This window comes from Megascapheus bottae, chromosome 28, assembly GCF_031878675.1.
Source record: "Megascapheus bottae isolate mThoBot1 chromosome 28, mThoBot2.hap1, whole genome shotgun sequence".
Classification (NCBI taxonomy): Eukaryota; Metazoa; Chordata; class Mammalia; order Rodentia; family Geomyidae; genus Megascapheus; species Megascapheus bottae.
In genome coordinates, this window is record NC_143536.1 from 708505 (window position 1) to 850101 (window position 141597).

The 141597-nt window shown below is 57.6% G+C and overlaps 1 protein-coding gene across 2 annotated transcripts; it reads right to left on the reverse strand.

Annotated features, from left to right (window-relative positions):
- Positions 1 to 39586: 39586 nt before the first annotated feature.
- On the reverse strand, positions 39587 to 119918 carry Adgrd1 (adhesion G protein-coupled receptor D1). 2 transcript variants are annotated; one of them, XM_090320668.1, is made up of 26 exons: positions 119685 to 119918; positions 119565 to 119601; positions 112055 to 112138; positions 110431 to 110526; positions 108711 to 108833; positions 100950 to 101129; positions 95438 to 95692; positions 92206 to 92267; positions 91163 to 91318; positions 90617 to 90676; positions 88238 to 88355; positions 87362 to 87472; positions 85927 to 86002; positions 84282 to 84423; positions 63794 to 63867; positions 60544 to 60667; positions 56588 to 56691; positions 55710 to 55821; positions 55227 to 55380; positions 48991 to 49057; positions 47705 to 47771; positions 44203 to 44294; positions 41320 to 41446; positions 40577 to 40618; positions 40285 to 40377; positions 39587 to 39735 (listed from the first exon to the last, which is right to left on the reverse strand). In XM_090320668.1, exons 1-26 carry the CDS (start codon positions 119745 to 119747, stop codon positions 39634 to 39636), a joined length of 2721 nt encoding a protein of 906 aa, XP_090176794.1. In that variant the 5' UTR covers positions 119748 to 119918; the 3' UTR covers positions 39587 to 39633. The 2 variants fall into 2 exon arrangements, with proteins under 2 accessions (XP_090176794.1, XP_090176793.1); XM_090320667.1 differs by lacking the exon at positions 110431 to 110526.
- Between the last annotated feature and the right edge of the window lie 21679 nt (positions 119919 to 141597).

A 141597-nucleotide genomic window follows, 5' to 3' on the forward strand; every position in this document is an offset into this window, starting at 1 on the left:
TCACCATCATCATCATCATCATCATCATCACCATCATCATCATCATCATCATCATCACCATCATCATCATCATCATCATCATCATCACCATCACCATCATCATCATCATCATCACCATCATCATCATCACCATCACCATCATCATCATCATCATCATCATCATCATCATCACCATCATCATCATCACCATCACCATCATCATCATCATCATCATCATCATCATCATCATCACCATCACCATCATCATCATCATCATCATCATCATCATCACCATCATCATCATCATCATCATCATCATCACCATCATCATCACCATCATCATCATCATCATCATCATCATCATCATCACCATCATCATCATCATCATCATCATCATCATCACCATCCCCACCCTCCCCCGCCCCCCATCCCATGACGAGACCACAGGTGAACACAGCGCTGAGCTCCCCACACCCTGCCGGCCCCCCCCCTCCGTGTCGGGCACGCAGCTCACAGGTCAGTGCTGGGGACGCAGGTGGAGTCACTTGAACGAGCAGGGGGGATTCGGCCCCGCCTGCCAACACAGCTCACCCCGCAGCCCTGATAGAGCTGGACCAGAATAAACACCACCCCCTGGCCCTCTGGACGCTCTTCCAGCCTGGCCTCCTCCTCCTCCTCCTCCCCCTCCTCCTCCTCCTCCTCTTCCTCCTCTTCCTCCTCCTCCTCGCGCCCCCTCCCAGCCTCCAGGGGCTTCGTGAGGCTCCATTGATTAAATGCCCGGGTCCATTATGCGATGGACTGAGTGTCAGAGCAGCTGCCTGGGCGCAGGCCCGGGCACAGGAGCTCTCTAAATACAGACATCTAATGGCGATTGTGTGACCCTGTGAAGGGAGGCAGGAGAGGGAGCTTCTGCTTCATTAGCCAGGGCCAGAGAGCCGAGCAGGAGGGAGCTGAGGCTGGGGCCTGAGCTGGCTCTGGACGGACAGGCCGGCTGGAGGCCCCCGTGCTGGCCGCAGGCCGGGATGGCTGCCCGGCGAGGAGTCCTGAGACACATGCGCTCAAAGACGGAGAGCCGCTCCGTTCCTGACTCCTGGTGCTGCTCTCTCAGAGGTGGCCGGCCCTGCCCGCTCACCGGCTTCTGGAGCAGGCATCTCCACAGAACCACTGCCCTGCTGGCCTGCGTGTTGCCCTTCGCTGACCCTCAGGCCGGAAGGGGCCGTCCTGTTCTGGGAGTCCCTGGGCCCCGAAGTTCTGGCATGAAGCCTCTTTTTACCGGCACCTCGGAGAAAAGTTTGCCTTCCAATCAGATCTGTGGAGCTTCTGAGGCGGGTGGGGCTTCCTGAAGCCCTGGGCCAGGCCCTGGAGGACGCTGGAGCCCAGGAGCGTCTCTGTGCCTCGGGAAGGGGCCAGGCCCTGGAGGACGCTGGAGCCCAGGAGCGTCTCTGTGCCTCGGGAAGGGGACAGGGCTGAGTCCTCTGGCTTTCTCCCACCCCTGGATGAAGACAGGGCCAAGCCCACGGCAAGCTGCATAGTGGGGACTGGGTGGGAATCCCCTGAGTGTCCCCCACCCCGAGGCCTGGTCCTGCTCCGTGACTCGGGCCTGCTCCGTGACCCTGGGTCCGAGATGCCCACGGTCCACGTGGAACCCAGCTCAGCGTTCGTGGGGGAGCACTACAGCTGCCCTGTGGAGTCTGCACTTGAACCTGCAGACAGGAGCCCCCCCAATTCTTCCCACCATGAGTCCGGTTGGTACTGCAGGGAATCTCCAAGCCCGGGGGCCAAATGTCCTGTCAGGGACGATGCACATCAGAGCTTTCCAAGCCGGTAAAACCTGTCTAAAATGTACCTGATTCATTCTCCTGAATTTTCAGAAGGATATTAACCATATGTGTTTTACACCGAAATTTTAAATTAATAAGAAGGTGAATCCTAGAACCGTTACCACAAAGCTATTTCCTAACCAGTGAGGTTAATTTCAGTACTGCAAGAGGAAGCATGGTATCTGTGCCTCAGGATGATGCTCAAGACTTCGGGGTTATTTATTCCTTTAATTCCCCCGAAATGCGGCCATAAATCCTTATTATGTGATTTTAATGAATATTCAGTTCTGCCATGAAATATGCATTGTTCTCTTTTTTTCTAATGCAAAGTGGAGGGGGAAGGGCCTGGTGGAGTGGTGGGGTGAGGTGGGGTGGGGGGAGAAAGTGAAGGGAGGCTCGCAGGCAGGCGCTGCACACTCCTGGGCCCTGGGCTGGAGCCCCGACTTTGTAGACATCTCAGGGCCCAGAGAGTCCCTGGGAAATCCCCTGGGCCCCACACACCTGTGGTTTGTAAGCCCAACCTCAGCGGAGGTAAAATACCCATGCCCCCCTGAAATGGTGGGAGACGCCTGCCCTTTCAGAGGAGAGCACAGGAGGGGCTCGGGCCCGTTGGTGTGGGAGCACTGAGTGGTGAGCTGTTCCCTAGCTCTGGTCCAAGCAAAAAGTGAGTCATGTAAGGGAAGTATGGAAGGAAAGTTCTGGCGGAGGCGCCGGGCGGGCACGCCTGTGATGCTGACCCACCGGGGGCCTTGCGGTGGAGTGGGGCAGCTGAGCGTCTCATCCCAGCTGGGCTGAGGGTCACCAGCATGGAGAGGGAGCTGTGGGACTGCCCTGTCTTGGCCGAGCTGGACCACGACGGCCTCTGGGCCGGTCAATCACAACCCCAGGGCCTGACCCAGCTTCCATATGCCCTTGGGTTGTTTTTGATGCTGACTTTGTCAAGTCTGCTTTGTGATTCCTCTGCTTTGTTCATAAGCAACCAGTCCACCGGAAAAACCAATTAAAACAGGAGGGATGAGGGTTGCTAGTGAACATTTAACCAGCACTGGGAATAAACAGCTTAGAACCTACTCACATCAAAATTAGGCAAATATTTCACATTTAGCATGCACTCCCCTCTCAGACTGTGTGTCGTTTCTATGGAGACACTCAGCCCTTGTGCTAACCACATGCAGCCCCTCTGTGGGCCACGACCCCTATGCCCTGTGTCCTGAGACCCAGGCTGGTGTGGCTTCGTATCCTGGCAGGGAGTGGGAGCTGTCCGCTGTCGTGGCCGGCTGCTGCTGGCCCCAGGGCTGTGTCCCCGTTCTCTCTCCACTGGGACAAATGCTGGAGGCCCCAGGACAGTGGGCAGGAGCTCACATTGTTTGGGATCAGGGACTGGAAGGAAAACGCCAAGTCAGAGCTGTCTCTGAGCAGAGCCAGCATGCCTCATTCATTCCCTGGAAATACGAGTTGTGCAGCAAGGAGCTGGAGTTGGGATGGGGCAGCCAGGGCACAGGAGAAGGAACTGAGCTCCCTGGCTGCCGTGGCTGGGGCCAGAGGGCTCCCCAGAAGCTCACGCCTTAAAGGCAGGACCCCCAACTGGCAGACCCCATCGCCTGTCAGCGATGAATCATGAGGGCTCTGCCCTAATAGATGGATTGATCCACTCCCATGGTCCATAAATCCTCTGACGTGGGTTTCACACAGTAAAGTGAGGATTCATACAGATTCGTAGGTGGAGAAGGGGTGGAGAGGTTTAAATTCGCAGTAATGCCAGTGAACTAATGGCCTGTTTGGATTATGGCTTAACAGAGAGAGAGTGTGTGTGTGTGTATGTGTGTGTGTAAGAGAGAGAGAGAGAGAGAGAGAGAGAGGGAGAGTTGTGTCGGTATTCGTGTTTGCACCCAGGGTCTCATGCGTTAGCATGGCGTTCTCGTTCAAGGCTGGGCTCTACCACTTGAGCCATACTGCCACTTCCCGGTTTTTGCTGGTTAACTGCAGGCACCATTTCCTGCCTGGGCTGGCTTTGAGTCTTGATCCTCAGTTGTCAGCCTCCCGAGTGGCCAGGACATAGGGTGAGCTGGCTAGGAATGCGAGCTGGGCCTCTCCAAAGGGTGGAACAGATGCCGCAGGGCGCTCACTGGACTCTGCTGAAAAGAACGACACAACGTATGCGTGGGGATGGAAGAAGAAAGCTGGGAGCGAGCGAGGGAGGGTGACCCAGTCCAGAAGGAAGCGCACTCATTACTTGACTTAGGTGACTATCAACCCTCCCTACACCATCCTTCTAATATCAGTGTGAAAAAAGAACCATGCCTCGTGGCACTTACTAGAAGACAGCTGAAAGTATTAAGGAGCCTCTCACTGAACGAGCACTTTGCACCAGCCAGGCGCTGCTCTAAAATGCTTGACATGCATTAATTAGTCTTCATAAAACTGGATTGAAGCAAGCCTTCCATTTCTCTCAGCGTTCTTCCATCTTCCACAACTTCCTCCTCTGAGAGGAGGAAAAACACAGAAAGACTAGAGAAAACCACCTCGGTGCCCCTGTCTGGGGTTCGCCGGCGTGCCAAAGACTCAGCCCAGCGGAGTCCAGGCTGGGTGGTGTGAAAGGTCCGGCCGTGGCTCCCGCCAGCCGCCTGCGCTCCCCAGGGCCGCAGGACACAGAACGCCGGTGCCCTGCCCCGTGGGGCCACCCCAGGGAAATGGCTGGCGTCTGGCTGTCTGCCTGCGGGACCAGGAGCCTGAGTTGGGCAGGCTCTGTGGCACAAGCTCTGGCGGGAGCCCAGGGGTCAGCCGCATGATGCCGGTGTGGGACGGGACTGCAGGAGGAGCCTCGGTCTGAGCCGGTCACCACAGAGGACGGGCCCTGCACCTGGCACCCGGACCAGGTCCTTCCCCTCGCCGTGCAGAGCAGTGTGGCCGGGCCGTGAATGCTCCTCTAGAGAAGAGGCCTCAAGGGTCAGGCTGGCAACTTCAAGTTGCATCTTTGATGTACTTTACTTCCTACCTGACACAAAGACTCACGTCTGGAGACTCTCTGTATATTTAGAGACACACGGTCCACAAGGGTAAAGTGTGTGCCATCTGCAGCAGAGGGGTGGGCGTGAGCACGCGGGGAGCTCTGTGGGAGTTAAGCCGACGTAAATCCAAATTAGAGTGTAATAACGTTAGGACACTAAATGTAATCCCCAGGGTAACCACGAAGAAGAGAGCAATCGAATGCACACAAAAGGAAATGAGATAGGAATTTAAACACTTCGCTACAAAACAAAATCAACTAAACACAAAGGAAGACAATAGTGCAGAAAATGAGACTGGAAAGCTCGAAGGCATAGGAAATAAACACCAAAATGATGGAAGTTAATCTCTTCTTACCACTGGGCCTCACAAAGGAAGGAAGTTCAGACGGGAGCCGTGCGTGGGTGGACCACACGTGGACACGGAGAGGTCTGTGGGCAGATGGTGGACGCTTCACAACTTCAACGCAGTGAGAATGTGGGCAGTTCGCCAAGCTGTAGATAGAAAAGCGACCAGCTCTCCTCCGGGGTGTTGGGCTCAGAGCCGCAGCCCGTTAAGGCAGTCGGCACAGCGGGCGCCTTGTCATGCTTTTTGTCCACATACACTGAGATGTTGGGGCGAGGGGACGTGACTCCCTGACGTGGGGGCGAGGGGACGTGACTGCCAACGCTTCCTGCTCCCAGCTGGCCGCCGCACTGCATCGGGCTTCTCTGGAGTTCTAGCTCCTGCGCCCTCTCCCCAGGCCAGCAGAGTGCCGGCTCCCTGGGCCTCACGCTGGGCCCCTGGACCTTCTGCCCGTGTCTCTGCGTTAACTTTGTCTGCGTGGTGGCGTCGAGGAGCCAGCGCTCTCTTTGAAGCAGGCCTGGGCTGGAGAGGCCTTTGTCCTCTTCACCAGGGAGTTTCTCATGGTTGCGCGTCATAGGGGCCGACACAGCGGAGGCCGAGTCTGGCTCCCCATGGGGTGCCCCTGGCCACACAAACATTTCTCACCCTTCACCAGCCCATGGCCTCCAACCACAGTGGCCTGGTCGCTGCCAGGGTTCTGCAGCCTGGAGGAGGCGGCCGTGGTCACAGAATCAGAGCCATTGCCGGCCACTGTGATGGCTCTGTCTGGAGAGCCCGGCTTCCCTCCTCCCTCACACGGCACCCGAGAACTCCAGCCCGTGCCCATCTTAGAGGACGGAGCGCCTCCCGGGTGCTCTGTGGAGCTCGGCGGGTGGGTGCTGTCCACCGAGACGCCGCTGTCCAGGCACTGGTCTGTGCTGTCCCAGGCAAGGCCAGGGTGGCACGGCCTGGCAGCCACGGCTGAGCCTGTGTGCGGGCTCCAGAGTTCTCCTCCAAAGAGGCGGCGCTGCAGCTGGCGGCCTTCAGAACAAGACAGCAAGCCTTCCGAGGAGCCCCTGCTCCGTGGCCGCTCTGCGCCGGCTCTGCCCTGGCTGCAGCCTCTGGGCAAGCTACCAGGAAAGCAGGAGAGCTTCCTGGCAGAAACCCTACGAGGAGGCTTGAGTCAGCTCTATGCTCAAAGGCTGAGAAGGAGCCAGAGCATCTGATGCAGAGCCCATCCGTCTGCCACTTAGTAAAGCCGTGACAAGGCTGATGGAGGAGACAGCCCCTCGCCACGCCGGCCAGCGTGGTGCAGGCTGTGGACCCAGCGTGGACACAAGAGCTCGAGGTTGTTAATTGTCCTGAGACAGCAGTTTAACCTCTGATTGCCTGCCACGCACCTTGGCCTCCAGGCCTCCAGGCCTCCCCAACAGCCTGAGTCCAGACAGCAGCTTGAAGAGCACGGCGGCCTCTCCCGAGAGCAGTGGCTGCCGTGTTTGGGACACAAGGGTTTTGGACTGAAGGTTCATTGGACAATGATTAGGTTCCAGCTCAGGGGCTTTGACTCCCGAGCTCTTCCTCCCCAGACTCCAGAAGCCACAGCAATGTGCGTGGGCTGTGCCAGGGTCCCCTCGGCTGTCTCTCTGTCCCTCTGCCTGGCCCCTCCACCTCCCCAGCCCTGTCCCTGGCAGGCTGGCCTTGCCCCAGGAAGCGCACCAGACCTGAGCCTTGAGATCTTCTGAAATTAAATTCCTGTGCCAGAGGCCCCCACTCAGACAGCAGTCTCTCATAACTGCTCACTTTGGGATCTGATCAGGTACTGACAAGAGCCTGTGGATATAATGTTAATGGAAAAAATTATATTTGGCATTTCTGTTCTCTTTGTGCCAAAGGCCGCAGGCCCAGCTTCTTATTAGATTTCTGCTGGCAGATTTATTTTTTGCATTTCCTCTTTATTACTGGGCCTAATGAGGCCAGCGCTGTCTCAGGGGAGAGGCTGGATCTCCACCTGCTGTGTGGCTCACGGCCAGGAGGGGCAGAGGGGAGAGAGGGCAGATGGCAGGCTGGTAGGGAGGCACGTGCCGCCATCACGGGGCCCCTGCCCTGTGGTCTTCTTCCTCCTGTGGCCTGGTTGGTTGAGAGCAAGTGGATACCGCAGAGCAGTGAGTAGCTGGTGGCAGGGGCTCTGGGCTGGGCCTGGGAGCACAGCCTCCCTCGCCCCGGGCTTCCTGCAGAGACGAGGTTCTCATGGCTGAGAACAGGGCGCGTCGGACGTGCTGTCTCTAGGGCATGGTGGCGGGGGGCTGCTTTCCAGACCAATGGTCATGTGCATCCTCGTCACTGGAGAAGCCCCCAGAAAGCCCCCTGGTGGCCAGGGAGTGGTGGGTGGCCCCCCTCCCCCTCCTGGACTCAGACGTGGACACCCGCGAGGCAGGGCAGGACGAAGGACTGCGCATTCGATGAGAATGAACACACAGGAGGCCCCACAGGACGGGGTCAGGGCTGGCAGGCCCCGGGACCCCTGCCCCCTCCCTCTGCCTGCGGGAGGCAGGCTCCAGGGTCAGCACACAGGAAGGCCCACCGCTGGGCTGCCCTGGGCAGTGTGAAAGGCCCTCAGAGAGCCACACAAGGCGGCCTTGTTGGGGGACAGCCTGCACAAGCTTGGGGCTCCCTCCCGCGGAGCAGGACCCAGGGTCAGGCCCGGTCCAGGCGTGGTGGCGGTGGAGTCACAGTCTATTTCTAGACTGGGCGTTGAAGAATGCCCCTCTTTCAGCAGGAGGCCCTGCAGCTGGGACCACCAGGGCCTAGGTCACGGTTCTCAGGGCGGGGTGGGGCCAGCTGGGACGGGGCAGAGCTGAGACTTCATCGCTGGCCGAGAGGCGCTCTGAGGCTCCGGGGTGCGCATCCAAGACCCCGTGTCTGCAGCCTGGCCTGAGCTCCCAAGCTCCTCGCTCAGCCTCCCCAGAGCTGGGGTTGCAGCTGGGAGCCAGCAGGCCCCACTAACTCGTGTCTCTCTCAGGTGAAAGGTCCGGGGGAAACCTTGGTCGGTTGCGCGTTTGCTGAGTTCGGAGGTGGTTGCACGGGCTGGCTGCGCTTCACCGTCGCGTGCGTGGACTGCGGGGCAGCCAGCCGTGGCTGGTCGTAGCTTTCTCTTCCTCGTGTCCTCTGCAGAGTGGACTCTTTTCACGTGGATGAAATGAGTCCTGGCTTCTCTGTGGACTGTGTTCTCCCCAGTGCTACGCACACCAAGGTCACAGCTCTCCCGCTCCTCATTGCTCCAGAAGTAATTTGCATCCTCCGTTGAGGCCATGTTTACCTAGGTCTGAGGTGTGAGCTGAGGTGGTTGCTGGGTAGAAGGGGGGTGAACTGTGCCAGGCTGTTTGCTGAAAAGATGTCTTTTCTCCCTTCAGTCACCTTGGCAGGCAAACGCATCTCAACGTGTACTCGGTGGTACAGAAACGCTCCGGAGCGGGTGATGGCAGGGGCGGGGGCCTGCGCCAGCCCTCCTGCGCCAGGCGTTTGTGCCAGGCCCTTGGATGCAGTGACTGGGAGGTGACAATATGGAAGCTTCTGAGAAGCTGCCGTGAGGGTGTCGCTGAGCTGCTTTGGGGAAGTGGGGTGGAGGATGCTGGAGGAATGTTGCAGGCAGGGAGGGATGGATGCTGCTGCCCCGGCTCCTGGGGGCTCTAGGCTTCTGATATGGAGGGGCCCCCTTGTGCCGGAAGAAGCTCGATGGTGGACGGGGGGCTCGATGGGGCTCCGGGGCCCCTGGGTCGGCAGGGGAGGGTCCTTTGCCTGGGGAGAGGGGTGGACAGCAGGGCTGGTGGGGCACAGTGAGGAAGTTTCTGGAACATAGTCCCTGGGGCACAGCCTTCGGGGAGCCTTTGGTCATCCGATGCCCACGGGTGCCTGCGGTGGAGTCCGGGCTCCGGGAGTCCCTGGTGCCCAGGATTAATGAGCATTGCCCCTCGGGAACGGTGACGGGTTCGGCTCAGGCCCCGGGGGCCTCAGGCCTTGAGGCGGCACAGCCGGGGCTGCACCAGCTCTCTTCTGCTCCAGTGCCAGAGCTCCCCCTGCCCCTGCCCCAGCCTGGGGTTTGAGTCACCCACAGGCTTCTTGGCAAGGAATGGATCCAAATGGCATTTCAGACTTCAGTGACCTTTGTGTTTCTGCAGAGCTGCGGCGTGCTTCAGATGCAAATGGAAGTGAATAGAAAGCAGCTTGAGTGTGTGCGATTCGTAATCAGCACAGAGCAGATCTGTGTGAGGAAGCTCAGCGGGTCCCCCAGGCAGAGGCCGTGGCCTGTGGGCTGGTGGTGCAGGTTTGGGGACAGCTCAGTGAGCAAGGGCTTCCTGGGGCCACAGCCCATGAGAGTTCCCGGGGACACTGGGGACCGTTAGGTGCCCTGGGGGTTCTGTCCCCTGGGCAGCTGTGTCTCTTCCCAGGCTCCTGGTGGCTGCCTATTTCCTGCCTCTTTTGGCCCAGGTTGGTGTGTGGTCACCAGTTGTCCACCCAGCTGGGCAGGCCTGGCTGGCCGCGTGGTGGTGATGTATATCTCCCCCACCCCCAGCTGTCTGGATGGATTCCCGTGTGGTGAGACTCAGTGTGGGCGTCTGGGAAGCGGGGATGAGAACTAAACGAGAATTAAGAAGTCATTCAAGGTCAAGTTAAACATCAATTCTTGCAGTTATCTCCTACGCACGCCACCATAGGACAGCGGGTCTGGGATGGAGCCCTGAGCCTCCAGATCCACACAACCCCCTGTCAGGGCGGTCGGCAGGGCACCACACATTGCCTGGCCTGGCAGACTGTCCTCTGAAACCACAGTGGAAGGCTCCAAGATGCCCCCGTGCTTGCAGTCTGCACAGCCAGTCTGCTCTGCCACCAGGCCTGTCATCAGCTCCATGGCACCGTGGCTGTGGTGGCTCGGAGAGCCGGGCCTGAGCCCAGCCCTCTGGCTCTCCTTAGGAGGCCCTGACCGTGCCGCGGTGTCACGGAGCTCTCTTCTCCCTGTGCGCTGCAGCGGGGTGGCTGGCGGGGTGGCCGGCTGGCGAGAGGCCCCCGCCATTTCCCACGGGGCCCAGCTGCACTTACCGGCTTTGTGCACATGGTGCCTCTCCTCAGGAATTTGGCTTCCCTTCCCTTTGTCTGACCAAAGAGTGAGTTCGTCAAGTCTTTCTGTGCTTGATTCTCCGGACACTCCTGTCCTGGCCTACAGCTGCCATCAATCACCCTGTGGCAGCCTGCATGCGACACTGTCACGAAATCTCCGCTGCCACATTAATTAGCTCATCCCTTGAACGCTCAGCCTCCGGAGTCTCAGGACACGGACAAAACGCAGACAAGGTCTTTGCCAGAATGTAACACATCTTGCCTCCAGCCCAGTTCCCAATCCCTGCCCAGAGGATCGCTCCAGAAGCAGCCCAGCATGCCCCGCTGCATGGTCTGGCTCTGCTCCTGGTGAGCCCCAGGCCCGCGGCAGGGCCCCTTTGCTTGTAGCCTGACACGTGACACTGGCAGCTCCCTGGAGGGCTCACAGAGGTCCCATTTCCCGAACAGCTGCTCGGTTTCTTCAGTGATATAATCCATCACCTATTAGGCATTTTAGTGGCTTCTAGATGTGGAAAACACAAACCATGCTTAAAATAGGATTTCATCCTGCGAGGCAGATGAGCTCTGGAGCTCTGCTTACGATACAGCTGGCAGGGTACGTGGCGCAGTGGACATTTGTGAGAGGCATGTTCTGTGAGCACCTACAGATCTACACAGACGTCAAAATGCATTCAGCATACCAAAGTAGAGCCGTGACATGCGGTGCAATGATTAGCCCCAGTGCAGCTGAGTCCAAAGAATTAACACAGTAAAGAGAAAGAAGCGCTCAGTGTGAGACCGTGTAGGAAAAATCACATCAAATAAATGAGTGATGCCAGAGATGAGGAAGGTGAAGAAAGGTGACAGAAATGTGACACTGTTTGCACATCCCATTGGCAGAAATCAGATATCAGATCAGGAATCGTGCATTCCTAGTAGAAGTTGTGCTACAGAAATACTGAAGGCATGGAGGTGAATGCTGCCCGAGATGTGTGGAAGGAGAGTCAGAAAGACGGAAGGGTGGATGGGAGTCCTGGGCTGTGCTGGGTCTGTCTTGTCTGTCTGTCTGTCTGAGCCAGAGCCTAGGGGCCTCGGCAGTGCCCAGGCGTCAAGGCCAACCTCTGTCTTCTGCTGATTCAGGGTGGAGTCCAGGGCTAGCTGAGTCTTACAGACACTGATGATTTACACATGTCCCCGGGACCTGACAGTGCACTTGGGGTGAATTAATTTTTAATAGTGAGATGACACTTATTGTAAAAGATGATGCCTCTCCCTGGCCCTCAAAGGCCTCATCCTTCAGACTGAGAGGGGACATGGCTTTAATTGCACCGACGTGTGTCTCCTGGAGACGTCACGGCTCTGCGGTTCCGTTTATCATCTGGGGACACGTTCACAGCACTGTGTGCTGCTCCCTGGATGTGCGTGGCTGCGTGTCGGGCCTTCAGGCTCTGGGAAGAAAGCGGCTTCCACGGGAGCAGCCTCCATACCCAGGCACCGCTGAGGCTGGCCTGTAGCTCAGGACCTGAGGTGCATGAAGGACAGTCCAGCCAGTGGTCAGGGCCTGGCCTGACACCAGGACCTGCATCCTGGTGCTGCTTCCAAGAGCTGGGTGGCCCTGGAGGTCACCCACTGTGGGTCAGAGGTGACCCGGGCCACGCCTACTGTCAGATGGAGGGGACCCTGACCACGCCCACTGTGGGGTCAGAGGTGACCCAGGCCACTCCCATTGTCAAGTGGAGGGGACCCAGGCCACGCCCACTGCGGGGTCAGAGGGGACCCAGGCCACGCCCACTGAAGGGCAGAGGGGACTCAGGCCACGCCCACTGCGGGGTCAGAGGTGACCCAGGCCACGCCCATTATCAGGTGGAGGTGACCCAGGCCACGCCCACTGTCAGATGGAGGGGACCCTGACCACGCCCACTGTGGGGTCAGAGGTGACCCAGGCCACGCCCATTGTCAAGTGGAGGGGACCCAGGCCACGCCCACTGCGGGGTCAGAGGGGACCCAGGCCACGCCCACTGAAGGGCAGAGGGGACTCAGGCCATGCCCACTGCGGGGTCAGAGGTGACCCAGGCCACGCCCATTATCAGGTGGAGGGGACCCAGGCCACGCCCACTGTCAGGTGGAGGGGACCCAGGACATGCCCACTGTGGGGTCAGAGGTGACCCAGGCCAAGCCCACTGTCAGGTGGAGGTGACCCAGGCCACGCCCACTGTCAGGTGGAGGGGACCCAGGACATACCCACTGTGGGGTCAGAGGTGACCCAGGCCAAGCCCACTGTCAGGTGGAGGTGACCCAGGCCACGCCCACTGTCAGGTGGAGGGCACCCAGGCCACGCCCACTGCAGGGCAGAGGTGACCCAGGCCACGCCCACTGCAGGGCAGAGGTGACCCGGGCCACGCCCACTGCAGGGCAGAGGTGACCCAGGCGACGCCCACTGCAGGGCAGAGGGACTCAGGCCACGCCCACTGCAGGGCAGAGGTGACCCGGGCCACGCCCACTGCAGGGCAGAGGTGACCCGGGCCACGCCCACTGCAGGGCAGAGGTGACCCGGGCCACGCCCACTGCAGGGCAGAGGTGACCCGGGCCACGCCCACTGCAGGGCAGAGGTGACCCGGGCCACGCCCACTGCAGGGCAGAGGTGACCCGGGCCACGCCCACTGCAGGGCAGAGGTGACCCGGGCCACGCCCACTGCAGGGCAGAGGTGACCCGCTGCACAGCTGGAGAAGTGGCCCTGTGTCTGGACCCCACTCAGCAGCCTCCTCCCAGGCCTCTGGTAGCCCCTGAGGTCAACCCTGAGCCCTGAGCCCTTCAGGACAGTCACGTGGCCAGGTCATCGCCGGCCACACCTGCTCTCAGGACAGTCACACCTGCCCCCAGGCTCAGGCAGGGGTGGGGTCGCAGCAGGCCAATCAGAGGCACCAGGGTGGGATTCCAGCTGGCACTGGCCGAGTGGTCAGAGGGATGGATGAACACAAACTCCTCACAGACGACTTCTGCACCCTCTCACCTCCCCTGCCAGGCGCCTGCCAGTGTCTGCCTACTGCGTGTGCCCCAAGGCAGCTGAGGAGCTGAGCCCTGGAAGGCACCCTGCAGAGAACGGTGGGGGGACTGGGAGAGGGTACAGCCTGAGGAGCAGGGGTGGAGGCTGGGCCTCACAGCCCAGCTCTGCTGGTCCTGGCACAGAGCTGGCAACTAAAGCTGCATTGTCCCAGAAACTGCGAGTGAGTGATGGAAATTAGTGCAGGTTCACTGCCCACCGGGAACGAGGCCAGAGACCAACACCAGCCAGACCCAACCCGTGCTTCATTTGCATATGATTTGCATGGCCTTCTCCCTGCTCCTTTGTCCCCTCAGCTCCCCCACCTTCTCTGGGGCTCAGGACACAGGGCACTGGTCCTCCCTCCCCAGAAGCAGAGGAAGACACAGGGGTCAGCGCCACACAATGGGTCCCCAAGGATAGGGCCACCCTCCTGGGCTGCCCACTGCCTGGGAGATGCCCCCTGCCGGGTGGAGGGGCTCCTGGGTGGCCCACCAGCAAGGCTGGCACCCGCCTGGCCCTGCCTGGGCCCTGGGCTCTGCCGGCTGGGTTTATGGCTGTCATGGTCCCTGCTCTGCACGGGTGCATCCATTGGCTTGCTCTGGGTGAGCTGAGAGGGGGCATGCAGCAGAAATCACCCAGCAGGCCCACCAGAGCCCCCAGAGATGCCCCACGACCGTCCCAGAGCCCAGGCTGTCCCCGGATGGAGTCCATGGATCTTGGAGGCTGCACCCAGGCTCCTGAGCTCAGTGTCCCCGGGTGTGGCTGAGCCAGGGGCTCTGTGCTCAGACGCTCTGCTCAGAGCCCGGCCGCCTCAAGGGGGCTTGTTGGGAGCAGGGCCTCACCCTGAGCCTGCATGTCAGCAGGATCTGAGGGACCCCAGGGCCTGTGCAGGAGGCGGGCCCCGGAGGAGGGGCATAGTCCTGAAGGATTCCCAGGCTGGCTGGGGGCACGGCGAGGCCGAGGACCTCAGACTGGGCCTCTAGAACTTTCTGGAAGGCAGCGTGGAGGGCTAGGTCGGGCTCAATTCACTCCTTGGGTTTCCGTAGGTGGATGTTAGGTCAGTTGGGTGGCTGCGGGAGCCCGGGTTAGGGAACAGGAGCAGACCCGTGTCTGTGGGGTGAGCTGGGAAGGGTGGGCCCATGTCCGCAGTGGACAGGGGACTCAGGCGATCCCTCCCGGAGGGGAATGGCAGGAGAAGCGCTGACCTGGGGACGGGCTGTGGTGAGATACTTTCCGCTCTCCTTCTCTGTGAACTGCCTGCTGCGCTTGCACTTTCTCCCTGGCCACTTCCCCCTGTGACCGGGGGACCTCCTCACACGCTGCCCCCTACCCTGAATGCAGAGTCCCCAGCGAGACGCAGCAATGGGCGCCAGCGTCAGTGAGCTGACAGCGCTGGGATCCTGAAATCCCTCGGACTGGAACAGTTCAACTCCTTCGCTTTCTGCAGGGCCAGCTCTGAGCTGCTCTTCTTGAGACACAGACAGCTGTCGCAAACCACCCCGTCCCCTGTCTGTTCTCCCTCCTCAGGACTCAGGGTAAATCCTAGCTTCCCCACCACAAACCTGTGTGCCTAGGCTGGAGCCCTGGGTGGGGGGAAGCCCCTGCTCCCCAGACTGCACCCTGATGCCCTGGCCCCCTCTGCGGGGTGGAGGTGATAAGTTTGACGACAGTGAGGGAATCTCTGCCCTTGCCTTCCCTGCCAATCACAGGCGTGCCGAAATGAATTCCTGAATTAAAAACATTTTGACAAGCCGAAGACCGATGCACAGGATACCCGATAAATTAAAAAAGAGACCTGAAAAATTTACACCTTATTTCACCCAGGCAGAAAACGAACATGTCTCTCAGGCTCATAAATTTTTACAAAGGAATTTGTGCTAAATAAAGGTTGCATGTTCCAGAAGCATTTTCCCTTCCTACAGCTTGGAAACACGAAAGTTGCCAGCTGTTTCCTGGTACCTCGGCCCAGCAGGTGCCTTTGCACAGGGACTGAGCAGGGCTCCCAGGCTCTGCCCAGCTCCGCTGGCCCTGGTGTTTCTGGGGCTTCACCCCAGACAGGCTAACTCAGCGGTGCCTACCTACGGGGTGGGCACAGCCACATGCAGCCCACCAGCCCAGGAGCAGGGCTGGGACCCTGGGGCCTCTGCCAGGCACACAGGAGGAGACTGTCTGCAAGGGGCAGCAAGGAGTGACCCACGGGGACTGGAGCTGGTGTGCAGCTGGCGAGCCCTGTGTCTCCACTGCAGGAGACAGGGGACATGGGCACACAAGTGCCTGGGGTCCCAGCAGTACCTCTGGCCATCAAGGCAAGCTTCATACATTGTACGACCTGCCCATGCCTCAGGGTCCTCAGCTGTAAACAGTTGTGCACAGAGGGTACACCGGGCGACATGGCTCCATTTCGCCTCGCCTTCTTCCCCAAGGCCTGCTCCCCACCAAGCCCTGCTGGGTTGGCCCCTCCCTGCCCTCACCCGCTCACTGGTGACCCCCCTCTTCCCCGATGCAGCCCCAAGGGGCAGGACTGAGTTCTGGGTGCCCAGCACAGGGAGGAGGCGGCACCTCCATGTCCAGAGGACATGTCCAGAGGCTCCAGTAGGAGCCTCTCAGCCTCCGAGCAACCCGCTACCTGCAGGGAGGGATGCAGTGCTGTGCAGGGCACACAGGCGGGACCTCCTCTAGCAGCTGGTAGCTCCAGGTGGAGGTAGGACAAACCCTCGAGGACCAGCAGAGAGCTGGGCCCGGTGGAGCTGAGGACCTGCAGCCGGGTTGGGGGGCTGCTGACTGAGCCCCAGGACAAATCACCATGGCCCCAGGGACACAGCCTTCTCAGGTGGCGGAAGCACAGAATGAAGACCAAGGTTCAGGAACAAAGCTAGAGGAGGGATGCCCCCCACCTGCAGCCAGCCTGGTGCCTGCCGAGTTCTACCCAGTGCCAGGCCACAGGCTGGGCAGTGCAGGGCGCTCTCACACCGACCTTCTGCGCCCACTGGCAAACACAGTTTGTGGGGATGGATGACTGCTCAGCTCCATTCCCTGCTCTGCCTCAAGGTAAATCAGCTGGACACACTTTGAAATTAATCTCCCTGCTCTATTTGCGCTGTGAAATCCATTGACTCGTCTTCTTGGATGCACCATGCAAATGGATGGCCGAGCCTGGGCCTGCTCGTCCTGGTTCCCAGCCAGCATTGTCCCCACACGACGCCCGCCCGTCCTCCGTAGGCCTCCACGGCCATGGGCTTCTACTGGCACCTGGGAACCAACTGCTCAACTCTCAGGAACTTTCTCTTCTGGTTATTAAATGCAAATGTTATTATCAATTAAATCACGCAAACTTACAATTAAATACATTATATTAAAGCCAAAGGCAGTCAAGACAGGATGCTTCCTGCATCCCACAGAGCCCGGGCATGCTCACATGCGGGCGCCTGAGCCGGCCTGCGCGGTGGTGGGAGCTGTAGCCTTGAACACCAGCAAACAGCACACACAAGAACTAGGTTCACCTCAGAGAGAGCCAAGAAGGACGACGCCACCCACACAGACCTGGACGAGACGTGCTCGTGTGTGAGCACACACGAGGGAGCGGCGGCAAGCCGTGCCACGAGCTCGTGGTTGTGCAGACACTGTTGCATCTGCCGGAGCTCACGCACTGGACAATCGGTGTCTCTAGCTGGTTCCATCCTCTGCGTTTTCTGTGCCAAATGAGTCCTTGACTGGCAGCCACAGAGCGTCATCCAGACGCCCTCAGGAGGGAGAAGCCCCACGCGGCTTCCACCGGGAACCTATTTCCAGGTTTGCCAATTATCAGAGGATGCGAGTAATGAGAGGCCAGCTACTAAAAAGACTTTGCAGAAGGATGGAAAGGCTGCTGGCTGGCCGGGCCTGGGGAGGCCGCCTTGCTGCCGGCCCCTGCTCCCAGGCCGCACTCCTCACAGGAAAAACCATGCAGAGCCAGCTCCTTTCCCCAGAGCAGATGATGCAGAACCAACTTGCAACCCAGAGGCAATAAATTGATAACCGGCACAGATTGATTACAGATATGGTAGTTCAGCAAAAATCAATGCAAGCGTTCTCAGGGTGGCTGGCCATATTTCTTCACTGTAAAATTGAGCATCACAGAGCTTTTACATCAGTACAGTAACGAATTTTGTGCACGTACCAGGCTTCCAGAGGGGCAGCTCCTTCAGAAATGCTCTGGCAAGGACTCCCAGCCTGGACAGAGGAATGGGGCACTACAGATAAACACTCTCTGGCCTCCTGTAGCTCACCTGGTAGACCCGGCCTGTGTGGGTCTACAACTTCAGGTGTGCTGGGTGGAGCCCCGCCCTCCGCCTCTGAACCTGGCTTGTCTTCATCTTTGAATCTTGGTCTTTCTCTCCTCTGGCTGTAGGGAGGCCTAGGAAAAGACGACGCCTGGCAGCTCCCTCTCAGTCACCACGGGAGATGGAATCTTTTCTGTCCAAGCGGCTGTGTGACGTAAGCACTTGCATGTTAGGCATAGCCACCATCTGACAGGGAGCTAGTTTACTTCAAGTCACACGAGCTCATAGGACCGTTTCTCTGAAACAGGGCTGAAAGTGTGGATTAGGTGGAAGAGCGCCATCTGGGAAAAAGTGTTTTCTGACAAGCTCCCACTTTGGCTGATTGCCCGGATAAACTTTAAACCCCTTTCAAAGTAGCCGATGGTGCAAGATTGTGAACCAAGTTCTGAGTCCAGTGGGAATGAAGGCAGGTAATGCCTTAGGGACAAAACCCGGTGGACTGGTCCACTGTGCGCCGCACACCTGGCTCCTGGCTCCTGGCACGTCCTCCTGCACAAGTAGACCGTGTCTTGCTGATTTCCTCTTGCTTTGGTCCTTATTGCAACATGACAGCCTAATACATTTCCAGCACACCCCCTGTTGCCCTGAGGAGAAGGTGACAGCACAGGGTGCCTGCAACTGGCTTGCACTTGCTTGAGAACTGAGCAGGGGACTGGAACGTCCCTGAAGGAGCTCGGCCTTTGTATCCTGTCTCCACAGGCAGGGGCAGTGCCCATGTGCACAGCTTTCCTGGGTTCCAGACAGGTCAAGATGGCAGAGAACCTGGCCTCCCCATCTCCTCCTGGGGTCCTGGCACTCCGAGAAGGGAAGGCTGCAAGTGCCACCAGCACGTGTAGCAGCTGTGTGCCACATCGTCAGACTCATCTCCTGTGTGCAGTCATGGTGGTCCTGCAGAGACCCTGGTCCAGGGAACCCCAGGGCACCACCCTCTGCTGGCATCACGGAATCGTGATGTCATCAGGAAGAGGGGGTGGGGCCTGCCTGGTGATGTCATCAGGTAGAGGGGGTGGGCCTGCCTGGTGATGTCATCAAGAAGGGGTGGGGCCTGCCTGGTGACGTCATCAAGAAGAGGGGGTGGGCCTGCCTGGTGACATCATCAGGAAGAGGGGGTGGGGCCTGCCTGGTGATGTCATCAGGTAGAGGGGGTGGGCCTGCCTGGTGACGTCATCAGGAAGAGGGGGTGGGGCCTCCCTGGTGATGTCATCAGGTAGAGTGGGGTGGGACCTCTCTGGTGATGTCATCAGGAAGAGGGGGCGGGGCCTGTCTGGTGACCTCATCAGGAAGAGGGCCCAGCTCCGCCCCAATCTCTGCATCTCTGCTTCAGAATCCAGGCCTTCCACCCGCACACAGAAAAATCAATGCAATGTCATTGGGCGTGTTGAAGAGGAAGCCATTTGGTGTCAAAAAGCATTAAGCCTTTCTCCAAATGGAGCTGAAACAGGGTGGATGGTGCTAGGCCTGAGCGGTGCCCTCAGCTGGCAGGCCTCACACGGAGCCACGTTCCAGGTCTCTGAGTCGCAGGACTGATAGACGCTTCCCGGCACGGGCAGACCCCGCGTGGCAGTGAGCACGGAGGCCTGACACCCACACCTTCTCTGGAGCCCCTGGAGACGCCCACAGGCCCCGCCTTCTGCCCAGTGCCCCGAGGAGTCAGGGCTTGAGGCAGCTCTGAGCCTCGGCCCCAACTCCCTCTGCCTTAGATTAGAAAATCCAGAACAATGCATAGTTCATTTTGGAAATGAATATTCATTAAAGTCATATAATACAGATTTATAGTTGCATTTCAGAGGCAAATTAAAGAAATAAATAACCCATAAGTCTTTGAAGGAGCTTTCTTTAAACAGAAACATCTCCAGGATTTTGTTTTGTTTTTCCTATGGACACCTACTCAATTATTTAAATTAAACGCAGATGTTAGGAAATAGTCAAAATGGCTCCAGTTCCAACATCCTTGTTTTTTTTTAAGACCAAATGTTTATGCAAAGCACCTGGAGTTGTGGCTCTGCTGAGAGTTTAGTGAACTGTACAACAATCGACATTTTAAAGGTAATTTCAGAGAGATTCAGCAAATTCAAAAATCTCCAGGACTCCTGGACAGGTAGCCAGCCTTTTTCCTACATAGAGTCACATGGGGTTGTGTTCAGGCGCAGGCCCAGCACTGGAAACACTTGGTAGGGGTCCCTGCTGAATCAGGGCCCTTGAGAGCTAAGTCACAGACCTTCTAGTGGGGTCCCAGCCAACCGCAGGGCTCCTGTCTGCAGGGTCAAACTGCAGGGCCTCTCCCGGTGGAAGCTCCCGGGACGGCACATGGTGACAGGGAGGAGGGAAGCCACCTGGGAGTCCCAAGCTGGGTGCCAGGTCACAGAGAGCCCCGGGGGCTCTGGAACAGGGGTGCTCTGGTTCCAACAGCCAACGCTCCACACACACACACACCCCTTTCTGGCTGCATCTGGGGATAGAGCAAGCCCCCCAGGCCCTGCAGCTGGGCCAGAGCCACCCTGACAGCCCATGGGCACAGGGGAGCTGGAAGGAGGCTCTGGCCCACCGGCTCTGCCTGCTGCACGCTCTCCCATGCTAACTGTCCAGTCAGCACTGATCATCAGAAAAGGGCCATGTCCTCCCCACAGGTGGAGCCCGAGCCTGAGGCGCGGCCTAGGGGCCGTAACCGAGGCCCGGTGCAGGCGTTGTATTCTGCAAACCTCGGAGCCTCTCTACAAGGAGCCAATTACTGGGTCCTGGTGTTCAAACGCCCCCTGCCTCTGCCGCACAAACCTGCAATTAGAGGCTCAGAGCAGGGAGATGCTGTCTGCCCTTAGGCTGAGCTGGAGGTGACCCCTTCTCTGGGGCTGAAGAGCCAAAGCTCAGGCCCACTGTGAGGCCGACCCCCGCCTCGGTGCCTGGCCTCAGGTGGAGGCCTCTTCACGGAGGCTGCAGAGGCAGCTGTGTCCCTGGCCTGCCGGCTCCATCTCGCTGGCCCCGGAGAAGAGACAGACAAAGCCTGAGCTTGTCCGAGGGAGTAGCACAGCACAGCCGCTTCTGCGCTGGGCCAGGCCATGTTCAGGACCCTGGACAGGCCCCGCGCTGGCCTGTCAGCCCCTGTGTCTCCTGCTGCTCCCTGCAGCACCGGCTCCACACCCAGAGCAGGCCAGCAGGTCCAGGACCAACTGGACAGATCCAGGGGTCTGTTGTGTGGAACCAGAGTGTGCAAATGAACGCCTAGAAAACGCCCCAAGCAGCGCTGGCAAGGAGCGGGTTTTCTTCATCAACCTGGGAGAGCCACAGTGTCAGCTAAGTAGCTAGCACCGGCTGTGCCTCAGTTGGCCCAACTGTCCCCTGTTCTCACACTGTGCCGTGCCTTCTGCACAGATGCTCCAGCCCTTTCTTCTATGGAGACTCCAGGTAGACGGGAGGAAGGTCAGGAACGGAGCCGTCTTTGAGCGCATGTGTCTCAGGACTCCTCGCCGGGCAGCCATCCCGGCCTGCGGCCAGCACGGGGGCCTCCAGCCGGCCTGTCCGTCCAGAGCCAGCTCAGGCCCCAGCCTCAGCTCCCTCCTGCTCGGCTCTCTGGCCCTGGCTAATGAAGCAGAAGCTCCCTCTCCTGCCTCCCTTCACAGGGTCACACACCCGCCATTAGATGTCTGTATTTAGAGAGCTCCTGTGCCCGGGCCTGCGCCCAGGCAGCTGCTCCGACACTCAGTCCATCGCATAATGGACCCGGGCATTTAATCAATGGAGCCTCACGAAGCCCCTGGAGGCTGGGAGGGGGCGCGAGGAGGAGGAGGAAGAGGAGGAAGAGGAGGAGGAGGAGGAGGGGGAGGAGGAGGAGGAGGAGGCCGGGCTGGAAGAGCGTCCAGAGGGCCAGGGGGTGGTGTTTATTCTGGTCCAGCTCTATCAGGGCTGCGGGGTGAGCTGTGTTGGCAGGCGGGGCCGAATCCCCCCTGCTCGTTCAAGTGACTCCACCTGCGTCCCCAGCACTGACCTGTGAGCTGCGTGCCAGACACGGAGGGGGGGGGCCGGCAGGGTGTGGGGAGCTCAGCACTGTGTTCACCTGTGGTCTCGTCATGGGATGGGGGGCGGGGGAGGGTGGGGATGATGATGATGATGATGATGATGGTGATGATGATGATGATGATGATGATGGTGATGATGATGATGATGGTGATGATGGTGATGATGGTGATGATGGTGATGGTGATGATGATGATGATGATGATGGTGATGGTGATGGTGATGATGATGATGATGATGATGATGATGGTGATGATGATGATGATGATGGTGATGATGATGATGGTGGTGATGATGATGATGATGATGATGATGATGGTGATGATGGTGATGATGATGATGATGGTGATGATGATGATGATGATGATGATGATGATGATGATGATGATGGTGATGATGGTGATGATGATGATGATGATGATGATGATGATGATGATGATGATGATGATGATGATGATGATGATGGTGGTGGTGATGATGATGATGATGATGATGATGATGATGGTGATGATGATGATGATGGTGATGATGGTGATGATGGTGATGATGGTGATGATGATGATGATGATGGTGATGATGATGATGATGATGATGATGGTGATGATGATGATGATGATGATGATGATGATGATGGTGATGATGATGATGATGATGTGATGATGGTGATGATGATGATGATGATGATGATGGTGATGATGATGATGATGATGATGATGATGATGATGTGATGATGATGATGATGATGATGTGATGATGATGATGATGATGATGATGGTGATGATGATGCTGCTGCTGCTGATGGTGGAGATGTGGTGATGATGCTGGGACTGCTGTGTTGAAGATGGTCTTGGCAATGACCATGAAGACACAAAGCTGAGGCAGTGGGAAGGATGGGGGTCTTGGTGGCAATCGAGGCGGCAGGGGATGTGGTACTCACTGAGTAACCGGTATACAGCATGAATTAAACTATTCACAGTTGTCAGGGCACTTGACTCACTGCGTAGTCACTTCAGGTAGGCAGGCATTGCCTCCACTGGCTAAGTAGAAAACCCAGACCCAGAGAAGCCACCTCATGTTCCCAAAGTCGCCCAGGAAGTGGTGTTGCTGGGGTTCGGAGCAGCCACCTCCTCCCAGAGTCAGGTGACTGGGAAAGCAAGGCAGCCCTGGGACATGACCTCAGGCCGCCCCACGCCCGGGGCCCCTGAAATGCATCCTGGATCTCTTGGACTCTGACCTCTGCAAGCTTTGTGGAGACACGTAAAATCATGTCGGTCCTCACGCTTGCACCTCTAGTTCTGGGTCAGCTCTGAGACCCAGATGGCCCTCCAGTGTCACTAACTGGGGCCAGCCACCCATCTACCTCTCCTGCCCCCTGCAGTGGAGTCTTGGACTCTGTGGCACAACCTGCAGGGAGGCTCGTGGCTGGGGGCTGGTGTCCCTGTCAAGCCCGGCCTCTGAGTCTCACGAGATGGCGTGGGCAGGCGGGCTGTGCCTGCGCCATGTCCCATGGTCGGGAACCTCACGTGGCCCAGGAGCTGTCAGTCTTTCTCCATGTGCTCCTATGGCCTCTGAAGTCCTCCCTCGTGCTCCGTGGACACACAGGCTGCTCAGAGACCCAGCATGATGGCGGTCCTTCTCATGCACCCATGTGGTTCAGTCGGCTCCACGCCTCGCCCAGGACCTTCCTGCGAAGGGAGAGCCACACAGGAGAGCATCTAGGAGAGAGCTAGGAAGCCGGAGCTAACAAGACTTGCCAACTGCCAGGCTGGAGCACTTGACCCAGGGCTTCCTGCACGGGAAGATGTCAGGGCCACCCAAGGCCAGGGGCCCGCAGAGGAGGCCTCCGTGCTGGAGACACAGAGCATTGCTTGCTGGATCTTGGAGACAATTCTGCCTGAGGCTGACACTGGGTATGGGGATAATAGTTTCTAGAAGAGAAAGGCCAGTTAGCAGCCATTGTGCAAAACTATCTCTCATTAGAGAGAGGGAGGGGGAAGCAGGGAGAGATGGGCTCTCCACAGCTGTGGGACAGGGAGTGCACATTGTTAATGATGCCTCAGAACAGGAGGCAGCTGCCCTCCCCTCCCTCCTGCTGAGGTGGAGATTTTCCTGCATGGTGGAGGGCCTGGCGTGTGCTTTGAGAAGAGCCTGCTAACCGGCTCCTTGCATGGATGGATAGATGGATGGATGGATGGATGGATGGATGGACAGACAGAGCATCTGCCACCCCCAGCCACCTGAGCCTGCTAACCAGCTCCGGGCATGGATGGACAGATGGATGGAGCACTTATCTTCTCCTCTGAGGCCAGGCAGGGAAAGGCCTTGGGGAGCCCTGGTTTGCATTTACACTGCAAAGGGAAAACCGCTGAACCAGGCCCCACAGCACGACACAGCAAAAGTAGAGCCTGTCCAAGGGCCCGCAGCAGAAGCTCCATGTAAACCTGCCTGCAGGCAGTGCCGCCTCTGCTGTGCCCGAAATGCTTCACGGCTTCCACCTCCCTCCGCAGAGAACCCACTGTCGTCTGCTTCCTCCCCTTCCCCTCCGGGACAGCCGATGGCTTGTAGGAAAACAAGTCTGGTGAATGCCCAGCTGCGGCTGGTTTGAACTCGATGGTCTGCCAGGCTGTCGGTGACCACCTGTGCCTAGCAGCCGCCCCTCTCTCGAGTTCTCCTCTCCCTGAGGATTGTTTTCAGCTGTGAGCAGAGCGCCCTCGGCACAGGCAGACGCTGGCCTGGGCCTGTCCACGGAGCACGGCCGTCTGCCCTCAGTGTCCACACGCCCTGTACCCACAGGGCCTCCTGGACTTGGCTGCATGCCCGCTCGGCTGGAACTCAGACCCAGTCCTGAGCTCCCTCTCGCAGCAAGGCAGGGTGACACGACCACATTCTGGCTGTGGGTTGGAGTGGAGGGCAGGGAGCTCTAGAGGAAGGAGCAGCCACAGCTGCCTCGCTGTCAGAGCAAGGCAAACCCTGAGGGACTGAAGACCTAATTTGCACATGAGAGGGTTTCTCCCGAACCTGTCTCCTTCCTCAGGCAAAAATTATGCTGTTCATCTGATTTTTTAAAAATCTATTTCAGATATCTTTTTACAAGGTATTTTTAAATAGTCCCCACTGAGAACTTTCCATCAGCGGAGGTTAAACAAGACAGGAGGAGCCTCTCCACGGCCACCCGCATGGGCACTGAAACTGTGTGACTGCAAGTGCACAACCAGCCTCAGCAGAGCTGACCACACATGAACAACCAGCCGTGGTCAGTGGTGAAATGTGGAGGCAGTCTCAGAAACATGAGCTCGGGGACACGGGGCTGGGAGGCAAGCCCAGCCGGGCGGTGTGTGGCCCTCGTGTGACTCGCTGCCCTCTTCAGGACTCTCTGGTCGTGACTTCAAAGATGTCCCTCAGGGCTCTGGCCTGACTGGATGGACAGCCTGATCCTCAGAGCCGATGGGTAGAAGACAGAATCCTGCCTGCCACAGGAATGTGACCAAGGCCTCTCAGAGGGCGCACAGCCAGGCTTCCCTGCGCCCTGAGCGTCTCCTGCTACCTGCTAGAGCTCAAGTCCTGGCTTTATGTTCTCAAACACTGCAGCAAAGTTGGACGTCCTTGGCCCAAAGCTGCTAACATGTGTGTCTTTGACCTTCAAAACCCGGACAGGTCATGACTGCGGAAACGTCGGAGTTTGTGTTCACCTGATCAGGTACTTTTCCTAACAGATCTGAGAGCTGGGGGTGGTTAATTACGGCAATCAACCAACTAAATCATCATAGGTCCCAGGAAAATAAATGTTTATGGAGGCTGTACAAATAAATCCGGTTTAGAACTCCCAGCGGGAACAAATGAGCGGCCGCTGATGCTCGTGGGCTAAACTGTGGGCAGTGTCAGCTCTGCTCCAGTCCCAGAAAGCACCTCAGGTCTGCAGGACTGAGGGACCCCAGCCAGTGAAGCCGGGGTCTGGGGTGTTTCTCCGGCAGCTCTGGCAGGCGTGGGCCTCGTGCGTGGGGATCCGGAGGGGAGTGAGCAGGAGGGCACAGCGCGGGGGTTTCTAGGGGTGGCCTCTGCCTCTGCCCTGGACACTGCTGGTGCAGACAGGAGCGTGGGAGGTGCTGGCCCGGGTTTGTCCCCACGCCGGTGACTTCCAGTGGTGTGGCCGGCCACCCTGCCCTGCCTGACACCTCGGGCCCACCCAGGCCCCGCCTGCGGGAGGGGCTCAGAGACCTCCACCAGCAGGGGCTGGGGAGCCCTTCTTGGGCTGAGAGGAGGCGGCTGGGCCAGCCTCGCGCCCCTCCTGCAAGGCCCAGCGTGGGGACTTGGTGTGAAGACGTCCTGCGCTCCCTCCTGTGGCAGAATTACTTTTTAATGTTGTGCTTTGAAGCATGGCCTCTGCTTGAAATATCAGTCTAATTAGTTGGCCACAGTAACGTTATTCCGAAGCATAATCGGGAGGCAGCGTTCCGAGTCTCTCTCCTGTGCTCGTGTGAATGAGCCCACGTCCGTCGTGCCTCAGCAGGGAGCTGTTTGGGGCAGGCAGGGGGGCGAGGGGCCAGCGGCCAGGGCTGCCCAGCCTGAGTGGGGCTCCGGGGGCTCTGGGAGGAGAGGGGCACAGGAGAGCGGCCTTCGGGGAGCCTTTGCTGGCGGTGGGGGAGGGAGGGAGCAGCTCAGTCAGGCTGCTGCCTGGCCAGGCTGAGGGCCAGGAGAGGGTCAGGGTGGACACGGGGCAGGGAAGGGAAGGGTGGAAATGGTGGTGGGGCGGTGGTGGGGCTCATGGGAGCTGAGCAGAGTGTCTGGCTGTCTGCAGAGCTGAGGTAAAAGGAGGAGATGGGCTGGAGCTTCTCCACTAAGGCGGGAGGGGCCCTGCAGGGTTAAGGAAGGAGAGGGGGCCTGGGACTCTGGGTTGACCAGTGGTTATAGGCTCTGCCCCTAGGCTGTTGTTGGAGTCTGGCCTGCAGGTATCCGTGTCCCCAGGAGGTGACCAGGCTCTTTGGGGCCACCCAGCTCTGCCCAGGTCAGCGGTGCTCAGCAAACCTTGAAGACGACAGTATTTCCCTTGGGCTCAGCCCGGAGGCCGTGTCCTGGGAGGTCTGGGCCTGGGCCCTCAGCCCCGTCCACTTCTGTGTCTTCTCTGAGTCTCAGCGGTCCAGTCCGTCGATGGGCACTGCATCCACGCCCGATCCCGTCACGGGGCGAGCTTCGCCGCAGGCTGTGGTTCTGCAGGTGCTTCTCCCTCCACCGGAAATGCCGCCCTGGCCACCTTCTGGCTGCCCCGGCCTGTGCTGCTTGCACTCTCAGCCCTTGCTCAGCCTGTGCCCAGGCTTCTCGGGGTGGAGGAGCCCGCAGCTGGGCTGACTGGCCGGCAGGCTGGGGGCAAGCTCTGAGGAGATGGCACTGCCGCCCCGCCCCAGCCCCGTCTCCTGGTGCCGCAGCCCCGGGTGCTGGCCTCCCACTGGCACACAGAGGAGATTGCGTGTGTAATTCCCTGGCAAGGACGGAACCCTCCCCTCCCTCTGTAAATCCTCTGTGCCTGCACCTGCCACCATATTGCAGTGAGCGCGAGTGAGTTTTCCCAGAATTGACTGAATTATGCTCCTCACAGGAGCCAGCATTGGGGCAGGATGGGAAGCAGCCGGGCTGCATGAAAGCAATCACGCTGGCACCCCTGACTCATGAGGCCTCTGCAGCCCGCCCCCGAGGCTGGGGACGTGACAGCAGCACAACGTGCCTTTATCCCCAGGTACAGGAGAGGCGTGTCCTGGGACAGGTGAGGGGGGCGCCGCAGGACCCCCACCCAGGGCCAGCCACTTGAAGACAGCATCCCAATCTGCTTTTCACCTCCACAGCTTCTCCCCAGGCGGCAGCAGGAGCTTTGTCACCGCTGCTTCTGCCGTGGCTGGGGGGGACATGGGGCAGGAAGCATGCAGAGTGGCGGCACTGGCAGAAGAGGCTGCAGTGGCTTCTCTGCCAAGAGCCTCAGGAGGAAGACACACGCAGGCCTGCAGCCCCCACGCCTGCTGCGAGGATGGGGCGTCTAGATGCACGGAAGCCTGGAAAGGGGAGGCCTGCCTGAGCCCCGCTCGGGCCTCGGCTGCAGCTCCTCCAGCCCTGTCAAGTGTCCCTGGATGGAGAACCCCAGGCCTGGCAGGCTCCCCTGCCGTCATGAAGGCGATGCTGTCCCCAGGTTGTCACACTTCCAAGGGTGCCCAGCGGGTCCCCCCGCCGACCTGAGTTCCTACAGGGTGAGCCCTTCCAGGAGGAGCTGTGGTCTCTCGTCCAGCGCTGTCTGAACCAAGACATGGGAGCTCTGGACCCCAGACGGTCTCAGAACAGGAAAGGCCTGTGTGGAAACGGGAATGGCCCCTGTGCCCGAGCTTCTTGTCCCTGGAGAGGCCGGGTCTGGATGTGCAGCCATTCAGGGAGAACAAGTACTGAACGCAGCCCATCCCTTCTGGCTGGGGAACATTCTGGAAGCTTGTGTGCTCACTTTCCTGAGTGTGGAGGAAAACGGAACTTGAACAGCAGTCAAAGACATTTGTTCTCTCCCTGAGGCGCCTCAGGCGGCTCTGCTCTCAGCTATGTCACCCAGGGACCCTCATCATGCCCCAGCCCAGCTCTGCTCCCAGCTGTGTCACCCAGGGACCCTCATCACACCCGGCCCAGCAGCCTGTGCACATCGATCTACACCAGGTTCATTTCCACTCAGAGCAGGAGCGGAGTTGGCACTCGCTGAAGCCAGCCCAGCTGTGGTTCCTCCTGAGTGCCCGGGGTGGCGGGGGGAGGGGGAGAGGGGGAGCCGCCAGACTCCCCAGGACCAGGTGCAGGTGGAGGGCAGGGGTCGGGGGTTGGTGGCACCCCTGGCCAGCAATGCTGGATGGTGGCTCCTGGGACCCAGATCTATAGGTGTGATTAAAGACAGACTGAGCAGATTAAAGCTGGGGTGGACAATGTGCGTTCACTCCTGGTGCAATGTCTACGGTGGTTCTGTGCCTGGCAGTGGGTCAGCGAGGGAGCTTGGGCTGTGCTGTCTCACTCACAGGCCTGACCACACATGTGCACGGGGTCCCCTCTCCATGCTGTGGACTCCTCCTCCTCCTCCTCCTCCTCCTCCTCCTCCTCCTCCTCCTCCTCCTCCTCCTCCTCAGGATCATATGGCAGTGGACTCCCCCTCACCGCCACTCGACGCTCACCTTGCCGGATGCGCCCGTGACCCCGAGTCCAGTTTGCCGGTGAGGGAGTTCTCATGACCCAGAGCCGCGTCCACGTGAAGTGGGGTCATGCCCGCTGTGAACGGAGCCCGCTGCCCTCCACAGCCCCCTTCACTCCGGACACACCAACCCTGGCAGCGGGCGTCCCCGAGCTGAGCCTGTGCTTCACAGGAGGCTCCCGCCCTCCGGGCACCCCCCCCCCTGCACACCCGGGCCGGCCCGCCCTCCGGGCGCCCCCCCTGCACACCCAGGCCGGCCCACCGGGCATGCCTTTCCTGGGCAGTGGGCCCAGGCCCCAGGCACACCCCGGAGGCTGGTGTTGAAGCTTGCAGAGCCACTCAGGCTCACGACAAGGCTGGCGGCATGCTTGGTGGGCACGAGCCGATGTTTTAGGAAAACCACACCATTTTGCATAAAAATAAGCCTGTCAGGAGTACTGTCAAAATATTACTAGCAAGCAAATGACCAGGCTTTTATTCCCCTACTCCACAGCAATTACACTTCAAGTTCACAATGCCTAACACACTGTCTTTGTGGTATTTCAGTAGTGCATGAATGTTTCTGATTTTTTATAGACAAGCACGTTAAGCAAAAGTCAAATAAAAATGACTTTCTCAACATGCCCTGTGAAAGGCGAAGGAGGGGGGGTTGTGAGGGTGACATGTCTTAGAGATGGGGGTGGTGAGGATGGTGATGGAGGTGATGGTGGTGGTGGGTGTGGCTTGGATGGTATGGAGGTGGTGGCGGGTGTCGATTGGGTAATGGTGGTGGCGGGAGGGGTGGTGACAGCGGTGGTGATCATAGCAGTGACAAGGCCGGTGGTGGTGGCTGTGAAGTAGAGAAGAAAGCACTGGAAGGACAGCCGGCCCACGAGCTCTGGCCTGTGGCGTGGAGAGGTGAGTGAGCCCCTCTGTGACTCCATTTCCATCTTCACGTTGAGCACAGAGCCTGGCTTTAGGAGAGGGCGGCGTGGTCACGGTTGTGGCCAGCTCAGCTCAAGCTCGTCTCACAGGGGAGACATTGTCACCAGCAGTCTCAGCAACCATGCCCGGAGTGCTCAGAGCTCACGCTCACACCCAGAGATCACGCCCGTGTTCAGAGGTTCAGAGCCCACGCTCACACTCAAAACTCATGCCCACACTCAGCCCATGCTCACCTCAGAGCTCACACTCGGAGCTCACACTCACACCCAGAGATCATGCCCATGCTCAGAGCCCACACTCGGAGCTCACGCGCACATTCAGAGCTAGGACTTCCAGGCGGAGGGAAGTGGCAGAGGCATGCTGCAGCGGGGCGGCCCGTGGTCACCCGTCAGCAGTGAGGCGAGGGCCCCGTGGTCACCCGTCAGCGGTGAGGTGAGGGCCCCGTGGTCACCCGTCAGCGGTGAGGTGAGGCCTCTCCTCCACGCCGGCCCTGACGACAAGGGCCCTGCCTGGAGGAGCCGTGGAGTGGGGCAGGGGCCATGCACGGCCTTCTCTGCCCTGCAGCGGCGTCGTGGAACACAAATGGTCATCCCCTGGGGACAAGGACATGTCTCCAGTCTCAGGAGCCTGCTCTGCCAGAGGCAGGGAGGACTATTTATAGACGGTACATGCTGGTTTACACCGTCAATAAAACGCTTCAAGTACGCAGAACTGAATAATAAAGAGGCTCTCAGCCGCACTGGGTTGGAATATTTCCAGTGATCGGCTGTCGATGTGAATTAAAGTTATATAACAAATATCACACTACAGAAGAGGCATTATTCCTCTAGACAAAGGAATGCTCTTTCCTTCAGATTATTTCCATTTCCAATTTATGTTTAATTGCACAGCAATGCAGGGACGGGTGAAGACGTCTCCTCGGGGCAGGCTTGGCCCCGCTTCCATCCACGAGCAGCTCCCGTGACCACCGTCTCACACCACGCGCCCCTGGCAAGCCCCGGCATCAGCTCACCGGTCAGGATGCAGGGATTTGCCAGGGTGCTCCCCACAGAAGGGGACGCCGGGGTGCTCCCCACAGAAGGGGACGCCGGGGTGCTCCCCACAGAAGGGAAGCCGGGGTGCTCCCCACAGAAGAGGACGCCAGGGTGCTCCCCACAGAAGGGAAGCCGGGGTGCTCCCCACAGAAGGGGACGCCGGGGTGCTCCCCACAGAAGGGAAGCCGGGGTGCTCCCCACAGAAGAGGACGCCGGGGTGCTCCCCACAGGATACACGCTGGAGAGCTCAGGAGGACAGAGGAACCCGCTGTGGCCCTGATGGAGGAGGACACAGGCCAGGCCACGTGGCCGGCTGGGCTGCCGCAGCCCCCAGGACCTAAGAGGCCCTGGTGCCACCCTCCCCACCTCCCCACCATCTCCACCCTCCCCACTGCCCACAGAGCACGGGGCAGACACAGAGCAGTTAGCCCCACCCTGCAGCCCCGCCTGGGCTCCACTAGAGGCAGGGAGAGGAGGCACCGTGTCCTCCTCCCTGCCCCACCGGCAGGCCACGCAGGGTCCCCGGCTCCACCCGGGGTCCTGGCCTCTGCGTGCAGACCTCCATCCGGGGTCCCCGACCTCCACCCGGGGTCCCCGACCTCCACCCGGGGTCCCGGCCTCTACGTGCAGACCTCCATCCGGGGTCCCCGACCTCCACCCAGGGTCCCGGCCTCTGCGTGCAGACCTCCACCCGGGGTCCCCGACCTCCACCCGGGGTCCCGGCCTCTACGTGCAGACCTCCACGTACAGACCTCCACCTGGGGTCCCCGACCTCCACCCGGGGTCCCTGGCCTCTACGTGCAGACCTCCACGTACAGACCTCCACCCGGGGTCCCCGACCTCCACCCGGGGTCCCTGGCCTCTACCAGGGGTCCCTGGCCTCTGCGTGCAGACCTCCACGTGCAGACCTCCATGTGCAGACCTCCATGCGGGGTCCCGGTCTCCAGAAGCTCCAGGCCTGATGAGCTGTGGAGACACGGCTCTGCCTTCCTCCTAAGAGAGGGGGGTGGAGGAGCTGCCTCCACACAAGGACGGGATTTACCAGACTACAGCTCCAAGCCCACTGCAGCACGACCACCCTCCCACAACACGGTTTCCCTCCCTTGAAGTGGGTTCATGGATTAATGGAAGACGCGGCGGAGCAGGAGTCTGTTTACAGCGCGATCACAGACACCAATGTCCCGCGGCCCCCAGCCCAGCCCCCCTGCAGACACCACGTCGTCCCGAGCCAGGGTCAACGCGCAGGGCTGTCCTCTCTGCCCCACCGGGGACACACTGCCAGGGACAGAGTCCCGGGGGTCCTGCCAGCCCCATGGCCCACTACGAGCCATCAGCAGTTGACGTGGCCGATCTGCCGCCCGGGCGCTGACCCCTGGACGCCCACGGCTCTCAGGTCCTGTGGGGCAGAAACCAGGGCTCCAGAGAGCCACTGGACTGGACCCAAGCTCTTCCTGCTGGCCCTGCCCCGCCGTCTCCCCCAAACCTCTTCCTCAGCAGAGCTGCTGAGCAGCTCCTGACCGGGGAGCCGTGTCGTGCAGCCGAAGGGGCCGGTCTGAAAGCCACGGTGGGAAAAGGAGGCCAGCTTGCGCCTCGGTCCAGCGCGACACGGAGTGGCTCCGTGAGGGGCAGGCATCTGAGTCTGCAAGAGCTGCCGGGGCAGAGCACGGCAGATGGGGTCCCCAGGACGCTGCAAGCTGGCCGCTCCTCCCTGCTGCCCAGCCTCGCTCGCCTCCGGCCTCACGCGGCCACTCCAGCTCAGGCAGAGATTCCCTCCTGCCTCTCCGCCCAGGCCTCACGTTCCTGCTGCCTCTTCAGGGCGGCCGTCTCTGACCATCTCGCCGGGAACCGCGCACGCCTGTCCTGGCACAGCAGACCCCATACCTGAAGCCATGACAGAAACCACAGGAGCCCCACCTTGGCCCCACCAGCAAGATTCTCCACGACCTCTGTCTCAGGCCCCCAATCACCAGCCCCTGACACCCCTAAATCTTTCCCTGGTTTGTAAAGGAATTGGATGAAAAACCTTAAACCCTGCGCCCTATTGCTCTTCACTTTCCCTCCCACTCTTCATTGTGCCTTAGCGGAGTGCATTGGGTCCCAGCCTGGAGCTGGGCTGACTTCCGCTGAGTCCACACTCACTGGACACGTGGCCACCTCTCAGCTGTGTGTCCTCCTTGCTAAACACACACGGCACCTCCGTGGGGGATCAATACGGGGTCCACCAGAGCCCTCGGCGCCGGCGGACTGCTGTGGGTGCTCAGGAAGCAGCACCTCGAATTTCCCTGCACTGTAGCAGCTCAGCCAGTGCTCGTAACGACCTCCCAGGTGCAGGACGCTGCACGCGAGGATGCAGAGCTGCTATGGAAACCCACAGCCAAGCATCCTCAGCTGGGGGGGGCTGGGTGTGAAGGCTTTCGGTCAAATCCTTCCCCAGCTCTCACGAACACGGCCCTGGACTCCAATTATTTATTACTTATGCTAATGTGAACTTCTGTTCCCCAAGTCCGTTTCTCACTGGTTTGGGCCTAATGTTTAGCCCTCCATTTTATTAGAATCACAGGAGCCAGAGCTCCTATTTATTATTTTTCACACTGGAATTGATATGCTGGCTTCATAAGCTCTGCTTTCACGCACTGCCTGCAGGTTATTAGCTTCCCGTCAGAGCGTCCCGCGCCTCTCCACGTCTCATTTCTCCCGCTCACCTTCAGAAGGGGAGAGGCTCTGAGCAGGCGGTTGACTCATTTTGGGTTATTTTTAATTTGTACCTGACAGAGAACTAAAACCGCTCCAACTTAAGCCTTCCTGTTTTCCCTCAGGCTTCTCTGTCAGGCACGTTCATTTCTTTTTCTCCTTTTTTTTTCTTTAAAGGCAAAGCTCACATAAATGATTTTGAAGTAACTTCAGTGGGGTTTTCTGTGTTCAAAAAACTGTTCCAGCAAGTTTTCCAGCTCAGTGTTCGAGTCCTTCCCAGCCTCCGCTACGTTCGTTCTGCGTGGTCTTCCTTTGTTCACGGCTGCAAGTGGCATGGTTTGTTCTCGGCTGGTGCAAGCCCAGCGGGGCTTGGTGTGGATCTTGTTCCTTGGAGCTTTGTGGAATTTATTAGCGCCAGTGAGCTTTAAGTACACAGCATCACGTCGGCATGGCGGAGGCATCTGCTTCTTTCTCCCCCGGCTGTTTGCCTTTCACCAGCGCTTCCTGCAGGCTTGGCAGCACCATGGGCAGAGTGGAGCTCCGTGTGGCGCTCACAACGCCTGCCTTGTGCCAGGCCAGGCCCTTCTGCGCGCACCTCCCGAGCGTGTGTATCCGTCAGGTGGACTCCAGTGCACGCCCTGCATCTGCTGGCTTGCTTTCCGGCCTTGTGCTATTAGCACAGCGTCTCCTGGGCGGACGGGACGTCGAAGCGCCTGGGGTTCGCGGCGCAGGTCACAGCTGGACACCGTGCGCTCACGGCCTTTCCATCTGCCTATCTGGGCTCCTGGGTTTTGCCATTGGCAGGTTCCCCCCTCCCCCCCCCCCGGTGGACTGCATCCAGATGTGGTATCTCACTAATGACGCACTCCAGCCCCCCCCAGGGAGGGCCCACCAAGGTCCTGGGCTGAGATCAGACAACGCCAGCGCCTCTCCTCACAGCCCTGTGGGTGGGAAGTGCCCGGATGTCACCTGGCTGAGGTCACCTGGCCGTGTTGGCCGGCTGCGCTCCGTCTGGAGGGCGGGGAGGACTGGCCTCCTGCTCACTGCACACGCTGAGGTGCAGGCCCGGCCCGCTCTCCCATGACTGTCGGCTGGGGCCTTTCCAGCGTCCAGGGACCACGTGCACACCTTGCCTGCGCCCGCTCCTCTGGGGTCCCTCTCAGAGGCCCGCTCTCCCCTTCTGCCGGGCTCCTCTCTCAGGTCCAGCTGGACTGGCCATCATACCTGAAGGACTGGTGTGAGGACACTGAAGCCCCAGCTCTCTCTGGGCCACTGAAGCCCCAGCTCTCTCTGGGCCACTGAAGCCCCAGCTCTCTCTGGGCCACTGAAGCCCCAGCTCTCTCTGGTCCCGAAACCCCACTCCAGGTAAGGAGCCAGGGTCTCGGGTTCCAGGAATGGGATTCTGTGGGGAACACTGCAGGAACCATAATTCCAATGGCTGTGCTGTCCCATTTGAGGTTTTCCCTGCTCTGTTTCCCCACATGAGTCAAATCCCTGTGGGCCCTTCAGCTGTCAGCCTGTCCCCTCATCTGACTTGACAGCAGCTTTGCCAAGGCCCAGAGCAGACTCCATCTCCAGAGTTCATTGCTTGACCGTGAGTCTGTCCATCCAAGGCGGGGCATGGATGCCAGGGACCCCAGAGCAGGGCTGGGATGGGATGAGGTGCCAGAACCAAGTGTCCACGCCAACCACACTGAGAACCCCAGCCCAGCCTGGCCACGGTCTCTAAACACTTGACCTGGACATGAGGTTTGTTCAGCCCGAGTGAGCAGCCGAGGCCTCCTGCATGGGGCTCGTGTGCAGTCTGGGTGCTGGGACATCTTACCAGCCAACCCGGTCCAGCCCAGCGACCCTGCACAGGCCTCCGGGCCAAACCCAGCACTGCTCCCCAGCGGTCCTGGGCCAGCTGGGGGCTCGCACGTGGGCCCTCAGCTCCTCGCTGCTCCCACTCACTGGGCACAAGGCTGGCGCATGGCCCCCGACACCTCCTCACATCTGCGTTTGCACACTCAGCCTCTGTCCACAACCCTGGGGCGTCCTCTCCCCCTTCCGACCTGGCAAACACCTTCCTCTGGAGCCCTTCTGGGATCTCTCCTGAGGACTCTGAAGCTCGTACATGAAATATTCACTGCATGGCTGTAAACAAGGAATTAAACACCTTTGAACTAATGAGGCAGGTGCACCACGTGGAGAGGAGACATCAACACCTCCGAGTCCTGGCCAGGACTGCGGGCATCATAAATGCCAAGTATCCGTGGCTCAAATGGCCACCTGCCCAGCAACCCCTGCCGGAGGGATGTCCCCGCTCCCTGGGGTGGACGCGAGCCCAGGCTGCCGCCGTGACAAGGGGCCTGGGCAGGGACTTGCCGTGGAAGACCCTTCGGTCTCAGTGCCAGACTCGAGTCCTCAGCGAGGACAAACTCCAAGACGAGCTGGGATGATTCCCTGGTCTAGACGTGCTGGCGGCGGGGGCTGAGGTACGAGGAGCCGTGGGGGGGAGCCTGCCCACCGAAGGCCGGGGCCTGGCTGACTGCAAATGGGGGAGCTCCCGGGGGCCCAGAGTGGCCACGGGGTTCAGAAGCCTGGGCTCTGGCTCCCCTTGGGTCACAGGTTGGGACGGGGCGAGGGCTCCATGGACTGCTGAGGCCATGGTCAACCCTATCGTTTTCTGCAGATGTTCGCAAGCTCTGGATGTCAGTAGACTGTGTTTCTGCTTCCCAGATGAAGCGGAAACATCTCAGGACTGCAGTTTCCCCGCCACGTGGGGGCACGCGGTCTGCAGTTCTCCGATCTCTGGAGTCTGTGGATGGTCTGCCAGCTTCCGGGCTCATAGACTAAGTATTTAGGAAGCAAATCTGAAATCTGCTCCGAGCCGGGAACCTTCCAAACCGCAGTGCGGCCAGCCCGTGCTTCGTGGGCGCAGCGCTGGGGACTGCGTCCGCCCTGGAACTTCCTGTGTCCCTCCTTGAACAAGGGGTGACTTCACTGAGGTTTGTAACTGCTGAGCAGAGGAGCAGAGATGGCAAGACCCGCCCTGGAGCCCCCAGGGCCCCCGGTGTGGCTGGGCTAGGGTGCGAATGCTCTCACTTCCTGCTCCTCCATGTTATGAGACAAGCAAGCGGCGCTGTCCCTGCGCTTCTGTCTAGGACGCAGTCCTGGCCAGATTCCTCTCCTCCACTCGCCTTGTCACGTGTCTGTGAGATGGAGAGAGGCAGGATGGCGTCTTCCCAGAGAGCCCTTCCTTCCAGAGTCCCGGGATGCAGCCTGGGACTCAGGAACAAGGACTCGCTCATCCCTGGAAGAGATGGGGCCTGTGGCTGCGACAGCCTGGGTCGTGGCCGCCTCGGAGGGGAGGCCCCTGCACACCCACTGTCCAGCTCCACCCGGGCAGGACTGGCACCTGTTCCACGCGAGGGCTCCCGAGACCCCACTGCTGCCTACCGGTGTGTGGCTGGAGAGCTGGACCGCCGCGTGGCAGCAGCTTCCGTCCCGGCAGGGCCCCTCGTGAAGCCCTGGGAGCACAGGGAGTGGAGGAGCCCCCACTGTCCCGAGGTGACCGACTGCACATGGCCTGACATGGTCAGGCGCCTCTGACCTGGACCCAAGCAGGCTGCAGACCCACGATGCCTGGAGTGCGTGAAGACAGAGCTGCAGCCGCAGCTTGTGCAGTGGCGGTGGTGGCCACACCCTCAGAGACCTCAGGACGGAAGCTCCCCGCTCCCGGGCCGTGGCCCTGACTGAGGGCTCGGGGCCCGCGGGGCTACCTGAGGGGCCGCACACGGCAGCGGGCAGCCGTGTGGCTCCTCAGGGCGCACTGGCAGGAGGGAAGGGCTAGCGTCGGTACAGATGAGGCTACACTGGCCGATCACGGCTGTGTGAAGGAAAGCCGAGCATTCGGGGCCCTTTTCTGCGCCGCCCCAGCCCGCTCCCCCTCCCCGGGCAGCGTCGCTCTACGCTCTGGTTCTGAGTTCATTTAGCCTTGACACGAGCATCTGTTTCCATCTCCCTTGTCAGATTCACTTAGCACAATACTGTCCAAGCTCATCCAGGCTGCCACAAATGACAAGGTGTCTTCCTTTTCGGGGGTTGGGTAATATTCCACTTCCTCACGCCTGCCCTCAGCCCAGCGAGCCACAGACCTCTAGGCTCCGCTGTGGCTCCGCTGTGGTGAGCAGGCGGGGAGGCGCCTCTCTCCTTTGGACATAGGCTAGCCATGGGCCACAGGGCTACTCAGTATTTCCAGCCTTACCACTGTGTCCCATCCTCCTGTGACAGGAAGACTCCCGTCCTCCCCGAGGCCCGCGGGCCTCCGCCAGCCTCACCCGGGCCCCAGGAGGAGCGCGGGGACAGGGCCCGCCCCGGGAGGACCTGTGTGCCCTGGGCGCCACCCCCGTGGACGGAGCCTGGCCGGGGCCCAGGCCCCCAGCCGCGCCACTTGAGATGAATCTGTGGAAGCAGGGGATGCGCACAGCCGCCCGCAGCCGAGCAGCGAGGAGCCGCCCGTGTTCACCTAACAGAAGCAGAGGAGGCTCCAGAGCGGCCAATTACCAGAGCAGCAGAGCCGCAAGCCGGGCGGGGCTCAGGCTCACTCCCTGGACAGCCTCCATGAGGCCCGTCCCTCCTTCCGATGGCTTCTCCTCTAAGTGCACGGTCCCAGGAAGAGAAATCGCACGCTGGGGACTGTGTGTGTGTGTGTGTGTGTGTGTGTGTGTGTGTGTGTGTGCATCTTCAGACTCCCACAGAGCAGGGCAGAGGGCAGGGGGGCAGGGGGGCAGGGCAGGGGCAGGGCAGGGGCAGAGGGCAGGGCAGGGGCAGAGGGCAGGGGGCAGGGGCTGGGACAGGAACAGAGGGCAGAGGCAGGCAGGGGAGGGCAGCCCCCCCCCCAACACACAGCTGCCTCCCCAGGCCTGCTCCCCCACCTGGCGGGTCCCAAGGTCGGGAAGTGCTGCTGCGTGACCCCCCGGGGTTTGCCCCCACAGGCCCCGCTCACCTCTCCCTGGCAGCAGACTGGGAATGCCTCTGCACTTAAGGCTGTAAGGCTTTATTTCACAGAAGTCACAGCACATTTTCACTCCTACGCGGTGGCATCCCTCGTCTCTCCTGGGCTATGAAGTGCTCTAAACACACCATTCTTTCCAATTTCTTACATGGGACCAAATTGGGTATAGATAACAAATGGTTGCAGAAGCCAAAATCCACAGCCTATAAATAAAGTGTACACGTTCATCCAGCAACAAGAGGCGCTCAGACACACGCAGCAGGTCGTGGCTGTCAGCCATGGAGCTGGAACACCACAGAAAACGGCCCCGTGCTCCACTCCTTCCACAGGAGCCCATCTGGGCTGGGGTACAGTGTCTGACTTCTGGGTGCTGGGGTGACGCGCGTCTACGTGCTGAGCAGGCCACGGGGCTGCAGGGAGGGGGGGCACCCCCACGGGAGAGGCACATTCAGACCAGAGCTAGACCAAGAGAAAGCCACCTCACAGCCACGCTGCTCCTGCGACCTGCGCCCTAGGGAGGGGACCCTGGCCCGGAGCAGACTGCCCGCCCGTGAAAGCCTGGCTCGGCTCCCTCCCAGCAGGGCAGACACACAAAATGCGGAAGCACAGCCAAGGCGGGACAGGAGGGGCTTGAGGGCAGCTCAGGTCACAGTTTACGACTCTGCAGTCTCAAAGCTGGAGTCCACTTAGAGGATTGCAAGTCACAGACACTTTGAGGGCACTGCCGAGGCCTTCCCGCCCCCCGGGCGAGTCTGAACTATCCACGAACAGGCCACCCGCCCTGCCTGCCACCACGCGGCAGTGGGCAGGCTCCCGGAGCAGGCGCTGTCCGCGGGGCACGGAACCGTGTGTGCCACCCCGTTGTGGGCTTGGCCTCTCACGCAGGACACATCTCCACGTGGTGAGGCAGAGGCTGTCGGGTGTGGGAGTGCAGCGGGGTGGGGCCCGGAGTCTGTGGGCAGGAGGGGCAGGCCGTCCCCCGCATGCTGGCCTTCCTGCGTCAGCGCATGTTGACAGGGAGGCTCACGCTGGGCACCCGGTGTCCACGGTGGACACTGGCTCTCTGCACAGGCAGGCCACGGTGGGGGCGGTGACCCCAGACCCAGGCAGCAGGGAGGGAGGGACCCTGGGCACAGGGTCTGCGCTGCTGCACCGCTGTGCGTGGAGGAGCCGCCCTGCGGCCTGGCTGAAGCTCCCGCTCACACCGCAGACAGAGACAGGTCCACGCGGTGCGCAGAGTGGCTGCTCTTATCCCAGGGATCCAGCCTGGTGGAGGCTGTGCCTGGCCGTGTCCCATGGATCTGCAAAGCACAGGGGAGGAGGCTGAAGGCTGCTCCCAAGAAAACCAACCTCGATTCCACGAGGGCTACGACGCTGTGTGCAGATCCTACCCGATGAGGCAAAGATGGAGAGTCCTGTGAGGCCCTGCAGCCTCCCTGAGCACCAGAGGACACGGACAAGGGCGTCCACGAGAGCCTGAGCACCAGAGGACACGGACAAGGGCGTCCACGAGAGCCTGAGCACCAGAGGACACAGACAAGGGCCCGCGAGAGCCTGAGCACCAGAGGACACGAGTGTCCTGCACACAGAGTGCCCTTCCGGTCCTTCCTGGCTCTGAGCATGGTGCATTCGCTTGGACTTTCCTCACAGACCCTGCCACAGCGACGGACAGTGGCAGGCTCCATGAACCACCTGCAGCCCACGCACACCCGAGGCTGGGCGCTCCACGGCCGAGCTGCTACAGGACGGAGCCACACCGGCAGCCCTAAGGTCTATGGGGAAGGTGCGGGCATGCAGGGCCCACGAGCAAGCGGAAAGGGAGCAGCGGTGGCGTGCGGCACACTACTTACCACGTCTGAGCTGAAGGGCTTCGTGGTGCCACTGCGGGCAGAGCTGCTTGTGAGGGACCAGACCTTGGCTTTGTGCTGGAAGGCGGCTCTCACCTTTGGAGGCAGAAGGAAAGGGCTGTGAGAGGAGCTGCAGATGCTGAAGGTTCTGGGAACTTGCCAGATGTGATCCCAGGACAGGATGGAGAAACAGGAAATTCCGAGCTCCGGGGACGATGTCCCTAGGGAGACGGTGTCCACCCTCTGCCTTTCAGAAAGGAAACAGTGCCGCAGCGCCCGGGGAGGGGAGACGTACCTCCGAATTGAGAAGGCAGTGGAAGAGGAAGATGAAGAAGCCCTGGAGGAAGGGGAGAAATGGCATTAGACACACTTGTGTCCAGCCTCAGGCTCTCAGAGTAGAAGGGCCGCTTGCTGCCACGAGGCCGTCGTGGATCCTAGCTTGAATCCAGCCCAGCTTCCGCCCCGCTGGGCTGGAGATGCTGCCTCATTGAGGCACGGACACAGGAGACTCCGTGGTGGAGGTGGGACGCTCAGGACATCAGTGTTCTGCCTAGTGGAGTCTCACCACCTATTGTGGCCTCCCCTCCTCCCACAGCTGAGACTGCTGACCAGGCACTGGCCTTCTGGAGAAGGGCTCACGTAGCCCTGCCAGGGCCTATGTCATGGAGAAAGAAAATGGAAAGGAGCAGTGGGGAGGGGGGAGGGGGCACGGAGTGTGTCAGGGCTCGAAGGGCTGGCCTGTCCCTAAGCACCAGTCTCCTGCCCTTTCGGGAGCCCCCCTTCAGGCAGGCGCACCTCCCACAGGGGTGCCCGGGGGGACCCCTGTGCTCCCCAGGGACAGGCAGCCAGAGTGAACAGCTTATCACCCAGGGGAGCATTCTGCCAGACACTCAGCCTTCATCCCCTGGGGGCCGGGGTGGCAGGTGGGGGAGGTGAAGATGGCTTCCCGCCTGCCGCTGGGGAACCTGCTCTCCACACCCATGTCCCCTAAGAGCCAACAGCCTGCGGCTGGGCCTGGCAGTCCCGGCAGGCTCTTACCTGCAGGGAGTTGAGGATGGCAAACATGTACTGGAAGACGAGAGCCCGGTCGTTGACGGCGAGAACCCCGAACACCCATGAGATGCCCAGAATGGGCAGCAGGACAACCACAGCTTTTGCTGTCAGCCTGGAAGAGAAGGCGAGGCCCCAGGCCAGGGGCAGGCGGGTGAGCCGTGAGGACTGGCCCGGGGTGCCAGCTTCTGCTGGGAGCGAGGTCAGGCGAGGCAGGTGCCTGGTGTGAGCTCCAGGAGCAACATGTCACCAGCCCTGTCCCCTCAACACGGTGGGGCACAGGAATCTCAGACAGACGCCTGCGCTCACCCAGCACTAGTCCCCGCGGCCTGCTCAGGCCTGGTCAGGCTGGAATTGTTGGCAGAGATAGGAGGGAAGAGACTTGGTGGGTATAGAGGCTGTGAAGGTTCTTGCAGAGGTACTGGGAAAGCCCTGCAGCTCCCTGGCAAGCTCTAAGACAATTCACGTCTGCATGAGATGCTGCGGCTGGTCCCTTTTCTCCAGACCTCCCTGGGCTGCAGCCACGGCACGCCCTGGTGACCTGCCCAGGCTCCGGGCACGCCAGCACTGACGACAGTGGCAGTGAGTTCTCGGAGGGCAGGAACTGGCAGGTCACCTTCACAGCTTGGGCAGGGCTCAGAGGGGACACCAGGTAAGTGCTTGGTGAGCCACCCCGCTGCTGGCTGTCCCACCCTTCCCACACGTCTGCTGCTAGCACCCCTGGCCTGTGACAGGGGTGGATGAGATACACACACAGACAGATGCTCACACCCCCCTCTGACGGTGGAGGGCGCGCAGATGTCCCTACCCCAGGCCAGTGTTAGTCTGCACCTCGAGCCCAGGCCGCCCTGTCCTGTGAACAGCACCTCCAATCCTGCCTCTCAGCCAGGTATCTCCCTTCCTGCGCTCCAGGAAAGTGGTGGTCCTGCTCTCTTCTCATTGGCTGCACTCTCACCAGGACAGCCAATCTGGCTGCCACACTATGTCTGTGGTAGAGGAGGTCATGTGCCTCAAGTCAGCCAATCAGCAAGCTCTGAACGGGAGCTCCCACTGGGACCCTTGCCGCCCCCCCTCCCCCGGGCCTCTCCAGCTGCCCTGCTGGAGCTCCGTGGCGCTGGGCGCCGGCCCTCACCCAGGACAACAGTCATGCCATCTGAGAGCCAGCAAGCAGCACCCTTTCTGCTCACAGGGCCGACTCCACATACCACTCCATGAGAGCTGGCCTTGGGAGGCACTGCCACCCAGTCCAGGCCCATAGAGGAGGGGAGCCAAGCAGCCCAGATGCCGGCAGACATGTCCAGCTGCTCTGGTGACCCTTAGCATGCACGTTCCAGACCGCCAGAGGCCGTGGTCCCTGCCGTCGGCAGAGCCCAGAACAGAACTCTTGAGACAGCTGACTGTGGGCAGCGGAGAGCCATGGGCAGTGCCTGGATGTCTGGCTCAGGGCCTTTCCGACATGCCACGAGACTGTGGTGACTAATGTCCAATCTGCCCTGACTTCTGAAACAGCTGGGCTTTCCATGCTCAACTCCTCATGCATTTGAGCTTTGGAGAAAAGCCTACAGAACAACGGGGACTCTGCTGTGCGGCTCAACAACTGCCACCGGACTCAGTTTACCCCCATGTGGCACTTCCTGAGACCTCTGATGGTACCAGGGACAGGGGTGCATTCCCGGATGTGGGGAAGGAGCGAAGGTCAGGGAAACAGGCAGGGCTGCACACCAGTCAGTGTCGACCTGGTGGTTTTCAGGAGGGCGGTGTCTGCTGTCAGGGAATTTCCCACCTCAGCCCTTCACAGAACGGTGTCCGTGGTGAGAGGTGAGATGCGAGAGGGGCCGCCTATGGAGAGGAGCCTAGGGCCAGGTGTGGTAGAGTGGGTGGCAGTTCATTCCGGGGGCTCCTGCAGGTGAACTGGATAGCGTGATGACATCTGCTGGGGACAGACCTTCAGACAGACAATGGGTGGCCCTGAATACTCAGGGGACCTCAGGAGCTAATGGTGGGGTGGCAGGGCCTTCATGCCTGGCTGAGGTAGGTGGCAAGCAGGCCTGTGGCAGAGGGGCTCCGTCTCTGAGCACTTCTCCCCAGGACTCAGTAAGTTCCTGGGTTGAAAAAGCCCCATGGGGCCATAGCTACTTGTCAGGTTAATTTACAGTGTTTGGATTCCTTACAGAATAATTATCTCATCGATCTGCTGTTGGCTTGTTTATCTCTGTTACTTTCCAATCAGAAAAGATACACTGTAGCTGAAGTCAGTTACAGGGCGGGCAGCCCAGAGTCCTTGCTCTCTAGACAGCCTCCGCACTCCCCTCCAGGAGCCGCCTCACCCTGCCAGCCGGTATGAGGGGTGCTCAGGAGGACACCCACAAAGGCCACTAGAGCTCAGGGAGGGCGCCGTCATTCCTAGAGGGCCAGGCCCCGCTGTCCTGCCACCAGGAGTCTAGGCTGGGGACTCTGAGGTGGCCCTGTCTACAACCTCCTTTGCTTGAGCCAGTTGGGATGGGATTTTCTGTTGGCAGCCATCAGGAGGCTCAGCTGGCAGCAGGCTGCTGTGGGGGTCCGCCTGGAGCCCCTCCTGCAGCAGGCTGGCCTGCTGTTCAGGGAAGGCTATGTTCTGTGGAGCAGGTGTTAACTCCCTCTGTCTGGAGTGCTGGATGTGCCAAGGCGTGACTATGTTCTGGGCCCCTCTCCCTTCCGCCTCCCTCCCCACGTGGACCACACTGGGCCCTGGGATGCACCCGCCGCCAAGGGAGGCTGAGGAGCCAGGGTTGCCTGTGACCTCACAGGGACACAGGGGAGTCGGCGGGCAATGGCTGCAGGCCTCTGAGAGCCACCAGGGCGGGGTGGGGGGGGTGCCTCACACAGGCTTACTTGAAGGCACTGGGGTCCCCGGGCGTCTTGTAGTTGTCAGCGCTGATCTGAGAAATAACCCTGGTGACCGCGATGAGGATGCCCACGTTGACCTGCAGGGAGGACGGCAGGAAAGCGCGGTTGTGGCACTGTCTGGCAGGGCCAGACCCAGGCCCAGCTCCCTGTGGGGCTGTAGTCTTAGCAAGGGCGGGGCCTCTGCCAGGGGCCCAGCAGGGTCCACGGGAAGCCACTGGCTGCAAAGACCCCATTCAGCCCTGCACCAGCTCGGCTGCCCGTCTATCTCCAGTCCAGGCGGCTAAGATCCAGGCCTGGCTGAAGCTCCTCGGCAGACACTGCCTTGGCCAGAGCCGGGGCCTGGCCCCCACCCCACCAACCCGCTCTCACGCAGGGCCCAGTGATTTTCCACGCCCCATCTTCCTCCTGGCTCCCATAAACCAGCAGGAGCCTCTAGTTAAGGCCTTCATAGCGAGGCACTTCACGCTGGGCTGAGGCCCTGGCCTCTGCCGGTTGTTTCATGTGACCCGAAGCCAGCACCTCGTCCTGTCCAGCCTCCCGCTTACCCTACGGGGGAAGCGAGCAGACACTCCCTATCACTTCCTGTGTGCTTTGTCTTCCCGGCCAGCTCAGTTCTGCTCTGCTCCCCGTGGGGTGCAGTCCCGTGAGGGCAACCCCGAAGCTGCCCCAGGGCAAGGAGGGCGGAAGGCTGACGCCAGCACAGCACTTCATGCGGAGCTGGGCGGGGCACTGATGGGCACAGTGATAAGAAAGCCCCGCTGGCCTAGCTGCCTCCTCCCTCCCGGGGCAGTCGGGTCTCATGGGGAGCTGATCTGGTCCCTCTGTGGTGGCGTGGGGCGGGAGCGGGGCTCTGGAGGCCCGGCTGAGCCTGCTCAGGTGCAGGGGAGCGGGGCATCCTATGGCGATGCAGCCAGAGCAGGCCCTGTACCCGACTCTGGTCCCTGAGTCTCCGCCTGGCACCCCGCGACTTGCTCTGATGGCAGACATCCAAGAACCAATTCAGGGGCTGCGTTTCAGAAGGAATGAGGGAGGCGCCCCACCGGCACCCAGGGGGTGGTGACCTCTGGGGGACGCTGGGCCAGGCACATTCTCCATCTGGCCTGGGGCTGCCCGGAAGCTTGTCTACCAGAATCCTCCCAGGACACAGACGTTTGTGAGTATGTGCATGCACAGAGCCCATGGCACGTCTACCTGCGTCTGTATCTCTATTTCAGGGCTCTGTATGCAGAAATCTGTGTCTACAGGGCGGTATGGTATCCGGGTAGCCGTGTGCGCTCACAGACCTGGGTATCCCGCTGTGTCTGTCTTTGGGTCTCTACCTGTGCCTATGTTCCTGCAACTGTGTCTGCATCTAGCTATCTGTCCAGCTCTGTTTTTATCTGTACCTATCACTATAGGTCTGCATCTAGATGCAATGTTGTCTTCTCTGTGTGACCCCTCTCTGTGTGTCTATCCATACCGGAGCTGTGTCTGTACCTTCTGCATGTACACATTTCCTATGCTCATGTTCATGAATGTCTCCATTTCTGTGGGAATGTCATAGGTTGTGCCTGTGACTCTGCATCCACCGTGTGTGTGCGCCCACCTGTCCTTGCTCTAGGTGTCAGTATCTGTGCGCAGCCGTGGTGGCTTCACTGAGATGAGCGTTTTTGAGTCAGGGAAGACCCATTTCTTCCCTGCAGGGGAGGCACCATTGTTGAGAACACAGGGAGAGAGAGGGCTGTGCCAGCAGAATCCAGGCTATGGACTGAAACTTCACGCTGAAGCCCTCCCTCACAGACTCAGAAGGTGACTGCACTTGCAGTGGGGTCTTTAAAGAAGTGATCGTACCAAAAAGGAGACTGTTAGGATTGGCACTAATCAAACAGGACTGGCGGCCACACAGAGGGAGAGCACGCGTGGACACAGGGCGCTGTCTGGGTGCCCCCACCCCAGCCACTGACGAGCCAAGGACAGAGGCCTCGGGAGAAACCAGCCTGCCACCTTCCACACAGTGAGGAGTAGATTCCTTCACTGAAGCACTTTGTCATGGCAGCCTGAGCAGATTCAGATCATGGGGACACACTAGCTCCACAGGCTGGGACTGAGAAGCCAGGCTGGGTGTGTCCGCAGTCAGGTGGGGGTCTGGCTCTCTCAACAGGAGGTCCAGGCGCCTGCAACGTGGGTCTCCGGGGCACAGGGATGCCAGCTAGCTCAACAGTAGTGTTGGCTTCCACTTTCTAACACCGTTTTAGGTTAAAGCTGTGTGAGCAGCACGGGACTCTTACGATGTGCCTGCTGTGAACTGTCTTCTTCAAACCCTCTCTTCTCACCAGGAGCCCCTGGAGGGAGCCCGGCCCACATTCTCTAGTGCACCCACAGAGCTCTTACTCAAATGGGGTCAGTTCATGCTGTGTGCGTGTGGAGGCAGCAGGCAGAGACCCGGGGTGAGCAGGCACAGGCCCAGCCTCTGAAGAGGTGGACAGGGTGCCACCCGGCAGCCAGCACGAGCCTGACACCGCTGGACCCTGCACAGCTCCCTCAAGGTTTTCTGACAAGGGCCAGGTAGTGAACATCGTGAACACTGTCAGCTCTGGAGCTCAGTCACGGCTGCAGTGCTCACCGGGGCTGTGTCTGAGGGCAGCTGCCTTAGCTTACTGACGCCTGAGGCTGCAACAACAGCAAGGACCATGGCCCTCGTCCTCAGTGCTGTCCCCCCTCCTCCTCCTCCTCCTCCTCCTCCACCACCATGACCCTCACCCTCAGTGCTGTCCCTCCTCCTCCTCCCCCTTTCCCTCCTCCACCACCACCACCACGGCCCTCGCCCTCAGCGCCCTCCCTCTGGATGCCCTTCAGCCGAGAAGGCTGGTGTGGCACAGGGGCACCTGAGCAGAATCTCCATGGAGAAGGCACAAGGGAGCCCCTCGGCACCTCTCCTGCAGTGGCTGGGGACAGGGCCAGGAGCTGGGAACTGCTGGGGAAGGGCAGGCTCGACGAGAGCCTTGTGAAGCACAGCGTGGAGGGAGGCAGAGGGAGGTAAGCCCCATGCCATCCTGGACGCTCCTCCTTCATTTGCTGCGGTGAGGTCAGATGTGCCATCAGGGCTGGGAGCACAGTCCCCGGCCACCACCAGGCAGGGCATGCGACAAACAGCCAGGACGTGGAAGGTCGTGTGTCTGGAGGTGCCTCCTTCAGCACCCATTAGTGCTGGTTCCTCTGAGTGTCTGGACTTCGTCAATGGTCAAGGGGCAGAACGGGGCATTCAAGAACCCAGGCTGTGCCTCCATCAGGACAACAAATGTCTTTGGTACTGGTATCCAGGACAGCTCGAGCCCTTCCTCTGAGAACTCACACAGCCACCATCAGGAAAAGCCATGGGGGAGGAGAGGACTCCTGCTGTGGACCTCCCTGCTTCCTCGAATGTCAGCGCCCCCTTGCAGGGCCTGGCACAAAAACACAGCACGTGGAGCCCCGTCCCACCAGCCCACTCTCGTCCATGGAGACCTACCACGATCACCAGCAAGGCAGGGCCCACAAAGGCCCAGATAGCCCCGGTCCCCAGCGTCAGCCAGCAGCTGTGGAGGGAAGAGAAGAGTCCTATCAGCAGCCTCACCTGCCACGCTGTGGGCTTTTTCCAGAGTCCCTGGGGCCCAGGCAGACAACAGCAGTGACCCGGCTGAGAATCTTTTTCTGGTCACTGTTCTCCACATAAAAGCAATCTCTCACAGGATTTCCCAGAACTGCATGTCAGGTCAGCATCCTTTGACAGTGCTGCCAAAACCCAGAGTTGGTTTTCCTCGTAGCACCAAAATAAATATAGGCTTGCCAGGATTAGAGCTACCACTGCTATCCTCCATGACAGCTCTTGGGAGACGAGGCCCTGGCCCTGCCCCGCCCCGGGGGCTGCTGGGCAGACACTGTACTGAATGGTCCCAACCAACAGGAAAGGTCCAGCCCATCTGGCACTTTCTCTGGCACCTGACACACAGGATCCAGGATGCCAGCTTCTTCCTGGCTTTGAGATATGTGGCAGGAACTCACGCAAGACAGCTCCCTTGGGTTCTATGGCCTTCTGTTTCCCTGGAACCATGTAGGATTCTGTCTTTCCACACCCATAGCACAGCCTAGGATCCTGGGCCCCCAGGGTAGGCCACCTTTCAGACTCAACACTGTGCTCTCTCTTCCAACTTCCAGCCACAGTGGCAAGATGGCAGCGTGGGTCTTGGACCAGATTCCCTCTTCTGACTAACTTGCCCCTACCCACCTGGGGCAAGTGTATTCACTGGCTATGTCGTGTTCACTCAGATGTAATTTAGTAGGCACTAGCTACATACTGTTGCACTTGCTACCTACCCAGGAGAGGCCTCTAGAATCTCAAACTTGGGCTCTCTGGGTGCCCAGACCTGTAAGTCCGGGCATGAAGAAGTTCCAGAAGGAATTCCCACCAGCCACGCTCTATTCTTGGGACACCGTGACACCCGTACTGCTAGTCCCCAGAGCACAGATGAAATTGTTTTTCCCTACCTCTGGCCCAGGCCTTTCTCACTGTCAAGACCCGGGGCAGCCCCCAGGTGCATGCTGGACACCTGGACGCACATGTGTAGACGAGGGTCACGGGAATGCCTGCCTCCCGCCACCCTTCCCTCCACGCTGACAAGACCCGGGACAGCCCCCAGGTGCATGCTGGACACCTGGACGCACATGTGTAGATGAGGGTCACGGGAATGCCTGCCTCCCGCCACCCTTCCCTCCACGGCTGGCAAGACAGCGCACTCAGAGCACAGGCGCACTTACTTGTTGCTCCCCCCATAGCTGTCCATGGCCGAGGACATTGAGATGATGCAGATGAGCAGAGGGGACCCTGCAGAGACAGAGGCAGACACCTGATGTGAGAACTGTGGATATGGGTTGCGACACAGAACCTCCCCTGCCCTGAAGGAACTCAGCCGAGATCTAAACAGGGACCACCCCTGTCCTCACCTGCCTGCATCCTAGATGAGGGTATGCAAGGGCCTTGGTCCAGGTGGGACCTGACTGGGCCATGGCTCTCAGCCAGGCCTAGCAGGGCCCCTGGGGGCTTGGACAAGAGGCTGTGGACATTTGTCTATGGTCGTGGGCATGTGCTGCAGACAGCTGGTATGGAGAGGCCAAGGGTTCTGCCCCGCCCTGCCCATGCGAGCCACACCTGCCCAATCCAGTCCTCAGTCTCTGGCTACAGGAATCAACTATGGGCACCTGACCTCAATACACCGGTGAGACTTAGCCAGCAACTTCCTTAAGAATGCCAAAAAGGAAGAGCTGTCCTGCTGCCTGGCTCCCGGGATGGTGAGGGGGTTTGGGGGATGAGAGGCTCCGTGCAGCCCATCCTGGCACCACAGCAGTGGGGAAGTGGGCGAGGCAGGAAATCAAGGAGGGCCCTCTTACCTCACCTAGCAAGCCTCAGGATGAAACCATACCTGACCCCCACACCCTGGCCTGTTGCGCTGCACGAGCTGTCAAGTTCCTTTTCACCTAAGCCAGTTTGAGTTGTATTTCTGAAACTTAAAACTGACTGTGACTAATTAAAGGTGTTTCTTGTTTTATAGAGCCATGTCACACTTCCAGGGAGGCGATGGCGGAAGGGAGGTCTAACAAGGTAGAAAAACATCTAAGACCAGCAATTCCCAGAGCTCTGTCTTGCTACAGAGAAAGGATTCTGAGGTCAAACTGCTTTTGAGTCTCTGGCCTGACCCAGAGTGAACTAGTCTTTAATCTCCCTTTGAAGCTCGGAGGATTTATACGTGAAAGCAGCTATGAATCTACACAGGGAAAGGCACTGCGTGCAAGGCCGCCCCTGACGTTTGTTCTGGACAGGCGCTGTCCACTTCCACCCCACAGCTGAACTCGAGGCAGATCCCTAGTGAATGTGATTTGTTCCCGGCTGCTCTGGTAGCGCAGCGCCCTGCCTGGGGGGCTGGACTGGTGCCCTGCCCCCAGCTCTGTGCCCCTGCAGGGCTGAAGTAGAGATGGGAAGGCCCAGCTCTCTCCCTTGCCTCTGAGCCCCACCAAAGCGGTTGTGTATGAAAATCTCTCCTAAGACAAGCTGCACCGCTGGTTTCTGGAGTGGCTGGAGGGTGCACGCGCTGGGAATGTGGCTCTGAGCATCAGAGCTGGGTGGCCTGGGTCCAGAGGGTGCAGAGGACAGGTTGTCCCCACTGCATCTCCATGCTGCAGCTCCCAGTTTCCCCGGGGAGGGCGGCCAGGCAGGGTGAGCTGCGGGGCTCTGCCTGAAGCATGGCCTCCCGTGCCGGGTCAGCCTCCAGCCCTTGATTAATGGCTGAGGTGGAGAGAGCGCTGCTGCCTGCAGAGTCTTTACTTAGGCCTGCAGCCAGCCTAGCCCGGTCGGGATGAAGGATGCCTTTTACAGGCTCTTGACGAAATTAATTAAGGGAAAGCGACGGGATGATGGATGGAGGCTGCGGGTGAGCAGAACTGCCTGTGCTCTATTTGTGGAGTTCTGCGTCAGGCTGCGGCCCGAGCCCTGCGGGCGCTGCACGGGTCACAATCGGTGTCACACAGAGCCTGCGGTGCTGCGAAGGTCAGGGGGCCTGGACTCCTCGTTTTTCAAAAGAGCACTGCAATTTTACGTAAAGGCACTCAATTTTTAAACCCTGGAAAATAATTACTTTTTCCAACATTGTATAGATCAAATCAAATGTCCCACCATCTCCCCCCCTTCTCTCTCTCTCTCTCTCTCTCTCTCTCTCTCTCTCTCTCTCTCTCTCTCTCTCTCTCTCTCTCTCTCTCTCGCATGCCAAAACACATTCTCATGCACTCACACTCACAGAGAGGCTCAACCCACGGCTGCCCTCTTGCTAATCACAGCCCCATGAAGCCCTAGACTGTAACACTGACAAACGACGTGGTTGATCTTGTTGTCCTTTAAATTGTTCCTACGTGAGGTCAGCGGTCACAGGAAGAAGTAATACCACTCTCTGAAGAGCCTGGGGACTGAAGGGACTGGTCACACTGGAATTGGAACTGTTCCCAGAGGCTGGGGACAGCAGTGGACAACCCAGGCTGGTGTCTAATAGGTGCAAATGCACATGGACACCCAACAAGAGCCGGGGCGGCACAGGGCCCCAGGAAGGCAGGGGTCCCGAGGCCTGAGCAGAGGCCGGGGGACACAGGGCCCCAGGAAGGCAGGGGTCCCCTGAGGTCTGAGCAGAGGCTGGGGACCAGCACAGGACCCCAGGAGGGCCACAGCAACCAAAGGTGGCTCCCTGTGTCTCTCACTGCAGCCCTCAAGGCAGCCAGGAGGGTTGCATAATTAACCTCCACTTCATCCTCAATAAATTATATTTGCCAACTCAAAGCACAAAATACACACGTTAAATCTGCTGACTGTACAATGAGGGCTGTGAATGTTGCATCTACGTGGAGACAACCAGAGGCAGGTAGCAGGTCCCCAATACCTGGGCAATGTTTTATCACTGCGATAAGGATGCGGGGTGCTGATATATAGCACAGAGCTCTGGGAGGGAGCAGGGCCGCCTGTGCTGGCTGGAACTCCCAGAATGGGCAAGAGCAGGCAGCCAGTGAACCATGTCCACAGGCGGCCACCCAGACACGGTGCCGTGCAGACCCTCAGCCATGGATGCGGCCGCCACTGTCTAAATAGTTTGCACAAGCTTTCCTGAAGTTGTGGGAAGTTTACTCAAGAAAATCTTGGTAAGAATGAGGACTGGCTACCCTGAGCCCACACCAGCTTCTCCCGCCCAGCTCCACACGGAGGAGGGCCCCTCTGTCAAAGCTCTGGCCCCAGAGCTCTGGCTTTTGCTGGCCCCTGGCTCCCAGAAGCTCCTGCCCATCAACGGGCAGGCAGTTATGTGGTCTGTGCAGGAAAGCTGGCCCACCCCAGAGCCTGCAAGCACAGACCAGTTCTGCAGATTAGAGGAGACTGTGCACAAGCACCTCTGTCCTCTGCGGGATATCAGCTGAAGGCTGCACTCGGGGCAGCGATGGACCGCTGCAAGTTGTCCAAGTCAGGAAACAACAAACTAGCAAACACAGGAGCCATAGAAGAGGAAGTCAGGATTCAGACCACCACAAGATCTCATCTAAACAGCAAGTTTACAAAAGGGGCGAGACACAGAAAGGAAGGAAGGAAGGAAGGAAGGAAGGAAGGAAGGAAGGAAGGAAGGAAGGAAGGAAGAAAGAAAGAGAAAGAGAAAGAAAAGAGAGAGAGAAAGAGAGAAAAAAAGAAAGAAAGAAGGAAGTGTGGCCCGAACAACAGGGCAAGCAGGCGGCACATGGCACATACTTCCTTTAAGGCTGGAAGACTTCCATCACACGTGTGAAGAACTGAAAGCAAAGAACGGAAGGGAGGCGTCGTGACAGTGCCCTGTCAGTGAGAAAATGCCATGGGGGGGGGGCAGAACCATGTTGAAGAGTGTAATGAAGGAAAAGACTTGCTAAAGACCAGGGCAGGAGAAAACAGTGGACTTGAAGATGGGCTGCCCTAGGTGAGGGGAGACTGAGGCCAGAGAAGAAACAGGGGTCGTGGGGCCCCAGGGAATGCAAGAGGTACCAGCACACCTCAGACACCAAGCTCACAGGGGTCAGAGGATGGGAGAGAAAGGAGCACAGACCCTGGAAGGACACAAGAGAATAAAATGGCTAAAGACAAAGTCAGAATCCTGAAGAATCAAGAGAAAGGTACAAGTCTTCATGCACAACCACGCTGGCATCATGGAAATTCCAGAGCTAGAGTCAGTGACAGCAAAAGACCAAAAAGAGAAAGAACCTTTAAAAATGGAGGTGAAGTAGACGGGGCCAGTAGAGACGTTTCCCAGTCAACATGGAGGGACGTGCAGCTAGTAGGCCGCCCTACAAGAAGACCTTCCCCAGGCCGGAAGGAGGCGGTCCTGAGGGCAATTCTAATACACACGGGGAAATACACTCAGTCCCCCCCCCCCACGAAAGGAGTCACGGCATTACAGGGGACCGCATAAAGCAGAGCCTTTTTTCCTCTGGACTGAGCTGAACGGCGACAGGGGAAGTGGGATGTATACAGTTGTCAGATTCAGCCAGTAATGTAATGAAAGCAGCAAAGCATGGGCAGAAACGTGGTCTCAGAGAGTGGTGATAAAGCCAGAGGGTAACCAGAACTCACAGGGCAGAAGGCAGCAGAGACTGCAAATAGGTAGATAATGTGACAGATTCAGTAATTCCTGCTCAGGCTCCTTTCTTATCTCGGCTCCCTCAGTGGTGTAAGGGTCAGTGAAGTAATGGTTGCACAACAGACTGTAGAGCTACACCACGTACAGGTGCAGTGTGTTGTGACAATAGTCACGAGAGAATGAAGTAACAGCCCATCAGATCGGTATTTCTAAATCTTGTGTAAATCTAAACTAGGTTGTGATATGGTAAGCTGTGGTTACAGCCGCCATCGCCTGACTGGCGTGGTGGAGGAGGAACTGCTGCCGACGTCCATCTCTACACCCATCCCAGGGCTAAACAACACGACAAAAGGCAGAAACACGCCTGCGTTCTAGAAAGCACCGAGATCCAGCTGTGTCCCACCCACTGGGGACATAGCTCACTGCCAATGGACCAACAAGTACATGCTGAAAGCCCAGAAAAGAGGCTGGAGGCACGGCTCAAGTGGAACAGCTATTGTCTAGTAAGTAGGAGGCCCTGAGTTCAACCCCCAAACTGCCAAGGAAAAGGCAAAACATGCAGATAGTCACCATAGGAAAATAGACTTCAAGATGAGGAGCAATGCTGGAGTGAGGTACCTCCTAAATAGGAAAGGCAAATATGAACATATGTGTAACCCTCAAACAAGGCGTCCAGAGACATGGAACAAAACCTAACAGCTGAGGGAGTGCAGCAGGCAGACACCAAGCCTCACTTTCAGTCATGGACAGAGGAAGTAGACACAAAACCAATGAAGAAATAGGACTCCAGTCACTGTGAACCAATCAATCCAACATCCACACAACACGCAGCCTTCTCAAGGGCAGCTGGAACATCTTCTAGGATCCATCATTTACTGGGCTGTAAGATAAATCCTGATATATCTCAAGTGACTGGAATCATACAACTTGTTCTGCAACCGAATGGAATTAGAATTCAGTAAAAGGAAAAATGTGAGAAACTTGCAAATGTGGACATTAACACACTCATACATGATCAATGGGTCAAAGAAGACAGAAAACATGTTAGAAAACACACAGCATGAAGAAAAATGAGGATCGCAAACCAAAACATATGGATCCAATGGAAGCAGAGAAAAATACATACCTATGCCTGTCTGTCCTAAAACTCAACACAGGAAAGAAGCAAGCAGAGGAAAAGCTAAAGGAGGAAATAGTAAAGGTTAAAGCTGACATTAAGAAACACATAACTGAAAATTATAAAGTCTGTAAGACTAAAAGTTGCTTCTCTGAGAAAATGGCCTCATCGTCCAGCCAAGTCAGAGGTGTAGCAAGTGTTCTGGATTGGTGTGAAGTCTGGTTCTCTTCCCCATCTGGTCACCAGGAGGACAACAGGAAGATGAAAGCACCCGTCTCCCATCCTGCCTACTCCTCCCAGCCCCGCCCCTCCACCTACCCCAGCCTATCCCTTGGTAGTAGAGGTGCTTGCTGTCCTCCCAGCCCCACCCCTCCACCTACCCCAGCCTATCCCGTGGTAGTAGAGGCGCTTGCTGTCCTCCCAGCCCTGCCCCTCCACCTACCCCAGCCCATCCTGTGGTAGTACAGGTGCTTGCTGTCCTCCCAGCCCCGCCCCTCCGCCTACCCCAGCCCATCCTCTGGTAGTAGAGGCGCTTGCTGTCCTCCCAGCCCCGCCCCTCCACCTTCCCCAGCCTATCCTGTGGTAGTAGAGGTGCCTGCTGTCCTCCCAGCCCCACCCCTCCACCTACCCCAGCCTATCCCGTGGTAGTAGAGGCGCTTGCTGTCCTCCCAGCCCTGCCCCTCCACCTACCCCAGCCCATCCTGTGGTAGTAGAGGTGCTTGCTGTCCTCCCGGCCCCGCCCCTCCACCTACCCCAGCCTATCCCGTAGTAGTAGAGGTGCTTGCTGTCCTCTGACCCGAAGACCTTGATGACCATGCTGTAGAGATGCAGCCCCTCCACCAGCATCCACGCAAAGGTGCTCAGGAGGAAGTAGTGTAGAAGCATGGCGAGAGCCTGGCAGGGCACCTGAGGCCAGGCAGAGGCTAGTCAGACCTGCTGTGCATGCAGGCCAGGCCTCCATCTCTGCCGGACTCCTTTCCTCTTGGGGGGGGTCCAGACTCCCGTTTCTCAGATCATGGCGTTTGCCAAGCCTGACCTGGGACCAGTTACCACCCTTGTGCCCTTCCCAGCACATGCAAACGACCTTCCCATTGACTCTGCAGAACCACTGCCTGGCTGCTCGGAGCTGCAGAGGCCAGCAGAAGGTGTGGCCAGTGAGTCTGGAGGAGCTGGGCGGGGAGAGAGGCCAGCAGGAGGCAGAGGACGATGGCAGGGCAGGGCGGGCAGCTACTCACCGTACCGGGCTGCACTTGGAAGCTACTGAGCAGCAGGACCTGGGTGGCCAGAACGGCAAAGGACAGGTTGGCATGGATGTGGTAGCGCTGGTTCCTGATGGTGCTGACGGAGCTGAGGAAAGGGAGGCAGAGAGTGAGGCCGGGCTACGTCCCACGAGGTCTCACGCCCACTCGCTCAAGAGCAGTCAAGGTGGCCTTTACAAAACCCAACCTAAGGCTACTACTGGCTCCTGGCCTGACTCCCTATTGCCATGGAACAGGCCAGCCTCATGGCCCTGTAGTCTGAGCTTTGCTGGACGCTCTAATGGCTCTTTCTATTCATACTCGCTGTGCTCCAGCCCCAGAACCTTTGCACCAGCCATTCTGCAGCAGAGCTCGGTATGGCGGCTCAGATGCCAGCCTTAGAGAGAGCTCTGCCTGCCTACTCTACGCAGCTCACCCTCAGTTTGCAGGATGTGACTGCCAGGTGCCAACATTTGCTCACACGCTGCTTTTCCTGGCTACTGACTGGTCCCCTGCTCCATGTACTGTATTCGCTTTGGCACCGTCATTCCTTGAAGCCTGGTGCCATGGCTGAGGCGCAGGATGGCAGGCACGGCCTGTCTACCTTTGCCTGAACTGCGTCTCAGAGGAACTCACACCACGGGACTGGAGGCTTTTCCAGAACCTTTCCAGGTTAGTGAAGCATGGTGTCCCCAACTTCTCAGCCCCTTCTGGTTTTTCTAGCAGCCGCAGGGCCCCTCCTAGCACCAGAGCTCAGGAACCGAGTGCACCACAGGCAGAGGCGGGGCAGGTCAGGACCGCCCCAGGGAGGCCCAGCGGGGTGGGGTGTACATTTACAGGAGGCCCCTGAGCAGGGGTGAGGGGAGGAGACTCACGACAGCATGGCGAAGGTGAGCAGGGTGGCGGCCAGGCACAGCACCGACAGGGAGCAGCCGACATAACTGACGGACGACAGTGCCACCTGGTGTCCGTGTGTGAGCTGCAGGTGCAGAGAGGGGCGAGGTGGCTGAGGCTGGCTGGCCACGGCAGGCCTCCACCCCAGGACCTACTGTCACCAAGGGCAGAGGGCCAGTGCTATGGCTGTGACCTCCGTTTGGGCATTTCAGGTGCTCTAAGTAGCCCAGTTTCCTCTAGCGCCCATCCACGTCCTGTTCTCCGGGGCTGCCTAGCTGTCCCACAGTTCGCCAGGACCCCGCTGGGGCCGGTCACTGTGCTGGCCCTTGTTTACGATCACTAGTCTTGGGGCCAAGACTGAGTGCCCTGCTGTAGGCCCCAGTCCCGCAGGGAAGTGGCAGCCACCGCTGGGCACCCACCAGTCATGGCTGGAGCAGCTCCAACAGCTTCGAGGGTTTAAATCACACGCTGCTCCTCCACGCCAGCCTGCCTGGCCACCTATCTCTCCATGCCCACAGAGGGAGTGGGTGCTGTGTGTGTGTGTGTGTGCGCGCGCACGCGTGTGTGTGCAAGCGCAGGTGCACACCCACGTGCTGTGGCCAGACACCCCTGCCCACAGGGTGGGCACAGAGTCCAGGGGAGCCTGCCATTCCTGGTCTGCTTACACCAGATGGAACAATCTCTCAGATGTGTGCTGCGATTTTACAATTTTACAAGAATAACCCTCACCCTTTGTTCTGAGAACAAAGGGGCTATGAGCTGAGAGCTGGGAGTAGGGGTAATGCAAGTTGGGGTGGACTGAGACAGATAGGAGGAAGGGCTGTGAGCAGGAAGAGGAAAGGGGGGTCTCTGAGCCCCTCCAGCCTCCATGGCCCCTCATCCAACAGGTGGCAGACTTCCTGCCAATTGGCGGGGCTCCCAGGACTCCACCGCCCTTGGTGTGGCCAGAACAGCCAGTCTTTTAACATAGGAGAGTGGCTCCACTGACCCCCCTGCTTACTTCAGTCAGTCTGGGGCCTTGGGCCCAGGACACCCCTGGGCCTCATGCTCAAAGCTGCTCACGCTTCAGGACGGGAGGCTCTGAGTCAGAGACCACAAACTCAGACGCCTGTGGAGCCTCACAGAGGCCACAGACAGCTGGGCCACTGCTCTGCAAAGTCACGTCCCTCTAGGCAAACACGTCCTCTGCCCAGGCCAGAACAGGCAGGCTACTGCCTCCTGTACAAACCAGGAAGGGAGTACTGGGAGATGAGTATTTGGGAGTGGCAGGTGCTGAGAACTGGGGCCTGGGCCCCAATTCACTCCAGCACCCTAGTGTGCTGAGAACCAGAGCCTAGGGCCCCCAGCTCACTCCAGCACCCTAGTGTGCTGAGAACCAGAGCCTAGGGCCCCCAGCTCGCTCCAGCACCCTAGTGTGCTGAGAACCAGAGCCCAGGGCCCCCAGCTCGCTCCAGCACCCCAGTGTGCTGAGAACCGGAGCCCAGGGCCCCCAGCTCGCTCCAGGACCCCAGTGTGCTGAGAACCGGAGCCCAGGGCCCCCAGCTCGCTCCAGGACCCCAGTGTGCTGAGAACCGGAGCCCAGGGCCCCCAGCTCGCTCCAGCACCCTAGTGTGCTGAGAACCAGGGCCCAGGGCCCCCAGCTCGCTCCAGGAGCCCAGTGTGCTGAGAACCGGAGCCTAAGGCCCCCAGCTCGCTCCAGGACCCCAATGTGCTGAGAACCAGAGCCTAAGCCCCCAGCTCACTCCAGGACCCCAGTGTGCTGAGAACCGAAGCCTAAGGCCCCCAGCTCACTCCAGGACCCCAATGTGCTGAGAATCGGGGCCTGGCCCCAGCTCACTCCAGGACCCCAGTGTGGCCAGTCCTAATGTCTTGAAAACCAAAAAGTAAAACTTTATAATACTATATCTGTGTTTGAAATACTAAACTAATTTTCCCAATTCAAAACCTCAGCAGTTTCCATTTCAAATGAAACTTGCCTCCAAGCCAAAGAGAGCCTCTAGCTCACCATTTGGCTGTCATGTTGCTGGCTCTCTCCCCTGAAGCCAGGGAGCCTGTTCTGGCTCCTGGAGCCTGTTCTGGCTCAGGGTTCCTGCACTTACATCAGGGGACACCCAGTGGCACTCTAGGACCTACAGGAAAAGCCTGAGGACATGCTGGAAAACAGTCATTGTAGAAGCCATACACAGAGAGAAGCCATGCCTCAGCTGGGGTCGGGGGCATGCCTGGGGAAGAAGCCATGCCCAGGGGAGAAGCCATGCCAGGGGGGGGAGCTGTGCCTGGAGGAAAAGCCGTGCCTGGGGGGAGAAGCCAAGCCATACCTGGGGGGAGAAGCCAAGCCATACCTGGGGGAGAAGCCAGGCCTAAGGGGGAAGCCATGCCTGGGAAGAAGCCTGCCTGGGGAAGGAACAGCCACCCTGTAATAGCCTCTGGACTGCCAGCTCAAGGCCTAGGCTACCACAGCCTTCCCGGTACCCCACTTCCCACAGACTCTCTTAGGGCCCTCTGGACACCAGTGAGAGTGGGGTGGGACACAGATAGCAGAGCTGAATCTCACTAGGGGGAGCCCAGTGGAGGCCAGTGTCATCCCACACCCAGCTTCCTGTCCCCGATCTCTTCAAATCCCAACCCCTCTGCTCTCCTTCACCATCTTCCTGTAGTTTCTTTTCTAAGTTGGCCCTGTGGTAAGCTACTTTACACCAGAGTGCTGGAGAGAAGACACCTGCCTCCATGCCCTGGCGGGGCCAGCCCACTGAAGCCCAGGACCTGATCATGGTGTCCCCCCCGGAGCCTGTCCTCAGACAGGACACAAACTCCAGCTGGCGCCTGACCACGCCTGTACCTCCTGTGGTCTCCTGGTCACTGCCCTGAGGCTGCCTCCACGCACAACACTCCTGGAGCACACAGCTCACTGTAGTGGGGTGAACTCTGCTCACTCAGAAGGCCCAGGTCACTCAGGAAGAGAAATAGGCCATCAGAAATGAGCTCCAAGGAGAAGACAGGTGTGGGGAAAACCAGGGGAGAAAACCTGAGAGAAGCAAGGTGATGGCAGGAGTGTGGAGGTAGACCAGATGCCAAACCCCCAGCCCTGCAGAATGAGCTCAGGTTTCTGTAGAACAAGCGGGCTTGGCACAAGGACACAAGGTCATTTAGGTGCCTTTTTAATTCCATAAAAACTGTGCCGCAGATTCGCTATCACTTATGAGATCTGCCTTAATTTCTTTAACATTCATGAGAAGGTTCAATTTTAGCAGGGATAATTTTAGACCATTTTCAAAATCAACCTTTTCTGGCAATGAATGGATATGATCTTCTCCCACAAAGACACCCACAGACTGTCTAAATCCAGTGTCACCAATGAGTGGTGACAGATTTATAGTCACAAATGCTTCAGAACCCTGGTTCCTGAGACTCTGAGGAGTGGATCTCTTCCCTTTCTCCCTGCCAGGGCACCAAGACCCTCCAGTTCCTAATGCCCTCTGCCACTCCCATGCCCCCAAGTTCCTGGTGCCCTGCTCCTCTCTGCAGACCCTCTTGGGGCCCCCGCTCCTCTCTGCAGACCCTGTGGTGCCCCTGCTCCTCTCTGCAGACCCTCCTGGTGCCCTCCCCCCCTCTCTGCAGACCCTCCTGCTTCTTTATGCTGGTTCTGAATGTCTCCCTGAGGGCAGGTAGTCCAGGCTTCAATGAAGCCCCTTCCAGGCAAGAGGCCTCTGCGTAGGCCTTGTCCCTCCATGCACCCCTCCCCCCCACCCGGCTCCTTCCCCTCGGCTTCCCATGTGCATCAGGTCACCTCCAACATGGCCTTCAAACTTGGTAACAGTGGGTCCAGCCATGCCCCAGGACATAGGAAGACTGCCACAGCCTTCCTGTGAATCTATGACCAAGCATGGGAGCCCTGATGCCTCCACTGACTAGGGAGGCCTCCAGGCCTGGCACTCACCTCCAGAGGGACCACCTGCATGAGGATAGCGAAGTTGGTAAGGTGTGTGCAGTGGCAGACAGAGTAGCTGAGGTTTCCTTCGGTGAGCGCACAGCCCTGGCTGGACCAGACGCCTTCCCCGGAGCTGAGGACAGAGCAGGGGTGCGTGGTCAGGGCAGCTCCACACCTTGGCTGGAGGCAGCGGCACCTCTAGCCCCTCCTGGCCACAGACTCATGGGCACTTGCCTTACCTGATAGGGAGGTGCAGCCTAGACCCACACCATAGTGTTCTTAGAACCTGCCTGGCAGAGTGGACACTACCGGTGTTGGCCATGCCAGAGGAGACAAGGTTTCTGCCTGGACAGACAGGCACAAGCAGCCCTGTACCACCACTCTGGAGGGCACCTGGAAAGGCCCAGCAGGAGACAAAGTGTGTGTGGGGCCCACGGTCCAGCCCAGGAAGTGCTGAATTATGTATGCATGCATGTGCACACACATGCATACGCACACACGCACGCACGCACGCACGCACGCACACACACACACACACACACACACACACACACACACACAGCTGAGGCAACAGCAAATCCTAAGTGATTTAGGAAACCACCACGCCACAGTAACAAGTGTCTATCAGAGGAGTAGACAAATGAAAGTGTGTACAGAAATATGGTAAAACAGACAGATGAGAGGCAATCCATAGAAACACAACAAAACAGGCAGGACGCAGTCTAGAAAAGCATGAGCAAACAGAAATAAAATGCCGTATAAGTAAAAGGGGGAGACGACCGCATCCTCCGGCAGTGAGGACAAAACATCCAGCCCTGTGCCTCACCACAACGCCAGAGCACAGAACTGTGTCCTGTGCGTGTCCTGTGGGAGGGACACAGGAGCACAAGCTGCACGTGAAGCAGGGGATGCTTCCTGTATGATGGCTTTGTTTGTCACTGGCATAAGACTCATATAATTGCCTAAGGCAAGAGCTTAGACAAGAAGTGACCTCCACAAAGGCGTGGATGGCAGGTGGCTCAGGAGTGCAGTGAGACGTGGGAGGATTCTGAAACCCTGGTCTGCACACCTCTGTATTTCCAAATTCCCCAGTGGTGTGTGAAGTGGTTCTTTCCAGAGCTGCAGCTTAAGCGATCGGCAAAGACAAGCCTCTGCTTCCAGCAAGGGCAGGAGCCCTTAGGGAAAGGAGTCAAGGGAGGTGAGAAACAGGACTGGTGTGCCTTTGCTTTGTATTCTGTTGTAAGCGGACATGCCAGGGCTGTCCCCGGCCAGGGCCCACGCTAAGGACCACACACCAGCAGCGCCTCCGCGCCACCAGGCAGCCACTGCCCGGCAGAACCCTGAACCCTTCCCAGTGGGTTCTGGGGGAGGTGGAAAGGCGGTTCTGAGCAGAGTCCAAGGTGGCACCGAGCCGAGGACAGAGATGAGAGACAGCGTGACTCAGGGGAGCAGCGCAAGGCACTGCTTCGGGGCTAAGCCCCATCAGTGACTCCAGGGTCAGAGGGGCTGAAAACACTGGCGTGCCCTTGCCTTGCCCTACCCGGGCCCAGAGATGGGCCGCCACCTAGGCTGGCAGCGCTGCAGCTCCCGAGTCAGCTGTGAGTGGAGGGAACCTGTGCATCAGCAGACACCCAGCGAGCAGGCACGAGAGGAGACGACAGACGTCCTGCTCAGGCCGAGGGAGGACGCTGAGGGGGACGGGGCGGAGGCCGTGGACACAGGAGGCCGCGGGGTCTAATCAACCTTCTACCAGACCATCAGTGTGACGGGCACCCAGAGGATGCGTCCCCTAACCTCTGTGGCACTCACAGGACACGACCGAGGAAGACAGCGAGGCTGGCCGCAGGAGCTGTGAAATGCCCTGTAACACTTCTGACCACATGTGAACTGACACAAGGTTAAGTGGAGGCAGACAGAGATGAGCTCAACAAGTCTACTGCACACGTAAGGCGAACGCCACAGAAACGAAAAGGAGGCATACATTAGAAGTCATTAGCGAGGTGAAACAGCATCATAAAAACCCTCCCAAAATCAAATGGAGCAAAAATAAGAAAACACAAGAAGCAAAAAAAAGATGGAAAAATTCAGAAAACATCTAGCAGATGAGTCCACTTTAATCCAACCATAGCAACATTGAGTGCCCGTTATCTGACCACATCAATTAAAAGCCCATTGTCAAGACTGGGTAACATGCCTGCCTGGCAAGGAAAAAGGCCTTGCGCTCAAACTGCAACAGTGGGGAAAAAAAAGGAATGTATTAAAGACAAACAAGCAAAAACAGCCGAGAAAAACCAAGACTTCATATGCGGTCTAAAAAATCCCCCGTTGGCGGGGGTGGGGGGGAGGGAAAGGGGGACAAAAGCATGGGAAGGGGTACCAAGGTTTGAGAAGTAATGCACCTACTACCTGACGAGTGTAACTGTAACCCCTCTCTACATTACTGTGACAATAAAATACAATAAAAAAATCCCCCCTTCAAATATAAGTGCACAAATCAGATCAGACAAAAATGGGGGTGAAGATATCCACTCAAGGAAGCAAAGACACAAAGCAGCTGTCTCTAAAGGAGAACCCCACACAGCGCTGGGAGCCAGGAGGGCAGTGCAAGAGGCCAAGGGCTGGACCTGCAAGGCCTGACAGCCACAGCCCGTGTGCTGCCTGCACCACAGCTCCAAAACCCCACCGGAGGAACTGGTAACGCTGGAGGGAGGCAGTGCGCCCCCCTCTGCAGCAGGGACCCCAACCCCACACGCGGTCCCACGGGGACTGATGACCCTCCATGCTGGACACGTGTCTCCGCCCCCGCTGCCATTTGCTTCTTCTCATGGACTTCACCTTTATTTAGGTGTTTTGTCAAGCTGTTTGTGGGGATCTGGGAGTAGAACCTGTTCCATTTCCTGGATGTGTTTCTGGACATCAACGCTAAACAGAAGACCAGAATTCTAACTTATCACCCAACAGAGGGCTGCTCCTCGAGCCCTGTCCTCCCAAACTGCACGCTCCATCTTGGGCTCCTTCTGTGAGCTGTTCTCAGGTGGCCCTGTGCTGACACATCTGCACAAAACTGGCTGCAAGACCTGGCTGCTCCTGTTCTATGTCCCAGCAGCTGTGACAAGAAACCTGGCGGGCCCCGCAACCGGTGGTCAGGGTCCTTCCTGACCATGTGACTGGCCTGGGGGCCCGGACGCCTACGCCATCTGCGTCACCCCCATCCTCCCTGCTGCCCTCCCTGCCCCTCGGCGGCCCCCGCGTTGACTACCTGAAGTCCAAGAAGGCGCAGTACAGGAAGAGGCGGAGGCTCTCGTCGGTGGCGTCAATGTACTGTCTGTGAGTCTGAAACAAGAAAGCAGAGATGCTTCCTGAGGCGGCCTGGAGCAGGAGCGCCTCCTCCCAGCCGGAGATGCATGGCTTGGCCACGTACTTTCCACTCGACTCCTGTCCTGGTCATCAGCTCCGTCTCCCATCATTCTCCTGTGCCCATTCCAGGCCACCCCGGACGGACGGACCATCTGGTTCTTGAGCCCTGGTCCTGCCCTGGACCTCCCTCTGGGCAGCTGAGGCTATGTGCAGCAGTGCCTTGAGTTCAGCAGGATGCTGGCTCCTGGAGGGACTGTGCCAGGAGCCAGGAAAGCCTGGCCCTATGTGGGCACTTGCGGGGTCACCCCCAGGGCTTTTGTCTCTTGGGACACACAGCCTGCTGTCTAACTCATCCCAGTCAAGCCAGGAGTCTCTCTCTTGGCTGTATGGCTCCCTCCACTGACCGGAACCTCCTGGCTGCCAGCCTCCGCTGTTTACTGTGGCACGCCCCTCACTGCAGTCCAGTCCACCAGGCCTCCCGTGCCGCCTGCCCACCCTAACCCGGTGGGGCCACACCTGCCCGCAGCAGGCGGGGCCCAGGAGGACCCGGGACCTTCCTCCCCATCCTGTGTGGCTGGGCTCCACCCCAGAGCATCTACCTTTCAGCTCCTGGCCCTCCCAGGCCAGAGATAAATCATCTAAGGCCATCAGAGCTGGCCAGCAGGCAACGAGCTGAGCCTGTGACATCTGGAGGGCGAGCAGACATTCTTCCCTGGGGTCTGGGGCCAAGCTCACCGCTCAGAAGAGGGACTCCCTGCCTGGGGCCGCGCTGGGGCTGGGAAGAGTCAGTCTCTTCCATCAGTGTCTGGGGAAAGGCCCTTGGAGAGTCTCCACAAAAGGCCTCGAGATTCTCCGGCAGATGGGCGCAGGCATTCCTGAACAAATGGAGTACAGTGGTGCCAGAGGAAGGGAGGTGAGTCAGAGCCCGGGGCCCACGCAGCGTCCTGAGAGGAACGTGGGTGGCGCCAGCACGCTGCGCTGCTCCTGGGGGGGGGTCTCCCCGCAAAGCCCCCTCTGAGCTGCTCCTGGGGGGGTCTCCCGCAAAGCCCCCTCTGTGCTGCTCCTGGGGGGGGTCTCCCGCAAAGCCCCCTCTGTGCTGCTCCTGGGGGGGTCTCCCCGCAAAGCCCCCTCTGCGCTGCTCCTGGGGGGGGTCTCCCCGCAAAGCCCCCTCTGCGCTGCTCCTGCGGGGGTCTCCCCGCAAAGCCCCCTCTGCGCTCCAGCAGAGACCTGTCCTCAACAACCTGGTCACCTGCCAGCGCCACACAGGCCCTGCAAGACCCAGGCGCCTGGCCACTGTGGACAATATGGGATTGAAGCTGGCCACTCTCTGGTCACTGCTCACAGCCAGGCACCCAGGAAGGGCGGGAAACACCGTGTCTGGGAATGGCCTGAATATTCATTGTGTAGAAATCAGCCAGCTTACAGTTTTGCCTGTGACAAGTTATAGGGAAGCTTGTTCTTCACTGTTCCAAACAGAAGCCAAATGGCACCATGAACCTTGACCATGGCCCCCCAGTAGGGCCACATAAGGGGTGAAAATGCCTAAGCAGTGGGCCAGGCCCAGACAGACATCACTGGAGGGTCTGGAGCAACTCTGGCTGCTTAGCCTACCCTCTGGCCCAAAATCCACCAACAACCCAACACCTAGGTTCTGAATGGGTGACGTCTCCAAACTCTAGGGGACACAAGCCATAATGGAAAGGGACAAGGGTGCTCAGGCCCAGGCTCTATAGCACTCAGGATCAAGCCCAGGCTCCAGGGAGCTCAGGTCCAGGCTCCAGGGAGCTCAGGTCCCGGCTCCAGGGAGCTCAGGCTCCAGGCCCCAGGGAGCTCAGGTCCCGGCTCCAGGGAGCTCAGGTCCAGGCTCCAGGGAGCTCAGGCTCCAGGCTCCAGGGAGCTCAGGTCCAGGCTCCAGGGAGCTCAGGCTCAGGCTCCGGGGAGCTCAGGTCCAGGCTCGGGGGAGCTCAGGTCCAGGCTCGGGGGAGCTCAGGCTCCAGGCTCCAGGGAGCTCAGGTCCAGGCTCGGGGGAGCTCAGGCTCCAGGCCCCAGGGAGCTCAGGTCCAGGCTCCAGGGAGCTCAGGTCCAGGCTCCAAGGAGCTCAGGCTCCAGGCTCCAGGGAGCTCAGGCTCAGGCTCGGGGAGCTCAGGCCCAGGCTCAGGGGAGCTCAGGTCCAGGCTCGGGGGAGCTCAGGCTCCAGGCTCCGGGGAGCTCAGGTCCAGGCTCCGGGGAGCTCAGGTCCCGGCTCCAGGGAGCTCAGGCTCCAGGATCCAGGGAGCTCAGGCTCCAGGATCCAGGGAGCTCAGGCTCCCGGCTCCAGGGAGCTCAGGTCCAGGCTCCAGGGAGCTCAGGCTCAGGCTCCAGGGAGCTCAGGCTCCAGGCTCCAGGGAGCTCAGGCTCGGGCTCCAGGGAGCTCAGGTCCAGGCTCCAGGGAGCTCAGGTCCAGGCTCCAGGGAGCTCAGGCTCAGGCTCCAGGCAGCTCAGGTCCAGGCTCCAGGGAGCTCAGGTCCAGGCTCCAGGGAGCTCAGGCTCAGGCTCCAGGGAGCTCAGGTCCAGGCTCCAAGGAGCTCAGGTCCAGGCTCCAGGGAGCTCAGGTCCAGGCTCCAAGGAGCTCAGGTCCAGGCTCCAGGGAGCTCAGGTCCCGGCTCCAGGGAGCTCAGGTCCAGGCTCCAGGGAGCTCAGGCTCCAGGCTCCAGGGAGCTCAGGCTCAGGCTCCATGGAGCTCAGGCTCCAGGCTCCAGGGAGCTCAGGTCCAGGCTCAGGGGAGCTCAGGTCCAGGCTCCAGGGAGCTCAGGCTCAGGCGCAGGCTCCGTCTTCCAGTGTCTCCACATTTCCGGGCCTCGGAAGTCACAAGACAACCTATCCTCGTGGAGCCTGCCTAGTACTGCAGACCCCAAACAGGATGTTCAGGCCTGAGGCCCAGGCCAGCCAGGAAAGATGGCAGCTCGGAAGGCCCCAGTCAAGGAACGTGAGAAGAGATCAATGAGCTGAGTGGCCCTGAGCACAGGAGGCTGGGCAAGACCCCAGAACGGGAATGCTTCTGCTCCACCTCTCCTTGCCTGTACTGACCCCCCTGGACTGTCCCCTCAACTCTTCTCCAAACTCTGGCCGGCCCTGGAGAGCCAAGGGTGACACAGACACCTCGTGCACACCCCTGGACACCGCACGCAGTCCAGGCTGCCTCTGGACCACAGGTTTCACTGCCAGCTCCAGGGCCAATGGGCCAATGGAGCCCCTTCCCCCTCGCGGGAGAAGGGCAGATGGCAGTGTATTCCAACAGCCTGGGAGGAGGAGGCGTGGGACATGGGTGCAGGCCACGGCTGACTCTTGCTGCACAATGTGGGAGCCGGGGCTCCAGTCTGTTCACTGCCACGCAGGGCTCCCCGGCCTGAGCTCTGTCCTCTCCATGGTGCCCTCCCTGTGCCTGCAGACTCCCCATTCTCACACGAGCCCATGAACCGTGTGTGACCTGCAGCTGGGCGACAAAACCGGGGAAATGGATCTGCCATTGCTGGGAAGGGCAGAGTGTGACGGCCCCTCCGGCCCCGTATCGCCCAGCCAGAAAGCACTGGGGAGGCCGGTGGGGTTCTCCGCCTCCCGTCCATCCTGTGGTGCCTGAGGTCCTAAGCACCACACCCGCCGGCACCGTGACACAGCCTGGGGGGGGCTTCTCGGTTCCTCAGAGCAGCCTGAGGGGGAGGCCTCAGCTCCCGTGGGCCCCACCGAGAAAAAGACAGCACCAGCCTTTGGAAGGGATGAGTGACGCCGTCTTCCGGTCCATGGCCACTGGACAGTGAGGAATTCTGGTAACTGCTTTGCAGCAGGAGCCTCTGCTCACCCACCCTGACACCCTAACGAGGCGTGTCCTGACCTCCACTGACTTTCATCGTCAGCCTGCTCGCCAGAGTGTTTTCACTGTAGTATGGCACTGGGGCCTGTCTGGGGTCTCACTTCTTGGTAAACACAAACGCATGGTATGTTCCTGGAGATCATATTGTTATGTCTCCGTTCCACGTCCTCCTGCATCCTCATCCGCAGGGCTGCCTCATCTGTCCAGAAGAGAATGAGTGGGTGCTGGGTTCAGAGCCCTGGGCAGAGGCTGCGGCATCCGTGCCAGCTCCTCCAGGGAGAGTGGGCCTTTTCTTACCCTTCCCCTGTCCTGGGTGGTTTACCTGAATGAACCACTTAGTCCCTGCGGCATGCGTACAGGTGAGGCCCTGCTCTGTTTCCGTCACAGAGGGAAGGGATGGGAAGGCCCCCAGAGCCCAGGTGTCACCAGACACGACTGGCCCCTGCCCCACTGGGTACAAGGACCTCCACCCGAGCAGCCCCTCCCAGCGGTGGGGACAGAGACGGGCTGCCCATATGATCCAGAACTTCATGACTTGGCAGCCAAGGTGTCCAGGCTCAACTGGAAACTATCTCATCACAGGAATAATCAGGAAGGTCTCAACTTGAGAAGAAAATCAACAGCCATCAACACTGAATGACAACGGCAGAGGAATTGGAATTACCTGACAAGGGTTCTCAAAGCAGCCATCATAATGCTTTCACAAGCAACAACACACATACTTGAAGCAGATGAAAATTACAGTCTTGGCAAAGAAACAGATGACATAAAAGAGAACCGAATGGAAATTTTACCAAAAAACAATAATAATTGAAATTTTAAAAGTCAATGAACGGGATCAATAGCAAGACAGAGCGATCAAAGAACAGGAAAAATATTTGAAGAAAAAATCAACAAATTATACAACTTTAACAACAAAGAAAATAAAGCAAAAAAAATAGTAACCAGAGTCTTGGAGACTGGGGCACCAAAGCAGATTTCACTTCATGTCACTGGAGTCCCAGAAACAATGGTTAGAACTTCTTACATTTGGCCAAAACATATGAGCATATGGATTCAAGAAGCAATGTAAACCTCAACCAATGCCCCATGCGTCATAATCATGCTACAAATTATTGTTCCCTGGATACCTGGTTATAACTGTTCCAAGATGCCCCACACTACATTCTGATGCTGCATGCTGTGAGAGGAGAGAGAAGAAGTGGAGCCTCAGGTGGCTCTGACACCCATCTGTTCAGTCCTTTCCAAGAGCCCACCTCCATCCTCCTGTCCCTGAATTCTGATGAGTCTGGGACTCAGGAGGCTGGGTCTGGGCCTTGTGAAGATAGATGGTCTTTATTACGGGAAGAGGAACAGACGGGTTCCTAAGTCCATCATCTGAGCTCTTCTTGTTTCCAATGCCATGGATTCTGTCCTTGAGCCAGGTCACCCTCCTGGATAATAAACTGCCATCGACCTTCGGCATTTCTACACACACAATTCAAGTGCCACTTCCCAGGCTGGAGGATGGGTAGGTAATTGGGAAATTCCAACAATAGGTGTGCTCACGGGGTCATTTCTGCAGAAATGGTGGCTTGGACTTTAAGGCTGGGAGGTTCTATTTTGAGATCTGCTGGGACTCCACAGCTGTGTCCCCAAACCTGACATACCTCACTGAACTGAGGCTCTGTCCATGAGAGAAAAGTCTCTTTACTTAGAAGACAGAGTGACAGTGACGGCTCCCAAACTACACTCTGGAACCTTCTGCGGAGGTGCCGTGGTATAGCTCTTACCAGGGCCTGCTTGCCACCGATTTCTGTTCTCACTGCTTATTTCACATTCTCCCATCTGCTACTTTATTTTATATTCTCATAAATAATACAGCTTCATCCCAATCTCCCTAGGCCCCGGACACGTGCACTCAAACCTTAAGTCAATAAAAAAGACAAGCAGCTTGCCCGACAGGCCCTCGCACACCAGGGGCTAACTTTGTGGAGGGCAGGCCATGATGCTGCTGCAGACGCAAGGTGAACACCTGTGTAAGACACTGCTTAGCTCATTAGCTAACAAGAAATCGGGGAATCATTCCACCCTTCAGAGATAACATTAAGGTCCTACATAGATGAAGCCACCACAAATGCTGAGGTAAATCTGCCCAATAGACTCGAGATCGGAAAATTTATCAAGATGCACAGATAAAATCCACATTCCAGGAGTGAGAACAGTCCCTCCCCACCACCCAGTGAGGTACAGAGCTGAGGCAGTGAAGAGCCCAGAGGAAGACGATGGCCCAGCTGGAAACACTTAGCACTTCTGGTCTTCCCCACTTGTTCCCGCCACAAATTAATTTTTAAGCTAATTTATTCCAACATGGGTTTAAATATTAACTGAAATGTTCATGTCTCAGAAATGGGACAGCGAGCTGGGAGCATGGCCTAGTGGTAGAGGGCTCGCCTCACATGTGCAAAGCCCTGGGTTTGATTCCTCGGTACCACATACATAGAAAAAGCTGGAAGTGGTGCTGTGGCTCAAGTGGAGGAAAACGTGTCCAAGGACAGTGCTCAGGCCCTGAGCTCAATCTCCATGACTGGGAAAGAAAGAAAGGAAGGGGGGGAGGAAGAAAGAAGGGAGGGAGGGAGGGAAGGAGGGAGGGAGGGAGGGAGGGAGGGGATAGCAGCACAGGTAAAAAGGTCACGCGAGACTCCTGTCCACGGCAAAGGAACCAGTGGAGTGGCCTGCTAGAAACAGCCGCCCTGTAGGATAGTTGGTGAACTGGTGGCTTCCTGAGGGGCTGAAACGGGGAGAATTTCCAGATGGTGCTGCTGGGGTCTAGGAAAAGAAACCCAGGGAGGGAAACCAGCAGAGAGCCAGAGAGGGCCCAGCAGACCATGGTCAGAACCTGCATGAGGAGACAGCAGCAGGGAGCTGGGACTTCACTGGAGAGAGAGAGAGAGAGAGAGAGAGAGAGAGAGAGAGAGAGAGAGAGAGAGAGAGAGAGAGAGAGAGAGAGAGACACAGAGAGAGAGAGACAGAGAGAGAGAGACAGAGAGAGAGAGACAGAGAGAGACAGAGACAGAGAGAGACAGAGACAGAGAGAGACAGAGACAGAGAGAGACAGAGAGAGACAGAGACAGAGAGAGAGACAGAGAGAGAGAGACAGAGAGAGACAGAGAGAGACAGAGAGAGAGACAGAGAGAGAGACAGAGAGACAGGGAGAGAGACAGGGAGAGAGAAAGAGAGAGAAAGAGAGAGAAAGAGAGAGAAAGAGAGAGAAAGAGAGAGAGAGAGAGAGAGAGAGAGAGAGAGAGAGAGTGTGTGTGTGTGTGTGTGTGTGTGTGTGCGCGCGCGCACCCGGCAGGGAGCTGGGACCGGCCCTGGAGAGCCTGAGGAACGCTGGCTGGAGTAGAAATCCTCAGAGAAGGCAGAGCGACAGCTGGACCACCTCCAAAGTCCTGCCTTACCAGATGGACAAAATGACTTAACTGGACAGCCAGTAGCTGAATGAAGAAAAGAAAGAGTGCCTCTCCGTATATACTAGAGACGGAGTCGCCCTGAAGTGACTGGCGGAAGAGGGTGGAGGAGGAGTTCCTGGGTGGGGGCTGCTAAGGGCCCTCACTGGAGTGAGGCTTGGTGGTGTGCACACTGCGTACTTCTAGTACACAGTACCTCACCAAGTCTGGTTTGGGCTGTGGGTTTGCTTGTGCAGTCTGGGGCGGTGTGGGGAGCGCTTACAGGAGCCAGAGAACAGGAATGAGCAGAAGCGGACAGTAAGTCAGGGAATGCAAGTCCAGTCTTCAGAGAGCTGGTAGACCACCGCGTCGGCGACACCGGTCAACAGCTGCCGGGATTGTGCCGAGCAACGGCGGAAGTCAGAAAAATTTAACATTTCCTGCTCTGTGACCCTCCACTGTGTAAAAATTAAGCAAAGTAAGCAGCACGAGCAGAACGACGGCCGGGCCCATCTTGGCGGGTCACTGTCTCGTCACTCCCACTTTGTAGATTTAGCTGTGGTTGACTGTTTTGAAATGTGTCCCTGGTGATAGGTGATGTTCTATTTATTCACTTTAACAGTTGCTATGGAGTCTAAAATTCAGGAAAACAGCCCTATTTACGGGTTATTGTGGGGTGACAGCCAATCGCTTCTGAGATGATCACCTGTCATTCTCAGATGATGAAAAACACTTTAGTCTTTCCAAAGCGCCGGGCTGCTCCGTGAAAAGCTTTTACTTAAAAGATACGCGTTTCCATTGCTCGGCTGAGCACTTCAGCAGAATTAAGCAGCCCTGAACAAGAAGATTTCCAAGAAAAAAATGAAACACTTCTCCCACGCGGTGGCCTAGAAGGAGAAGGGGGTGCTGGTGTTGGTGAGGAGAGAAGAAGGTGTGCCAGGGTGAGGGCAGCGCCCTGTCCCCACCTGGTGACAGCACGGAATCCCACGAGGAGCCAGAGAGCAGGAAACGTGAAATGATGCCACCAGAGACCGGCACAGACACAAGATGGCGGGAGCTCCAGGGCCCCGGTGTGATGCACGAGGACGACTCGGGCCTCCGCTCCACTCACCCACTGACATCACAACTACGACCACTGAGTCCCCCGGAGGCCAGGCTGTGCTGACCTCGGAACCTGGTGCATCCACAAAGCCTGGCCCACCATTTTACAAAGCTCAGGGGAACCCTCTAAGCTACCCAGGAAGGGGCAGTCCCTGGACGCCACCGCTTCAGCTGCGGAATCGCTGGTGTGGGGCGGGAGGGGGGGGGGCGGCAGCTGCACCACCACCGTCCTCACAGAGGGAGCCTGGGGCCCCCTGAGGTGCCCACGCTGCCCAGCTCTGTGCATGGCACTGAGGACTCGGTGGACGGGGGGCACGGATGGGCACTAAGGAAGGACCTGCAGCATCAGACCCCAGCTCCCCACTACTGCGTGGCTGACTGCGCCGCCTCTCTCGTCCACCAGGGCCCCCCCACCTTGTATGAGTGTTCATACAAGAACAGGAAGGAGATGGCGACTCAAGCCACTCCAGGAGGCCCCTGGAAGCGTCCAGTGGAGAAAGCCTGACTCCCCCACACTTTACTCCAGGCAAGTCCTGGGCCCTTGGCCTCCCCCACTCATCACACCTGCTAGCAGCTGGTGCCGCCAGGCCACCCTGACCTCGCTCTACGATGATGGCCAGCTGCTGGACGGGGCCCACGCCGTCTTCCTAGCTTCTCAGGCTGAGATCCGAGGATGGCGGTTCAAAGCCAGCCTGGGCACAGAAGTCCGTGAGACTCCTGTCTCCGATTAACCACTAGGAAATCAGAAATGCGCTGTGGCTCCAGTGGTAGGGCACTCGCATTGAACTGAAGAGCTCAGAGACAACGCCCAGGCCCACAGTTCAAGCCCCATGACCTACCAAAAAAAAGGTAATGGCTGAGGTGACGGTGATTCCATCTGGACAGGAAAACCAGCCGTGAACGGCCACGTGTGGACAACAAGTGAAGTGCTGTCTCAGCTGGGTTGCTCGGCAGTCCATGCTTCCAGCATGGATTTCAGGATCCCTGGAGACTCCCCAGTTCCGCAGGTGCAGGACCCACAGAGCAGAGCAGACGCAGCTTCCTGGACCACCCAGGCCTCAGAGCCCTCAGCGGACGTCCTACGTGTCTCGGCCATCTCTCCCTGTCACCCTCTCCAGCCGGAGCTGGCTGGCCGGGGTGGGGGGGGGCGCAATGGTGCCTCTCTGCAGTGGCTTTTCCCCATCCAATCCAACCAACCCTGCTCCAGGGGTAAACACCCTGAATGAGACGACAAGGTCGCGCAAGTTTCTGACTGGTTACCCAGCGTGTCAGCAGGCAGCATGCAGGCTGAAAGTCTACCTCACAAGGGCAAACCAGGCATGGGGTCATGAAGGCGCAGAAACCACACGGATGGGACGAGAGAGGCGCTGAGACCTGAGACAGGCTCTCCTCAGGAGAGCTGGCCTCACAGCGCGGGCCTGGCTCAAGGGCTCCGCCTGGCCCTGATACAGGCCTGGGGCCACACAGAGCCTGATGAAGACCTGATAAACGGCGAAGCCACCTCCAGAGACAAGGACTGGGCCACCAGCCGGCAAGGTGGAGGGTCGCATCTCCAGAGGTAGAGGGCAGGCTCTGAGGCCAGGCTCTAGACGGAACCCCTGAGCACGCAGGGGATCAGAATCTGAGAATTACCCTGCTGCCCCGAAACACAGGCGAAGGCAGAGCATTCAACGGGAGCACTGTGAACCAAACTGTGGTTACAATGGCGCCCGGTGGGCACCAACACAACGCCCCCTCTACACGTCCCCCACCTCCAACACAACACAACACCCCCTCTACACGTCCCCACCCCCCCAACACAACACAACGCCCCCTCTACACGTCCCCCACCCCCCCAATACAACACCCCCTCTACACGTCCCCCACCCCCCCAATACAACACCCCCTCTACACGTCCCCCACCCCCCAACACAACACAACACCCCCTCTACACATCCCCCACCCCCCAACACAACACAACACCCCCTCTACACGTCCCCACCCCCCCAACACAACACCCCCTCTACACGTCCCCCACCCCCCCAACACAACACCCCCTCTACACGTCCCCCACCCCCCAACACAACACAACACCCCCTCTACACATCCCCCACCCCCAACACAACACAACACCCCCTCTACACGTCCCCCACCCCCCAACACAACACCCCCTCTACACGTCCCCCACCCCCCAACACAACACCCCCTCTACACGTCCCCCACCCCCCCAACACAACACCCCCTCTACACGTCCCCCACCCCCCCAACACAACACCCCCTCTACACGTCCCCCACCCCCCCAATACAACACAACACCCCCTCTACACGTCCCCCACCCCCCCAATACAACACAACACCCCCTCTACACGTCCCCCACCCCCCCAACACAACACCCCCTCTACACGTCCCCCACCCCCCTCCAACACAACACCCCCTCTACACGTCCCCCACCCCCCCAACACAACACCCCCTCTACACGTCCCCCACCCCCCTCCAACACAACACCCCCTCTACACGTCCCCCACCCCCCCAATACAACACAACACCCCCTCTACACGTCCCCCACCCCCCCAATACAACACAACACCCCCTCTACACGTCCCCCACCCCCCCAATACAACACAACACCCCCTCTACACGTCCCCCACCCCCCCAACACAACACAACACCCCCTCTACACGTCCCCCACCCCCCCAATACAACACAACACCCCCTCTACACGTCCCCCACCCCCCCAATACAACACAACACCCCCTCTACACGTCCCCCACCCCCCCAACACAACACCCCCTCTACACGTCCCCCACCCCCCCAATACAACACAACACCCCCTCTACACGTCCCCCACCCCCCCAATACAACACAACACCCCCTCTACACGTCCCCCACCCCCCCAACACAACACCCCCTCTACACGTCCCCCACCCCCCTCCAACACAACACCCCCTCTACACGTCCCCCACCCCCCCAACACAACACCCCCTCTACACGTCCCCCACCCCCCTCCAACACAACACCCCCTCTACACGTCCCCCACCCCCCCAATACAACACAACACCCCCTCTACACGTCCCCCACCCCCCCAATACAACACAACACCCCCTCTACACGTCCCCCACCCCCCCAATACAACACAACACCCCCTCTACACGTCCCCCACCCCCCCAACACAACACAACACCCCCTCTACACGTCCCCCACCCCCCCAATACAACACAACACCCCCTCTACACGTCCCCCACCTCCAACACAACACCCCCTCTACACGTCCCCCACCCCCCCAATACAACACAACACCCCCTCTACATGTCCCCCACCCCCCCAACACAACACAACACCCCCTCTACACGTCCCCCACCCCCCTCCAACACAACACCCCCTCTACACGTCCCCCACCCCCCCAATACAACACAACACCCCCTCTACACGTCCCCCACCCCCCCAATACAACACAACACCCCCTCTACATGTCCCCCACCCCCCCCAACACAACACCCCCTCTACACATCCCCCACTCCCCCACTCCAACACCCCCTCTACACGTCCCCCACCCCCCTCCAACACAACGCCCCCTCTACACGTCCCCCACCCCCCCAATACAACACAACATCCCCTCTACACGTCCCCCACCCCCCCAATACAACACCCCCTCTACACGTCCCCCACCCCCCCAATACAACACAACACCCCCTCTACACGTCCCCCACCCCCCCAATACAACACAACACCCCCTCTACATGTCCCCCACCCCCCCAACACAACACCCCCTCTACACATCCCCCACTCCCCCACTCCAACACCCCCTCTACACGTCCCCCACCCCCCTCCAACACAACGCCCCCTCTACACGTCCCCCACCCCCCCAATACAACACAACATCCCCTCTACACGTCCCCCACCCCCCCAATACAACACCCCCTCTACACGTCCCCCACCCCATACCTCCAGCTTATCTAACACCTTCTCTGCCTGTCTCCTACCTTGCACATCCAATACCCTCTCTGTGTGTCCCCCACGGGGCCCCATCCTGCATGCCTCTGGCCACACCTATCTGTCCCCCCCCCCCCGATTTAGCTCCCCCGGAACGCTACAGTTCAAACCCAGGGTCTTGGGCAAATAACCCGCACATCTGGGTCATATCACAACTGCAGCATGGGGGGTGGGGAGAGTGCTGGAAGATGCAGGAGGACGAAAGGGTGTGTCCCCAGCCAGCTGCAGAATGGGCTGGAAGGAAATGCACTCCCTGGGGAGGAGGAACACACAGAGAGGACCTGATGGCCGCATAACCCCATCCGCTGCAGACTTGGCCTCCCTCCACAGTGCTCTGCTCTGAAAACGCTGTGCACCGGTCCTGCATGCCTGGGTGACACAGACCTGGTCCTTGCCTGCTCAAGGGCGCAGGGCCTCTGGTGACCACAAGAAGGACCAGGCCCCTGGGAGTGCAGACTGACAAGGCCCATCTGGTGGGAGGTCGGCAGACTCACTGTCCGAGGCCACAAATGCCTCAGCTGTAGCCCCTTCTCTGTTCCCCCTGTGGTGGAGACCAGTACACTGGACAGGGATTCGGCTTGTGCAGCTCGTCAAAGAACCCAACGTGATCCTCCAGGGAAACTGGAAGGTCCAGGGCGGACCCCGGGCCTGGCCACCACAGCCTTGTTTGGTGGCTGTGTCAGAAACACAAGCACAGCTGGAAGGGTGCAGACTGCCTGAGACCGGGCTTGTGCGACCAGCATATGAAGGGGGGCTCAGATGCCCTGGGGCTGGACCCCACACCCACACCCACAGGAGAGCCCCTGCTCACACGCCCTCTCTCTGGACAGTCACGTGGCGGGGGTGGGAGAGCTGCCAGTCAGCAAGTCCAGTGAGGAAAGCGGCACAGAAGGGACGCTGCCTGCAGTCATTTCTGTGCTCTTCCTGCTGCCCAGAGCCCGGCCTCTGCCCTCGCTTCTCCAGTTCCTGGTCAGGATTCGACCCCGGGGTCTGGCTGACCCCACTCATCATCGGGCCCTGCACGCCCTCCCCATACCCCGAGACGTGGGGGAGGTGAAGACGCAGAGCAAGCACTGCAGGGTTCCAGCTGTCCCCTCTCTCTTTGCCGTGTCCGCCTTGGCCTACCTCTGCTCCGTGTGGAGAGGCACGCTGCAGCCGGGGCTCACTGGGCACAGCACGGACAGCGGCGCCCGCTGCATCTTCCTCAGAGCTCAGGCAGAACTCCAGCCCCAGGACACCGCCTCATTACAAACCCACTGTGTGCCCCATGCTGCAGGACATGGAGAGATGCCCAGAGCTGGTGACTAGGGAAAAGACAAGTGTGCGGCAGGGGACACACAGGGCAGAATGTCTCCAAGGAAGGGTGTGACACGGTGGGCCACACCTGGTCCACGAGGGCCCCAGAAGAGACGGCACAACTAAGACGCAGGCGACCCTGAAGGCAGGGGAGAAAATGTGCTTGAAGTGAGCTGGGCACCCTGCTGGGTGGAACGGACCGGTGACACCCGTGTGAAGGCCCAAAAGGGCTCTACACGGATCCAAAGGGGTAGACTTAGTGGCAGAGCTCCCTTGAGACTCGGCTCCAGGTGTGGCCAGGAAAGCCTAACTAAGCCTAACTAAGCCTAGAGGCAGAGGCGAGCCCCTTCCCCAGGAGAGGGGGAGGCAGAGGCTAAGGCCTCTGGCAGGGCTGGTGTCGGCTCACACCCCCAGTCTGGGAACAGAACATACATACACAGGAGAGTGGATCTGAGGACCAGGCTGCAGGAATGAGTTGTGGGTGTGACTCAATACTTACACCCCCACTGGTGGAAATAATGTCTTTGTTAGGTACCTGCCTCACAGTGTCCACAAATCCTACAACCAGAATCCCCAGGAAGGGGGAAGGACAGCGTCAGGACCTGGTGTGGTGAAGACCACAGTACAGCGCTCTGGCTCCCTGGACTCGGCCTGAGTCTATCAGAGGCCTGCCCCCAGCTCTGGCCTCAGCCTGAGTCTATCAGAGGCCTGGCCCCAGCTCTGGACTCGGCCTGAGTGGATCAGAGGCCTGGCCCCAGCTCTGGCTCCCTGGACTCGGCCTGAGTGGATCAGAGGCCTGGCCCCAGCTCTGGCTCCCTGGACTCGGCCTGTGCCTACAAAGGCCTGCCCCCAGCACTGGCAGCCACTGGAGGAGGCTAGGAGGACACACGGCCGCTGTGCACCAGCCTTGGCCGATTCTCAGACACTGCAGCTGCAGGAAAAAGCCTGGGATCAAGCCAGGCCACCACGCTGCCGGGAACCCGTGTGTGTGCAGCGACCAGGAGGCTCTGCTCCCCCTCCATGCTGGACCTCCAGTGTCCTGGAGGTGCTCACTGTCTTGTGGAGGCTGGATGGTTGGCCCAGCCAAGCCGGGGGAGCTGTCTGCAGGAGACCTCAGCTTTTGGCCCTACACAAGAGATGCCTGGCTTCTGCAAACCATGTGTGGTTAAGGCTCGGTCTCCAGCCTCGCCTTGGGTTCACTGTGACACTGCAGGTGCTAAATGCTCACTTGCATGCACACAGAGAACACCATGCAGCCTTTCTGGCTGCTGCACCCGAGGAGGTTCTGTCCTGGACGGTGGCTCAACATGCCTCAGCAAGCCCAGCACTCATGAAGGAGGGAGGGGCTGCAGACGAGGGTCTCCAGGACCTGAATTTGCTTCTGGCCGGACTGTACCTCTGGCTTCCAGATGGCTGTTTCCAGATGGAGTTGGACAAACCTTGCTGAGCAGCCACAAGAAGCCGACACCCCCTGGCTCCAGAGAACACGCCTGGTGTGCCTGACAGCATCAGGTTTCTTAACTTTCACAAGGGCTAGTGGACTGAAACCAAGATGCATGGATATCTGGGACTTGCAGGGAGCCCTTAAACGTCAGCGATGGAACAAACATTCCATCTGCTTTCTGAAGGACAGGGTATGCAAAGTAAAAGAAATGCAGATGGCCAATCCTCTCAGGGACCGATGTCTAGGCTACCAACAATCAAAGGAATGCAAATAAAAACTACGGGGTGAGGCTTTCTGTCCACCAGTTTGCACAGATGGAAGCAGGCACTAATGAGCCCCAGGGTGACAACATAGGTTGTTACTACGGTAAACTTTTTTTTTACCAGTATGTTTTTTTCTTTGTTCTTTTTTCATACTGGGAATCGAACCCAGGGTGTTGCACTCAGTAGGCGGGCACTTTTCTACTGAGCTACATCCCAGCCCTGCATTAAACCCTAAGCGTGTATTTCACCCAAACAGGCAGGGAGCTGCAAGGCTGAAGGGGCGGCCCTCAGGCCCTCCCAGGGCCCCCGAACACCTGTGTACAGCCGGAGGCAGGGCACAGCACTGAGAAACACAACCATAGAGAACCTTCACGTGATTTATGGCTCAGGGGCACTGCCTCGTGCGAGCAAGGCTTATCTTGCTAACAAGTTGAGCCAGGTAAATTGGATATCCGTGGATGGGAAATAAATCTTGACCCTAGTTCATAGCACACACAGATACAATTAGACAAGCCTCGTAGATCTAAATGGGAAAGAGAGCAATAAATGTTTAGGGTAACGCAAAAAGACACTTCATGACCTTCAGGTAGATAAGATTCCTTGACCAGGACACAAGAAGCACAAAACTCAGGAGAAGAGCTTGATGGACTGGCTGCATTAAAACTTAAAACTGCCATTCGTTGGGCCGGGAGTAGAGTGCTTGCCTAGACCCAGGTTTGATTCCTTGGCACCACATACACAGAAAAGGGCCAGAAGAGGTGCTGAGGTTCAAGTGGTAGAGCTGTAGCCTTGAGAAAGTCCAAGGACAGTGCTCAGGCCCTAAGTTCAAGCCATTCGTCAACAGTACCATAAAAGCAAACAGGCCAGGCATGAGCAAGGAAGAAATCTGCCATACGTGAGTCCAACAAGAGACTCACATCCAAGACCTGCAAGGACTCCCACAATCAGTAAGAAAAATGGGATAGGACCATGTAATGGAGAAAGCACGGGTGGACACAGCGTGGAGGTGCCAGAGGCAGGGATGGGACTCACCATCCAGGCTGGCTTGGGAGGTAAGACCTTTGCCAAAAATAAACTACAGCAAACGTGGCTAGGCCAAGAGGCAGAGTGTGCACCTAGAAAGCATGGCAACAGCAAAGGAGGTGCCAGTCGTGGTGTTCAACAAACGTGTAAAAAGGGACATCAACGTTGTAGGGGAAAGCAAATAAAACCAGTATGGGGACAGGAGCCAGTCTGGTGGCAGATGGGAAAGGGCGTCCGCTCCTAAAATGGGTTGTGCATGGAGCTGGTTCTGTCAGGCAGCTCCAACCTTCTGAGCCCAGGAGTCTCCAACTCGATTCTCTCCCTCTGGAGGGAGACACTAACCCTGTGTGAACCTCCAAGGGCAGTTTTAAAATGAAAAATGATGTAGCCATTTAATCAGGCCATTTAATGAGGGTAACTTTTCAAGTTACCTTACAAAGAAAATGTGTGGGAACACAGGCTTGTTACGGTGTTTGCAATGCTGACAACCTGACACAAGCTGGTTATTGCACAGGTAAGTGAGCTACAATGCAGCCAAGAAAACGATCTCAGTTCACAGATACCGTTTTAGAGACACAGGAGCTGTGAACCATGTTCCAGCACAGACCCTCCACCCAGCCCAAGGGGCTCACAGATGCCCCACACTCTCGAGAAGGAAACTGAAACACCAAAGCCTGTCTGTCATCTTCCAAAGGTGGATTTCAACTGAAGCTTAGTTATACATGTATGTGTGTGTGCCTGCATATGTGCATGAGTGCATGCACGTGTGCGTGTGTGTGTGTTTGAGCAGTCATGTCTGGACACGGCAATCTGCAGGGCTGCATCAGCACCCAAGAACAATCCCAGCAAGAGAAAGGAACTCCATTCCTAGCAAGACTTTTTCCTCGTTTGCCACAGACACTTTAGAAGGAACATCTGCCATAGTCCGTGTCCAAGAGACACCAAGAGAACAGCCCACACTCACAGCTCCCTCAGTCTGCTTCTGAACAGGACTTCGGAAGCATAAAAATAGGACTGTGTTTCTTAGCTCCAAGTTGAAAATGCCTGAACTGTGTGGAAGTGGACAGGCTGTGGATGCTGACACAGCGATATCTCACACAACGGTGACAGTGACCCAGCCACTCTCACGATGACACTGGCCAGATTCCAGGCGGTTTTGCTAGACCTGTCCCTATCTGATGTCACAGCTGGGGAGGAGTGGTCCTGGAACTGGGTGTCAGCACCTCCCCTGGGGAGGTCAGCATCCCATGGCCCTCAGTGTCCCCACAACAGGGGCCTGACAGCCTTCTATCTCCCCAGCTCCGCTGAGAGTAAGTCAAATTGTGTGATCAACACCACTGAAAAACAGATACACTAGGGTACCACACACACCCTGTGCCTGAGTGTGACCCACAATGTGCTCTGCTCTGCAGAGGCACAGATGCAGTACATGCTGGCCTTACTGCAAAGCCCCTGGGGTCTGCACCTTTGTCCATTCCAGGGTCCAGGGAGGCTGGAGGGATGTGTACCGGCCTCCCAAGACGAGGTGTCACCCAAGGAGGGAGACCTCCCCCGTCCTGCTCTGAGGGATAGAGGAGGGGGACCCCCTCATCCTGCTCTGATGGATGGAGGGAGACCCCCTCGTTCTGCTCTGAGGGATGGAGGAGGAAGACCCCCCATCCTGCTCTGCGGGATGGAGGAGGAAGACCCCCCATCCTGCTCTGCGGGATGGAGGAGGGAGACCCCCTCATCCTGTTCTGAGGGATGGAGGAGGGAGGACTCCCCTCCCCCGGGGCCTACTTGGTAGAGAACAGGAAGGGAGACTCCCATCCTGCTCTGGATAGACTGGACAATGGAGCAGCTAGGCCTCTGGAAATGTGGGTGAGCCACATGAGCTATGGGGCTTGAGTCCTGGCCACCGTAGGCCTGCCATGGCATTGGCTGGCCTGTGTGCCAGCCCTCAGGACCCTGGGGAGCCCCACCTACTCTGTGCTGGGAAGAGGAGGTGATCTGACCTTGGCCCATATGTCACATCAGAATAAACCACCATAGCCCCTGCTCTGTGCCGCTTCCCCAGGGACAGTGGGGGCAGCCTTCCGAGCATGCTCAGTGTGTTCCCTCAACGAGGGTCTATGGGCAATGTTCCCACCCAGCAAATCAGTGCATCTTAGGACACGCCTCCAAACACCCTGAAAGACGGCAACCTTCAAAGAAAACCCCACAGCCTGAGGACAGTCGGCCAAGGCACACTGCCATTACCTCCCTCCTCTGCTATGATAAAAACTCCTCTGCTTCTTTTAGCAAAACTCCTTATTCAACGCTTTCTTTGTTAAAAATAACTACAGCAACCGGCCATTTAACAGGCAGTGGTGTTTTGTCCACCCTTTCTCTTTGGTCTCCAAATTGGCACCTTCTCCTGTGAGCCTTCTGTCAACAGCCGGCGAGGCTGGGCACCCACGCTCCCCAGGGCTCGCTGCCTCCCCTGGCCGTGACCAGCTAGGATGAGGAGCAAGTGCCTGGCCACAGGATCTCCGCAGAGTGCCTCTCCAGGATGAGCCGTGGGACGTGCCTTCCGGGGAGAAGCTGCATTTCCAAAGCACAGCAGCACTGTTCTTGCCTGCTGCTCTAGGTCCCACTAGAAGCCATCTGTCCCATTTCCTAGGTGCCCCCAACTCTCCCACTGTCTCTGCCCAGATGGCCACAGGGCCACGGCGACCGGCACCTGCTTCCTTCTGAGATGGCAGGATCAAAGTCTGGATAGTCTATGCTCATGCATATTGGACAGTTTGAAGTCGCTCCTCTTCAGACATGAGTGTCACACACATGCATATCTGGCCACACTCATCCCCCCCCCCCCCGCACACCGCACAGGAAAGCGTGGCAGTGGGGGCTGCCATTCTCTCCTGCCTGCACTCCTCTGTCTACTCTCTGCCATGGCACTATGACATGGCCACGCATCAGAACAGAGGAGCAGAAAGGACAATAGGGTCTTGCTTGTAAGTGCAAGGAAAGTTTGCAGCATTGGGGCAAGGCTGCTGCAGATTCCTCCCAATGCAGGAGGCCGCTTACGTGTAGGAGGCAGCCTAAAAGCCAGCAGGCAGGAGCGAACTGCAACCCCTTCACCCAGAGAAAACGTCCATTTCATACATCAGGGCAGACTACCTGGGGGGTGCTGCAGAGATGACCATGGAGGCAAAAGTTCCTTTGCTACCTTCTGGGGTGAAAGGGGGAGAGAAGAAATGATACAGGGACAAGTGACTGGGACACAGAGATGAAGGGTTAAGAAGGGGGAGAACCATGGGTTTCCACTTTGCAAATCTGACACTTCATACCAGCCTGACAAACAATGACAGGCTGTAAGACCTCCTGGACATGGGGTGCCAAAGCCAGCCTCGGAGCCAGGCAGTCTGTCCTCTCCTCCCCAAACCCACAGGCTCCCTGCCCCCACCAGGGTAGCTTCACTTGGGTGAGGCAGAGGCACCGGAGGCCGCTGGAGGGCCCTGCTGCTGTACACGGCACCAACTGGGGATACTCAGTCTGCAGCTCACCAAACTCCCTGGGCAGTGGCCTCACCACTGCTGAGCTGCACACGAGGCCGTGTACATGGGTGGGGCGGTGCATGTGCACACCTCTTAAGGGACGGGGGTCCATCAGGGGCCCTGGGTTGCTGCTGCACTCGCCTAGTGAGTTAAGAGTGGAGACCACCGTGGTGAAGGGCCAGAGCGTGCTGGTGTCCCTCGGGACCAAGGGCTGTGTCTCCCATCAGAGCCCAGTCCTGCAGCCAGCTTCCCACTGGCACCCATGAAAACAGAATCGGACAGCCAAGAACCAGAGAGGACGCTCCACCACAGCCGAGTCTCACCACTGTGGCTGTGCTGGCTCAGCCTCTCGGGCCTCAGAGGCCCTGTCACCCAGGACAAGCCACGCTACACCCCCAAGTCATGAACAGCCCAAGGAAGGGGTCTGGGAAGGGAACCAGCCCCAAACCCATACGCACGCACACAGCCAAAGACACCTCTGGGCGGAGTGGACCCACTCACCAGTGTGTGCCTGAGATGGACGGCGACAAGGGGAGAACCAGACAGATTCTGGGAGAGAGCGGGCGGCGGGGACACCTCCAGGGAAATCAGGTGGCTGGCCACAGAGAGCAGGCAATCTCTGTAAATCGCTGCCTCCGCAATCCTGCCGAAGAAATGGAGACTGGTTCCACCTGGAGCTCCCTGGGAACCAGGGCTCCGAGGCCTGGGTCCTCAGGAGGAGCTCGGCTCTGTCTTCCAAGCCGGCTGCTCTCCACGGTGGGTCTGAATCGGTCAGCTGACTCTCCGTGTCAGTGCCTTCTCTCTTTGGGCTCCGATCCAAAACTAGAAGGTGAAGTGGTGCCGACTCAAAACAGCGAGTGAAGAACAACTCGCCACACCCAGCCCTGGATCTCAGCACTGACCTCACTGCTATGGACCGTGGGCAACTCCCTCCCCTGGATGAACCTGACTTCCCTTGGTGGTGGTGGCACCTGACCTTCAGCCTCCCGGTGTCCCTTCACCCTTCCTGATGGAGGCGCCTCTGTTTCCCTCCAGGAGGGCCCTGCTGCTGGACACGGCACCAACCGGGGCTACTGGGTCTGCAGCTCACCAAACTCCCTGGGCAGTGGCCTCACCACTGCTGAGCTGCACACCAGGCCTGTACATGGGTGGGATGGTGCCCACCCTTCCTGGCCCATCCCTGAGCTTGGTGCCAACTCCCCTCAGCTCAGAAGCAAACCCTTCCTTGAGGTGTGAATCCAGCAGTTGATCACAAGCCACCATGCGGCTCAGAGATGGGCACAGGGCTCAGCAAAACCGAGAAGATAGGGACCTCAGGGCAGAGAATGCCCAGAATACAAAGTTTGGGGTGGGATGCCTGGACAGAGGCACACATCTCTCCAAAGGACGGTGTTCTCCAGCTTAGGATCCCCCAGGAGGGAGGGACCCGCTGAGGAGGAAGCCCGTCCCGGGAAGGACCCAGAGCTGCAGCCCCGTCCCAGCCCGATGCTAGATCAAGCTGTCCCCGAGCTTGTGTGAGCCACTAAATTCACCTTTTGCCGAAGCAGCCATGTCAACTAGATTTCCTGTTACCCCAAACCTCTAGAAGCCTAAGAAAGGAGCATGGGGCTCGTAGTATAGAATTCGGAGGTGAGTCTATTGCTCCCAAAGCCCTTGAGGGTCAGAAGCAGGGAGCGGAGCGGGCAGCGAGGTGCCTGGATGACGGATGGAAGGAGAACCATGCTCAAGGGTGGAGCCCAGCACTGATTGCCCCCAGGAGGAAAGAGGCGCTGCCTGCCTCCCTGCACCCAGGCCTGCCAGGCAATGACTGAGGCTGTCCCAGGAATGCCTGAGGGCAGTGTCCTAACGTGGAGACCGGTCACCCAGCTACCTTCCTAGTGCACATGTGGGACTGAGGCTCAGTCACTCGAGCAGTCTTTGTGGGCTGCCCCAGAGCCCTGCACCACCTGCCTGTTCCGGGGCTGTCAGGGCCCAGTGCCGGGTCCTAAGTCTCTTCCAGAAGGCACGGCCTGTACTCATTCCCACCGTGAGGCAGCGGGAACCGGCGCTGCCGTTCTCTAGGCGAACAGTCGTGCCTGTGCTTGGCAGTGCGGGGGCATCACCGTGGGCAGCTACCCAGGAAGTCCCACGACACCCACAGACGTACCGTGTGCTGGCTGGCGGGATGCTGTGCAGATGGCGGTGCACAGAGTGGTACAGGAGGCCCACCAGCGTGGTCCAGGCTGTGGTGAAACAGAGATAGATCAGGTGCAGGTCCAAGTGGGGGAGCAGCACACGCCCCTGCCAGGCCAAGCTCCGCACAGCTTAGCCCAGCGCCCAAGGCAGTTCCCTTGGGGAGGAAGTGGAAGGCCAGCAGGAGCAGCAGCTACGGAGCACCAGTGCCACGGTCCCTCCACAGAGTGCCCAACTGTGCGGCCTCCACCCATGCAGAAGCCGGCTTCGGGGAGAGCCGGACTGCCCGGGGTGCCACAGCCCCGAGGGCAGACAGGCACCCCGTGGCTCTGCTGGGAAGTGCAACCTACGTGCAGGGACAGCGGTCTGGACGCAGGGAATGCCATCTGCACACGTTTATGGCCACCTTGACAGGGGAGGTGGCAGGCAGAGGCCCTCAGGTGCTGACAGCCTCCTGGCCACACCCCTCACACTTGGCCCCTCTCTGCACTGCGTTCCAGCTTTGAAAAGGGTAGCATGGGCCCCCTGTTCTCTCACTCCGCAGGCATGTGGCAGACTGTGCACACTAAGCACAGTGATGCTTCCGACCCAAATCCTGCAACTCACACTTGGGGCTTGATCCTGAAACAGCATCAGGAGTGGCATACTCTATTTCCCAGGCACAAGAGGCCCCCGCAGTGGCTGGGCCTGGCTTCCAGCCGGAGCCAAGGCCCGTCACAAGTAAGGCTGCCCGAGGATGGAAAGTTCCTGCATGTGCAACAGGTGGGCCGTGCCAGTTTGGAGAATCTGGGTGTCTGACACATCCTGCACCCAGGTGTGGAGAGCCAGCCCTCAGCAGGGGGCCTGCTTAGCAGGGTCTCTCCCTGGGGCAGAGCACTCTGTGTCCTCACTAGGGCAGGCATCCAGGGTGTTCAGGCAGACGAATCCATCTCCACTGTTCATGGTCCAAGTGAGGCCTGCGGAGGCTGATCTACCTCTCCAGACACCAGAGGGGACGTGGGCCCCACAGGCACCAAACAGAGTCCCTCAATACAGAACTTGGCTTAGGTTTGCAGGATAGTCACACCTGGACCCTGAACTAACCCCTCACCTAATCACAGCCACTGACCGGGGAGAGGAGACAGCCGGACTGCTTCCCTTCCCTGGTAGGAGCTAAGCAGACTCTAGACCCACCTGGGTACAGATTCCTGGTGCTCCCCCCAAATCCCAGCTCAGTCCATGGGGGACACAGAGCTAGCTTCGTGGGGCCATCTCAGGGTTCCAGAGACACCCACCTGAGCAGGGGCTTTGAGAAGGGCTGTTCAGCACTCCTGTCACGCTTCAGGGGACTTCAGCCCACCAGCAGCACCCCAGACCCTACAGAAAGTCTGCACACAGCCCCGTGGTCCCCGGCATTCACTCACACTCACCAGGGCCGCGCAGAGCCTTGTGGGGAATCTCGACGTAGCTCTGCCCACGGGCAGGGAAGCGATAGGGAGGAGCACCCAGGGTGTGGGGCAGGACCCTGGCCACAGAGAAGTCTACGGGAAGCACATCAGGGGACAGGTCAGCAAGCTCATGGGGTACAGGGGACAGGCTGGAAACCACACTGGAATTTGTTTTAACCAAGGTAAACTCCTGGTAGAGGAAGAAGTGACTACAAATACACACCTGTGTGTCCACACCTGTGTGTCCACACCTGTGTGTCCACACCTGCGCAGGCATGCACACTTGAGCACCACTCATGAGGAAAGGCCCCTCCCGCCCTCTGCAGTCCTCGGGGCTCGGCATGATGTATACAATGTCCTCACAGTGATGGAGCTGTGTGCTAGGTGACCTCTGAGGGCCATGAGGGATAGCAACATCCAATGCCAGGACCTGGGCTTGGGCAGCAGGCACACCCACCAGGACCACGTCAGCTCTTGTGTATACCACAGAACAGTCAGACAGACAGACTCAGAATATGGGCCATGCCATCTTGCTTGTGGGGACTGACATGTAAAAAGCAGACCTGCTGGCACTGGACCCGATTCTGCTGTCCACCAGCCACCATTGGTTGTAGCTTTTCTATTCTATACTGAGCCCAGACAGCCATGATAAGACAGACCACCCCATGAGGCTCACGTGAACATAGCGCACAAGACCTCGGCCCACTGGCCTCCAAATATGTCTATACACAAGGCAATGTGATTTAGAAAACGGTGAGGTCCACCTCAATCCTGACTGCGGGAGCTCAAACAGCAGGAACCACACCAGGCCAGCACCCTGCATCCTCCCTGCACAGTCCCCCCTGATGTGACAGCTACCTGCCATGGAGGAGGAACCTGCCAGGAAGACCTGAGGCTGGGTGGAGTGCAGGTTGGAAGACACATGGCCCGTGACGGTGTCGATGGTGTTGATCAGGCCTAGCACCAAAGCATTATCCTGCAAGCAACAGACATGAGGAGCCACGAGGGTTCCCCGGTCAGCAGAGAGCACCAAGTCCACCCCACAGCAGCCACCGAAAGTGCAGCCCCAGCACCCTGCTCTGCAGACTGGGAGGTGGGGAAAGTCCCACGGGCCACTGAGCAGACTGGGAGGTGGCCACGCCTGAGGAGCTGAGAGCAGGGACACAGGTCTCACTGATTGCACTGCTGCTCCATTGCTGCTGACAGAGACAGACATCTGTTCCTTACCCCTTCTGAGCCCCCAGGGACCTCGGCAAGGCGTGTCCACGTAATAAGCAGGACCAATGGCCCTGGGCTTCCCTGGCCTTAGGATTGGCAGTTCCCTGTGAAAGGGTGACTGGTTTGGAACTTCTCCATACTACAAGTACTGGAGACTTCATCCTCTTTGGCCTCCTAACTCTCCACCTAATGTCCTTTCCACCCCTCTGCATCTCCAAGACAGAGACTCTGGAGCCCTGACACAGCCCTCAGAGGGGCTCCGCTGATTCTCAGGCTGTCCCTCCTGGGTCCTTGGGGGCTGTTGCAGGCTTCCTGGGCCTAACTCTGCTCTGCCCTCCCTGCCTCTTTTCCCACCTCTGGCCTTGCAGATGACCTATGTGCTGCTGGCCCTCCACATTCCCTCACAACTCTATTCTTGGGGAGAAATCAATGAGCTGGAAATAGAATGCAGACGCCAATTTTAGGCATCACTTTTAGGCAGGTGGCCTGATTCCAATCAGCTAAGTAGCTCTGCACATGGGGTCTGTGTCTCCAGTATGCATTTCGGTGGGGAGCAGCCGATAATTCTCTTTAATGCACATTAGATCCTGCTGAAGCCCAAAGAATTCCATGATTATTCATATTTTGCAGAAGATTTGCATATTTTGCACTCAACAAAGTTCATTTAAATGGATGCAGAAACTCATCTGTCTGAGTCCTCCACCTGCTATCCCCTTGTGATTCCCTGGCTGTAGCCTGGGCACAGCTCCTTTGAAACTGAAACCTTGAGAGGTTGTGCTTTTTTTTCTTTTTTCTTTTTTTGGCAGTCCCGGGCTTGAGCTCAGGGCCTGAGCACTGTCCTTGGGTTTTCTCAAGGCTAGAGCTCTACCACTTGAGCCTCAGCACCACTTGAGGCTTTTTCTATGTACGTGGTACCGAGGACTAGAACCTGGTCTTCGTGTATGCTGTGCAAGCACTCTACCACTAGGCCAAACTCCGGGTCCCGGTTGTGCTTTTTTAAAGAGAGAATCTGTTTCTCAATAATATTGTCTGACTTACATCTTAAACTCTTTCTTCTCCCTGTGCCAATATTCAACAATCTCATTTCATTTGAAGTTGCTTAAATAAAAAGCTCACCAAATGCAAACACTCACTCAGCCTTATTAATAAGGAGAGACTGGGACGCTGCCTCGTGAGCTAGGAATCAGTCTAAGCACATCTAATGATGAGGGCGCACGGAGGGCTGTGCATTCCTGGTCCCATCCCCTCGAGACCAAGGCTTGGGAGTCCTGCCAGCAACCTGAAGCCACTGTAGCCCTGGCAACTAGTGTGTGGGTGGACAGGGCCAGGGTCTGTGTCACTGCATGGAGAGACTCCAATGCCTTAAATGTAGGCATTCTCCGGGCCAGGCCACTGCAGTGTTGTTACTGCAGCAGTCAAACCTGTCCTGACTTACACACAGCATGCAGAAGAACATTCTGTCTATGGGAAAACAGGCCAGACAGACATACAGTGAGTGTAGAATGTAGATGCATATGAGAACTGAAAACTGAACTGTAAGGGGTGTATTCTAGGCTCACCCGGTCTTACCATTTCGGGTGATTGTCAGTTTCCAGCTTCTCCATAGTTATTTATTGATTTATGTTTGAAATAAGCAAACTCAATAAATCTTTTAGAAATAAAGGATGATCACTCCATCTGCTCCCTGATTATTTTGGTCGCAGAGAACAAGAACTTCTCATTTTTACACTCAAATTGTAACATCATGGCAAGCTCTATTTTCACTTCACCCATGTTTCTTAGCACTATTCAAGAGGGATGTCGGCGTTTAACAATACAACGTTCACCTGCTGAGAAGAAAGCGGCCACCCCCTTCTCACACAGGGCACGGACCTATGAGGGATGGTGCCAGGCAGAGGTGAACTGATGCCCTGTGGCCCAGAAGGCAGCCACACATGGTTCTCCCGCTAGATGCGGGTTGGGCTGTCATCCCACTTCTAGGAAGACATCTATCTAAGATCAAAAAGTTCTTTTCCTTACCTCTGAGTTGTGGGTCCAACTGGGCAGCAGCAGAACTTTGGCCACCGTTCTGAGGAAGGTCTACATGTGGGAAAAGTGGCCTGATTAGTGTGCATTCTTAGGCCCCCACCCTGAACCCACTAGGCCCATGTCACCCAACGCGCCTCAAGGGGCCGGCTGGGTTTTTTGCATATGGTGGAAAGCATTCGTGTCTCACATTAGGGCACTGAAATATCAGGCCGTATCTTATAGGCACTAACCTGTTTGATCCATGTGGACATTGTAGTAAACCCACCCCATTGTGAGTATGCAACTGTGACACATTAAACCATGCATCCATTGGTGTAACTAGTAAGCTCAGTGCTTACTAGTTCAGTTAGGTCTTTAATCCACTTACTCTCCCTGACACCTAGACGGCCCACCTGAGAGGGCCAGGGCCAGCACAGAGGGGCGGATGCTTATTATGCACTGGATACATCTAAGGCACCAGCTGTCCCACCAGTTCTCAGGCCACGGCCGGGTCCATCTTTAACACATGGACTCTGGGATAATGTCAAAGGGCTTTACCTCTGTGAGGTTCAGCGCCATCGCTTCAGAGAGGGCCTTGCTGGGTAGGCTGTGTGACACATTCTGAAGGTAGCGCAGGACAATTCCAGGTCTTCTGAAGGTTCTCCCCTCCTCCGCCAGGCTGGTTATGATGGGAAGGTAAGCACCTGTGTGTTCCTGAGGGGAATGGGCCATGTCACCGCCTGCTGAGGGGCAGAGCTGGATGGCTCTGCAGTGCAGCGTCCTACTCTGGAGCCACAACTGGACACCCCAAGATATTCATCATGTGGCACTCTCAGGAACAACCCTGTGTCCCCACAATCACCCTCCGGACTAAGGTGATTCAATGAACTGAGCACAGACACGGGAGGACGGGGGAGAGGCGGACACACACTCTCCACTGAAGCTCTCAAGAAGGGGAGTTCTTCAGCTACGTGTTCAAGTTTGAGTGGGCTACACTTTTGGTATGACTCCTTTCCTCCAATTCCAAAAGGGCAGACAGGCTGCAGGAGCTGAGCTGAGAGGCTCTTGGGCTCAGGACCCAGCCCTGTGATCCTGGCTCTGCTCTCCTTCACCGTCAGGCCCCGGAGGTGACTAGAGCCAGTATTAAATGTGCTCTTTCTTCAGTCATTCTGGCACCTAGAATTAGCCCCGAGGCTGGCTTCCCTCCAGCGTCTGTCATTCCTCCTCAGACGTGACACAGCACCTGGAGCGCCCAGTGTCCTGGCACTCAGGTGAGGATGCTGCGATCTGGACGTACTCTCCTGAAGGCAGTGGAGTGACTGGATCTGAACACACTCCTGGCACAGTGGCTCCTCAGCTGATCCCTGGGGAGGGGGTTGCCTGAGAAGGGCGTATCTTGTCTAAGTCTCTCTCAGGTGCCAGGAAATGGGCATCTGCTCTCCACTCCACTGAGGCCTCGGCCTTTTAGACCAGGCTTGCCCCGGACTAAGCCTCTGAAACCATGGGTCTAAATAAATGCTCCCCGCTGGCTGTTTTCCCTGGTATCTGGTCACAGGGTGGAAAGCTGTGGACACATGAGGACAAAGGAAATCCCTGCTCACCACGGTGGAGGCTGTGGGGGTCATGAAGAGGCTCGGTGGTGTCGAAGACAAAGTGTGCTTCCCTGGAACAAACAAACTGTGCTTCAGCAAGGAGTGCAATGGCTGCCCTTCCTCCCCCAGCTCAAGACAGTACTATAGCTCAAAGTACGTGGAGTAGGAATGCTGCTTGAAAGATACAGATTAATATATTAGCTTAATGGGCAGATCAAATAGATTCTTCCAGCTTCAATTATTTTACCATTAACATTCTAAACTGTTTTGAATAGCCTTCGTGCAAGTTGTTATACAAAAACAACTGTTTTATGCAAGGCATCACCAACTTGAAACAGGGACAGGAGACTGTACCTCAGCTGCACAGACTCACTGGGGATAGAGTGAAGAGCGCTGCTGTCCCTGGGCTGGAACCCTGCCTCTGAGAGAGACGAAGGGAGGCTGAACCCCAAAGAGCCAGCAGAGGAGCTGACCTGGATGACCTCACAGCTACTGAGATGGCTGAGACCGAGATGGGGCCACGATGCTGTGTCTCCCACCCACTTCCTAGATAATCCTCTTCATTTTTGGAAACTCAAGGTTGCTTTAGGTGACCTGAAGAAATTACGTCACTTCCCTTGCTGGCTGGAGAGTGACCGGGCTTTGGGGCTCAGGCACGGCTGGGTGACGGGAATGCAGTCCTGACACTGGTGGAAGAACTTTGTTCTCCACATCAGAATGACATTCACTCCAAGGGGTTAGAGGGCAGACACAGCCAACTTACACTACCTCTCGTGAGGCCACCAAATCCAGGGAGATTAAAGTCGCCCCTGTCAGTGGCAACAATGTGAAACCTGAGAGGTGACACTGGGCCATACCCTCAGCCTGACTCAGCCCCAACGCTGCCATCACGCAGACAGCTGGCAGGTGCAGGGCGTTCTGGCATCTACCCAGGCTGCCGTTAGATGACGGCTCTGAGCACAGCCCCTCGGCTTTCTCTACTTCTCTGCAGAGGAGCTGCTTCTCGTCGCAGGGGCAGGGTGACAGATGGGCAGCGCTGCGCCTTTCTGGGTCGAGATCACACCTGTGTATCTGGACAGATCCGACAGGAAATGGCACCGACCCCAGTCAACAAGGTGAGGTGTCCCCTCAGACAGGGCACTCGTGGTGATGCCTTCTCGGGCACCTGCGGTCCCTGCACAGCTGCTGAGGAGCAGGCTCTTGCCCAGACTGATCTCAGCTCCCATGGCAGCTGCCCAGTCCCACCACCGTGAGCGGGCAGAGCCATGGCCAGCCCTGCCCCAGGGCCGTCCAGGGGACACCTGGATTTCTCCATAAGCTAGGTTTCCAAAGCCCGGTCACCACATGAGAGGGGAGCTGATGGCCGTGGGCACCGCTCGGGGGGTGGGCACAGGGATTCTCTCAGGAGCTCTAAGTGCATACGGGCCACTGTCCTGGGTCCCCCAAGGAATCTAACAGCACCTTTCTCTGCATCTGGGGGGTGCCAGAAAAGGGGACAAAAAGCCTGTGATAAGGACCAGAAACAACAGCGACTCTTCCCAGTGTCAGGGAACCAGGCATTTGCCAAGGAGGCCTATCCGCCTTCTCGGTCTCACAGTGACAACTGCGAGCGCGGGCGACGGAAAACAGAACCCTAATATCATCTTCCTCGTCCTGGGCACTCGGGTCCTGTCCCTCCTGTGAAGAGAGCTCCTTTTTCCTGGGTGAAGCTACAAGACAGAAATGCCCACGGCTGCCCTGGACCCACCACTCCCCCTGGCTCTGGCTCCCTCTCTGAGGCCCGCATCTTGGGGGAGCCCCCTCTCCTGCAGTTACTTGGGCCCACTGACCCCACTAGCAAATCCAAGAGTGAACCTGCACCCAGGAACTGCTGATCGGAATCATTCTGTACAACCACAGGAATGAACTGAGCCAGCCAACCACTCAGATCCCACCAGCTGTGGGAGGTGATGGGAAGGGAGGCTCTGCATTTCCTACTGAGGGGAAGAGGACGTGACCCCACTGGAACACAGCCATCCTGGCAGCCCCAAGACCACTTAACATGGCTGCAGGCAGCATCAAGACTGGGAGTGGTAGCGACTGGGGTATGAACTGAGCAGCTCCCAAGCAAAGTCTCCGTGGACTTTTCACTGTATGAGACAGGAAATGCCCTTCTCAGCTGAAGTTATTCTCAGTTGGGTTTTCTCCCCCGCAGTCAACAGTGGCCTAATGAGGTCAGGCCCTGACCAAGCGTGGGTCAGGCTCGGAGACATGGGCCCTGACTTCCCCTGGGTGCCAAGGCAGCAGACATGAGCTGTGTGAGGGCCCCACATGGTGACTGCCATGTCCTGCCATACTGTTCCGTGTGTAAACAGAGAAGTGGAATGCACATTAATTTTAAAAGCATCAAAGGCTCTCTGCCAACATGCCGTGTTCCATGCATGGTAGACGGCCTGCACCTTGCCAAGCTTTCCTTGTCAATACCCCCACGAGAGGGGAAACAGTATTGTCTGTCCATTTTACAGAGGAGAAAGCTGTGAATGGAGAGATAAAGGCATGGAGAGTCACATACTACACAACTCCATCTGTATGGAATCTACAGAATGGGCAGACCATGAAGCGGACAGACAGATATGTGGCTGCCAGAGGCTGGAAGGGGGAAAGGGCAGGTGGCTGCCAAAGAGGCACAGGCTTTCCTTTAGGAGTCCAGTGTTTTGAAACTAGATGAGGGTATATACATTACACATTGACTTTACTAAATGACACTAAATTGCTCGCTTTCAAATGGTTAAGTTGATGGGATATAAATTTACCACAAACTTTAAAAAGTGCTATGTTTACCAAAGTAAAGTTTTGGACATTTATCCACCTGTGCACAGCCCCTGCTCTGTACCATCCTGGGAGGGCATCTTTGGGGTTCATAGGGCCCATGAGGGAAAATGGCACAGGAGAGGTTTGTGAGCCAAATGCCCTACTGCGCCCGCGTTTACTACACCAAGCCTTCTGAAACCATCCATCTCACACACACCTGGAGGTTCTACAGGGCTCAGGAGAGTATTAATTGCAGTGTGTCTCTGGTGAATTGTTGACTCATTTATCTTAGGGAACAGGTGTTCTGGAAAATGACTGTATTTATCAGGCTCATTAGGATACAGCTCACACCTGCAGTGGCTGTGACAGGAGACTGGGAGGGAGGGATGCTGGGAGGAGAGGCCCCCTCCAGGACAGTCCTCACCCCACCCCAGCCCTCCCACTCACTGACCAATGGCAGCTGTGAAGTACATCTCAATCTCATCTGGAGTCAGGGCCCGTTCCCAGATGATGAACTCGTCGAAAGCTCCGTTCTCATATCGCTTGCTGCGGTCCTGCTCAGACCCAATCACCAGGTTGAGGTGGGGCTCGCCATACGCGTGAGACACCCGGCCACGTGGGTCAGAGGTGCTCAGGGTGCCATTGACATAGACTTTCAGTCCCTCCTTGGACTTCCACGTAAACAGGACATGAGTCCAGTAGGGACCTGGAAAAGAGTGGGACGCCTCGTGAGAGCCATCGGAAAGGGCACCCCGGTGTACCTCTGTCCTAAATACAACCCTCTCTCTCAGGATGACTGGTAACTTAATGCAGGGCCTAGCAGAGACCCAATTTTCATCCGTTCTAAGAGCCCTTTTGCTTCCATCCCTGAATTTTCACACAGGATTCACAAATCTAAATGCTGACAAGCAAAGGTGATAGAATATTTTTCTGAGGCTACACAAAAAACTTCAGTCGCTCAGAGCATGAACTCAGTTGAACAACAACAGCAGCACAACAATATTGTCAGGAACAAGGCAAGGGCACTCCCTCAAGCTTCGTTCAACTTCCTATTGCCAGCCTTGGCTAATGCAGGATAGCAAAAAAAAAAGAGGGAAACAAGTGGGCACACGGTGAGAAAGATACGATAAATTGTTTACAGATGATATGTGACTATTTAGAGGACCTGAATAAATTGACAACAACAAAAACGGAGCGTGGCATGGGGACACAGGACTACACACAAAGTCTAAGTCAAGGGTCACAGGAGTGGACCCAAAGCAACTGCAGACTCTGGGTGACCATGAAGTGTGAGGACTGGCCGGGCAGTGGTGGAGGCCCTTGGGTCTCTGTTCCTGGCACTCAGCTTTCCTGTGAATGGAAAGCTATGCAGGAACCATGACAGCACACCACCCAGCTGTGCTGACCAAGCCGGACAGCTGCAGCAGGGAAAAGCTGAAGGGAAGCCACCTCCTGGAGGACCAGGTATGATGCTGGCTGGAGACCTGCACCCACCACGCACACCTGAGGTCAAGTCCATGCCCTGCCGATCTTCTTATTTCCAAGCAAAACTGGAAAGCCTCCATGCTAAAATGAAATTGTAATTCATGGTTGAAACCCAGCCGGAATATTTTTTAGTGCTGCTTAGGCAATCACAGAACATCGGAGGACCTCACTGGGTCCATGGCCTAAGATACTGGTCTCAGCTATGGTGCAGAATGTATTCCCAGAGCCATCCAGGCAAGTGCAGGGGGCTAGGCCAGCTGAGATCTGGCACCATTCTAAGGGACCCCTTTGTATATAAGCTCTGTAAGATGTCCTGACGGGCTTGCTGCTGGAGAAACAGGATAGCCCTTCTAAAAACACACAGAGCACCCCGCCAGCCAGCCACTGAAGATGACCACGACTGTGCAATGGTCTAAAATAATTTTGAGGCTCTGGAGGACACCTGGATCCTAAACAGGCCCACAGTATCGTTGCTCTGGATCTGAAAGTGAGAAGAACAAGCTCCTCCAATGTACAAATGAAGAACATAGTCCCCGCAGAGATGTTTACAAAGGATCTCCACTTCCCTGGGCGAAAAACAGAATGAACCTTAACAGATGTTGAAGTCCAAAGAGCCTTCCAGGTGCCTTACACGACCAGTGCCCCGATGAACAGGGAAGAGGCTGTTACATATAAAACTCTGACAGCAAGCAGGAAGATTCCAAACCTTCTATGGATGGCAGAAGGAGGAGGGCAGGCAGCCTCGGGGATGCAAGAGGGCAAATTGAAGTATGTGTAGGGAGCAGAGGTACCGGCCTGGCCTGAGCACAGCCAACACCTCCCGATCCTCAACTGCAAATGACAGGACCAAGTGTAGAGTGGAAAGCGCCCAGGTACACAGCCTGCAAGGCAGAGATGGGATCTGGGCCTAATCCGTTTCGCAAATGAGCTCAGAGCCTCCCTCAAATGAACCAGAGATAGATTCCTCCAAATCCTTCAGAGATAACCCTTTGCTACCCAGGCCTCCATCTTCAGCGTCCTCCTGGCCTGCCACCTGACTCCCAAGGCCAAGTCTAGGCCTTCTCAAAGTCCACGGTGGACATTCCATGGCCTCCTTTGGTTTCCACCCTCTCCTTAATGTCATCCTCATTTGTAGACCCCTGGTCCTCAGTGTCCGCCTCCTCCTCCTCATCATCACTAGACCCCTGGTCCTCAGTGTCCTCATCATCATCATCATCACTAGACCCCTGGTCCTCAGTGTCCTCCTCCTCCTTCTCATCATCACTAGACCCCTGGTCCTCAGTGTCCTCCTCCTCCTCATCATCATCACTAGACCCTGGTCCTCAGTGTCCTCCTCCTCCTCATCATCATCACTAGACCCTGGTCCTCAGTGTCCTCCTCCTCCTCCTCATCATCACTAGACCCCTGGTCCTCAGTGTCCTCCTCCTCATCATCACTAGACCCCTGGTCCTCAGTGTCCACCTCCTCATCATCACCATCACTAGACCCCTGGTCCTCAGTGTCCTCCTCCTCATCATCATCACTAGACCCCTTGTCCTCAGTGTCCTCCTCCTCCTCCTCATCATCACTAGACCCCTGGTCCTCAGTGTCCTCCTCCTCATCATCATCACTAGACCCCTTGTCCTCAGTGTCCACATCATCATTGTTGGGGCCTAGCCTCCATCTCTGAAGCTTGATTCTGGCTCAGCTACAATTAAAGGGCTTTGTCTAGGCATTCGGTCGTTTGCATACCTCTCTTAAGGCATCTCTGTGTACGTGACTCGATTGAACCCCCCGCAGTTTCGCGGGTCCCGCAGCAGCTCAAGTCTCGCGCGCTTTCCTACACCTATCCTGCCCACTACCTGAAAGCCCACCCAGACCCTTAGTGGTAACACAGAGGCCCTCTTCCTATTGGCTAGCTTCCCAGTGCCCACCTTCTCCTACCCTAACAGTATATAACTAATTGTCTGACGGAATAAAGCAGGAGAGCATCAGAGAGAATCAGAGATCAGCAGAGATCAGCAGAGAGATCTGATGCGCTTTCATGGTTAACACTGCTTCTGACTCAGCGTGGTTTTTTCTTCCCCGGTGATTGGGGGAGGGCTGGGTCTTCGACACTTACCATCTCGCTCGGCTCCCGGGGGACTACAGGCTGGCCCTGTGTGTCCCTCCCCGTTCCTGTGTTGCTGCCCCAAGAGGAGCAACACATCATCATCATCATCGCTAGACCCCTGGTCCTCAGTGTCCTCCTCCTCATCATCATCACTAGACCCCTGGTCCTCAGTGTCCTCCTCCTCATCATCATCACTAGACCCCTGGTCTTCAGTGTCCTCCTCCTCATCATCATCACTAGACCCCTGGTCCTCAGTGTCCTCCTCCTCCTCCTCATCATCATCACTAGACCCCTGGTCCTCAGTGTCCTCCTCCTCATCATCATCACTAGACCCCTGGTCCTCAGTGTCCTCCTCCTCATCATCATCACTAGACCCCTGGTCCTCAGTGTCCTCCTCCTCCTCATCATCATCATCACTAGACCCCTGGTCCTCAGTGTCCTCATCATCATCATCACTAGACCCCTGGTCCTCAGTGTCGTCCTCCTCATCACTAGACCCCTGGTCCTCAGTGTCCTCCTCCTCCTCATCATCATCACTAGACCCCTGGTCCTCAGTGTCCTCATCATCATCATCATCATCACTAGACCCCTGGTCCTCAGTGTCCTCCTCCTCATCATCATCACTAGACCCCTGGTCCTCAGTGTCCTCCTCCTCATCATCATCATCACTAGACCCCTGGTCCTCAGTGTCCTCATCATCATCATCATCATCACTAGACCCCTGGTCCTCAGTGTCCTCCTCCTCATCATCATCACTAGACCCCTGGTCCTCAGTGTCCTCCTCATCATCATCACTAGACCCCTGGTCCTCAGTGTCCTCCTCATCATCATCACTAGATCCCTGGTCCTCAGTGTCCTCATCATCATCACTAGACCCCTGGTCCTCAGTGTCCTCCTCCTCCTCATCATCATCACTAGACCCCTGGTCCTCAGTGTCCTCCTCCTCATCATCATCACTAGACCCCTGGTCCTCAGTGTCCTCATCATCATCATCATCATCACTAGACCCCTGGTCCTCAGTGTCCTCATCATCATCATCATCATCACTAGACCCCTGGTCCTCAGTGTCCTCCTCCTCATCATCATCACTAGACCCCTGGTCCTCAGTGTCCTCCTCATCATCATCACTAGACCCCTGGTCCTCAGTGTCCTCCTCCTCATCATCACTAGACCCCTGGTCCTCAGTGTCCTCCTCCTCATCATCATCACTAGACCCCTGGTCCTCAGTGTCCTCCTCATCATCATCACTAGATCCCTGGTCCTCAGTGTCCTCATCATCATCACTAGATCCCTGGTCCTCAGTGTCCTCATCATCATCACTAGACCCCTGGTCCTCAGTGTCCTCCTCCTCATCATCATCATCACTAGACCCCTGGTCCTCAGTGTCCTCCTCCTCCTCATCATCATCACTAGACCCCTGGTCCTCAGTGTCCTCATCATCATCATCATCATCACTAGACCCCTGGTCCTCAGTGTCCTCCTCCTCATCATCATCACTAGACCCCTGGTCCTCAGTGTCCTCCTCCTCATCATCATCATCACTAGACCCCTGGTCCTCAGTGTTCTCCTCCTCCTCATCATCATCACTAGACCCCTGGTCCTCCGTGTTTCTTCCACCCGATAACTTAAACCCTCTTTTTCTTCACTGACTTCTGGTCCTTCTCTTCTCCAATGTTCTATAACCTTAGCTGAGGGGTGAGGAGCACAAAGAGAAACGGGAAAGGGTGTGAGGAAGCGGAACTTAACATTACTACAATAGGTACTGCTTTTAGTTTTAGTTTTTCTTTCTTCGGAAAAACACTAACTCTTCCATGGGCCCAGAGCTTAGCATCTCTGTCTCCACTTGGTAAGTGTCCTTTGGTCTGAGTCTGCCTCGCTTGCAATCACTTAGAATCTATCAAGTTCCAGGACTCATGGATAACATCTTTACCCAATGCCAAGATGAGGAGGAACCACAGCCACTGTTTCACCTGAGGCCGGGGCCCACTTCTACCCACACCTTTCTCGCAGGCCCAGTTCTTCTAGGAAAGCCTCAAGTGCTTGTCTGTACGGGGGCAGTGGCTGACACGGGTATGCTGCCTCTTCCTGCGCTGTCCTCTTTTCTCTGTTCTTTATTTGCCATATGTGGGTGCGGCCTGACACTAGCAAGCACTGGGGTTTGGGCCGAGGCCTCAACTCTGGTTTTCCAATTGCTCTCTGCATGCAGCGTCCCTTCTCATCTCCACTCCACAATGCAGGGATGAATGCGCGCACTGAGCTCAGCCAGGATTGCCTGGCTCAGCTCTGAACCCCCCGGCAAAAGCTTCTTGTTCGTGTGCCCCACAGGCTCCACCATGTCCCACTGCCACGGCAGGAGCAGAAGCGCTGGGTGGGAGACGCCACTCACCTGGTGGGCTGAAGGTAGCCTCCCATGTCATAGAGTTGTCACGCGTGTACAGCTCCACAGAGCCTTTGCCACCACTGGAGCAGACTTTGAAGCCGTCAGAGATGACCTGTCCCCCATAGGCAGAGGGCACTGGTCTGGACTGCTCTCCTTGTGTCTTCCAGAAAAAGGAAAATGTGACCCCTGAGGAAAGAAAGGGGCAGGTAAGGAAGCAGAAGGATGGACAAGCCACTCAGAAGAGAAGTGCGCGCAGGGATGCAGGCTCCTGTGTGCCAAGGGCTCACTCAGTGCCTGGCACAGGCGAAGAAATCAGGGCCTGTCCAGTGACTGACCAAGGTTAGGAGCCCAAGTTCACAAAAGATCTGCACTGTAGCCTCCTTCCTCCTGCTGTCCCCTCCCACCCAAACCTCTTCTGCGAGCGTATTTTACAAGGAACCACCTTGTATGTATGGCTTTATAAACATCATTTGAAGAAAATTGTTAGTGCTCCGTGAACTTCCTTCCATGTCCATAAATATGCATCTACACTCATTTTTGTGTCTCCACAGCTGCATTCTAGCAGGGTTCACGGATTTTAAACCCCCACTGCTGAGTGGTAAGGTTCTCTTCAAACTTTTGAAAGAATATTTCAAGCAGAAAGTAAAGCTGTTTTTTGCGCATCTCAAATTATCTATCTTTAAACTAAGCTCCCAGGAGCAAGGTTCGTCTCACGGGAGAACTGCGCTTTTGAAGTCTGTGACGCCCTTGGCGCTCACGGAGCCTGGCAGCAAACATTTTTTGCAGATCTCGTCCGTAGATTCTTCCTAAGTCTGACCCCCAGGCTCATGCTGGGTGAGGTGGTATGCCTTGTGGACTAAGCAGTCCCTGCTACAACATTAGTGTAACAAACAGATCCAGGCGGACCTGCCCTTCTGTCCCAGACATGGAGCCGCACAAAGCCAGCCTCCCAAGTCTGGCGCCAAACTCTCACTCAGGGCCACAGAGCTCAGGCCTGTTAGAGTGAGGGCTTGTCCTTACCCTGTGCATCTCTAACCACTTATCTATACTCTGCTTCCCACCTCCCCTTCCCTGTATGAAAGAAAACAGTGCACACTGTGTGTAGGTACACATGTGTATTACATGTACATGTATACTTGTATAATGTATGCATACTCTTGTGCATGTGTGTACTGGGTACAGTTACATGCCTATGCTATATATATACATGTGTGTGCTACACATATGTGAGCACTTGTGTATTGCATGCATGTGTGTGTACACGTCTCTGTATGTATCACATGTGTATGCATACATGTGTTGTGCATTATGCAGCCCTCTGGCCCCAGGTCTGGCACTAAAGTGCTGGGATGTCAGTGACCACAAAGGACTCCTGGCCAAGAACCAACAGAGCAGTCAGGATGGGGAGGGCACTGAGGGGAAAGAGGGAGAGAGGAGAGGTGATCACCCCAGAACCTAGCTATACATAGAAGATCACTGAGTCAGGAGAAGGCACCTGTCCCTGGTGTCTAAACTGCTGTCTCACAGATACCTATCTTCACTGCAGTGCCTCTGAGTGGACGTATTTGTCCCAAGACTTTCCAATGTCCTGGGGCACCTCTGTGTGGTCAAAGCCCCAGCATAATTAATATAAACATGGAAACCCTGGCACAACTTCTAGAACCCTGGCTTGGAACTTCTGATTCTACTGTCTCATATAGAAATGAAAGAGAGCAAGGGAAGCCTGACATTGTCCAAAAAGAAATGACTTATTACCTCACTTATGTAATGTCACCCCTCTGTGCATCACCTTTATTAACGATCTGAAGAGCAAAAAGGAATCTCAACATGTTGAATGTTCCCACCACCACCACCTCCACCACCAAGAAGTAGAGGCAGTCTGGGTAACGCACAGAGCTGGTCTGGTCCGCCCACAAACACACACACACACACACACACACACACACACACACGACCTGTGATTATGCACAATCTCTCTGCATCAACTGCAAAGGAAATTTGATTTTCAAAGTAGGACTAGGGGCATGGCTCAAGTGGGACAGTGGAAAAGGGGGTATGAGACCCTGAGTTCAAACCTTAGTGCCACAACCAGAAACACAAAAACATAGAAACTCACACCACAAACCTTGGTCCTGGACTGTGCGAGCTTCCCACGGGGCATTCTGCTGGCTGCTGAGGACAGCTGAACCCTCTGGAGGGCTACCTGACCTGTGCCTTCCCGAGGGATGGCGCCCTCCTGTCCCGCAGGCTGCCCTCATCCTCTCAGGACGGGGGCCAGGCCTCCTCCTTGTCCTCTGTGTTACAGAGGTCAGCGTGCACCCTGACGACCCGCCTGCCTCTCTATGCTCAGACACAACTGATTTCATAGGAAGGCACATGTGGTGAGTTGTGAAATTTTTGTTGTGAAATGTAATCCCAATAGGATTCACAGAAGTCAGTTTTCTTTTCCCAAAAATGTTGCTGCATTTCAAAATTCCTCTTATTCAATTCAGAACGACCCTGTCCTGGCCATATGACTCTTCCCAGGAAAAAATAAAAAGTTCAATAGTGGTAGGTAAAGATTAGGTAATAAGAATAAATCTTGGCTGGACACAGTGGCTCATGTTTGTCATCCTCGCTACTCAGGAGGCTGAGATCTGAGAATCAAGGTTCAAAGCCAGCCTGGGCACAAAAGGACCTGAGACTCTTATCTCCAATGAACCGCTAGGAAACAGGAAGTGGTGCGGTGGCCCCTGGGGCAGGGTGGTAGTCTTGGCCACAGAGCTCGGGGACAGCGCCCAGGCCCAGGCCCAGGGGCAGGGTGGTGGTCTTGGGCCGCAGAGCTCGGGGACGGCGCCCAGGCCCAGGCCCAGGGGCAGGGTGGTAGTCTTGGCCGCAGAGCTCGGGGACAGTGCCCAGGCCAGGCCCAGGGGCAGGGTGGTGGTCTTGGGCCGCAGAGCTCGGGGACGGCGCCCAGGCCCAGGCCCAGGGGCAGGGTGGTAGTCTTGGCCGCAGAGCTCGGGGACAGTGCCCAGGCCAGGCCCAGGGGCAGGGTGGTGGTCTTGGGCCGCAGAGCTCGCGGACAGCGCCCAGGCGGGTTCACACCCCCTGCACCACAATAAATCAGTAAATAAATGAGAACACTCTCTAAGCCCGGTGGGGTGTCGTGTTGGGACGTCAGGGCAGGCGGTGGCGCCGTCCGGGTGCGTCTTAGCTGGCTCTGCCCGCAAGCTGGAGGCCCTGCGAGGGCTCAGGTGTGACCAGCACGGAGGGGAGCCGTGGGGAGCCTGGCTCGGCACCCGCGCGTCGTCCTCGAGTGAATCCAGGTCCACGCGGAAGGGGGAGAAAGAAGAACTCCACGGTGCCGGGACTCGGGAGACGCGGGGCCGCGGCCTGGCGGGCTCACCGGGGGCGGTGGGTGGGGGGCTCACCCGGGGGCGGGCTCACCGGGGGCGGTGGGTGGGGGGCTCACCCGGGGGCGGGCGGGCGGATCCGGGACCCGAGGCAGGCCGCTGTGCAGGGCCGCGCGCTCCCGCAGGGGCAGAACGGAGGACAGAACGCCGGTCCTCCGCGGGCGCCCTCCGCCCCCCGCCAGGCCGCGGAGCCCAGCGAGGGGAGGCGGGCCCGGGCAGGGGGCCCGCGGGGGCCCAGCGCGACGCCGTGCCGGGTCGGGATAGAGCGAGAAAGGCCCGGCGGGGCGGGCGCCAGGGGGCCCAGCGCGCGGAGAGGACACGGACTCCCCACCTTCGGGCTCCGAGTGGGGCAAGGAGGGCGGGGCCAGGGCACGTGCACGCACGCACGCACGCACGCGCCGGCGCAGCACGTGCCTGGGAAAAAGGGCGAGACGCGTGGGCATGCGCAGTGGCGAAGCCGCGGTCTGGGCGGGGACCGGCGGCCCTCGCGCCCCTGGCCTCGCCCTCGCCCCGCCCCTCCCAGCGCCCAGCGCTGCCCGGCCCTCGCGGCTCCTGTGACCTTCCGGCGCCCTCCAGAGCCCCCTCCGCCCCTGACCCTCGCCCGCTGCACGGGGCCGCGGGCGCCGGGACCTCCGCTCCCCCTCCGGCCGCAGGCCCCTTCCCCGACCCGGGCCCCCCAGCCTTGACCACGAACACCCCGTGCTTACAGGCAGAGGACGCCAGGGGCCCGGGGAGGACGGGGAAGGGACCCGGAGGCGCCCAGCTAAGCCTGAAGTGGGGCCCGGCCCTCCTGCACAGAGACTGCGGGAGCGAGATGGGGGAGCACGGTCTAGCCCGACGGAGCAAAACACCAGACCCCTGAGAGCTGAGCCACACAGGCCCGGGAGTCACCACTCCAGAGAGGAGCCCCAGGGGCTGAGCCCTCCACACAGGACCAGGAGTCACCACTCCAGAGAGGAGCCCCAGGGGCTGAGCCCTCCACACAGGACCAGGAGTCACCACTCAAGAGAGGAGCCCCAGGGGCTGAGCCCTCCACACAGGACCAGGAGTCACCACTCAAGAGAGGAGACAGAGGGGGCTGAGCCCTCCACACAGGACCAGGAGTCACCACTCAAGAGAGGAGACAGAGGGGGCTGAGCCCTCCACACAGGACCAGGAGTCACCACTCCAGAGAGGAGCCCCAGGGGCTGAGCCCTCCACACAGGACCAGGAGTCACCACTCAAGAGAGGAGCCCCAGGGGCTGAGCCCTCCACACAGGACCAGGAGTCACCACTCAAGAGAGGAGACAGAGGGGGCTGAGCCCTCCACACAGGACCAGGAGTCACCACTCAAGGGAGGAGCCCCAGGGACTGAGCCCTCCACACAGGACCAGGAGTCACCACTCAAGAGAGGAGACAGAGGGGGCTGAGCCCTCCACACAGGACCAGGAGTCACCACTCCAGAGAGGAGCCCCAGGGGCTGAGCCCTCCACACAGGACCAGGAGTCACCACTCAAGAGAGGAGCCCCAGGGGCTGAGCCCTCCACACAGGACCAGGAATCACCACTCAAGAGAGGAGCCCCAGGGGCTGAGCCCTCCACACAGGCCCAGGAGTCACCACTCAAGAGAGGAGCCCCAGGGGCTGAGCCCTCCACACAGGACCAGGAGTCACCACTCAAGGGAGGAGCCCCAGGGACTGAGCCCTCCACACAGGACCAGGAGTCACCACTCCAGAGAGGAGCCCCAGGGGCTGAGCCCTCCACACAGGACCAGGAGTCACCACTCAAGAGAGGAGCCCCAGGGACTGAGCCCTCCACACAGGCCCAGGAGTCACCACTCAAGAGAGGAGCCCCAGGGGCTGAGCCCTCCACACAAGACCAGGAGTCACCACTCAAGAGAGGAGCCCCAGGGGCTGAGCCCTCCACACAGGACCAGGAGTCACCACTCAAGAGAGGAGCCCCAGGGGCTGAGCCCTCCACACAGGACCAGGAGTCACCACTCAAGAGAGGAGACAGAGGGGGCTGAGCCCTCCACACAGGACCAGGAGTCACCACTCAAGAGAGGAGACAGAGGGGGCTGAGCCCTCCACACAGGACCAGGAGTCACCACTCCAGAGAGGAGCCCCAGGGGCTGAGCCCTCCACACAGGACCAGGAGTCACCACTCAAGAGAGGAGCCCCAGGGGCTGAGCCCTCCACACAGGACCAGGAGTCACCACTCAAGAGAGGAGACAGAGGGGGCTGAGCCCTCCACACAGGACCAGGAGTCACCACTCAAGGGAGGAGCCCCAGGGACTGAGCCCTCCACACAGGACCAGGAGTCACCACTCAAGAGAGGAGACAGAGGGGGCTGAGCCCTCCACACAGGACCAGGAGTCACCACTCCAGAGAGGAGCCCCAGGGGCTGAGCCCTCCACACAGGACCAGGAGTCACCACTCAAGAGAGGAGCCCCAGGGGCTGAGCCCTCCACACAGGACCAGGAATCACCACTCAAGAGAGGAGCCCCAGGGGCTGAGCCCTCCACACAGGCCCAGGAGTCACCACTCAAGAGAGGAGCCCCAGGGGCTGAGCCCTCCACACAGGACCAGGAGTCACCACTCAAGGGAGGAGCCCCAGGGACTGAGCCCTCCACACAGGACCAGGAGTCACCACTCCAGAGAGGAGCCCCAGGGGCTGAGCCCTCCACACAGGACCAGGAGTCACCACTCAAGAGAGGAGCCCCAGGGACTGAGCCCTCCACACAGGCCCAGGAGTCACCACTCAAGAGAGGAGCCCCAGGGACTGAGCCCTCCACACAGGACCAGGAGTCACCACTCAAGAGAGGAGCCCCAGGGGCTGAGCCCTCCACACAGGACCAGGAGTCACCACTCAAGGGAGGAGCCCCAGGGACTGAGCCCTCCACACAGGACCAGGAGTCACCACTCCAGAGAGGAGACAGAGGGGGCTGAGCCCTCCACACAGGACCAGGAGTCACCACTCAAGAGAGGAGCCCGAGGGGGCTGAGCCCTTCCAGACACAGTGGAGCCCCATGTCAGAAAGAACTGCGAGTGTCCAGGGACCTCAAAATGGAAGCACTGAAGCGTTTCCCACTTTTCGATTTTTGTGGCAGCTAATTTAAGATGTTAACTCCAAGGCTCCCAAGACAAACACGAGCTTGGCCAGAATCCACTCCCAAGCCCTCACCACCTTGGGATACAGGAGCATTTGTCCGGAAGCTTTGAGCTCCCAGACCCATGCTTCCCTCAGACCCCGCCGCAGGCTCCCTCTGGATCCATCATTGAGGAAAGCACCAGCCACAAACTCCCAGGACCTGGGAAAGAGAACCTGAGCCACGGAGACCCCGTTCCCCAGAGCAGCTGCTTCCGTGGAGGCTAGAGGAAGCCATGTGAAAAGGTTCCACCTCCCAGAGCTGAGGCTCTCCTGTGGCCAGGCTGCTGCCCCGAGCCCAGGTTGTTTCGAATCTCCAGAAGCCTGGTGTGTCCCCAGGGCTTCTTGTACTGGGAAGGAGCTCAAGACCTGTTTGCCGCATGCCCAACCCAGGTGCTGATCTCAAAGCTGCTCCACACGGGCCTGGCAAATCTGAAATGCAGCCTCCCACATTTGTCTGCTCTCCTTGGAAGTCTCTTCCCAGAACCAGACACAATAAACCTGCCATCTGGGACCGACTGATACCCAAGAAGCCTAAGAACCTTAAGCAGGGCTGTATGGAACATTTCCACCAACAAACATTTTCATTTTGTCTAAAGGAAGAAAACTTGTAAGCTCCAGCTGGTGGTAATGGCAGAGGAGACCAAGTCCCAGGAAGGTTCACCCTGCCCAGGTGTGCTACGTGTGCAGCCAGACCCCAGGAGCATGGGTCGCTGCCCAGGAGGAGGGAGGCAACGAGTGGGCCTCTGCTTTCCTTTTCCCACTTGAGCGCTTTGTCCATGGTCTCTCTCTAACCACTGGCTCTGCCCGTGGTGGGGACAGATACAGCTGTCCTCTGTGGCCAGAGTACAGCCGGCACGAGGGTTAACAGGCACACCCTGCAGACCGGTCATCAACATGCCAGAGCCAGAAATAACGCTGCAGCAGCTGCACCATCAATTTGCTTCCCACAAATGCCACAGCGAGGTGGCTTCTTGAAGGAGGGTCCCCGCCTCCTTGATGAGATGAGATATTTCAGTCCCACAGCTCTGTACCACAATGCTTTACAACCTTCTTCTCCAGGACAGCACCCTGGTCAGAGTTCAAGCTGCTGTGTCGCCTCTTTCCCTCCCTCCCTCCCTCCATCTAACTGATAGTTGACGTTTTCCTGCTGTAATTCATGGGGGCTCTATGTTCATCTCTGCCACTGGCTAGAGGAGCAGCCATTACCAGACCCTAAATGCATGGGAGTAGAGGCCGCAGGCACTTACCCTCAGGGCCGCACTGAGCTGGGTTGCTGATGCAGGATGTCTTGTACCTGCCGTAGTACAGGAGCGTGACCCCCTTCTCCTCCTTGAGGTAAATGCCCTTGTTGACCTTGCCTTCCACCATATCTGGGTGAGGGAGAGACAGCAGTGTGTGTTAGCAGCCCTGTGAGACACAAGTCAGGTTCACAGACTCCTTGTCTTCATAATCACACATTCGTAATACCACGCACTGTTAGAAAATTATAGCCTTCGTTAATATTTAACTATTAGCAATCATAAGTAATGTATAAGCTTAGGTGTTAGGTGGTAAATTATTAGAATGTCCTATTGACGTCTTGTTAGTGTGTCATACGTGTTACAGTGGAATGATACAGAACTGTCCTTTGGCCCGTGGTTGAGCCCACCGTGGGAAAAGGAATGGCAGCACCCACCACCCTAACCGTGCCATGCGCTACCAGGACCCTCCCCAGCCCTCCTTTGGGATTTCCTTTAGCAGGTTAGACATAAGGCCTGGCAAGCCCCCCATTCTCCTGAGCTCTGTCCGGGGTGTTCTAATTCCACTTGGCCGCAGGAGCCTGTGTTTAGACCCGGGAAGACACCACAGCTTTATGGGATAGCCCCGGGAAGGCCTGCCCACGGCAGGACCCCCAGCCAGAAGTCCTCTCCAAAGCCCTGCTCAGCCAGACATATTGTTTTGTCTGGTTTCCAAGTCTGGTGTGTCTGATGGTGAGATGGAGTGAGGGGAGGGGTTCCCAGAGGGGACGAGGTAAGCCTGTGGAACCCATAATGGTGGCCGCATCTATTGTTGGTGGAGGTCAGCTTGCTCCTCTGGGGAGGGGAAGGCTTTGCTCCCATGGCCTCGGGCACAGCGGACGCCCAGGAGCGGCTAGGCCTCCAGACCCAACGCCACCACCCAGGTCAGCTTTGTAACTGGATAACCACTGGGGACCTCCATCGGTCCTTAGGTGGTTGAAACTATTACTTAACTTACCCTGTTCCTTGCCAGGGAGATCTATAGCTTATACGGCACTGAATGGTTAACTGGCAGTTACATAACTGAGTCACGCCGTACAAACCCCTAAGTGAGACCATTTGCTTGGCGAAATTAATGATGGGAGCCAGACACTCCACCGTGGAAGGAACAGCAGAAGAAAATGCATTTACGTGGTCAGAACTGGCCTCCTATGCCCACCAAACAAATGCCACCAAATGAATGTCCCTTCTGCTTGCGCTGCGTGGAGAGCGCAGGGCCCTGTGGGGTCTGGTGTCATTAAAGAAGACAGTAATTGAATCACGACTGTGGGACATGTCGCACAGCATATGATGAGTTTTTAAATCCAGCTGCAAAGGAAATGCAGATGTAAATGTTTGGCAAAGACCGCGTTTTGGATGAGGCATTTTGAATTGACTTTGATTTTCCTTGAGAAGGGCTTCCTCTCCCCTCTTTCTTTGTTCAGAAAAGATCTCATCTTTGGTGGGTTTGCTCTGGGGATCTGCCGGGACATGGCGAGCACCTGCCCCTCAGAGAAGCCTGACCATCCACGACGCCTCCCCCACTGAGCCCAGACACTTCTTCTTTGCACCCTGGCTCTGTCTGCTTCTACTATGCTGCCCCTCCTCTGCCAGCCAAGGGAGCAGCGTCCTACAGGACTGGACCGAATGAGCCCTGGCGTTGGCTGGAAATCCCCACGTGACAACACAGAAGCAAACGTATGGTGCTCACCTACTGTTGCAGAGAAATTGGAGTAGGCAGAGTCATTGGTAGAAACAAAGGTAGAATTGTGGGAAGGGAGCACAGTGAGGTTGTGGGCTCGTAACGCTGGGTGAGACAACAAAAGAGAGAGCACAGCACGTGAGTGAGACAACGGTAAACACGGGAAACAAATGGAAGCAGCATATCTCTCAACACGGCCCGCCTTGGAGAGAACTCCTTCACCCCGAGCTCCCTCCACCCCTCGGCGCGGGCCAGCCAGCTGCAGCGCACTGTCGATTCCCAAGGTGGGAACAGTGGCTGCCAGTCCTGCCCGCAGCTCCCAGGTGAAGGTTCCACAGCGACTCCACGCCCACACAGACACGAGGTTGAGAGATACGACATTGAACTTGGCCACTTGTGAAGTGGCTACCACAAAAGGACTCGTGATTATGATTTGGTGAGAACTGATGAGACACAAACCCCACATGGAAGGACTGTGTGACATGGTGACAAGTGGGTGACAAGTGGGAGATAGGGTGCAGCCGCAGGCAGCGGCACAGAGCTGGCATGGCTCCCGGCCACCGTCGTCCCCGGCAGGGGGCTCCTTTCCCCTCCCTTGAGGACCTGTCACTGACTGAAGCATGGCTCTGTCCTCAGAGGAGGCTGCTCAGCTCTCCACTTCCAGGACCCCAGACCAGCACTGGTCTGTTGGAGCCTGACCAGAGTCGGTGCATCGTGCACAGTGTCAGCCCCTTAGCTGCTGTATTTCTGCCATCTGGTGACTTAATGAAAAATAAAAGCAAAAGTGCTCAGAGCGCCAAGAGCTCCTGGCTGGCTCCACTGGGTGGAGAGATGCTTGGATAGGTTTATTCAGGCTCTGTTTGAAGTAACTCCTGTAATGTTTTAGTTGCTGGATCCTGAGCAGTCAGCTGTGGGATTTTGACAATGCATTTCCACTTGACAGGCCTCTTGCCCCCAAGAACTTGAAAACAAAGACCCAGGGAGAAAAAAATGAGGCTTGATAAGGGCAAGTGGCCTCCTTACTCTGAACTGGCCACATCAGAAACTTGCAGTATGTTTCCCACCCCGCCGAAGCAGGAATTCAGAGAAAATATCTGCCTATAAGGCTGTACGTGGTGGCCAACCATGCATGAGGAGGGCAGGCCAGCAAGCCACACTGAAGATAGCTCCCCACGCCCTTCCCAGAAGGCCCTCCGCCAGCAACAGGGCCACCAGAGCCCTGACACTGGGGCTTCCACACTCCAGAAGTGTAAGGAGGCTTCGGGGGATCCCCTTTACACCACAGCCATCGGGAGGTGACAGCGTGCTGGGGAGGGCACAGTAATCAGACACCTGTGGTTCTTATAAGTGCATTACTCAGGATGGCGCCATGGCTCAAGTGGTAGAGTGCTTGCCTAGCAAGCGTGAGGTCTTGAGTTCAAACTCCATATGTGCGTATGTATGAGTACACACGCACACACATACACACACACACTGCACAGGAACCAGAATAGAAAAGCAATAGATAAATTGTTCAAAACTTCTATTTAAAAGAGGATTCTTGGGCAGAGGCGTGGTTCAAATAGTTCTCCCAATCCCCTGGTGCCAGAGCCCCCAGCCCCCGGCCTGCGGCATTCCCGGCGCCCAGCTCTACCTCCAGTGGTGTCCTGAAGTTCATGGATCCCGTCCACATCTTCCAGCGGCCAGTAATGGGAAGCAGAGGCCAAGACCGCAAAGCCTGCAGGGGAAAGGAGGAAGCTGTCAAGTCACTGCTGGGGCGCAGGCAGCGGGACAGAGCTGTGAGCTGGTCCCTCAATCGACTGGGGAGGTAAATGAGCCCCACCAAGAAACAGTGTCTCCGTCCCTGGACAGAGAAAGGAGCGGTGAAAAACGATCCTGGGGGGTGTGCACACCTTCGTGCTGGGCCAGGCGTTGTTGGAAGTTTGGGAAAGACTTTCTCGTTTGCACTATGACGGGCTGTCTGTAAAGATCAGCTATAAAATCCTTGCTCCAATTGTGAGGCAAGGTAGGTGGGACATTTCTGAGGTCCTGCCCTGCCCCCCCCCCGTGCCCCTCCAGACTGAGAAGGGCGGTTTCAGATTCTGTAAGGACCTCCGTCACGGCATGTACTCTGTGCAGACACTGCTTGATGCTCACATCCTGGTTTCTAGTCTCACGTTGTGTGGACAAATGAAGTCACTGATCTGCTGCCTTGCAGACTGTCTCAGATCTGTGTGTCTACGTGGCATCAGACCTCCATCCCAGCCTCCTGATCAGCTGGGATCGCAGGCATGAGCCATTGGCACATGGCTGGAAACTTAGCTTGGTGATAAAGATGGTGTCTTGAGCAAGAGAAGAAATTTACCCAGCAAAGGCTGGTGGGGCCATTAGCTGTTTATGGGGGGAAAAGGAGCTCACTTCACACTTTATGCCACCTGGATAGAAATGTAAGTGTAATAATATTAAACATAAAAGCTTTCTAAGTTGCTAAGTTTGACTGCATTGTTTTAATTTTTGTTCAGAAACAAGGTCACATATATGAACCTGCAGAGTGTTTCTAGTACATGTCTAGATTCCTTCTTGAATGTTAAAACTTTCAGGCGGGGGTGTAGCAGCTACCTGGCATTCAGGAGAGAGGTCTTAGCACTGCTCTCCTGCACCAATGCAAACGAATCTCCTGCTGCTAAAACACTCCTTCCCGTTTTGTTCTTTCTACATTACAACCCCTTAACGTGCAAAAATCCAAAATGTGAGCCAACAGGAGGCAGAGCCCTAGCCTTGAGAAAGCCTAAGGTCAGTGCCCAGGCTCTGAGTTCAAGCCCCAGAAATAGAAAAAAAAAATACTACTACTAATAGATAAAATACAAACAAATTGTGAGCCAAGTACCAAGTGTCCTCCTTCTGGAGGAAGAGTAAAGGTGAGACTCTGCCCGTGGCCAGCGCCTACGCTCACCAGGACCACTCTCAGGCTGGGCAGCCCGGTCGGACGTCCGAGGGCCATGGCCCCCAGAGGCAGGACGCCAAGGCACTCACTCCCATCCTCTACCTGGTTTCCATCTGAAACCTACGCTGCTCACTGGAAAATCTTCATTGATTTATTCATCTCGGGGGAAAACAATCACACTGTACAGAAATAGAGGCCCGATCCAATGAACGCCAGAGAACCACACACACCAGGAACAGAGGCCGGATCCACTGAACACCTCAGACCCACGCACACCAGATCCACTGAACACCTTAGACCACACACACCAGGAACAGAGGCTGGATCCACTGAACACCTCAGACCCACGCACACCAGATCCACTGAACACCTTAGACCACACACACCAGGAACAGAGGCTGGATCCACTGAACACCTCAGACCCACGCACACCAGATCCACTGAACACCTCAGACCCACGCACACCAGATCCACTGAACACAGACCCACGCACACCAGATCCACTGAACACCTCAGACCCACGCACACCAGATCCACTGAACACCTCAGACCCACGCACACCAGATCCACTGAACACCTCAGACCACACACCAGGAACAGAGGCTGGATCCACTGAACATCTCAGACCCACGCACACCAGATCCACTGAACACCTCAGACCCACGCACACCAGATCCACTGAACACAGACCCACGCACACCAGATCCACTGAACACCTCAGACCCACGCACACCAGATCCACTGAACACCTCAGACCACACACCAGGAACAGAGGCTGGATCCACTGAACACCTCAGACCCACGTACACCAGATCCACTGAACACCTCAGACCCACGCACACCAGATCCACTGAACACCTTAGACCACACACACCAAGAACAGAGGCCAGATCCACTGAACACCTCAGACCCACGCACACCAGATCCACTGAACACCTCAGACCACACACACCAGGAACAGAGGCCGGATCCACTGAACACCTCAGACCCACGCACACCAGATCCACTGAACACCTTAGACCACACACACCAGGAACAGAGGCTGGATCCACTGAACACCTCAGACCCACGCACACCAGATCCACTGAACACCTTAGACCACACACACCAGGAACAGAGGCTGGATCCACTGAACACCTCAGACCCACGCACACCAGATCCACTGAACACCTTAGACCACACACACCAGGAACAGAGGCTGGATCCACTGAACACCTCAGACCCACGCACACCAGATCCACTGAACACCTTAGACCACACACACCAGGAACAGAGGCTGGATCCACTGAACACCTCAGACCCACGCACACCAGATCCACTGAACACCTCAGACCCACGCACACCAGATCCACTGAACACAGACCCACGCACACCAGATCCACTGAACACCTCAGACCCACGCACACCAGATCCACTGAACACCTCAGACCCACGCACACCAGATCCACTGAACACCTCAGACCACACACCAGGAACAGAGGCTGGATCCACTGAACATCTCAGACCCACGCACACCAGATCCACTGAACACCTCAGACCCACGCACACCAGATCCACTGAACACAGACCCACGCACACCAGATCCACTGAACACCTCAGACCCACGCACACCAGATCCACTGAACACCTCAGACCACACACCAGGAACAGAGGCTGGATCCACTGAACACCTCAGACCCACGTACACCAGATCCACTGAACACCTCAGACCACACACACCAGATCCACTGAACACCTTAGACCACACACACCAGGAACAGAGGCTGGATCCACTGAACACCTCAGACCCACGCACACCAGATCCACTGAACACCTCAGACCCACGCACACCAGATCCACTGAACACCTCAGACCCACGCACACCAGATCCACTGAACACCTCAGACCCACGCACACCAGATCCACTGAACACCTCAGACCCACGCACACCAGATCCACTGAACACCTCAGACCCACGCACACCAGATCCACTGAACACCTCAGACCACACACACCAGGAACAGAGGCCGGATCCACTGAACACCTCAGACCCACGCACACCAGATCCACTGAACACCTCAGACCCACGCACACCAGATCCACTGAACACCTTAGACCACACACACCAAGAACAGAGGCCAGATCCACTGAACACCTCAGACCCACGCACACCAGATCCACTGAACACCTCAGACCACACACACCAGGAACAGAGGCCGGATCCACTGAACACCTCAGACCCACGCACACCAGATCCACTGAACACCTCAGACCCATGCACACCAGATCCACTGAACACCTCAGACCACACACACCAGATCCACTGAACACCTCAGACCCACGCACGCCAGATCCACTGAACACCTCAGACCACATACACCAGGAACAGAGGCCGGATCCACTGAAGGCCACCGAACACTGCCCGTGCTGCCTTACAGCAGCCCTGCAGGTCACCTGCTCAGACCCACCAGCTCTTTCCTTTGGAGAAGTTAAGAATCCCAATGTTCAAAGTTAAAATTACCCCGATTTAGTGCTGCCAATTTTTTAAATTAAAATCAGATGGCGCTAACCTGGTAGCCTGGCTCAGTCCACAGGGCTAGTGTAGACCAAGGCTTCAGAGAAACCAGGACAGGCAGAGACAAGCCAGGGCCGTCTCCCCATCGTGAAGGACGAGACTAGATCTAGGCAGCCACGCAGCTCCCATGGCAGACTTGCCGACGACAAGGTGTCTTCTTAGACATCGTGGCACATCTGGCAGTCACATTGCCATTTGGGAACAGTTCAGGAAAGCAGGAGGAAGTAGAGAAAGGTCGGGAGAGAGGAGAGGGAGGGGAGAGGGAAGGGAGGGAAGGACGGGTAAGAGAAAACAGAGAAAAGGGGAAGATAGAGGTAGGGGAAGATTTCCAGCCATTGCTGTCCCAAGGGTAAATCAATCATTTGGAGTTAATTTATGTTCACGTGTAACATTCCATCAGTTTAGGTCGACTGGGGGAAGACAAGAATGGATGATGACAATAGTTCCTGATACTCCTAATTCTTCCTCTGCCCCCGCCTTTAGTCGTCTCCATCCTCCCTTCCTGTGATTAACCTGGCTCCTGCCTCCCTCAGGGGTTCCTGCAGGTGGCCTGGACGGCAGTCGGTCCTCATGGGCAAGGCCCATCTCTGCCTGCTGGGCTCCCTCTACCGCTGCCTCCAGCCCTGAAGCTCATTTCCCCGCAGGCCTCTGTGGGTCCCACTGCCCGGAAAGCTGTTCCTTGCATTTTGTGTAGCTGCCTCTTTCTAATCCCCGTCCGGGCTCCCTCATCATGCACTTCTCCAGCCCCCCCCCGCCCTGTCCCCACCATCTGCTCCTGGTTCCTGTGTCAGCTCCCTCCCAATGGCCACCTCCACCGCTATTTTGTGCCTGGGTCTGGTGTCTGGCTCCTGAGTCACTTATGCTATGTAAAGGATCCCCTCTCTTCTCTGTGTTTCAAGTGTGTGTCTGTCTGTCTGTGTCTGTGTGGAACTCAAATTTCTGTATTTGAAATGTCCCAAGGCCCTAAGATTAGTCATTAAAAACATACTCTAGTGAGCACTGGTGGCTCACATCTGTAATCCTGGCTTCTCAGGAGGCTGAGATCTGAGGATCACTGTTCAAAGCCAACCCCTGCAGACAAATCTGTGAGATTCTGTCTCCAATTAACCACCAAATAGCCAGAGATGGAGTGTGTTTCAAATGGTAGAGCGGCAGCCTTGAGCAAAAACAAAACAAGTGGACTCAAAGCCAGCCTGGACACAAAAGTCCGTGAGGCCAGAAGTGGTGTGGCAGCTTAGTGGTAGAGAGCTACCCTTGAGCTGAAGAGCTCAGGGACAGTGCTCCGGCCCAGAGTTCACGTTCCATAACCGACAAAATCAAGTGGAAACATAGGCTCCTGATTCAAGCTCCCGTACAAGCACAAAAATTAATGAAGAAAACGGAACTCCACAGGTAGAGTGGATGATGAAATGCAGGAATGAGTAAAAGACTAATTAATCATGAGCATGGAGTACACAGAATTATAACTAGAGTCTGTGTCCCTCAGCAAACCATTATCTGATCGTTCCCGGGTGTCTGACAGGACGAGGGTTACTTTTTGAAAGGTGATCGTGAGCGTAGTCTTCTCCCTGAGAGGTGAGCGCTGAAGTCTGCGTGCATTACAGCACTCACCACCCTGTAATTACCTGTTGTGGGCTCTCCAGCCCTAGAGAGGGAGGTGGGTCACCGGCTGCCCAGCCTCTGGGCTCCAGCTGGGCTCAGAGCCCCAGCCCCCGGGGAAGAAGGGTCTGAGTGGTCACATGGCTGCTATTTTCCTCAAGTTCCTGTTCCTCATTATGAGCATTATCTATAAAAGGACTTGTCTGTAAACCTTTGCAAATGGCCTGCAATCTCCTAGCTAGCACCATTTATGGGTCAGAATTAACCAACAGGCACAAGCTCCTAGGTTGGCCTGGGAAGCCAGGACCAGGAATCAAGTGTCTGGGCTGGGGCAGACACCCCTGCCCTGCTGGTTCCATTCTCCCAGCGCTCCTGGCTTCCCTGTGAAGTGAGGATGGGGCCCTCGTCCCTCTCAACCACACTGAACCCACCGGGTGGTGGCCTGCAGAGCACAAATCGTTGTGCTTTGAGGTCACTTACAGAGCTCAACCTTCCTGCCTGTGATGGAGCCCAGCACCCAGCCGCTCCAGCGCCCGGTAGACAGAGGAGCAGGCGTGGACGCCCAGAGTGTCCCAGGTGGGACTCCCGCCGTGCTGCCGGCCCAGGCTTCCCAGCCAGACACGGCCTCGCCCGCATCCCCTCTGCCACGCCGACGGAAGGCCAGGGACTGCCGCACACCGCCTGTGCAGAGGCCACGCCGCGGCCACCCTGGGCCACCGTGAATGGCATATCCTGCTGGGCCTTTTCACCAGAGCTGAGGTGTGGTTTGCTGGCGTTCAGCCAGGACACACTCTGCAGCCACCTGCTCGCTCTGCCCTGCACCGCCACCCCGCCCTGCCCGGCCCGCCCCTCCACCCCCACCGTGAAGGCCACACAGTGCAGCCCTGCAAGGGTGCCCTGCACGGCTGTGGAGATGGACCCTGTGTCCAGTGCCTGCCCTTGAAGTTGGGGTGATCTCAGGGCCTTCCTAATGGTTCTGTCCATGGACCCCTGTTCCACAGACAGTCCTCCCATCTCCCATGGCTGGTCAGTGGGTAGTGTCACCTCATCACTGCATGCCCGTCCTTAGCGTGGTGACAGTGTGTTTACCCGGCCCCAGGGCCACCCCATCCTCTGCCCTTCCACTTGGGGCGGAGGCTGGGGGACAGGTGGACCCATGGCTTCCACACTCCTGTACAGAGGATTTAAGGCAAGAGGGCCTTGAAGACGTAGGTGAGGAAATCGACCACCTAGACAGGTCGCCCTGGGGGGGGCTGAAGTGTGCCCACGTAATGTGTCTTCGTGGTCGGAAGAAGGGCCCCGGAGACCAGGCCACGGCCCTGGGGCTGAATCTCAAGCCTCCGTCATCAGGTCCCCTGGCAGCAGGCGGGCCGCCCATGGCTGCCAGGACCTCCCTGAGTCAGACACTTGGCTCCCCAGCTGGCCATGACGCCCAGCAAAGGGTCAGCGCTAGAAGAGCTGGGAGCCCAGGCCCAGAACAGCCAACCTGCCCGCAGACCCCTCACCCCTTCCCATCCCGCCCTGGCAGCCCGGCCGGGCCGCACACGGGTACGCGCTACCCGGGCACCTCAGCCCCCACAGCAGTCATCACTCAGGAGGCCGGCGCCTGAGGACGGCAGTGTGAAGCCCAGGGCAGGGAAGCCCCCGGCTCTCACCTCCAGTCAACCACCAACAAGCCAGGAGAGAGCGGCGGCTGACGTGGCAAAAAAGCTGAAGGACAGTGCCCAGGCCCTGAGTTCAAGTCCAGTACCTTCATGCACACGTGCACACACACACACAAGGCGAGGTTTCTCCATAGCCAAGCACACACTGGCAGAGGGCCAGCCCCTGCCAGGACCGCCAGGTGGGCGGCAGGCGGCACAGAGGGGCACGTGAGGACCTCAGCTCTAGTGGGCCCAGGTGAGGGGCAAGAGGCCCATTTCCTTAACCACGAGGCGGCCTCCGCCGGCCACGTCTACCGCAGTGTGCTGACATGGGCCACACAGCCCGGCTAGCAGAGTCGACGGGGGAAGCCCACCCTCGGGACCCCAGACAGCCGGCGCCCGTCGGCCAGGAGGCCTCTCTTACCTGGGTGGTCCTGTGTCCTGCGTGGGACTGCACACACCTGCAAGGGAAAGCCACACTGTGGGACCCAGAGAGCCCCACGGATGTCCGTGTGGACAGCACTACAGCCTCGGGGGACAGTACCTGAAAACCACAGACACAGAGCAGCAGCCAGGCACGCCGGCTGCCCAGGGAGGGCAGCTTCATGGCTTCCAGAGGGCGAGCAGGTGGGGAATGGGACTCCTGGCCGGGATGCCTGCTCTCTACTTGCCGCCTCTCTGGGACAGGGACATTTCACAGGCTCCGGAACTTGAAAGTCAGTTCCCTGAAGTTTATGGAGCAGGCGCGCTCTCGCGGTTCTCTCCCTCCCTCTCTCTCTCTCTCTCTCTCTCTCTCTCTCTCTCTCTCTCTCTCTCTCTCTCTCCCTCTCCCTCTCCCTCTCCCTCTCCCTCTCCCTCTCCCTCTCTCTCTCCTTCTCTCCCTCCTTTCTCCCTCCCTCCCTCTCTCTCCACCCAACAGGCAGTGGAATGTGGGGAGCCAGGCCGGCTCTGGACTGAGAAGGCACCCACAAAGCTGCACACTGCCCCCCACCCGCCTGCCCCGGGAGGGACCGCGGTCAGGGCTGTCCAGGGACAGGAGGGAAGCGGGAAGCTGAGCCGGTGGCTCCCCACTGTCCAGCCGGCTGCCCCTCTGCCTGTGCCTCGGCTCTGGGTGGGGAGGGAGTGATGTCAGCTCCACCAAACTCTGTCCTCCTCTTTATTTATATCCGGTCCCTGCTGGGTTCCTGGGTCCTAACTCCAGCCCGTTAGAATAAGTACAGCCCTTCCCATGGCCAGACGGGTGTAGAGATGGGACGGGGGCTGGGGCTGTGTTCAGGCAGTGGGGGGACACCGTGTGAGGGGTGGCTGTGAGCGGGGTGTAAGTGGGTTGTGGGGTGAGTGTGAGTTACACATTACAGATACCTCCTTCCGAGCGCCGGTGACTCACGCCTGTAATCCTAGCAACCCAAAGAGGATCAAGGTTCAAAGCCAGCTCGGGCAGATAACTGCAAGAGTCTTTTCTCCAGTTAACCAGCCAAAGGCCAGAAATGGAGCTGTGGCCCAAGTGGTAGAGCACCAAACAACAAAAAAAGCAAGAGTGCAAGATCAGCGGGGCGTCCGTGACTCACCTACAATCCTAGCTTCTGAGATTGCCCTCCAAACCAGCCCCAGCGAGAAAGGCCTTGTAAGACTCACCTCCAGTGAAGCACCCTGAACCAGGAGGGGCACTGGGGCTCAAGGTGGTCGAGCTCAAGAGCAGAAGAGCTCCAGGAGGGAGCCCGGGCCTTGAGGTCAAGCCCCACGACCAACAGCAACACAAAGCTATCTCCCCACCATGAACAAACACCAAAGACAGCAAAAGCACAGGCTCCGCTGAGACTCCGGTCTCACTGGGGCCAGCAGGAGTCAGGCGACACGGGGCGGAAAGGCAGGCGACAAGCCAGCAATGCCAGCCCTGGAGTCCCACTCCCCGCCTCGCCACACCAGTCCTAGGTCAGACTCCAGCCAGCCGTGCCTCAGTTTACACAAGGACAGGGGTTTATCCAACCTACTCCACTACACACACGAGCGTGCACATGTGCACACACACACACAATGGTCACCACCACCAGCTCGGCCCGGGATGCAGACAGCCAGCGCACTCTCCCTGCTCCTCCCTGCTCCTCCCCCACCGCCCCACTCCTCCCCAGTCCTCTCCTCTCTGCTGCCCTCTCCTCTGTCGAGCAAATCAAGCAGGTGAAATTCTTCACCTCTGGAATGGGGACGGTGCCCACTCTTGAGAGAGGCGACGAGAAAGACGGACACGTAAGGCTCTTTGCAAAGTGCTCAGAAAAAGGGCCACACCCAAAAAATGTTAGCATGAGCCTCACTGTCTTAGAAAATGACACTCAGTAAACACTGGATAAGGTTACCACCTCAGCTGCCCCGACTTTAAATGGGAATCAGGAATCTGAGTCCAGTCGACTTCCTAAAGAGGGTAAGAAAGTCTGCCTGGAAGGGAAGAGGACGCCAAGCCCAAGGTGACTACTGAATGTTGCCTCTGCCTGTTGGCCTCTGGTTTAATCTCTCCGACCCCAGCCCCTCCCCCGCCCAGCTGGAGGCTCGGGCGCCCGTCCTACCCTCCGCCTCGTGCCTGGCGGGGTGCCAGGGCCTTTCCCTCTGCATCTCGTCCATTCCCACCCACACTCTCCTTGCCCAGCGGCGCCCAGGGAGGGGCCGCAGGCCAACTGCTCTTAGCTGGCTCCAAACTTCAGCAGAATAAAACAAATGGTTCAACACGGAGACCTTTCCCATTTCCAGGACAGCACAAAAGAAAAGAAAGCACGCGTGAGGCAGGGGAAGTGTGCGATGGGGAGGCTTAAGACGGCGTGTGTACGTCGTCCTGCAGGCTCCAAGGCGCTGTGCTTCGCCTGGCCCGAGTGCCGGGAGTACAGACAGGTGCAACTACCCTCGGCGGGGGCGGGGGGGATGAAAGGGTTTTCTTGTCATCAGAAGTTGGAAGGTTCTCTGTCCAGTCATGGCCCTGGCCTCCTCCCCACAGGTGCTCGGTGAGTCCTCCTCAGTCCTCCCTTTGCTGAGGTCTCTGCCCGTCAGGCTGCCAGCTCTCCAGAGCTCCATCCTGGCTAAGGATGGCGCAGGGGCCATCCAGGCAGCCATGGCTCGCTCCAAACAGAAGTCACAGCACACAGTAGACAGATGGAGGCCTGGGCTCAAGGTCCAGCCTGTGTTTGGCCCTGTTTGTTTCCACAGCAACGCCGACAGTGTCTGTACAATCTGTGTCTCCCACTCACTGCAAAAGTAGAACAGGCACGCAACCAAAAACAGAAGGAAACCTTCACACTGCTTGCTGGGCCATTCCTGGGATTAAAAATGGCACCGCCCTTGGTGGGATCACGGATGGATGGGAATCAAGTCGGCTGCTCTGAAGAGAGACAACTGAGAGAGATCGGAGCCCCCAACCAGGAGCCAGCAGCCTGCTGTGGGGGGCCAGCCGGGCCCAGGAGAGAGGGGGGACTGTGGCTGCCATCTAGACAGGCAGACAGGCAGATGCTAGCTGCTGGCTCTGCGCCTCCGGAGAGCCCTGACCCCCAGTAACAGAGCAGAAGATGAGCAAAGGGTGCCCGAGAAATGAGGGCGTCACAGATGTTTACGGAATACCCCACCCAACAACGGCAGAATGACGGGAAACCCGACCAAGAGAAAGCAGAGCTCAGCCATAAAATGAAATGTAATCAGTATGAAAGAAGTGCAGCCCTACAACACTTGCCCTCCAGTACTATAAATCAGCAACAGAAGAATTGCAAACATGCAATTGCTCAGTAAAGACACAATAGATAATATGCTACACTTGGTTAAAAACATGTTACATATCAAATGTCATGGAAGCACAGCTAACACGATGTTCAGAGGAAAATTCATAGCACGGCTATTAGAGGAGGAGAAACACGGTGAGCCAATCACTTAAGAGTCTAGAGAAAGAGCAGAATAAACCCAAAGCAAGCACAGCAGCTGCCATTTCTGGGCAGAGGAATCACTGCTGAAATGAAGGCTGAGCTCCTCAGGGAGGAGGGAGCGCTCGCCTCCCTCCCTCCCTCCCTCCCTCCCTCCCTCCCTCCCTCCCTCCCGCAGACTCCTCTCCTCCCTCCCACAGATGCCCTCCCTCCCTCCCTCCCTCCCTCCTGCAGATGCCCCCCTCCCTCCCTCCTCCCTCCCTCAGACGCTTGTGCAACTTCCCAGCCTTATCATCTTTTCCTCTGTGTTTTCCAACCAAGCTGAGTTCCCAGCTGGCCCTCCCTCCCCAGCCGGCCTCCCTCCCCATCTGGCCCTCCCTCCCCAGCTGGCCTCCCTCCCCAGCCGGCCTCCCTCCCCAGCTGGCCCTCCCTCCCCAGCTGGCCTCCCTCCCCAGCTGGCCTCCCTCCCCAGCTGGCCCTCCCTCCCCAGCTGGCCTCCCTCCCCAGCTGGCCCTCCCTCCCCAGCTGGCCCTCCCTCCCCAGCTGGCCTCCCTCCCCAGCTGGCCTCCCTCCCCAGCTGGCTCTCCCTCCCCAGCTGGCTCTCCCTCCCCAGCTGGCCTCCCTCCCCAGCTGGCCTCCCTCCCCAGCTGGCCCTCCCTCCCCAGCTGGCCTCCCTCCCCAGCTGGCCTCCCTCCCCAGCTGGCCCTCCCTCCCCAGCTGGCCTCCCTCCCCAGCTGGCTCTCCCTCCCCAGCTGGCCTACCTCCCCAGCTGGCTCTCCCTCCCCAGCTGGCCTCCCTCCCCAGCTGGCTCTCCCTCCCCAGCTGGCTCTCCCTCCCCAGCTGGTCTCCCTCCCCAGCTGGCTCTCCCTCCCCAGCTGGTCTCCCTCCGCAGCTGGCCCTCCCAGGCCCCATGCGGGGCAGGCTCTCCTGCTGCTCCACCAGCTCCCAACCTCTGGCACGCTGCCTCCACGCGGCTCCCAAGTGTGCCCGGGGGGCTCAGTGGTCTGCTAAGCAGGCTCTGGGGGCTCCACGGACGCCAGCTCCGCTGCCTGCAGGGCCACTGCAGCCTTCCACCCCTACACCCTTCACCCTGTGCTTGGTGAGGCCAGCAGAAAGGAAACTTCCAGAAGCTCACCAAAGGACATCAAGAGTACAAACAAGGAAGGAACAGGCATCCTTAGGTGGCGCTCACCAGAAGCTAGGACAGCAGGGAGACTAGCCGTGGGCACTGCGGGCAGATCCCGAGTGTGCAGAGAGGGGAGCTGGGCAGACCTAGTAGTAAACGTCGCCCTGCTTGGCCCCGTGTCCCCGAGCCCTTACAGCCCACTCAAAACTCCAAGGAGGAGGCACAGTGGCTCACACCTGTATTCCTCCTCACTCCTCGGGAGCCAAGATCTGAGGATCAAGGTTCAAGCCCAGCCCGTGCAGGAAATGGCTCCAATGAACCAACAAAAATCCAGAAGTGAAGATGTGGCATAGGTGGTAAAGGAAAAAAAAACAACTCAGAGACAACACTCAGGCCCTGTCACCCCAGGACGACACCCAAACCTAACCAACACCAGGCCCTGACACCCCAGGACGACACCCAAACCTAACCAACACCAGGCCCTGACACCCCAGGACGACACCCAAACCTAACCAAACACCAGGCCCTGACACCCCAGGACGACACCCAAACCTAACCAACACCAGGCCCTGACACCCCAGGACGACACCCAAACCTAACCAAACACCAGGCCCTGACACCCCAGGACGACACCCAAACCTAACCAACACCAGGCCCTGACACCCCAGGACGACACCCAAACCTAAGCAAACACCAGCCACCCCCAGGGAGTGCGGTTGCCGGCTCCAGGCTGCGCCAGGTGGCACCAGGCCACGCTGTGGCACAGGGCACCGTGGTTCACTCGTTAGAAAAGGAGGAGGAGGCTGTAAGTGGAAGGCTCCATGGGTGGTAGCAGCCCCACATAGAGGGCCTGGGGATTTGGGGGCAGGGAAGCGGTGAGTGGAGAGAGTGGAGAGGGGGCGACTCCAGGCCTGCACGCATGTCTGCCGACATGCCGTGGTGTGAGCTGGAGGACAGATAGCAGGAGGGTGGCAGGAAGGTAAGGGGGTCTCCCTCGGTCTCGCAGGTGGTCTCTGCAGCTCAGTCCTCCCCACCCCATGCTTCTCTTCACCCTGGGGAGAACCCGCTGCCCCTGCGCCCCACGCCCCCAGCCCTGTGACTCCCCTTAACTGCCGGCAGCTGGCCGCCTGGCAGCCTGGCTGTACCTCACCCTGCCGTCCCTCCTCTGGAATGTCTCTACGAGGACAGGGCTAGCCTTGTCTTTATTTCCTTGCACCTGTGCTTGGAGCCATCGAGGAGCTGGAGTGTGCCAGGCAGGAATGATAAAGAGCGTGTCCAGTGGGCTCAGGGCTGGGGGTCCTTTCCTCCCCAGGTGAGAGCAGAGGCCCAGCCCCTCGGGGGAGCTTAGACCCCCAGCTCCGCTCCAGCAACCTCAGAAGAGACTTTCCAGAATCCTTCCAAGTACACACAGAAGAGTAACAGACTCATTCTCCAGGTCAGAACCGTTCAAGGCCCTGGGAAGCTGGGGTGCGGGGGGAGCTGCTGTGTCCAAGCCAGCCTGGCAGTGGTCACAGGGCGCCAATGTGCCCACTGAGTCCCAGGACAAGACACACACACACACACACACACACATGTGCGCACACGCACACACACATACATACATACATACATATACACATACACACATATACACACACACACACACGCACGCACACAACTCACATTCGCTCTTGAGGCGCGGCGCTCCTGGCTGAGCGGAGGAAGAGACGCAGTTAGTCCACGAGGGGTGTCGTGAGCGTCCCAGCCCGAGTTCTGTCTCTGGGAGCAGAGATGGTGTGAAGTCCGGGCACGGTTTCGAGCTGTTGGCAGGAACTCAGAGATGGCGAACATGGATCAGAGGCAGCTAAACACCTCCATATGTCACTTTTCCACTACATTTGCATGAGGATGGTGTCAAATCTGAGGCCAGACAGATGATGCTCGAGTGACACAGAAAATCATCCACTGGCCGCCTTAGTGGAGGGGTCCACAGGCAGGGTGCACGGCGTGTGCCTGGCGTGAGCCCTGCACGCGTGGCGTGTGTGTGGCGTGTGTGGTGTGTCCCCTGTGCACTCTGTACACACGGGGTTCTTGTGTGAGCGTGGCCTGCCCCTGCTGTCGGCCTCTCCTAGTCGTCCACACATTGGGGTGAAGAGTGGGAGCAGGCAGAGGCGGATACGCTGAAGCCAGAAAGAGACCGAGGAAGGGACGGGGCGCCCCGCCTCCCCATGCAAACACCTTGGAGGTAGATGTGTCAATAACGTGGGGTGCGGGTAGACGCTCAGACTGGGCGTGCAGGAAGGACCCCGAGAGAAGCCGGAGAGATGGCGAGGCGTGGAAGCCCTGCATTTCCTGCAGCCAGCAGGGGCGGGTGTGGAGGCCCTGCATTTCCTGCAGCCAGCAGGGGCGGGCCTTGAAGCCCTCCTCCTTCCAGACCTGTGCAGCTACAAATTGGTACCCGTGAACCTCCAAACCAGGAAAACAGAACTTCCGACCTAGAGAGGGACGATTCCTTTGTTTAGCTTTCCTGATAATTTTGCATTCCCTGGTGGTGTTAAACGTTGGTTGGATTTATGATAGAAGGCAATTATCAGACGCGTTCAGTCTTCAGCTAATCCTGGTCCCTTTAAAACGCCATGCTTTCTGAAGGAACAGATAAAAGCCAGGCTTACGCGATCACAGTTTGGGAGGCCATTTATTTTATATTTTTTTAAAGTGATTACAGACAAATTTGCTTTGCCAAAAAAGCCAACGCCTAGTATGCTTGAACTTTGTTTTCTTGGCCCTCAGCTCCTTAATTTTTTTGCAATTAGAGAAATATTTGATAATAAGTCCTCTCCCTGGAGTCAGATTCCTATCCTCCTCCTCCTCCTCCTTTCCTCCCTCCCTTTCTTCCTCTTGTCCTCCTCCTCCCTCCCTCCCTCTTCTCCTCCTCCCTCCCTCCCTTCTCCTTCTTCCTCTCCTCCTCCCTTCATCCTCCTCTTCCCTCCCTTCCTCTCCTCCCTTCCTCCCTCTCCTCTTCCCTTGATCTTCCTCTTCTCCCCCTCCCTCCCTCCCCCCTTCCATCCTCCCTCCTCCTCTCCTCTCCCCTCCCTCTGCCTCTCCCCCTCTGGTGGGGCTCAGGGGCAGCGGGGACCCCGCTGTGAGACCCCTGCCCCAGTCTCTGCCCTGGCCTCCCTCCCCGTCTCTGAGGCCACGCCACACCTGAGACCACAGGACCTTTGGGCTGGCCTGGAGCGGACATCATGGCTTCCTGCCTGTCTTGGAGGTGGCACGTGTGCACACATACCCGTGTGCGCGCGCACACACACACACACACACACACACACACACACACACGTGCCTGACACTGAGTGACACAGCCGAGCCCCGCCTCCACACGCGGCCCCTCCTCCTCTCTGGAAGGTGGAAGAAGGAGGCCCTGCAGCCCACCGCAGGGGTCCTGGGTCTGCAGCCGCCTGCAGAGCAAGTGGCCCTGGAGGCCCGGAAGTCACAGCACGAGGCCACGTGACCCAGGTCGGGGGCGGGGGGTCTCTGTGTGCACCCTGTGACCTGTGTGGACCTGACGTGGACTCTGAGCCCCAGAGCGCAGGCCACCTCCCCAGCCCTCGCTTCTGCCAGCAACACCCTTCACAAATTCCCCTTTCACCCAAGCGTCTGCCCAGCGCGAGCCCAGCCCGCGTGGTGCTCGCACACTCGCGTGCCCGGGCCACGCCCTGGCACAGATCCCGGGCCCGTCCTGGGAATGGACAGCCAGCCCCGTCATCCTCTGGCCCAAGCCCACCGGCTGGACTCCAAGCGCCATCTCACACTCTGAGCCTGAGCCCCACCCGGGCCGTGGGGCGCCGCCCGGCCCTCACGCGGGCCTCCCCTCGGGAGACTGAGTCAGACGAGACTGCACCACAAGCCTCCGCCCCCCAGTGCAGCCGGCCCCCCGTTCTGTGCCCTGGGCCCTCACCCACTCTAGAAGGACAGCAGCTGCTGTCACACGGAGAGAGAGGGGTCCACCTCTCCTGTACAGAGCCGCCCGGGGGGGCGAAGGCCACACTGGTCCTGCATGGGGGGCAGCGGCCGGCCGGGCAGAGCCCACTGGACAATGCGGCCCCCGTCCCACGAGGCCGGCTCATGCCAGGAGACCACACAGAACCTCCCGGCGCCACGGCCCAAGGGCACCAGTGCCCTGAGGCCCAGGAAACTGGCAGGGCTGCAAGGGGCAGGGCCGCCCGGCTGCCGCCTTTCTAGTGGCCACCAAAGTCTGTGACAGCCCAGAGAGTGTCCCTGACAGCTAAGCAGCCCCAGCTCGGAGCTCTCAGCGTGGCGTGGATGCGGCCCTTCCAGATCCTTCCTGGGGACGGGGAGGGTCTCGCTCCGCTCCCTCCACCGCGGAGGAGGCCAAAGATGGCAGCTGCACCTGTGCCCGGCACACCCCTCCCTGAGTCCCTGGGCCAGGAGCCTCCGGGTCACCTGGCCACCATGGAAGCACCCCACCCCGCCATCTCTGCGAGTGCAGAAGGGGAGGGAAATCCACCAGGCTGGGGTGGCACTAACGTGGCAGCAGGGCGTGGCCGCCAGCGTCCCCCACTGCCCCTCCACAGTGCTGCGGTGACCTCCACGCCCCGGGCTCTGCTGCCCCCTGCTGGTCACCACGTGGGTGCCGCACCCTCCGCCTGTGGATGGAATCCACCCAGGACCAAGCCAGCCCCCCCCCCCCAGCCTGGGCTTCCTGTAGAGAGAAAGGGGGGCCCGGCCCGGCCACCCTGCACACAGCACCCAGTGGGACAGGAGCCTGGCTCCCCACAGTTTCCTGTCATGTTGGAGCGGTCCAGCCTCCAGTCTTCAGCACTTCAGCACCTCCCTCCCTCCCTCCCTCCCTCCCTCCCGAGGCTGGCCCACTGCCTCTGCTGTGCTTGAGATACACACATGGACTGCCAGTGTGAGGGCCACCACCACCCCGACTCCCCCAGAAGCCCTGCCTCGCCCCCCCGAATTCTCAGCCATGGCAGTGGCCTCCCCCTCGGGGCCTGTCCATGCCATACCCTAGTGCACAGGGGCCTGAGAACCTTGCCGCCTCTCCTAGCCACACAGACCGAGGCACTCATCACGTCTGCCTGCAGCGTGGCAAGATCTCACCGGCTGGTGCATCAGGCTCTGGGAGGCGGGTGTGCCACACCTGGGGAGGGCGTGAATGAACAATCCAACATCCACTGCTGGCCTCTGGGCTAGACGCCAGCCCCTCCTCCACCCGCGCCCCTCGAGGGCCCCTCCACGTGCAGATCCAAGAAGCCTGCATGGGCCTCCCAGCCCGCGTGCCAGGCCCTGGGGAGGCCCCGCTCCAGACCCCTCCATCGCTCTCCTGCAGCTCGCTGGGTTTGCATTTCCAACGACTCATCCCCCACGGGCTCACCCATGCAGGCTGGGACCCCAAATCATTCCAGGAAGCAGTGGTGGCATGCTCATAATAGCGTGTCCCCCTGCCTGGCTCCGGCCTGCCCTCCCCAGTCACTTCCCCCTGCCCTCCGCCACGGGGTCTCTTCCTGAAGTGCAGTGTGTGTGAGGCTCACTGAGGCCCTGGCCACTCCCGGCCTGGCCTGCACCCTCTTCCCCACAGCCTGCTTGGCAGCCCAGGTCTCGGCCAGCAGGAAGCAGACCAGAAGGCACGGAGAGAGGAAAGGACCCATCCTCACACCGCCTTCCTCCCGGGTCACCTCCAGCTCAGCGAGGATAAGGAGGCTGCAACCCCAGGGCAGGCGGTGCAGGGGTCCCAGCGGCCACCTGAAGAACGAAGTCCCGGGAGGCAGGCGCAGGCGAACGGAGAGCATGGGCGCCGCCCGTGGCTGGACAGGAAAGCGCAATCCGCAAGCATGGAGCGAGGGCGCCACCGCATGGCTGGACATTGAACTACACTAGGCGTGCTGGGGAAGGGAAGAGAAGGTAGGGGGAGAGGAGGGGAGAGTAGAGGAGGGGAGGGAGAAGGGGTGCAGGGAGAAGAAGGGGAGGAGGGGGGCAGAGGAGAGGGGAGGAGGGGGCAGAGGAGAGGGGAGGAGGGGGGCAGAGGAGGGGGGAGGAGGGGGGCAGAGGAGAGGGGAGGAGGGGGGCAGAGGAGGGGGGAGGAGGGGGGCAGAGGAGGGGAATTCTTACATAGGCCGGTCCTATGCAGCCCTCCAGCACAGGGGGAGGTGACAAGGCTGAAGAGGACGGAGAAGAGGGTGGTGATGGCTGAGTGCTTTCCTGCTCAGGCGCTCTGCACTCGGTCACCAGCTGCCATCAGAACCTGGACCACACCACTCACTCAGACTGGAGAAAATGGCTGAGGGAGCGGGCCGTGTGTGGACCCTGAGATGGTTTGTGAGAAGGACTGAGGATATAGATTCACTCTGGGCTAGACGCCCTGTGGCCTCGGGAAAAGTGGACCCATGGGTTTACCTGGACACGGATTTTGCACTCTAGCAGCATGTTTAAAAAAGTTAGCTAGCCAGGAGTGGTGGCTCACGCCTGTTATCCCAGCTACTCAGGAGGCTGAGATCCGAGGGTCAAGGTTCAAAGCCAGCCCGGTCACTAAAGAACCCACAACTCTTATCTCCAACTAACCACTAGGAAATGAGGAAGTGGAGCCTGGCTCAAAGGCTAGCGCGGGAGCCTTGAGCTGAAGAGCTCAGGGACAGCGCCCAGGCCGAGATCAAGCCCCATGACAAATTAAAAAAAAGTGCAGCTGGCCTCTCGAGACTTAAACACTGTAACCTAAAAAATGTAACGACTTTGCCAGCAAAGGGCAAAGGATTAAATTAAACCTGGGCCAACTGTCATACAACCATACAAGAAACTCACTGGCTTCTCGGTGTAAGTGCCAGTTCTGGGGCCTGAACTCATGGCCTTGCCCACCCACTTGGCTCGCTTGCTGAAGACTGGCACTCCCTTACTTGAGCCCGAGCTCCACTTCTGGCTTTTTTGCTGACTGGCTTTGTACTGGGATCCTCCAACCCAGAACTCGAGCCCCAGTGCATCTGTCGAGGACAGAAAAGTCCTTTGAAGACAGATCTTTGGAGATTTGGGGGCTTTTTTTCACTTGCAGTCTATTTCCTAATTGCAAGAATCAAAGCGAGCAAAGGAAGCACAGCACAAGGGAAGGTACATGTCACCTGAAGAGAAACCACGTTTGTAGACTGGTGGGAGAGGAGGGAGGGGAGGGAGGGGAGGGAGGGGAGGAGAGGGGAGGGGAGGGCGGGTGGATGGGAATGCCACCGTGCACGGATGAAAAAAGAAAAACAAAATGCCAGTCAGATTATATATGTATGACACAATCTCATTTGGAAAAACGCAATGAAAAACACTACAAATTCACATCTAATGAGCTTTAAGGAAAAGAGAACAACACTTAAGAGAAATAAAGAAAAATGACTCCATTCATTAAAAAAGCATTTCCCTCTGAGGGGAAAAAAAGGTTTAAAATAATGTTAAGAGCTAAACAAGCTGGGCACCGGCGGAGGAGGGGGGGGAGGGAGGGAAGGAGCAAAGGGGGAGGGGTACCTCCATAGCTTCTGCCAGCAAAGTGACCTGCTGGGAGCCACCCCACAGCCGGGACTCAGAAGCAGAAAGACGCCCTTCTCCTCTGCCCACTCACACCTCTGACACCTCGCCAAGGAGAGAGCACAGGTGAGAGTCTTGCTGGGTCTTGCTTTCTATTTCAAAGGTCATAAGGAAAAATGGATAAGAAAGGATATCCAGGAGTGGACCTAAGCAGCAAGAGAGAGAGAGGCCGTGACAGACAGACAGACAGACAGGCTCGAGCACACCTGGGTGGAGTCTGGAGCCCTAAATGGCTGCAACCAGAGATGCCCAGGGCACTGAGGGCAGATCTGCAAAACTCATGGGACCAGCTGGAGGACCAGAGAGAGAGGGGACCAGCGGAGGACCAGCCTGAATCTGGGGCTGACAGAGGAGCTGACATCTTGTCTTACAGGACGAAGCAGCGACGGCCCTGGAACGCGTGCAGAACGGAGGAAATGCAAGGGAAAACTGGAGCCCAGTAGGGCTCACACTGAGAGCATGTTCCACACACACAATTTTGAATGAGAGTTGAAAATGAGCTTACAGGGCTGGCAGGGTGGCTCAGGGCTCGAACATCTTAGATGGATGAAGCCTGAAGTTCAAACTCAGATATACAGAGATATAAACAAATTCAGTGACCAACTTGGAAGGGGTCTAATTCTACACCGAAAGCCAGAAACCATTTTCCTTTCCTTTTTCTCTTCTGCCGGTCCTGGGCCTTGAACTCAAGGCCGTGGGGCTGTCCCTGGGCTTCTCTCCTTCACCCTCTTGAGCCACAGTACCATCCCCAGCGTTTCCCCAGCAGTCTCACCGCCTTCCCTGCCTCGTCTGGCTGTGGACAGCCTCAGATCGCGGCCTCCTGAAGAGCTGGGATGGTGGCTGTGTGAGCCACCAGAGCCCAGCCAGAAACCAGTTTTTAACATGAGACAGTGGGTAACAAAGAGCCCCTGGGAAGGAACAGAAGGGAGTGAAGGAGTGGGAGGGGGATTCGCCCGGCAAGGCGCCTCGGGAGGGGCTGGGGAAGGGCGGGTGAGGATGGCTTGGGGTTCTGTCTCCACGCCTAAAAAGGCGAGAGTCCAGGAGGCGATGGCAGCGGTGGTGGACGAGACCCCATGCTGCCGGGCAAGGATGGCCTGCCCAGGAGGCTGGCCCAGGAAATCAGGACATGGCTCCCCGACCCCCACAGAGGCTGAACTTCCCTGACGGACAGCTACCTTTCCCTGGCGTGAGCGCCGTGGCTGACACGTGACAACAGTGGACCCCACAGCACACGGGTTTCCATGGCCTTCACAGTCGCACGTGGGGGCTGAGGTTTTCCTTCTCTTTTCTAATTGTCATCTGTTCCAGTCTAAACCTAAAAGGCAATTTTCTTTTCAAAAAAAAAAAATGCCCAATAAGATCAAAATGTTATTTGTTTCTCAGAAAGAAAACCCAGGCTAGGTAGAGAGCTCGCCCAGCAGGCCCTGGTTCGATGCCTCAGCACCACATACACAGAAAAGGCTGGAAGCGGCGCTGTGGCTCAAGTGGTAGAGCGCTAGCCCTGAGCAAAAGCGGGTCAGGGACAGCGCCCAGGCCCTGAGTTCAAGTCCCAGGACTGGCAAAAAAAAAAAAAAAAAGAAAACCCCAATAAAACAGCCTTTGTGTGTGGTCCCTCACAAAGAAAATATGAACCCAGACACACCGTTGTCGTCTCTAAAGGAAAGATGGTTTTCTTCATGGAAGCACCTCCGTGTCTGTATACCAGGAGACTTGATTCAGTTCAAGTCGTGGCTTTTGTATTATTCTGTACTCTGTTCTCTCACTGTTGAACTCCGGGCCTCCAGTTTGCCTTGCCTCGAGCCATGCCTCCAGCACAGTTTTGTGCTGGGTCTCACTTTCTTCTGGGTCAAGCTTGGGAGTGAGCACCTGTTTGGGGCTTAGTGTTGTAGGTGGATGGAAGGTGGGTGCCGCCACACGCTGTTCCCAGAGAGTAAGTCCTCCTGGATTTTCCTGGCCAGCCCGGCCTTGAGCTCCGACCCTCTGATCTCAGCCTGCCAGGTGGCTGGATTATAGGTGCCAACAACTGCCAGCCACCTCCTTTTTGAGAACCTCTGGCAAAGGCCGGCCCTCAGAGCCTGTCTTCACGGCCAGCACAGTTTCAAGGCCTAGCACTGATCCTGAGTGGCTTTTTTTGACGTTTGCTAATTGTGGACCCAGACAAACCCAGAAAGGCAAGCCGTCTCTCTGCTTCTCTGTGACATGGGTCCCTTGGCTCAAGGTCACAGAGCTGCAAAATTCTGTTTAGCTTGGGGACAGCAGACAGATGAACCTGAAAACAATGTACAATTCTTTTGCTTTCCCTAATGGATAAAACAACCCATGGGCGATGACTAAATGCATCTGATTCTCTTTGCTGGGGTAACTGAGCTGGTATCATAAAGCACGGGGACTGACATGATGCGGGGGGGGGGGGGGGGGAGGTGCCGGAACTGGGAAAGCCCCTTTGTCTGGCTGGCCACCCCTACCCTCATGGTAGCCATGGCAACAGTGATGCCCGAGCTGTGGAGGAGAGAGACGGATGCCCACTGGCGGGTGAAGGAGAGCTCCGAGATGTTGTGCAGCTCAAGTATTCCCGTCTGCCTCCTCCCTCCTCTCAGCACAGGAGCCTACAGAGGAGCCTGGCTGGCACCGCCTGACTGTGGCACAGAAAACCGAGGTGTCACTGCTTAGAGCTGGCAGCTGGCAAGCCCCAGAAGTAGCTTTAGTAAATGGAATAACAGTACAGGCACTCACGCTGTTGTTTTGTCCTGGTCTGTCGTGGGCTTTTGAATGCAGGGCCTGGCTGCTGTCTCTGAGCTCCACTAAGCTAGCACACTGCCACCCTGAGTCTCCAGTGGCTCACTGCCACTTCCCAGCCTGGGCTGGCTTTGAACCTGAGTAGCTAGAATTATGGGCGAGAGCCACGGGCACGCACCTTCTATTCATTTTGTTTAGGGTTAAATGAGATGCTTGACAGTTTGGCTGGTACCCACGGGCCATAAACACTAGCTTTATTACATCTATCACCTATTATTAGCATCTCCACTAATAATGTATTAATAACCCATATCTTCCAAGAGGAAACTGAATTAAACTTTAACTCAGATCAAATCTAATTCATCATAGCTGCAATCTCTTAGGAGACAACAGGGGTTCTGATATACTGTGAAAGTTGCCAGAACCACTCTTCTCACCTGCTTGAGCGGCTCCAAGCCCTGGCTCCCTCCAAACATCTTAGGATTTGCTTGAGGTGAGTGAGAGAAAACAAAGAGGAACCCTGGGTAGAGCTGGGTGGGAGGCAGGCCCAGCTGACAGGCTTTGCAGGAACCAGGGGGGGAGGGGAGTATCAATGATTCATTTTGTTTTGTGGTGCTGGGGACTGGAATTGGGGTCTCTCTCCCCACAACAGAGTTCCATACTCTGGCATCCAAGAACCCAAGACAGCAGCCTCTAACTTGCTGAGTGCTATCCACTGAGGCTGCAACCTGTGGCTCACCCTGTAATCCCAGCTGCTCATGAGACTGAAATCTGAGGCCCAGCGGGAGAGAGTGCGACAGCTCCAATTAACTGCCGGAGAAAAGCCAGCAGTGATGCGGTGACTCGAGTGGTAGAGCGCCAGCCTTGAGCAAAAAAGCTCGGGGACAGTGTCCAGGCCCCAAGTTCAAGCCCCAGAACTGGCAAAAAATAAAACTGCTCTCAATCCCTCTAATTCCTCCGCCTCCTCCCCTGAAAACCGCCCCCCCCCACCGGGTCCATACTGGGATCTGCTACCATCCCAGGTCTCATTCAGCCCGGTCTGATAGATGAATAAAAGTGAGATAGTTAAAACGACACATAGAAAATCCTGCAGGAGCAGTCGTGTTGGCTAAAGTGCCTGGAACATGCCATGGAGAAAGGGTCCAGAATGCACCCCAAGTCATCAAAAGGCAGCCTGCAGAACTGGCCTGCTCAAGTCCAGAGAGCAGGGGCGCTGCTTGCAGCAGGGGGCACTCCAGGAGGCGGAAGAACATCAAGTGGGAGCTGGAGAGTTCACTGTCCTCTCACTACCAGACGCCTGTGCTTCTCCAAGTGACACAAGTCACTCCCAGTTTGCTCCAAGAATGCACGTGAGACTTCAATGGCAAGCTCAGAGACATTCCGTGTGAGACGTGTCATATCCATCTTCGCCTGGCCTTCGCACTGGCCCGTGTTCAAGCAGGCTCACCTCAAATGTCTGCTCTTCACACTGATTGTGCACACGTAAGAAGGCCCTCCACAACGCAGACTGAAGGGCTTTATGAAGCGAGAACTCCGTTAGCATCGAATGTTACCAAACACTGGCCAAATCTGCATGTCGCTCACTGTGTCAGGGTGATGTCGTCAGTGAGAACTCCCTGAAAGCCCTGCCTGGGCGGGGACCCCGGGCAGACCTGCCCTCACCCACCATCTCTGCCAGTGTGAGTCATCAGATGAACAATCCCGGAATGACAGACTTAGCAACAGTGTGATTTCTGTATACACACACATGTATGAACTGCATGGGCTCCTTCTACACACTTCCCTCCATGCACACTCAGTCCCACACTCTCGTGTACATGCTCAGGCATCTTCACATTCTCCGCACCTTCGAGTGTGGGCCCTTGTCTATTTCATTCACGTTATGCAAAGCGGAGGCTGCAGGGGACTGCTGGCTCACACCTGTAATCCTAGCTACCACGAAGGCTGAGATCTGTGGATCCAAGTTCGGAAAGCCAGCCCAGGCACCAAAGTGTATGAGACTCTTAGCTCCAATTAACCAGCAAAAAGCCAGAGTTTTGAGCTGTGGCTCAAGTGGTAGAGTGCCAGCTTGAGCAGGCAAGCTGAGGGATAAGGCCCAGACCCTGAGTTCAAGCCCCAGTACTAGTATAGAAATTTAAAAAATGAAAAAAAAAGGGAAGGAGGGGAAGAGGAAGAGGGGGAGAGGAGGGAGGGAGGAAGGGAAGGAGGGGAGAGAAAACGGGAGGGAGGAAGGGAAGGAGAGAGGGAGGGAGGAGGGGAAGAAGAGAGGGGGAAGGGAAGGAGGGGGGGGAAGGGAAGGAAAGGGAAGGGGAGGGAAGGGAAGGGAAAGAGTGGATAATTTCTAACAAGTATCCATTAAGTCCCAGGACCTAGAAACTAAGCCTGGCTAGGTATGTGCAAAACAATCACATGTCTGCAACCCACGATGGATGCATCTGTGGCTGGCACATCCTGCAGCTGGCATATCCTATAATGGGCTCATCTGTGGCTGGCACCTCCCACAGCTAGTGCCTCCCACAGCAGGCACATCCCAGGATGGGGGCAGAGCCCAGGACAGGGACACAGCCCAGGACAGGACACAGCCCAGGACACAGCCCAGGATGGGGGCATAGCCCAGGACACAGCCCAGGACAGGGACATAGCCCAGGACACAGCTCAGAACAGGGGCACAGCCCAGGACACAGCCCAGAACGGGGGCACAGCCCAGGACACAGCCCAGAATGGGGGCACAGCCCAGGACAGGGTGCCCCCCAGCTGCTCCAGACACACGTGACTTTATGGCCAAGTTTCTCACGCCTCAGGAGAAAGCACACGTGCTCCAGGTTGCACATTTTCAGAAACCATGGTGAGGCAGGCAGGGTAGTGCACGGCGGCAATCCCAGCACTCAGGAGGACACGAGGGGACACAGGCCCAAGTTCCAGCCGTAGGGATAAAAATCAACAGGGCCTGACGAACCACCCCCAGCCACAGTACACGTGTTGTCCAGAGCACGCGCATGCCCACTTCCTGCAGGACGGGGCCTGCACCTGCAGAGCTCCCTCTTCAAAGGTGACACAAGGGTCCTGGAGCACTGGACTAAAAATGCGTCTGTCCCCTCAGATTGTGGAAACAAATGCAAATGTCTTGTATTACCACAGTATGGCCAGCTGTGGTATGAAAGGAAGGAGAACCCCAACCCAGTACCCGAGTCTCACGGGGTCCTCACACCCACGTGGGAGGCAGAGAGTGGAAGGGCTGAGGTTCTAGACCAGCCTGGGTAGAAACACTGCCACTCTCAGTATCAGAAATAACCAGCAAGACATAGAGCTGTAAGTGTGCTCAAATGGTAGAACAAGGCCTTGAACTTAAACCCAATACTGCAGAAATAAGTAACCACTTAAAAACAAAAGCAGAAAGGATCCGGGAGACCCTCTGCAGGCAGGGTCTCTGTGACAGGGCGGCGAGGAGGGCGGGGACACATGTTCCATGTCACACGTGTATGCTGACATGGTCTCACGTGTTTTACTATTTCTACCTTCGTAAAGAAATCGAGCCAGATACACACCTGTCATTCCAGCACTCAGGACACAAGGGGAGACTCAAGTTCAAGGTCACTCTGAGCTGCATAGCAAGGCTCTGTCTTCAAAAGCCAAATATAATATATCTCAAAGAAGAGGAGAAGTCTGAGGGCCAGAACTTACCCAGACCAGTACAGGGTCCTGCAGGAGAGGGAAGAAGCCATGAAAAGCAAAGGTGAAAAAATATGTCAGAACTCTGGTGTCACCTGTTGTCTGCCTGGGAATTTGGTAGTATAGGAATTTCCTCTAATTTAAAAAAAAAAACATAACTAGGGCAGGGGCTGGGAGTTTGGCCTAGTGGTAGAGTGCTTGCCTAGCATGCACAAAGACCTGGGTTCGATTCCTCAGTACCACATACATAGAAAAAAAAACGGAAATGGTGCTGAGGCTCACGTGGTAGAGCTCCAGCCTTGAGAAAGGACAGTCAGTGCCTGAGCTCAAGCCCAGGATCGGTTTAAAAAAAAAAAAAAAAAGTAGGGGAGCCAGGGAGGTGGCTCCCGCCTGTCATCCTAGCTACTCAGGAGGCTGAGATCTGAGGATCAAGGTTCAAAGCCAGCCGGGGCACAAAAGGACCTGAGACTCTTATCTCCAATTAACCTCTAAAAGATGGGAAGCGGGGCTTGGCTCAAGGGTAGGGGGTAACCTTGGGCTGAAGAGCTCAGGGACAGCGCCCAGGCCAAGTTCAAGCCCCATGACCCACCAAAAAAGGGGGAGGGGACAAATAAAAGAGAGAAGCCCTCCCTCCCCCCCTTTTTGTGGGATCATGGGCATTGAACTCTGGGCCTAGGCGCTGTCCCTGAGCTCTTTAGCTCAAGGGTACTACCCTACCCCTGGAGCTACAGCTTCATTTTCAGTTATTAGTGGTTAGAGATAAGAATCTCATGGACTTTAGTGCCCGGGCAGGCTTTGAACTGCAATCCTCGGATCTGAGCCTCCTGAGTAGCTGGGATTATAAGCATGAGCCACCATGCCTGGCTTAGAACCCCTTTTTTGTGTGTGCATGCCCGTGCTAGGGCTTGAAGCCAAGGCCCCAAGCTCTCGTTTGGCTTTTCCTCCCACTTGAAGCATAGCTCCACACTGAGCTTTTTGCTAGTTGGCTGAGAAAAAGTCTCACGGATGTACCTTCCCACAGTCTGGCTGTGAAGTGCGATTCTCAGGTCTCAGCCTCGCGTAGCTAGGATGAGAGAAGGCAGCGCTGGTGCCCAGCAACTTCCTAAAAAACTGAAATGAATGAATCTAATTACATAGAGTTAATGGTGTCATTAGAATAATTGCAACCCGGAATTATCTCATGTGGTTTTAAACACTATCATTTTGACTGTGGACCAATAAAACACACACAGACACCCAAACGTACCTTCAGTGTCTCTGGCCTGAGACAGAATGCTGGGATTTGGTATTTGCACACTAGGATGTGTAGTAGGATAAAGGTAAGTGGGGCCGGGAGTTTGGCCTAATGGTGGAGTGCTTGCCTAGCATGCACAAAGACCAGGGTTCAATTCCTCGGTACCACTTACAGAGAAAAAAGCCAGAAGTGGTGCTATGGCTGTGGCCTTGAGAAAGACCCAAAGACAGTGCTCAGGCCCTGAGCTCAAGCCCCAGGGCTGGCCAAAAAAAAAAAAAAAAAAAAAAGAAATGAATTAACTAGCTGGGTGCTGGTGGCTATGCCTGGAATCCAAGCCAAAGACAGTAGAGGTGTGGCTCAAGTGGTAGAGCGCCATCCTTAAGCAAAGAAAGCTAAACCAGAGCATGAACCTTGAGTTCAAGCCCCAGCACTAGCACAAAAAGAAAAAATAGAATTATGTTGACATTGTAGACAAAGATTTCAGGAAAAGGACACCACCAAAGACATTAAGGGAAAGTCAAGTATACTTTAAGGAGGATTTACGATTCCCTGTCGGTTAATTTGTATTTCCTTTCTGTCAACCAAGTGCACCTGGACGGTCAGCTTTACTGCCCTGAAGGAAGCATTTCTCACCCGCCTCAGCAGAAATCCCCACGCAGGTCTGGAGCCAGACAAGCCCAGGACTCTTGGTCATGTGTGAGAGCAAAAATTGGATTAAAGGCGAATGGGTCACCCTGACAGGTCCCCACTGGCCACCACGAAATCAACCAAGAAAACGACACAAGGACTACCCTGCACGGAAGTACGGCCAGTGAGTGAAACAGACACGTTCTTCGTGAGTTATAAGGGCGCCAGGCTATAGTTCATCTTCATGGCCAAATAATATTCCATTGTGTAGATGCACACTGTCCACTGTCTGCTGACAGGCCTTGGGGTCCACCCACCTTTGGGCTGCCATGGGCTTTCACGTGCAAGTTTGTGTTTGAATGCCTGTTTCTAATTCTCTTGGGCATAGGCCTCAAGGCTGGGTCTTTTGGGATCCCTAAGTTTTTGAGTGTGTAAAACCTGTCACATAAACCAGCAGGGCCCCTCTGTCCCTGTCTGATTTCCCTCTCTCCACATCAGAGGTGAACTGAGAAGGCCGGTACTCTGGCCCCTGCCTCACTCTGGGCTGGCAGTGAGTTAGTTCAAAGCGGCGGGTAGATGTGGGCCTTCGCGGGCCCAGTGGCCCACCCAAGGGGCTGGCTAGCTCCTGCAAACTTGCTCTGCTTTTATCTGTCCCATGAAATGCCTTCTTCATGTAACCGTTGTTCCCTTAGATTTTGTCCTTATAAATCTACTTCCAGCCAAACCTGCCAATGTTAGCGGAGTTCCAAATTAGAGCCTAATTAACATGAGCATACCTCAGACCACAGGAGGTGGCAGGGACTTACAAATAACTGAGGGGTACCCATGACAGTCCCCTCAGCACTCCTCTCTCCATCCCATGCTGGGCACACAAGCTGGCAGGAAACTAGGGTAGCCAACACACACACACACACACACACACACACACGCACGCACACAGTATGAACATATGCACACACACACATGAAAATTTTAAGCTAATTTGGTTTTCCATCTTATTTTTTTTCTTTTGTGGGTCATGGGGCTTGAACTCTGTGGGCTTGGGCAGTCCCTGAGCTCTTCAGCTCAAGGCTACCACCAATCCCCAATCCCCCTTTTCTAGTGGTTAATTGGAGATAAGAGTCACATTCTTTAATGCCTGGGCTGGCTTTGAACCTCGATCCTCAGATTTCAGCCTCCTGAGTAACTAGGATTACAGGCGTGTACTGCACCTGGCTGATTTTCCATGTATTTCATCAGAAGTTGAAAGTCATGACAGCTTCAGCATTTCTTGGAAGCACAGCATGAAAAGTTTTAACCAGTCACAAGTTAATTTTTCCCTTTAGATGAACCACTGAAATTTCCCTCCATGGAAGGCACACTCAGGCTCCAATGGCTGTGCTACCAAGCCCGTAAACCCGTGTGAGAAGCCGGGCATGCTGGCTCACACCTGTAATCCTAGCTACTCAGAAGGTTGAGATCTGAGGATCGCGGTTCAAAGCCAGCCTGGGCACTGAAGTCCGTGGGACTCTACTGCAATTAACTGCCAGAGCAACAGAAGTGGCGCCATGGCTCAAGGGACAGGGTGGTAGCCTTGAGCTGAAGAGCTCAGGGACAGTGCCCAGGCCTAGAG

Excerpts from the sequence above, each read along its gene's own strand:
- Adgrd1 (XM_090320668.1), bottom strand. The coding sequence starts at position 119,747 with ATGAAGCTGCCCTCCCTGGGCAGCCGGCGTGCCTGGCTGCTGCTCTGT. Across the intron at positions 56,692-60,543 it reads TGCAGGTGGTCCCTCTGGAG|CTCACACACGGACACCAGGT; the intron begins GTGAGTGCCAGG and ends CTGCACCTGCAG. Across the intron at positions 55,381-55,709 it reads TCCAAGTGCAGCCCGGTACG|GTGCCCTGCCAGGCTCTCGC; the intron begins GTGAGTAGCTGC and ends GCCTGGCCTCAG.